A 144179-nucleotide genomic window follows, 5' to 3' on the forward strand; every position below is an offset into this window, starting at 1 on the left:
GTAGGATGGGATGGGATGGGTTGGGATGGGATCGGATCCCTGGGATGGGATGGGATCCCTGGGATGGGATGGGATCCCTGGGATGGGATGGGATGAGATGGGATGGGATGGGATGGGATCCCTGAGTTGGGATTGGTTGGGATGGGATACCTGGGATGGGATGGAATCCCTGGGATGAAATCCGTGGGATGGGATGGGATGGGATGGGATGGGATGGGATGGGATGGAATGGGATGGGATGGCATGGGGTGGGATGGGATGGGATGGGACGGGATGGAATGGGATGGGATCCCTGCGATGGGATGGGATGGGATGAGATGGAATGGGATCCGTGGGATGGTACGGAATGGGATCCCTGGGATGGGATGGGATACCTGGTATGGGATCCCTGGGATGGGATGGGATGGGATGGGGTAGGATGGGATGGGACGGGATGGGATGGGATCCCTGCGATGGGATGGGATCCCTGGGATGACATGGGATGGGATTGGATCCCTGGGATGGGATGAGATGGGATCCCAGGGATGGGATCCCTGCATTGTGATCCCTCGTATGGGTTGGGATCCCTGGGATGGGATGGAATCCCTGGAATGGGATCCCGGGGATGGGATGGGATCCCTGGGATGGGATCCCTGGATTGTGATCCCTCGTATGGGTTGGGATCCCTGGGATGCCATGGGATGGGATCGGATGGGATGGGATGGAATGGGATGGGATCGGGTGGGATGGGATTGGTTGGGATGGGATGCGGTCCCTGGGATGGTATGGGATGGGATGGGATCCCTGGGATGGGATGGGATCCATGGGATGGGATGGAATGTGATGGAGTGGGATGGGATGGGATGGGTTGGGATGGGATGGGAACCCTGGGATGGGATGGGATGGGATCCCTGGGATGGGAACAGATGAAATGGGTTCCCTGGGATGGGATGGAATCCCTGGGATGGGATAGCTGGGATGGGATGGGATCCCTGGGATGGGATCCCTGGGAAGGTTTGGGATCCCTGGGGTGGGATCCCTGGAATGTGATCCCTCGTATGGGATGGGATCCCTGGGATGGGATGGGATCCCTGGGATGGGATCTCTGGGATGGGATGGTATCCATGGGATGGGATGGGTTGGGATGGGATGGAATCCCTGGGATGGGGACCCGGGGATGGGATCTCTGGTATGGGATCCCTGGGATGGGATGGGATGGGATGGGATGGGATGGGATGGGTTTGGATGGGACGGGATCCCTGGGATGGGATGGGATGGGATCCCTGGGATGGGATGGGATGGGATCCCTGGGATGGGATGGGATCCCTGGGATGGGATATCTGGGATGGGATGTGATGGGACGGGATGGGATGGGATGGGGTGGGAAGGGTTGGGATGGGCTACAATGGGATGGGATGGGATGGCATGGAATGGGATGGGATGGGATGGGATGGGTTTGGATGGGATGGGATCCCTGGGATGGGATGGGATGGGTTGGGATGGGATGGGATGGGATGGGATGGGATGGGATGGGATGGGATGGGATGCCATGGCATGGGATCCGCGGGATGAGATGGGATGGGATGGGATACGTGGGATGGGTTGGGATCCCTGGGATGGGATGGGATGAGATGGGATGGGATGGGATGGGATGGGGTGGGATGGGATCCCTGGGTTGGGACTGGTTGGGATGGGATACCTGGGATGGGATGGAATCCCTGGGACGAGATCGCTGGGATGGGATGGGATGGGATGGGATGGGATGGGATGGGATGGGATGGGATGGGATGGGATGGGGTGGGATGGGATGGGATGGGACGGGATGGGATGGGATCCCTGCGATGGGATGGGATGGGATGGGATTGGATGGGATGGGGTGGGATGGGATGGGATTGGCTACAATGGGTTGGGATGGGATGGGATCGATGGGATGGGATGGGATGAAATGGGATCCCTGGGATGGTACGGAATGGGATCCCTGGGATGGGATGGGATGGGATACCTGGTATGGGATCCCTAGGAAGGGATGGGAGGGGATGGGATGGGATAGGATGGGATGGGATGGGGTAGGATGGGATGGGATGCGTTGGGATGGGATGGGATCCCTGGAATGGGATGGGATGGGATCCCTGGGATGGGATATCTGGGATGGGATGTGATGGGACGGGATGGGATGGGGTGGGAAGGGATGGGATGGGCTACAATGGGATGGGATGGGATGGGATGGGATGGGATGGGATGGGATGGTATGTGATGGGATGGGATGGGATGGGATGTGATGGGTTTGGATGGGACGGGATCCCTGGGATGGGATGGGATGGGATGCCATGGCATGGGATCCGCGGGATGAGATGGGATGGGATGGGATGGGATGGGATGGGATGGGATCGGATGGGATGGGATGGGCTTGGATGGGATCCCTGGGATGGGAAGGGATGTGATCCCAGGGATGGGATGGGATCCCTTGGATGGGATATCTGGGATGGGATGTGATGGGACGGGATGGGATGGGGTGGGAAGGGATGGGATCGGATGGGATCCCTGGGATGGGATGGGATGGGATCCCTGGGATGGGATGGGATCCCTGGGATGGGATGGGATGGGATCCCTGGGATGGGATGGGATGGGAAGGGATGGGATGGGATAGAAAGGGATGGGATGGGATCCCTGGGATGGGATGGGATCCCCGGGATGGCATGGGATGGGATGGGATGGGATGGGATGGGATGGGATGGGGTGGGATGGGATTGGTTGGGATGGGATGGGATCCCTGGGATGGGATCGGATGGGCTCCCTGGGATGGGATGGGATGGGATGCCATGGCATGGGATCCGCGGGATGAGATGGGATGGGATGGGATGGGATGGGATGGGATCGGATCCCTGGGATGGGATGGGATCCATGGGATGGGATGGAATGTGATGGGGTGGGATGGGATGGGATGGGTTGGGATGGGATGGGATCCCTGGGATGGGATGGGATGGGATGGGATGGGGTGGAATGGGATGGGTTTGGATGGGACGGGATCCCTGGGATGGGATGGGATGGGATGCCATGGCATGGGATCCGCGGGATGAGATGGGATGGGATGGGATGGGATGGGATGGGATGGGATGGGATGGGATGGGATCGGATCCCTGGGATGGGATGGGATCCCTGGGAGGGATGGGATCCCTGGGATGGGATGGGATGAGATGGGATGGGATGGGATGGGATCCCTGGGTTGGGATTGGTTGGGATGGGATACCTGGGATGGGATGGAATCCCTGGGATGAAATCCGTGGGATGGGATGGGATGGGATGGGATGGGATGGGATGGGATGGGATGGAATGGGATGGGATGGCATGGGGTGGGATGGGATGGGACGGGATGGAATGGGATGGGATCCCTGCGATGGGATGGGATGGAATGAGATGGAATGGGATCCCTGGGATGGTACGGAATGGGATCCCTGGGATGGGATGGGATACCTGGTATGGGATCCCTGGGATGGGATGGGATGGGATGGGATGGGGTAGGATGGGATGGGACGGGATGGGATGGGATCCCTGCGATGGGATGGGATCCCTGGGATGACATGGGATGTGATTGGATCCCTGGGATGGGATGAGATGGGATCCCAGGGATGGGATCCCTGGATTGTGATCCCTCGTATGGGTTGGGATCCCTGGGATGGGATGGAATCCCTGGAATGGGATCCCGGGGATGGGATGGGATCCCTGGGATGGGATCCCTGGATTGTGATCCCTCGTATGGGTTGGGATCCCTGGGATGCCATGGGATGGGATCGGATGGGATGGGATGGGATGGAATGGGATGGGATCGGGTGGGATGGGATTGGTTGGGATGGGATGGGATCCCTGGGATGGGATGGGATCCATGGGATGGGATGGAATGTGATGGGGTGGGATGGGATGGGATGGGTTGGGATGGGATGGGATCCCTGGGATGGGATGGGATCCCTGGGATGGGAACAGATGAAATGGGATCCCTGGGATGGGATGGAATCCCTGGGATGGGATAGCTGGGATGGGATGGGATCCCTGGGATGGGATCCCTGGGAAGGTTTGGGATCCCTGGGGTGGGATCCCTGGAATGTGATCCCTCGTATGGGAAGGGATCCCTGGGATGGGATGGGATCCCTGGGATGGGATCTCTGGGATGGGAAGTGATGGGACGGGATGGGATGGGATGGGATGGGATGGGACGGGATCGGATGGGATCCCTGGGATGGGATGGGATGGGATCCCTGGGATGGGATGGGATCCCTGGGATGGGATATCTGGGATGGGATGTGATGGGACGGGATGGGATGGGATGGGGTGGGAAGGGTTGGGATGGGCTACAATGGGATGGGATGGGATGGGATGGGATGGGATGGGATGGGATGGGACGGGATGGGATGGGGTGGGAAGGGATGGGATGGGCTGCAATGGGATGGGATGGGATGGGATGGGATGGGATGGGATGGGTTTGGATGGGACGGGATCCCTGGGATGGGATGGGATGGGATGCCATGGCATGGGATCCGCGGGATGACATGGGATGGGATGGGATGGGATGGGATGGGATGGGATGGGATGGGATGGGATGGGATCGGATGGGATGGGATGGGCTTGGATGGGATGGGATCGGATGGGATCCCTGGGATGGGAAGGGATGTGATCCCTGGGATGGGATGGGATCCCTGGGATGGGATATCTGGGATGGGATGTGATGGGACGGGATGGGATGGGATGGGGTGGGAAGGGATGGGATGGGCTACAATGGGATGGGATGTGATGGGATGGGATGGGATGGGTTTCGATGGGACGGGATCCCTGGGATGGGATGGGATGGGATGCCATGGCATGGGATCCGCGGGATGAGATGGGATGGGATGGGATGGGATGGGATGGGATGGGATGGGATGGGATGGGATGGGATCGGATTGGATGGGATGGGATCGGATGGGTTCCCAGGGATGGGATGGGATGGGATCCCTGGGATGGGATGGGATCCCTGGGATGGGATGGGATGGGATCCCTGGGATGGGATGGGATGGGAAGGGATGGGATGGGATGGGATGGGGTGGGATGGGATGGGATTGGTTGGGATGGGATGGGATCCCTGGGATGGGATCGGATGGGCTCCCTGGGATGGGATGGGATGGGATCCCTGGGATGGGATGGGATCCCTGAGATGGGATGTGTTCACTGGGATGGGATTGGATCCCTGGAATGGGATGGGATGGGATGGGATGGGATGGGATGGGATGGGATGGGATGGGATGGGATCGGATGGGATGGGATGGGATTGGATGGGATGGGATGGGATGGGATCCCTGGGATGGGATATCTGGGATGGGATGTGATGGGACGGGATGGGATGGGGTGGGAAGGGATGGGATGGGCTACAATGGGATGGGATGTGATGGGATGGGATGGGATCCCTGGGATGGGATGGGATCCCTGGGATGGGATGGGATGGGATGCCATGGCATGGGATCCGCTGGATGAGATGGGATGGGATGGGATGGGATGGGATGGGATGGGATGGGATGGGATGGGATGGGATGGGATGGGATCGGATTGGATGGGATCGGATGGGATCCCTGGGATGGGATGGGATGGGATCCCTGGGATGGGATGGGATCCCTGGGATGGGATGGGATGGGATCCCTGGGATGGGATGGGATGGGATGGGAAGGGATGGGATGGGATAGAAAGGGATGGGATGGGATCCCTGGGATGGGATGGGATCCCTGGGATGGCATGGGATGGGATGGGATGGGATGGGATGGGATGGGATGGGATGGGATGGGATGGGGTGGGATGGGATTGGTTGGGATGGGATGGGATCCCTGGGATGGGATCGGATGGGCTCCCTGGGATGGGATGGGATGGGATCCCTGGGATGGGATGGGATCCCTGAGATGGGATGTGTTCACTGGGATGGGATGGGATCCCTGGAATGGGATGGGATGGGATCCCTGGCATGGGATGGGATCCCTGGGATGGGATATGTGGGATGGGATGGCATAGGATGGGATGGGATGGGGTGGAATGGGATGGGTTTGGATGGGACGGGATCCCTGGGATGGGATGGGATGGGATGGGATGCCATGGCATGGGATCCGCGGGATGAGATGGGATGGGATGGGATGAGATGGGATCCCAGGGATGGGGTCCCTGTGATGGGATCCCTGGGATGGGATGGGATGGGATGAGATGGGATGGGATGGGATGGGATGGGATGGGATGGGATGGGAAGGGATGGGATGGGATGGAAAGGGATGGGATGGGATGGGATGGGATGGGATGGGATGGGATGGGAAGGGATGGGATGGGATGGGATGGGATGGGATGGGATGGGATGGGATGGGATGGGGTGGGATGGGATGGGATGGGATTGGTTGGGATGGGATGGGATCCCTGGGATGGGATCGGATGGGCTCCCTGGGATGGGATGGGATGGGATCCCTGGGATGGGATGGGATCCCTGAGATGGGATGTGTTCACTGGGATGGGATTGGATCCCTGGAATGGGATGGGATGGGATGGGATGGGATGGGATGGGATGGGATGGGATGGGATGGGATGGGATGGGATTGGATGGGATGGGATGGGATGGGATCCCTGGGATGCGAAGGGATGTGATCCCTGGGATGGGATGGGATCCCTGGGATGGGATATCTGGGATGGGATGTGATGGGACGGGATGGGATGGGGTGGGAAGGGATGGGATGGGCTACAATGGGATGGGATGTGATGGGATGGGATGGGATGGGATGGGATGGGACGGGATCGGATGGGATCCCTGGGATGGGATGGGATGGGATCCCTGGGATGGGATGGGATCCCTGGGATGGGATATCTGGGATGGGATGTGATGGGACGGGATGGGATGGGATGGGGTGGGAAGGGTTGGGATGGGCTACAATGGGATGGGATGGGATGGGATGGGATGGGATGGGATGGGATGGGATGGGATGGGATGGGATGGGTTTGGATGGGATGGGATCCCTGGGATGGGATGGGATGGGATGGGATGGGATGGGAAGGGATGGGATGGGATGGGATGGGATGGGATGGGATGCCATGGCATGGGATCCGCGGGATGAGATGGGATGGGATGGGATGGGATGGGATATGTGGGATGGGTTGGGATCCCTGGGATGGGATAGGATGAGATGGGATGGGATGGGATGGGATGGGATGGGATGGGATGGGGTGGGATGGGATCCCTGGGTTGGGACTGGTTGGGATGGGATACCTGGGATGGGATGGAATCCCTGGGATGAGATCGCTGGGATGGGATGGGATGGGATGGGATGGGATGGGATGGGATGGGATGGGATGGGATGGGGTGGGATGGGATGGGATGGGACGGGATGGGATGGGATCCCTGCGATGGGATGGGATGGGATGGGATTGGATGGGATGGGGTGGGATGGGATGGGATTGGCTACAATGGGTTGGGATGGGATGGGATCGATGGGATGGGATGGGATGAAATGGGATCCCTGGGATGGTACGGAATGGGATCCCTGGGATGGGATGGGATACCTGGTATGGGATCCCTAGGAAGGGATGGGAGGGGATGGGATGGGATAGGATGGGATGGGATGGGGTAGGATGGGATGGGATGCGTTGGGATGGGATGGGATCCCTGGGATAGGATGGGATCCCTGGGATGGGGACCCGTGGATGGGATGGGATCTCTGGTATGGGATCCCTGGGATGGGATGGGATGGGATGGGAAGGGATTGGATGGGATGGGATCCCTGGGATGGGATATCTGGGATGGGATGTGATGGGACGGGATGGGATGGGGTGGGAAGGGATGGGATGGGCTGCAATGGGATGGGATGGGATGGGATGGGATGGGATGGGATGGGATGGGATGGGATGGGATGGGTTTGGATGGGACGGGATCCCTGGGATGGGATGGGATGGGATGCCATGGCATGGGATCCGCGGGATGACATGGGATGGGATGGGATGGGATGGGATGGGATGGGATGGGATGGGATGGGATGGGATGGGATCGGATGGGATGGGATGGGCTTGGATGGGATGGGATCGGATGGGATCCCTGGGATGGGAAGGGATGTGATCCCTGGGATGGGATGGGATCCCTGGGATGGGATATCTGGGATGGGATGTGATGGGACGGGATGGGATGGGATGGGGTGGGAAGGGATGGGATGGGCTACAATGGGATGGGATGTGATGGGATGGGATGGGATGGGATGGGTTTCGATGGGACGGGATCCCTGGGATGGGATGGGATGGGATGCCATGGCATGGGATCCGCGGGATGAGATGGGATGGGATGGGATGGGATGGGATGGGATGGGATGGGATGGGATGGGATGGGATGGGATGGGATGGGATCGGATTGGATGGGATGGGATCGGATGGGTTCCCAGGGATGGGATGGGATGGGATCCCTGGGATGGGATGGGATCCCGGGGATGGGATGGGATGGGATCCCTGGGATGGGATGGGATGGGAAGGGATGGGATGGGATAGAAAGGGATGGGATGGGATCCCTGGGATGGGATGGGATCCCTGGGATGGCATGGGATGGGATGGGATGGGATGGGATGGGATGGGATGGGATGGGGTGGGATGGGATTGGTTGGGATGAGATGGGATCCCTGGGATGGCATGGGATGGGATGGGATGGGATGGGATGGGGTGGGATGGGATTGGTTGGGATGGGATGGGATCCCTGGGATGGGATCGGATGGGCTCCCTGGGATGGGATGGGATGGGATCCCTGGGATGGGATGGGATCCCTGAGATGGGATGTGTTCACTGGGATGGGATGGGATCCCTGGAATGGGATGGGATGGGATCCCTGGCATGGGATGGGATCCCTGGGATGGGATATGTGGGATGGGAATGGATGGGATGGGATGGGGTGGAATGGGATGGGTTTGGATGGGACGGGATCCCTGGGATGGGATGGGATGGGATGCCATGGCATGGGATCCGCGGGATGAGATGGGATGGGATGGGATGGGATGGGATGGGATGGGATCGGATCCCTGGGATGGGATGGGATCCCTGGGAGGGATGGGATCCCTGGGACGGGATGGGATGAGATGGGATGGGATGGGATCCCTGGGTTGGGATTGGTTGGGATGGGATACCTGGGATGGGATGGAATCCCTGGGATGAAATCCTTGGGATGGGATGGGATGGGATGGGATGGGATGGGATGGGATGGGATGGGATGGGATGGGATGGGATGGGATGGAATGGGATGGGATGGCATGGGGTGGGATGGGATGGGATGGGATGGGATCCCTGGGATGGTACGGAATGGGATCCCTGGGATGGGATGGGATACCTGGTATGGGATCCCTGGGATGGGATGGGATGGGATGGGGTAGGATGGGATGGGAAGGGATGGGATGGGATCCCTGCGATGGGATGGGATCCCTGGGATGACATGGGATGGGATTGGATCCCTGGGATGGGATGAGATGGGATCCCAGGGATGGGATCCCTGGATTGTGATCCCTCGTATGGGTTGGGATCCCTGGGATGGGATGGAATCCCTGGAATGGGATCCCGGGGATGGGATGGGATCCCTGGGATGGGATCCCTGGATTGTGATCCCTCGTATGGGTTGGGATCCCTGGGATGCCATGGGATGGGATCGGATGGGATGGGATGGAATGGGATGGGATCGGGTGGGATGGGATTGGTTGGGATGGGATGCGGTCCCTGGGATGGTATGGGATGGGATGGGATCCCTGGGATGGGATGGGATCCATGGGATGGGATGGAATGTGATGGGGTGGGATGGGATGGGATGGGTTGGGATGGGATGGGATCCCTGGGATGGGATGGGATGGGATCCCTGGGATGGGACCAGATGAAATGGGATCCCTGGGAAGGTTTGGGATCCCTGGGGTGGGATCCATGGGATGGGTTACTTGGGATGGGATGGGATCCCTGGGTTGGGATCCCTGGAATGTTATCCCTCGTATGGGATGGGATCCCTGGGATGGGAGGGGATCCCTGGGATGGGATCTCTGGGATGGGATGGTATCCATGGGATGGGATGGGTTGGGATGGGATGGAATCCCTGGGATGGGGGCCCGGGGATGGGATCTCTGGTATGGGATCCCTGGGATGGGATGGGATGGGACGGGATCGGATGGGATCCCTGGGATGGGATGGGATGGGATCCCTGGGATGGGATGGGATCCCTGGGATGGGATATCTGGGATGGGATGTGATGGGACGGGATGGGATGGGATGGGATGGGGTGGGAAGGGTTGGGATGGGCTACAATGGGATGGGATGGGATGGGATGGGATGGGATGGGATGGGATGGGATGGGTTTGGATGGGATGGGATCCCTGGGATGGGATCCGCGGGATGAGATGGGATGGGATGGGATGGGATGGGATATGTGGGATGGGTTGGGATCCCTGGGATGGGATGGGATGAGATGGGATGGGATGGGATGGGATGGGATGGGGTGGGATGGGATCCCTGGGTTGGGACTGGTTGGGATGGGATACCTGGGATGGGATGGAATCCCTGGGACGAGATCGCTGGGATGGGATGGGATGGGATGGGATGGGATGGGATGGGATGGGATGGGATGGGATGGGATGGGATGGGATGGGGTGGGATGGGATGGGACGGGATGGGATGGGATGGGATGGGATTGGCTACAATGGGTTGGGATGGGATGGGATCGATGGGATGGGATGGGATGAAATGGGATCCCTGGGATTGTACGGAATGGGATCCCTGGGATGGGATGGGATGGGATACCTGGTATGGGATCCCTAGGAAGGGATGGGAGGGGATGGGATGGGATAGGATGGGATGGGATGGGATGGGGTAGGATGGGATGGGATGCGTTGGGATGGGATGGGATCCCTGGGATAGGATGGGATCCCTGGGATGGGGACCCGTGGATGGGATGGGATCTCTGGTATGGGATCCCTGGGATGGGATGGGATGGCATGGGATGGGATTGGATGGGATGGGATCCCTGGGATGGGATGTGATGGGATGGGATCCCTGGGATGGGATGGGATGGGATGGGATGGGATGGGTTTGGATGGGACGGGATCCCTGGGATGGGATGGGATGGGATGCCATGGCATGGGATCCGCGGGATGAGATGGGATGGGATGGGATGGGATGGGATGGGATGGGATGGGATGGGATGGGATGGGATCGGATGGGATGGGATGGGCTTGGATGGGATGGGATCGGATGGGATCCCTGGGATGGGAAGGGATGTGATCCCTGGGATGGGATAGGATCCCTGGGATGGGATATCTGGGATGGGATGTGATGGGACGGGATGGGATGGGGTGGGAAGGGATGGGATGGGCTACAATGGGATGGGATGTGATGGGATGGGATGGGATGGGTTTGGATGGGACGGGATCCCTGGGATGGGATGGGATGGGATGCCATGGCATGGGATCCGCGGGATGAGATGGGATGGGATGGGATGGGATGGGATGGGATGGGATGGGATGGGATGGGATGGGATCGGATTGGATGGGATGGGATCGGATGGGATCCCTGGGATGGGATGGGATGGGATCCCTGGGATGGGATGGGATCCCTGGGATGGGATGGGATGGGATCTCTGGGATGGGATGGGATGGGATGGGATGGGATGGGATGGGAAGGGATGGGATGGGATAGAAAGGGATGGGATGGGATCCCTGGGATGGGATGGGATCCCTGGGATGGCATGGGATGGGATGGGATGGGATGGGATGGGATGGGATGGGATGGGGTGGGATGGGATTGGTTGGGATGGGATGGGATCCCTGGGATGGGATCGGATGGGCTCCCTGGGATGGGACCAGATGAAATGGGATCCCTGGGAAGGTTTGGGATCCCTGGGGTGGGATCCATGGGATGGGTTACTTGGGATGGGATGGGATCCCTGGGTTGGGATCCCTGGAATGTGATCCCTCGTATGGGATGGGATCCCTGGGATGGGATGGGATCCCTGGGATGGGATCTCTGGGATGGGATGGTATCCATGGGATGGGATGGGTTGGGATGGGATGGAATCCCTGGGATGGGGGCCCGGGGATGGGATCTCTGGTATGGGATCCCTGGGATGGGATGGGATGGGATGGGATGGGACGGGATCGGATGGGATCCCTGGGATGGGATGGGATGGGATCCCTGGGATGGGATGGGATCCCTGGGATGGGATATCTGGGATGGGATGTGATGGGACGGGATGGGATGGGATGGGATGGGGTGGGAAGGGTTGGGATGGGCTACAATGGGATGGGATGGGATGGGATGGGATGGGATGGGATGGGATGGGATGGGATGGGTTTGGATGGGATGGGATCCCTGGGATGGGATGGGATGGGATGGGATGGGAAGGGATGGGATGGGATGGGATGGGATGGGATGGGATGGGATGGGATGGGATGCCATGGCATGGGATCCGCGGGATGAGATGGGATGGGATGGGATGGGATGGGATATGTGGGATGGGTTGGGATCCCTGGGATGGGATAGGATGAGATGGGATGGGATGGGATGGGATGGGATGGGATGGGATGGGGTGGGATGGGATCCCTGGGTTGGGACTGGTTGGGATGGGATACCTGGGATGGGATGGAATCCCTGGGATGAGATCGCTGGGATGGGATGGAATGGGATGGGATGGGATGGGATGGGATGGGATCGGATGGGATCCCTGGGATGGGATGGGATGGGATCCCTGGGATGGGATGGGATCCCTGGGATGGGATATCTGGGATGGGATGTGATGGGACGGGATGGGATGGGATGGGGTGGGAAGGGTTGGGATGGGCTACAATGGGATGGGATGGGATGGGATGGGATGGGATGGGATGGGATGGGATGGGATGGGATGGGATGGGTTTGGATGGGATGGGATCCCTGGGATGGGATGGGATGGGATGGGATGGGAAGGGATGGGATGGGATGGGATGGGATGGGATGGGATGCCATGGCATGGGATCCGCGGGATGAGATGGGATGGGATGGGATGGGATGGGATATGTGGGATGGGTTGGGATCCCTGGGATGGGATAGGATGAGATGGGATGGGATGGGATGGGATGGGATGGGATGGGATGGGATGGGGTGGGATGGGATCCCTGGGTTGGGACTGGTTGGGATGGGATACCTGGGATGGGATGGAATCCCTGGGATGAGATCGCTGGGATGGGATGGGATGGGATGGGATGGGATGGGATGGGATGGGATGGGATGGGGTGGGATGGGATGGGATGGGACGGGATGGGATGGGATCCCTGCGATGGGATGGGATGGGATGGGATTGGATGGGATGGGGTGGGATGGGATGGGATTGGCTACAATGGGTTGGGATGGGATGGGATCGATGGGATGGGATGGGATGAAATGGGATCCCTGGGATGGTACGGAATGGGATCCCTGGGATGGGATGGGATACCTGGTATGGGATCCCTAGGAAGGGATGGGAGGGGATGGGATGGGATAGGATGGGATGGGATGGGGTAGGATGGGATGGGATGCGTTGGGATGGGATGGGATCCCTGGGATAGGATGGGATCCCTGGGATGGGGACCCGTGGATGGGATGGGATCTCTGGTATGGGATCCCTGGGATGGGATGGGATGGGATGGGAAGGGATTGGATGGGATGGGATCCCTGGGATGGGATGGGATCCCTGGAATGGGATATCTGGGATGGGATGTGATGGGACGGGATGGGATGGGGTGGGAAGGGATGGGATGGGCTGCAATGGGATGGGATGGGATGGGATGGGATGGGATGGGATGGGATGGGATGGGATGGGATGGGATGGGTTTGGATGGGACGGGATCCCTGGGATGGGATGGGATGGGATGCCATGGCATGGGATCCGCGGGATGACATGGGATGGGATGGGATGGGATGGGATGGGATGGGATGGGATGGGATGGGATGGGATGGGATGGGATGGGATGGGATCGGATGGGATGGGAGGGGCTTGGATGGGATGGGATCGGATGGGATCCCTGGGATGGGAAGGGATGTGATCCCTGGGATGGGATGGGATCCCTGGGATGGGATATCTGGGATGGGATGTGATGGGACGGGATGGGATGGGATGGGGTGGGAAGGGATGGGATGGGCTACAATGGGATGGGATGTGATGGGATGGGATGGGATGGGTTTCGATGGGACGGGATCCCTGGGATGGGATGGGATGGGATGCCATGGCATGGGATCCGCGGGATGAGATGGGATGGGATGGGATGGGATGGGATGGGATGGGATGGGATGGGATGGGATGGGATGGGATGGGATCGGATTGGATGGGATGGGATGGGATCGGATGGGTTCCCAGGGATGGGATGGGATGGGATCCCTGGGATGGGATGGGATCCCTGGGATGGGATGGGATGGGATCCCTGGGATGGGATGGGATGGGAAGGGATGGGATGGGATAGAAAGGGATGGGATGGGATCCCTGGGATGGGATGGGATCCCTGGGATGGCATGGGATGGGATGGGATGGGATGGGATGGGATGGGATGGGATGGGATGGGATGGGATGGGATGGGGTGGGATGGGATTGGTTGGGATGAGATGGGATCCCTGGGATGGCATGGGATGGGATGGGATGGGATGGGATGGGGTGGGATGGGATTGGTTGGGATGGGATGGGATCCCTGGGATGGGATCGGATGGGCTCCCTGGGATGGGATGGGATGGGATCCCTGGGATGGGATGGGATCCCTGAGATGGGATGTGTTCACTGGGATGGGATGGGATCCCTGGAATGGGATGGGATGGGATCCCTGGCATGGGATGGGATCCCTGGGATGGGATATGTGGGATGGGAATGGATGGGATGGGATGGGGTGGAATGGGATGGGTTTGGATGGGACGGGATCCCTGGGATGGGATGGGATGGGATGCCATGGCATGGGATCCGCGGGATGAGATGGGATGGGATGGGATGGGATGGGATGGGATGGGATGGGATCGGATCCCTGGGATGGGATGGGATCCCTGGGAGGGATGGGATCCCTGGGACGGGATGGGATGAGATGGGATGGGATGGGATCCCTGGGTTGGGATTGGTTGGGATGGGATACCTGGGATGGGATGGAATCCCTGGGATGAAATCCTTGGGATGGGATGGGATGGGATGGGATGGGATGGGATGGGATGGGATGGGATGGAATGGGATGGGATGGCATGGGGTGGGATGGGATGGGATGGGATGGGATCCCTGGGATGGTACGGAATGGGATCCCTGGGATGGGATGGGATACCTGGTATGGGATCCCTGGGATGGGATGGGATGGGATGGGGTAGGATGGGATGGGACGGGATGGGATGGGATCCCTGCGATGGGATGGGATCCCTGGGATGACATGGGATGGGATTGGATCCCTGGGATGGGATGAGATGGGATCCCAGGGATGGGATCCCTGGATTGTGATCCCTCGTATGGGTTGGGATCCCTGGGATGGGATGGAATCCCTGGAATGGGATCCCGGGGATGGGATGGGATCCCTGGGATGGGATCCCTGGATTGTGATCCCTCGTATGGGTTGGGATCCCTGGGATGCCATGGGATGGGATCGGATGGGATGGGATGGAATGGGATGGGATCGGGTGGGATGGGATTGGTTGGGATGGGATGCGGTCCCTGGGATGGTATGGGATGGGATGGGATCCCTGGGATGGGATGGGATCCATGGGATGGGATGGAATGTGATGGGGTGGGATGGGATGGGATGGGTTGGGATGGGATGGGATCCCTGGGATGGGATGGGATGGGATCCCTGGGATGGGACCAGATGAAATGGGATCCCTGGGAAGGTTTGGGATCCCTGGGGTGGGATCCATGGGATGGGTTACTTGGGATGGGATGGGATCCCTGGGTTGGGATCCCTGGAATGGTATCCCTCGTATGGGATGGGATCCCTGGGATGGGAGGGGATCCCTGGGATGGGATCTCTGGGATGGGATGGTATCCATGGGATGGGATGGGTTGGGATGGGATGGAATCCCTGGGATGGGGGCCCGGGGATGGGATCTCTGGTATGGGATCCCTGGGATGGGATGGGATGGGACGGGATCGGATGGGATCCCTGGGATGGGATGGGATGGGATCCCTGGGATGGGATGGGATCCCTGGGATGGGATATCTGGGATGGGATGTGATGGGACGGGATGGGATGGGATGGGATGGGGTGGGAAGGGTTGGGATGGGCTACAATGGGATGGGATGGGATGGGATGGGATGGGATGGGATGGGATGGGATGGGATGGGATGGGATGGGTTTGGATGGGATGGGATCCCTGGGATGGGATCCGCGGGATGAGATGGGATGGGATGGGATGGGATGGGATATGTGGGATGGGTTGGGATCCCTGGGATGGGATGGGATGAGATGGGATGGGATGGGATGGGATGGGGTGGGATGGGATCCCTGGGTTGGGACTGGTTGGGATGGGATACCTGGGATGGGATGGAATCCCTGGGACGAGATCGCTGGGATGGGATGGGATGGGATGGGATGGGATGGGATGGGATGGGATGGGATGGGATGGGATGGGGTGGGATGGGATGGGACGGGATGGGATGGGATGGGATGGGATTGGCTACAATGGGTTGGGATGGGATGGGATCGATGGGATGGGATGGGATGAAATGGGATCCCTGGGATTGTACGGAATGGGATCCCTGGGATGGGATGGGATGGGATACCTGGTATGGGATCCCTAGGAAGGGATGGGAGGGGATGGGATGGGATAGGATGGGATGGGATGGGATGGGGTAGGATGGGATGGGATGCGTTGGGATGGGATGGGATCCCTGGGATAGGATGGGATCCCTGGGATGGGGACCCGTGGATGGGATGGGATCTCTGGTATGGGATCCCTGGGATGGGATGGGATGGCATGGGATGGGATTGGATGGGATGGGATCCCTGGGATGGGATGTGATGGAATGGGATCCCTGGGATGGGATGGGATGGGATGGGATGGGATGGGATGGGATGGGATGGGATGGGATGGGATGGGTTTGGATGGGACGGGATCCCTGGGATGGGATGGGATGGGATGCCATGGCATGGGATCCGCGGGATGAGATGGGATGGGATGGGATGGGATGGGATGGGATGGGATGGGATGGGATGGGATCGGATGGGATGGGATGGGCTTGGATGGGATGGGATCGGATGGGATCCCTGGGATGGGAAGGGATGTGATCCCTGGGATGGGATAGGATCCCTGGGATGGGATATCTGGGATGGGATGTGATGGGACGGGATGGGATGGGGTGGGAAGGGATGGGATGGGCTACAATGGGATGGGATGTGATGGGATGGGATGGGATGGGTTTGGATGGGACGGGATCCCTGGGATGGGATGGGATGGGATGGGATGGGATGGGATGGGATGGGATAGAAAGGGATGGGATGGGATCCCTGGGATGGGATGGGATCCCTGGGATGGCATGGGATGGGATGGGATGGGATGGGATGGGATGGGATGGGATGGGGTGGGATGGGATTGGTTGGGATGGGATGGGATCCCTGGGATGGGATCGGATGGGCTCCCTGGGATGGGACCAGATGAAATGGGATCCCTGGGAAGGTTTGGGATCCCTGGGGTGGGATCCATGGGATGGGTTACTTGGGATGGGATGGGATCCCTGGGTTGGGATCCCTGGAATGTGATCCCTCGTATGGGATGGGATCCCTGGGATGGGATGGGATCCCTGGGATGGGATCTCTGGGATGGGATGGTATCCATGGGATGGGATGGGTTGGGATGGGATGGAATCCCTGGGATGGGGGCCCGGGGATGGGATCTCTGGTATGGGATCCCTGGGATGGGATGGGATGGGATGGGATGGGACGGGATCGGATGGGATCCCTGGGATGGGATGGGATGGGATCCCTGGGATGGGATGGGATCCCTGGGATGGGATATCTGGGATGGGATGTGATGGGACGGGATGGGATGGGATGGGGTGGGAAGGGTTGGGATGGGCTACAATGGGATGGGATGGGATGGGATGGGATGGGATGGGATGGGATGGGATGGGTTTGGATGGGATGGGATCCCTGGGATGGGATGGGATGGGATGGGATGGGAAGGGATGGGATGGGATGGGATGGGATGGGATGGGATGGGATGGGATGGGATGGGATGCCATGGCATGGGATCCGCGGGATGAGATGGGATGGGATGGGATGGGATGGGATATGTGGGATGGGTTGGGATCCCTGGGATGGGATAGGATGAGATGGGATGGGATGGGATGGGATGGGATGGGATGGGATGGGATGGGGTGGGATGGGATCCCTGGGTTGGGACTGGTTGGGATGGGATACCTGGGATGGGATGGAATCCCTGGGATGAGATCGCTGGGATGGGATGGAATGGGATGGGATGGGATGGGATGGGATGGGATGGGATGGGATGGGATGGGGTGGGATGGGATGGGATGGGACGGGATGGGATGGGATCCCTGCGATGGGATGGGATGGGATTGGATGGGATGGGGTGGGATGGGATGGGATTGGCTACAATGGGTTGGGATGGGATGGGATCGATGGGATGGGATGGGATGAAATGGGATCCCTGGGATGGTACGGAATGGGATCCCTGGGATGGGATGGGATACCTGGTATGGGATCCCTAGGAAGGGATGGGAGGGGATGGGATGGGATAGGATGGGATGGGATGGGGTAGGATGGGATGGGATGCGTTGGGATGGGATGGGATCCCTGGGATAGGATGGGATCCCTGGGATGGGGACCCGTGGATGGGATGGGATCTCTGGTATGGGATCCCTGGGATGGGATGGGATGGGATGGGATGGGAAGGGATTGGATGGGATGGGATCCCTGGGATGGGATGGGATCCCTGGAATGGGATATCTGGGATGGGATGTGATGGGACGGGATGGGATGGGGTGGGAAGGGATGGGATGGGCTGCAATGGGATGGGATGGGATGGGATGGGATGGGATGGGTTTCGATGGGACGGGATCCCTGGGATGGGATGGGATGGGATGCCATGGCATGGGATCCGCGGGATGAGATGGGATGGGGTGGGAAGGGTTGGGATGGGCTACAATGGGATGGGATGGGATGGGATGGGATGGGATGGGATGGGATGGGATCGGATTGGATGGGATGGGATCGGATGGGTTCCCTGGGATGGGATGGGATGGGATCCCTGGGATGGGATGGGATCCCTGGGATGGGATGGGATGGGATCCCTGGGATGGGATGGGATGGGAAGGGATGGGATGGGATAGAAAGGGATGGGATGGGATCCCTGGGAAGGGATGGGATCCCTGGGATATCTGGGATGGGATGTGATGGGACGGGATGGGATGGGGTGGGAAGGGATGGGATGGGCTACAATGGGATGGGATGTGATGGGATGGGATGGGATGGGTTTGGATGGGACGGGATCCCTGGGATGGGATGGGATGGGATGGGATGCCATGGCATGGGATCCGCGGGATGAGATGGGATGGGATGGGATGGGTTGGGATGGGATGGGATGCCTGGGATGGGTTGGGATGGGATGGGATCCCTGGGATGGGACCAGATGAAATGGGATCCCTGGGAAGGTTTGGGATCCCTGGGGTGGGATCCATGGGATGGGTTACTTGGGATGGGATGGGATCCCTGGGTTGGGATCCCTGGAATGGGATATCTGGGATGGGATGTGATGGGACGGGATGGGATGGGATGGGATGGGGTGGGAAGGGTTGGGATGGGCTACAATGGGATGGGATGGGATGGGATGGGATGGGATGGGATGGGATGGGATGGGTTTGGATGGGATGGGATCCCTGGGATGGGATGGGATGGGATGGGATGCCATGGCATGGGATCCGCGGGATGAGATGGGATGGGATGGGATGGGATGGGATATGTGGGATGGGTTGGGATCCCTGGGATGGGATGGGATGAGATGGGATGGGATGGGATGGGATGGGATGGGATGGGGTGGGATGGGATCCCTGGGTTGGGACTGGTTGGGATGGGATACCTGGGATGGGATGGAATCCCTGGGACGAGATCGCTGGGATGGGATGGGATGGGATGGGATGGGATGGGATGGGATGGGATGGGGTGGGATGGGATGGGACGGGATGGGATGGGATGGGATTGGCTACAATGGGTTGGGATGGGATGGGATCGATGGGATGGGATGGGATGAAATGGGATCCCTGGGATTGTACGGAATGGGATCCCTGGGATGGGATGGGATGGGATACCTGGTATGGGATCCCTAGGAAGGGATGGGAGGGGATGGGATGGGATAGGATGGGATGGGATGGGATGGGGTAGGATGGGATGGGATGCGTTGGGATGGGATGGGATCCCTGGGATAGGATGGGATCCCTGGGATGGGGACCCGTGGATGGGATGGGATCTCTGGTATGGGATCCCTGGGATGGGATGGGATGGCATGGGATGGGATTGGATGGGATGGGATCCCTGGGATGGGATGTGATGGGACGGGATGGGATGGGGTGGGAAGGGATGGGATGGGCTACAATGGGATGGGATGGGATGGGATGGGATGGGATGGGATGGGATGGGATGGGATGTGATGGGATGGGATGGGATGGGATGGGATGGGTTTGGATGGGACGGGATCCCTGGGATGGGATGGGATGGGATGCCATGGCATGGGATCCGCGGGATGAGATGGGATGGGATGGGATGGGATGGGATGGGATGGGATGGGATGGGATGGGATCGGATGGGATGGGCTTGGATGGGATGGGATCGGATGGGATCCCTGGGATGGGAAGGGATGTGATCCCTGGGATGGGATAGGATCCCTGGGATGGGATATCTGGGATGGGATGTGATGGGACGGGATGGGATGGGGTGGGAAGGGATGGGATGGGCTACAATGGGATGGGATGTGATGGGATGGGATGGGATGGGTTTGGATGGGACGGGATCCCTGGGATGGGATGGGATGGGATGCCATGGCATGGGATCCGCGGGATGAGATGGGATGGGATGGGATGGGATGGGATGGGATGGGATGGGATGGGATGGGATGGGATCGGATTGGATGGGATGGGATCGGATGGGATCCCTGGGATGGGATGGGATGGGATCCCTGGGATGGGATGGGATCCCTGGGATGGGATGGGATGGGATCTCTGGGATGGGATGGGATGGGATGGGATGGGATGGGATGGGATGGGATGGGATGGGATGGGAAGGGATGGGATGGGATAGAAAGGGATGGGATGGGATCCCTGGGATGGGATGGGATCCCTGGGATGGCATGGGATGGGATGGGATGGGATGGGATGGGATGGGATGGGATGGGATGGGATGGGGTGGGATGGGATTGGTTGGGATGGGATGGGATCCCTGGGATGGGATCGGATGGGCTCCCTGGGATGGGACCAGATGAAATGGGATCCCTGGGAAGGTTTGGGATCCCTGGGGTGGGATCCATGGGATGGGTTACTTGGGATGGGATGGGATCCCTGGGTTGGGATCCCTGGAATGTGATCCCTCGTATGGGATGGGATCCCTGGGATGGGATGGGATCCCTGGGATGGGATCTCTGGGATGGGATGGTATCCATGGGATGGGATGGGTTGGGATGGGATGGAATCCCTGGGATGGGGGCCCGGGGATGGGATCTCTGGTATGGGATCCCTGGGATGGGATGGGATGGGATGGGATGGGATGGGATGGGACGGGATCGGATGGGATCCCTGGGATGGGATGGGATGGGATCCCTGGGATGGGATGGGATCCCTGGGATGGGATATCTGGGATGGGATGTGATGGGACGGGATGGGATGGGATGGGGTGGGAAGGGTTGGGATGGGCTACAATGGGATGGGATGGGATGGGATGGGATGGGATGGGATGGGATGGGATGGGATGGGATGGGATGGGATGGGATGGGTTTGGATGGGATGGGATCCCTGGGATGGGATGGGATGGGATGGGATGGGAAGGGATGGGATGGGATGGGATGGGATGGGATGGGATGGGATGGGATGGGATGCCATGGCATGGGATCCGCGGGATGAGATGGGATGGGATGGGATGGGATGGGATATGTGGGATGGGTTGGGATCCCTGGGATGGGATAGGATGAGATGGGATGGGATGGGATGGGATGGGATGGGATGGGGTGGGATGGGATCCCTGGGTTGGGACTGGTTGGGATGGGATACCTGGGATGGGATGGAATCCCTGGGATGAGATCGCTGGGATGGGATGGGATGGGATGGGATGGGATGGGATGGGATGGGATGGGATGGGATGGGATGGGATGGGATGGGGTGGGATGGGATGGGATGGGACGGGATGGGATGGGATCCCTGCGATGGGATGGGATGGGATTGGATGGGATGGGGTGGGATGGGATGGGATTGGCTACAATGGGTTGGGATGGGATGGGATCGATGGGATGGGATGGGATGAAATGGGATCCCTGGGATGGTACGGAATGGGATCCCTGGGATGGGATGGGATACCTGGTATGGGATCCCTAGGAAGGGATGGGAGGGGATGGGATGGGATAGGATGGGATGGGATGGGGTAGGATGGGATGGGATGCGTTGGGATGGGATGGGATCCCTGGGATAGGATGGGATCCCTGGGATGGGGACCCGTGGATGGGATGGGATCTCTGGTATGGGATCCCTGGGATGGGATGGGATGGGATGGGATGGGATGGGATGGGATGGGATGGGATGGGAAGGGATTGGATGGGATGGGATCCCTGGGATGGGATGGGATCCCTGGAATGGGATATCTGGGATGGGATGTGATGGGACGGGATGGGATGGGGTGGGAAGGGATGGGATGGGCTGCAATGGGATGGGATGGGATGGGATGGGATGGGTTTCGATGGGACGGGATCCCTGGGATGGGATGGGATGGGATGCCATGGCATGGGATCCGCGGGATGAGATGGGATGGGGTGGGAAGGGTTGGGATGGGCTACAATGGGATGGGATGGGATGGGATGGGATGGGATCGGATTGGATGGGATGGGATCGGATGGGTTCCCTGGGATGGGATGGGATGGGATCCCTGGGATGGTATGGGATCCCTGGGATGGGATGGGATGGGATCCCTGGGATGGGATGGGATGGGAAGGGATGGGATGGGATAGAAAGGGATGGGATGGGATCCCTGGGAAGGGATGGGATCCCTGGGATATCTGGGATGGGATGTGATGGGACGGGATGGGATGGGGTGGGAAGGGATGGGATGGGCTACAATGGGATGGGATGTGATGGGATGGGATGGGTTTGGATGGGACGGGATCCCTGGGATGGGATGGGATGGGATGCCATGGCATGGGATCCGCGGGATGAGATGGGATGGGATGGGATGGGATGGGTTGGGATGGGATGGGATCCCTGGGATGGGATGGGATGGGATGGGATCCCTGGGATGGGACCAGATGAAATGGGATCCCTGGGAAGGTTTGGGATCCCTGGGGTGGGATCCATGGGATGGGTTACTTGGGATGGGATGGGATCCCTGGGTTGGGATCCCTGGAATGTTATCCCTCGTATGGGATGGGATCCCTGGGATGGGAGGGGATCCCTGGGATGGGATCTCTGGGATGGGATGGTATCCATGGGATGGGATGGGTTGGGATGGGATGGAATCCCTGGGATGGGGGCCCGGGGATGGGATCTCTGGTATGGGATCCCTGGGATGGGATGGGATGGGATGGGACGGGATCGGATGGGATCCCTGGGATGGGATGGGATGGGATCCCTGGGATGGGATGGGATCCCTGGGATGGGATGTGATGGGACGGGATGGGATGGGATGGGATGGGGTGGGAAGGGTTGGGATGGGCTACAATGGGATGGGATGGGATGGGATGGGATGGGATGGGATGGGATGGGATGGGTTTGGATGGGATGGGATCCCTGGGATGGGATGGGATGGGATGGGATGGGATGGGATGGGATGGGATGCCATGGCATGGGATCCGCGGGATGAGATGGGATGGGATGGGATGGGATGGGATATGTGGGATGGGTTGGGATCCCTGGGATGGGATGGGATGAGATGGGATGGGATGGGATGGGATGGGATGGGATGGGATGGGATGGGGTGGGATGGGATCCCTGGGTTGGGACTGGTTGGGATGGGATACCTGGGATGGGATGGAATCCCTGGGACGAGATCGCTGGGATGGGATGGGATGGGATGGGATGGGATGGGATGGGATGGGATGGGATGGGATGGGATGGGATGGGATGGGGTGGGATGGGATGGGACGGGATGGGATGGGATGGGATGGGATTGGCTACAATGGGTTGGGATGGGATGGGATCGATGGGATGGGATGGGATGAAATGGGATCCCTGGGATTGTACGGAATGGGATCCCTGGGATGGGATGGGATGGGATACCTGGTATGGGATCCCTAGGAAGGGATGGGAGGGGATGGGATGGGATAGGATGGGATGGGATGGGATGGGGTAGGATGGGATGGGATGCGTTGGGATGGGATGGGATCCCTGGGATAGGATGGGATCCCTGGGATGGGGACCCGTGGATGGGATGGGATCTCTGGTATGGGATCCCTGGGATGGGATGGGATGGCATGGGATGGGATTGGATGGGATGGGATCCCTGGGATGGGATGTGATGGGACGGGATGGGATGGGGTGGGAAGGGATGGGATGGGCTACAATGGGATGGGATGGGATGGGATGGGATGGGATGGGATGGGATGGGATGGGATGGGATGGGATGGGATCGGATGGGATGGGATGGGCTTGGATGGGATGGGATCGGATGGGATCCCTGGGATGGGAAGGGATGTGATCCCTGGGATGGGATGGGATCCCTGGGATGGGATATCTGGGATGGGATGTGATGGGACGGGATGGGATGGGGTGGGAAGGGATGGGATGGGCTACAATGGGATGGGATGTGATGGGATGGGATGGGATGGGTTTGGATGGGACGGGATCCCTGGGATGGGATGGGATGGGATGCCATGGCATGGGATCCGCGGGATGAGATGGGATGGGATGGGATGGGATGGGATGGGATGGGATGGGATGGGATCGGATTGGATGGGATGGGATCGGATGGGATCCGTGGGATGGGATGGGATGGGATCCCTGGGATGGGATGGGATCCCTGGGATGGGATAGGATGGGATCTCTGGGATGGGATGGGATGGGATGGGATGGGAAGGGATGGGATGGGATAGAAAGGGATGGGATGGGATCCCTGGGATGGGATGGGATCCCTGGGATGGCATGGGATGGGATGGGATGGGATGGGATGGGATGGGATGGGATGGGATGGGATGGGATGGGATGGGGTGGGATGGGATTGGTTGGGATGGGATGGGATCCCTGGGATGGGATCGGATGGGCTCCCTGGGATGGGATGGGATGGGATCCCTGGGATGGGATGGGATCCCTGAGATGGGATGTGTTCACTGGGATGGGATGGGATCCCTGGAATGGGATGGGATGGGATCCCTGGCATGGGATGGGATCCCTGGGATGGGATATGTGGGATGGGATGGGATAGGATGGGATGGGATGGGGTGGAATGGGATGGGTTTGGATGGGACGGGATCCCTGGGATGGGATGGGATGGGATGGGATGGGATGGGATGGGATGGGATGGGATGGGATGGGATGGGATGGGATGGGATGGGAAGGGATGGGATGGGATGGAAAGGGATGGGATGGGATCCCTGGGATGAAATAAGATCCCTGGGATGGGATCCCTGGGATGGGATGGGATGGGAAGGAATGGGATGGGATGGGATGGGATGGGAAGGAATGGGATGGGATGGGATGGGATGGGATGGGATGGGATGGGATGGGATGGGATGGGATGGGATGGGATGGGATGGGATGGGATGGGGTGGGATGGGATGGGATTGGTTGGGATGGGATGGGATCCCTGGGATGGGATCGGATGGGCTCCCTGGGATGGGATGGGATGGGATCCTTGGGATGGGATGGGATCCCTGAGATGGGATGTGTTCACTGGGATGGGATTGGATCCCTGGAATGGGATGGGATGGGATGGGATGGGATGGGATGGGATGGGATGGGATGGGATGGGATGGGATGGGATGGGATCGGATGGGATGGGATGGGATTGGATGGGATGGGATGGGATCCCTGGGATGGGAAGGGATGTGATCCCTGGGATGGGATGGGATCCCTGGGATGGGATATCTGGGATGGGATGTGATGGGACGGGATGGGATGGGGTGGGAAGGGATGGGATGGGCTACAATGGGATGGGATGTGATGGGATGGGATGGGATGGGTTTGGATGGGACGGGATCCCTGGGATTGGATGGGATGGGATGCCATGGCATGGGATCCGCGGGATGAGATGGGATGGGATGGGATGGGATGGGATGGGATGGGATGGGATGGGATGGGATGGGATGGGATCGGATTGGATGGGATGGGATCGGATGGGATCCCTGGGATGGGATGGGATGGGATCCCTGGGATGGGATGGGATCCCTGGAATGGGATGGGATGGGATCCCTGGGATGGGATGGGATGGGATCCCTGGGATGGCATGGGATGGGATGGGATGGGATGGGATGGGGTGGGATGGGGTGGAATGGGATGGGATGGGGTGGAATGGGATGGGTTTGGATGGGACGGGATCCCTGGGATGGGATGTGTTCACTGGGATGGGATGGGATCCCTGGAATGGGATGGGATGGGATCCCGGGCATGGGATGGGATCCCTGGGATGGGATATGTGGGATGGGATGGGATGGGATGGGATGGGATGGGATGGGATGGGGTGGAATGGGATGGGATGGGGTGGAATGGGATGGGTTTGGATGGGACGGGATCCCTGGGATGGGATGGGATGGGATGCCATGGCATGGGATCCGCGGGATGAGATGGGATGGGATGGGATGGGATGGGATGGGATGGGATCCCAGGGATGGGGTCCCTGTGATGGGATCCCTGGGATGGGATGGGATGGGATGGGATGGGATGGGATGGGATGGGATGGGATGGGATCGGATGGGATGGGATGGGCTTGGATGGGATCCCTGGGATGAAATAAGATCCCTGGGATGGGATCCCTGGGATGGGATGGGATGGGATGGGAAGGGATGGGATGGGATGGGATGGGATGGGATGGGATGGGATGGGAAGGGATGGGAAGGGATGGGATGGGATGGGATGGGATGGGATGGGATGGGATGGGATGGGGTGGGATGGGATTGGTTGGGATGGGATGGGATCCCTGGGATGGGATCGGATGGGCTCCCTGGGATGGGATGGGATGGGATCCCTGGGATGGGATGGGATCCCTGAGATTGGATGTGTTCACTGGGATGGGATTGGATCCCTGGGATGGGATGGGATGGGATGGGATGGGATGGGATGGGATGGGATGGGATGGGATGGGATCGGATGGGATGGGATGGGATTGGATGGGATGGGATGGGATGGGATCCCTGGGATGGGATATCTGGGATGGGATGTGATGGGACGGGATGGGATGGGATGGGGTGGGAAGGGATGGGATGGGCTACAATGGGATGGGATGTGATGGGATGGGTTTGGATGGGACGGGATCCCTGGGATGGGATGGGATGGGATGCCATGGCATGGGATCCGCGGGATGAGATGGCATGGGATGGGATGGGATGGGATGGGATGGGATGGGATGGGATCGGATTGGATGGGATCGGATGGGATCCCTGGGATGGGATGGGATGGGATCCCTGGGATGGGATGGGATCCCTGGGATGGGATGGGATGGGATCCCTGGGATGGGATGGGATGGGAAGGGATGGGATGGGATGGGATGGGGTGGAATGGGATGGGTTTGGATGGGACGGGATCCCTGGGATGGGATGGGATGGGATGCCATGGCATGGGATCCGCGGGATGAGATGGGATGGGATGGGATGGGATGGGATGGGATGGGATCGGATCCCTGGGATGGGATGGGATCCCTGGGATGGGATGGGATGAGATGGGATGGGATCCCTGGGTTGGGATAGGTTGGGATGGGATACCTTGGATGGGATGGAATCCCTGGGATGAAATCCGTGGGATGGGATGGAATGGGATGGGATGGCATGGGGTGGGATGGGATGGGACGGGATGGAATGGGATGGGATCCCTGCGATGGGATGGGATGGAATGAGATGGAATGGGATCCCTGGGATGGTACGGAATGGGATCCCTGGGATGGGATGGGATACCTGGTATGGGATCCCTGGGATGGGATGGGATGGGATGGGATGGGGTAGGATGGGATGGGACGGGATGGGATGGGATCCCTGCGATGGGATGGGATCCCTGGGATGACATGGGATGGGATTGGATCCCTGGGATGGGATGAGATGGGATCCCAGGGATGGGATCCCTGGATTGTGATCCCTCGTATGGGTTGGGATCCCTGGGATGGGATGGAATCCCTTGAATGGGATCCCGGGGATGGGATGGGATCCCTGGGATGGGATCTCTGGGATTGGATGGGATGGGATGGGATGGGATGGGATGTCATGGGATGGGATGGGTTGGGATGGGATGGAATCCCTGGGATGGGGACCAGGGGATGGGATCCCTGGTATGGGATCCCTGGGATGGGATGGGATGGGATCCCGGGGATGGGATGGGATCCCTGGGATGGGATCCCTGGAATGTGATCCCTGAGATGGGATGCAATCCCTGGGATGGGATGGGATTGGATGGGATGGCATGGGTTGGGATGGGTTGGGAACACTGGGATGGGATGTTATGGGATCCCTGGGATGAGATAGGATGGGATTGGATCCCTGGGATGGGATGAGATGGGATCCCAGGGATGGGATCCCTGGATTGTGATAGCTCGTATGGGATGGGATCCCTGGGATGGGATGGGATCGCTGGGATGGGATGGGATGGGATTGGATGGGTTGGGATACCTGGGATGGGCTGGGATGGCATGGGATGGGATGGGATGGTATCCTTCGATGGGATGGAATGGGATCCCTGAGATGGGATGCGATCCCTGGGATGGGATCCCTGGGCTGGGATGGGATCCCTGGAATGGGATGGGATCCCTGGAATGGGACAGGATGGGATTCCTGGGATGGGAATGGATGGGATGGGATGGGATTGGATGGGATGGGATCACTGTGATAGGATGGGATCCCTGGGTTGGGATCCAATCCCTGGGATGGCATCCCTGGGATGGGATGGAATCTCTGGGATGGGATCCGTGGGGTGGGATGGGTTGGAATGGGATGGGATCCCTGGGATCGGATGGGATCCCTGGGATGGGATGGGATGGGATGGGATCCCTGGGTTGGGATGGGTTCCATGGGATGGGATCCCCGGGATGGGATGGGATGGGATGGGATAGGATCTCTGGGATTGAATCCCTGGGATGGGATGGGATCCCTGGGATGTTATGGGATCCGCGGGATGTGATGGGATGGGATTCCTGGGATGGGAATGGGTGGGGTGGGATGGGATGGGATGGGATGGGATGGGATGGGATGGGATGGGATCCCTGGGATGGGATGGGATCCCTGTGATGGGAAGGGATGGTATCCCTGCGATGGGATCGGTTGGGATGGGATCCCTGGGATGGGATGGAATACCTGGCATGAGATAGCAGGGATGATATGGGATGGGATGGGATGGGATGGGATGGGATCCCTGGGATGGGATACCTGGGATGGGATGGGATGGGATTGGATGGGATGGGATGGGATGGGATCCCTGGGATGGGATGTGATGCGATGGGATGGGATGGGATCCCTGGGATGGGATGGGATTCCTGGGATGGTATCCCTGGGATGGGTTAGGATGGGATTGGATGGAATGGGATGGGATCCCTGGGATGGGATGGGATCCCTGGGATGGGATGTGTTCACTGGGATGGGTTGGGATCCCTGGAATGGGATGGGATGGGATTCCTGGGATGGGATGGGATGGGATCCCTGGGATAGTATGGGATTCCTGCGTTGGGATCGAATCCCTGGGATGGCATCAGTGAGATGGGATGAGATCTCTAACATGGGATCCCTGGGATGGGATGGGATGGGATCCCTGGGATGTTATCCCTGGGATGGGATTGGATCCCTGGGATGGGATGGGATGGGATGGGATGGGATGGGATGGGATGGGATGGGATGGGATGGGATGGAATGGGATGGGATGGGATGGCATGGGATGGGATTCCTGGAATGGGATGGGATCCCTGGAATGGGATGGGATGGGATTCCTGGGATGGGAATGGATGGGATGGGATGGGATTGGATGGGATGGGATCACTGGGATGGGATGGGATCCCTGGGATGGGATGGGATGGGATCCCTGGGATGGGATTTGTTGGGATGGGATCCCTGGGATGGGATGGAATACCTGGGATGAGATCGCTGGGATGGGATGGGATGGGATGGGATGGGATCCCTGGGCTGGGATGGGATCGGATGGTATCCCTGGGATGGGATACATGGGATGGGATCGGATGTGATTGCATGGGATGGGATTGGATGGGATGGGATGGGCTAGAATGGGTTGGGATGGGATGGGATCAATGGGATGGGAGCGGAGGGGATGGGATGGGATGGGATAGGATGGGATGGGATGGGATTGGATGGGATGGGATCGGATGGGATCCCTGGGATGGGAAGGGATGTGATCCCTGGGATAGGATGGGATCCCTGGGATGGGGACGCGTGGATGGGATGGGATCTCTGGTATGGGATCCCTGGGATGGGATGGGATGGGATGGGATGGGATTGGATGGGATGGGATCCCTGGGATGGGATGGGATCCCTGGAATGGGATATCTGGGATGGGATGTGATGGGACGGGATGGGATGGGGTGGGAAGGGATGGGATGGGCTACAATGGGATGGGATGGGATGGGATGGGATGGGATGGGATGGGATGGGATGGTATGTGATGGGATGGGATGGGATGGGATGGGATGGGTTTGGATGGGACGGGATCCCTGGGATGGGATGGGATGGGATGCCATGGCATGGGATCCGCGGGATGAGATGGGATGGGATGGGATGGGATGGGATGGGATGGGATGGGATGGGATGGGATCGGATGGGATGGGATGGGCTTGGATGGGATGGGATCGGATGGGATCCCTGGGATGGGAAGGGATGTGATCCCTGGGATGGGATGGGATCCCTGGGATGGGATATCTGGGATGGGATGTGATGGGACGGGATGGGGTGGGAAGGGATGGGATGGGCTACAATGGGATGGGATGTGATGGGATGGGATGGGATGGGTTTGGATGGGACGGGATCCCTGGGATGGGATGGAATGGGATGCCATGGCATGGGATCCGCGGGATGAGATGGGATGGGATGGGATGGGATGGGATGGGATGGGATGGGATGGGATGGGATGGGATGGGATCGGATTGGATGGGATGGGATCGGATGGGATCCCTGGGATGGGATGGGATGGGATCCCTGGGATGGGATGGGATCCCTGGGATGGGATGGGATCCCTGGGATGGGATGGGATGGGATGGGAAGGGATGGGATGGGATAGAAAGGGATGGGATGGGATCCCTGGGATGGGATGGGATCCCTGGGATGGGATGGGATGGGATGGGATGGGATGGGGTGGGATGGGATTGGTTGGGATGGGATGGGATCCTTGGGATGGGATCGGATGGGCTCCCTGGGATGGGATGGGATGGGATCCCTGGGATGGGATGGGATCCCTGAGATGGGATGTGTTCACTGGGATGGGATGGGATCCCTGGAATGGGATGGGATGGGATCCCTGGCATGGGATGGGATCTCTGGGATGGGATATGTGGGATGGGATGGGATAGGATAGGATGGGATGGGGTGGAATGGGATGGGTTTGGATGGGACGGGATCCCTGGGATGGGATGGGATGGGATGCCATGGCATGGGATCCCTGGGATGGGATGGGATGGGATGGGATGGGATGGGATGGGATGGGATGGGATGGGAAGGGATGGGATGGAAAGGGATGGGATGGGATCCCTGGGATGAAATAAGATCCCTGGGATGGGATCCCTGGGATGGGATGGGATGGGATGGGAAGGGATGGGAGGGGATGGGATGGGATGGGATGGGATGGGATGGGATGGGATGGGATGGGATGGGATGGGATGGGATGGGATGGGATGGGGTGGGATGGGATGGGATTGGTTGGGATGGGATGGGATCCCTGGGATGGGATCGGATGGGCTCCCTGGGATGGGATGGGATGGGATCCCTGGGATGGGATGGGATCCCTGAGATGGGATGTGTTCACTGGGATGGGATTGGATCCCTGGAATGGGATGGGATGGGATGGGATGGGATGGGATGGGATGGGATGGGATGGGATGGGATGGGATGGGATGGGATGGGATCGGATGGGATGGGATGGGATTGGATGGGATGGGATGGGATGGGATCCCTGGGATGGGAAGGGATGTGATCCCTGGGATGGGATGGGATCCCTGGGATGGGATATCTGGGATGGGATGTGATGGGACGGGATGGGATGGGCTGGGATGGGATGGGATGGGTTTGGATGGGACGGGATCCCTGGGATGGGATGGGATGGGATGGGATGCCATGGCATGGGATCCGCGGGATGAGATGGGATGGGATGGGATGGGATGGGATGGGATGGGATGGGATCGGATTGGATGGGATGGGATCGGATGGGATCCCTGGGATGGGATGGGATGGGATCCCTGGGATGGGAATGGATGGGATGGGATGGGATTGGATGGGATGGGATCACTGGGATGGGATGGGATCCCTGTGATGGGATGGGATGGGATCCCTGGGATGGGATGGAATGTGATGGGGTGGGATGGGATGGGATGGGTTGGGATGGGATGGGATCCCTTGGATGGGATGGGATGGGATCCCTGGGATGGGAACAGATGAAGTGGGATCCCTGGGATGGGATGGAATCCCTGGGATGGGATAGCTGGGATGGGAATGGATCCCTGGGATGGGATGGGATCCCTGGGATGGGTTGGGATCCCTGGGATGGGATGGCCTCCCTGGGATGGGATCCATGGGATGGGTTACTTGGGATGGGATAGGATCCCTGGGATGGGAGAGGATGGGATGGGATATGTTGGGATGGGATGGGATCCCTGGGATGGGATGGGATCCCTGGGATGGGATACCTGGAATGTGATCCCTCGTATGGGTTGGGATCCCTGGGATTCCATGGGATGGGATCGGATGGGATGGGATGGAATGGGATGGGATCGGGTGGGATGGGATTGGTTGGGATGTGATGCGGTCCCTGGGATGGTATGGGATGGGATGGGATCCCTGGGATGGGATGGGATCCATGGGATGGGATGGAATGTAATGGGGTGGGATGGGATGGGATGGGTTGGGATGGGATGGGATCCCTGGGATGGGATGGGTTCCATGGGATGGGATCCCCGGGATGGGATGGGATGGGATGGGATGGGATAGGATCTCTGGGATTGAATCCGTGGGATGGGATGGGATCCCTGGGATGTTATGGGATCCGCGGGATGTGATGGGATGGGATTCCTGGGATGGGAATGGGTGGGGTGGGATGGGATGGGATGGGATGGGATGGGATGGGATGGGATCCCTGGGATGGGATGGGATCCCTGTGATGGGAAGGGATGGTATCCCTGCGATGGGATCGGTGGGGATGGGATCCCTGGGATGGGATGGAATACCTGGCATGAGATAGCAGGGATGATATGGGATGGGATGGGATGGGATGGGATGGGATGGGATGGGATGGGATCCCTGGGATGGGATACCTGGGATGGGATGGGATGGGATTGGATGGGATGGGATGGGATGGGATCCCTGGGATGGGATGGGATGCGATGGGATGGGATGGTATCCCTGGGATGGGTTAGGATGGGATTGGATGGAATGGGATGGGATCCCTGGGATGGGATCCCTGGGATGGGATGTGTTCACTGGGGTGGGTTGGGATCCCTGGAATGGGATGGGATGGGATTCCTGGGATGGGATGGGATGGGATCCCTGGGATAGTATGGGATTCCTGCGTTGGGATCGAATCCCTGGGATGGCATCAGTGAGATGGGATGAGATCTCTAACATGGGATCCCTGGGATGGGATGTGATCCCTGGGATGAGAAGGGATGGGATGGAATGGGATGGGATCCCTGGGATGGGATGGGATGGGATCCCTGGAATGTTATCCCTGGGATGGGATTGGATCCCTGGGATGGGATGGGATGGGATGGGATGGGATGGGATGGGATGGAATGGGATGGGATGGCATGGGATGGGATTCCTGGAATGGGATGGGATCCCTGGAATGGGATGGGATGGGATTCCTGGGATGGGAATGGATGGGATGGGATGGGATTGGATGGGATGGGATCACTGGGATGGGATGGGATCCCTGGGATGGGATGGGATGGGATCCCTGGGATGGGATGGAATGTGATGGGGTGGGATGGGATGGGATGGGTTGGGATGGGATGGGATCCCTTGGATGGGATGGGATGGGATCCCTGGGATGGGAACAGATGAAGTGGGATCCCTGGGATGGGATGGAATCCCTGGGATGGGATAGCTGGGATGGGAATGGATCCCTGGGATGGGATGGGATCCCTGGGATGGGTTGGGATCCCTGGGATGGGATGGCCTCCCTGGGATGGGATCCATGGGATGGGTTACTTGGGATGGGATAGGATCCCTGGGATGGGAGAGGATGGGATGGGATATGTTGGGATGGGATGGGATCCCTGGGATGGGATGGGATCCCTGGGATGGGATACCTGGAATGTGATCCCTCGTATGGGATGGGATCACTGGGATGGGATGGAATCCCTGGGATGGGATCCCTGGGATGGGATGGGATGGGATGGGATCCCTGGGATGTTATGGGATCCGTGGGATGTGATGGGATGGGATTCCTGGGATGGGAATGGGTGGGATGGGATGGGATCACTGGGATGGGATGGAATCCCCGGGACGAGATCGCTGGGATGGGATGTGATGGGATGGAATGGGATGGGATGGGATCCCTGCGATGGGATGGGATGGTATGGGATGGGATCCCTGGGATGGGATCGGATGGGATGCCTGGGATGCGATGGGATGGGATCCGTGGGATGGGATGTGATCCCTGGGATGGGATGGGGTGAGATGGGATGGGATGGGATGGGATCCCTGGGATTGGATGGGATGGGATGGGATGGGATGGGATGGGATGGGTTGGGATGGGATGGGATGGGATGGGATTGGATGGGATGGGTTGGGATGGTATGGTATCCCTGGGATGGTGTCCCTGGTATGGGATGGGATGGGATGGGATGGGATGGGATGGGATGGGATGGGATGGGATGGGATGGGATGGCATGGGATAGGGTGGGATGGGATGGGATTGGATGGGATGGGGTGGGATGGGATGGGATTGGCTACACTGGGTTGGGATGGGATGGGATCGATGGGATGGGATGGGATGGGATCCCTGGGATGGGATGGGATCCCTGGGATGGGATCCCTGGAATGTGATCCCTGAGATGGGATGCGATCCCTGGGATGGGATGGGATTGGATGGGATGGCATGGGTTGGGATGGGTTGGGAACACTGGGATGGGATGTTATGGGATCCCTGGGATGAGATGGGATGGGATTGGATCCCTGGGATGGGATGAGATGGGATCCCAGGGATGGGATCCCTGGATTGTGATAGCTCGTATGGGATGGGATCCCTGGGATGGGATGGGATCGCTGGGATGGGATGGGATGGGATTGGATGGGTTGGGATACCTGGGATGGGCTGGGATGGCATGGGATGGGATGGGATGGTATCCTTGGATGGGATGGAATGGGATCCCTGAGATGGGATGCGATCCCTGGGATGGGATCCCTGGGCTGCGATGGGATCCCTGGAATGGGATGGGATCCCTGGAATGGGATGGGATGGGATTCCTGGGATGGGAATGGATGGGATGGGATGGGATTGGATGGGATGGGATCACTGTGATAGGATGGGATCCCTGGGTTGGGATCCAATCCCTGGGATGGCATCCCTGGGATGGGATGGAATCTCTGGGATGGGATCCGTGGGGTGGGATGGGTTGGAATGGGATGGGATCCCTGGGATCGGATGGGATCCCTGGGATGGGATGGGATGGGATCCCTGGGTTGGGATGGGTTCCATGGGATGGGATCCCCGGGATGGGATGGGATGGGATGGGATGGGATCTCTGGGATTGAATCCCTGGGATGGGATGGGATCCCTGGGATGTTATGGGATCCGCGGGATGTGATGGGATGGGATTCCTGGGATGGGAATGGGTGGAGTGGGATGGGATGGGATGGGATGGGATGGGATGGGATCCCTGGGATGGGATGGGATCCCTGGGATGGGAAGGGATGGTATCCCTGCGATGGGATCGGTTGGGATGGGATCCCTGGGATGGGATGGAATACCTGGCATGAGATAGCAGGGATGATATGGGATGGGATGGGATGGGATGGGATGGGATGGGATGGGATGGGATCCCTGGGATGGGATACCTGGGATGGGATGGGATGGGATTGGATGGGATGGGATGGGATGGGATCCCTGGGATGGGATGTGATGCGATGGGATGGGATGGGATCCCTGGGATGGGATGGGATGCGATGGGATGGTATCCCTGGGATGGGTTAGGATGGGATTGGATGGAATGGGATGGGATCCCTGGGATGGGATGGGATCCCTGGGATGGGATGTGTTCACTGGGATGGGTTGGGATCCCTGGAATGGGATGGGATGGGATTCCTGGGATGGGATGGGATGGGATCCCTGGGATAGTATGGGATTCCTGCGTTGGGATCGAATCCCTGGGATGGCATCAGTGAGATGGGATGAGATCTCTAACATGGGGTCCCTGGGATGGGATGGGATGGGATCCCTGGGATGTTATCCCTGGGATGGGATTGGATCCCTGGGATGGGATGGGATGGGATGGGATGGGATGGGATGGGATGGGATGGGATGGGATGGGATGGGATGGAATGGGATGGGATGGGATGGCATGGGATGGGATTCCTGGAATGGGATGGGATCCCTGGAATGGGATGGGATGGGATTCCTGGGATGGGAATGGATGGGATGGGATGGGATTGGATGGGATGGGATCACTGGGATGGGATGGGATCCCTGGGATGGGATGGGATGGGATCCCTGGGATGGGATTTGTTGGGATGGGATCCCTGGGATGGGATGGAATACCTGGGATGAGATCGCTGGGATGGGATGGGATGGGATGGGATGGGATGGGATGGGATGGGATGGGATGGGATGGGATCCCTGGGCTGGGATGGGATCGGATGGTATCCCTGGGATGGGATACATGGGATGGGATCGGATGTGATTGCATGGGATGGGATTGGATGGGATGGGATGGGCTAGAATGGGTTGGGATGGGATGGGATCAATGGGATGGGAGCGGAGGGGATGGGATGGGATGGGATGGGATAGGATGGGATGGGATGGGATGGGATTCGATGGGATGGGATGGGATCCCTGGGATGGGATCGGATGGGATGGGATGGGATGGGATCCCTGGGATGGAATCCCTGGAATAGGATGGGATGGGATGGCATGGGATGGGATCCCTGGGATGGGATGGGATCCCTGGGATGGGATGGGATGGGATCCCTGGGTTGGGATGGGTTCCATGGGATGGGATCCCTGGGATGGGATGGGATGGGATGGGATGGGATAGGATCTCTGGGATTGGACCCCTGGGATGAGATGGGATCCCTGGGATGGGATCCCAGGGATGGGATGGGATGGGATTCCTGGGATGGGATGGGATGGGATGGGATGGGATGGGATGGGATGGGATGGGATGGGATGGGATGGGATGGGATGGGATGGGATGGAATGGGATGGGATGGCATGGGATGGGATTCCTGGAATGGGATGGGATCCCTGGAATGGGATGGGATGGGATTCCTGGGATGGGAATGGATGGGATGGGATGGGATTGGATGGGATGGGATCACTGGGATGGGATGGGATCCCTGGGATGGGATGGGATGGGATCCCTGGGATGGGATTTGTTGGGATGGGATCCCTGGGATGGGATGGAATACCTGGGATGAGATCGCTGGGATGGGATGGGATGGGATGGGATGGGATGGGATCCCTGGGCTGGGATGGGATCGGATGGTATCCCTGGGATGGGATACATGGGATGGGATCGGATGTGATTGCATGGGATGGGATTGGATGGGATGGGATGGGCTAGAATGGGTTGGGATGGGATGGGATCAATGGGATGGGAGCGGAGGGGATGGGATGGGATGGGATAGGATGGGATGGGATGGGATGGGATGGGATTCGATGGCATGGGATGGGATCCCTGGGATGGGATCGGATGGGATGGGATGGGATGGGATCCCAGGGATGGGATCCCTGGATTGTGATAGCTCGTATGGGATGGGATCCCTGGGATGGGATGGGATCGCTGGGATGGGATGGGATGGGATTGGATGGGTTGGGATACCTGGGATGGGCTGGGATGGCATGGGATGGGATGGGATGGTATCCTTGGATGGGATGGAATGGGATCCCTGGGATGGGATGGGATCCCTGGGATGGGATGGGATGGGATCCCTGGGATGGGATGGGATGGGATGGGATCCCTGGGATGGCATGGGATGGGATGGGATGGGATGGGATGGGATGGGGTGGGATGGGGTGGAATGGGATGGGATGGGGTGGAATGGGATGGGTTTGGATGGGACGGGATCCCTGGGATGGGATGTGTTCACTGGGATGGGATGGGATCCCTGGAATGGGATGGGATGGGATCCCGGGCATGGGATGGGATCCCTGGGATGGGATATGTGGGATGGGATGGGATGGGATGGGATGGGATGGGATGGGATGGGATGGGATGGGATGGGATGGGGTGGAATGGGATGGGATGGGGTGGAATGGGATGGGTTTGGATGGGACGGGATCCCTTGGATGGGATGGGATGGGATAGCTGGGATGGGAATGGATCCCTGGGATGGGATGGGATCCCTGGGATGGGTTGGGATCCCTGGGATGGGATGGCCTCCCTGGGATGGGATCCATGGGATGGGTTACTTGGGATGGGATAGGATCCCTGGGATGGGAGAGGATGGGATGGGATATGTTGGGATGGGATGGGATCCCTGGGATGGGATGGGATCCCTGGGATGGGATACCTGGAATGTGATCCCTCGTATGGGATGGGATCACTGGGATGGGATGGAATCCCTGGGATGGGATCCCTGGGATGGGATGGGATGGGATGGGATCCCTGGGATGTTATGGGATCCGTGGGATGTGATGGGATGGGATTCCTGGGATGGGAATGGGTGGGATGGGATGGGATCACTGGGATGGGATGGAATCCCCGGGACGAGATCGCTGGGATGGGATGTGATGGGATGGAATGGGATGGGATGGGATCCCTGCGATGGGATGGGATGGTATGGGATGGGATCCCTGGGATGGGATCGGATGGGATGCCTGGGATGCGATGGGATGGGATCCGTGGGATGGGATGTGATCCCTGGGATGGGATGGGGTGAGATGGGATGGGATGGGATGGGATCCCTGGGATTGGATGGGATGGGATGGGATGGGATGGGATGGGTTGGGATGGGATGGGATGGGATGGGATTGGATGGGATGGGTTGGGATGGTATGGTATCCCTGGGATGGTGTCCCTGGTATGGGATGGGATGGGATGGGATGGGATGGGATGGGATGGGATGGGATGGCATGGGATAGGGTGGGATGGGATGGGATTGGATGGGATGGGGTGGGATGGGATGGGATTGGCTACACTGGGTTGGGATGGGATGGGATCGATGGGATGGGATGGGATGGGATCCCTGGGATGGGATGGGATCCCTGGGATGGGATCCCTGGAATGGGATGGAATCTCTGGGATGGGATCCGTGGGGTGGGATGGGTTGGAATGGGATGGGATCCCTGGGATCGGATGGGATCCCTGGGATGGGATGGGATGGGATCCCTGGGTTGGGATGGGTTCCATGGGATGGGATCCCCGGGATGGGATGGGATGGGATGGGATGGGATGGGATCTCTGGGATTGAATCCCTGGGATGGGATGGGATCCCTGGGATGTTATGGGATCCGCGGGATGTGATGGGATGGGATTCCTGGGATGGGAATGGGTGGGGTGGGATGGGATGGGATGGGATGGGATGGGATGGGATCCCTGGGATGGGATGGGATCCCTGGGATGGGAAGGGATGGTATCCCTGCGATGGGATCGGTTGGGATGGGATCCCTGGGATGGGATGGAATACCTGGCATGAGATAGCAGGGATGATATGGGATGGGATGGGATGGGATGGGATGGGATGGGATGGGATCCCTGGGATGGGATACCTGGGATGGGATGGGATGGGATTGGATGGGATGGGATGGGATGGGATCCCTGGGATGGGATGTGATGCGATGGGATGGGATGGGATCCCTGGGATGGGATGGGATTCCTGGGATGGTATCCCTGGGATGGGTTAGGATGGGATTGGATGGAATGGGATGGGATCCCTGGGATGGGATGGGATCCCTGGGATGGGATGTGTTCACTGGGATGGGTTGGGATCCCTGGAATGGGATGGGATGGGATTCCTGGGATGGGATGGGATGGGATCCCTGGGATAGTATGGGATTCCTGCGTTGGGATCGAATCCCTGGGATGGCATCAGTGAGATGGGATGAGATCTCTAACATGGGATCCCTGGGATGGGATGGGATGGGATCCCTGGGATGTTATCCCTGGGATGGGATTGGATCCCTGGGATGGGATGGGATGGGATGGGATGGGATGGGATGGGATGGGATGGGATGGGATGGGATGGAATGGGATGGGATGGCATGGGATGGGATTCCTGGAATGGGATGGGATCCCTGGAATGGGATGGGATGGGATTCCTGGGATGGGAATGGATGGGATGGGATGGGATTGGATGGGATGGGATCACTGGGATGTGATGGGATCCCTGGGATGGGATGGGATGGGATCCCTGGGATGGGATTTGTTGGGATGGGATCCCTGGGATGGGATGGAATACCTGGGATGAGATCGCTGGGATGGGATGGGATGGGATGGGATGGGATGGGATCCCTGGGCTGGGATGGGATCGGATGGTATCCCTGGGATGGGATACATGGGATGGGATCGGATGTGATTGCATGGGATGGGATTGGATGGGATGGGATGGGCTAGAATGGGTTGGGATGGGATGGGATCAATGGGATGGGAGCGGAGGGGATGGGATGGGATGGGATAGGATGGGATGGGATGGGATGGGATGGGATTCGATGGGATGGGATGGGATCCCTGGGATGGGATCGGATGGGATGGGATGGGATGGGATCCCTGGGATGGAATCCCTGGGATAGGATGGGATGGCATGGGATGGGATCCCTGGGATGGGATGGGATCCCTGGGATGGGATGGGATGGGATCCCTGGGTTGGGATGGGTTCCATGGGATGGGATCCCTGGGATGGGATGGGATGGGATGGGATGGGATGGGATGGGATGGGATAGGATCTCTGGGATTGGACCCCTGGGATGAGATGGGATCCCTGGGATGGGAATGGGTGGGATGGGATGGGACGGGATCCCTGGAATGGGATGGGATCCCTGTGATGGGATGGGATGGTATCCCAGCGATGGGATTGGTTGGGATGGGATCCCTGGGATGGGATGGAATACCTGGCATGAGATAGCAGGGATGATATGGGATGGGATGGGATGGGATGGGATGGGATGGGATGGGATGGGATGGGATGGGATTGGATCCCTGGGATGGGATGGAATGTGATGGGGTGGGATGGGATGGGATGGGTTGGGATGGGATGGGATCCCTTGGATGGGATGGGATGGGATGGGATCCCTGGGATGGGAACAGATCAATTGGGATCCCTGGGATGGGATAGCTGGGATGGGATGGGATGGGATCCCTGGGATGGGATGGGATCCCTGGGATGGGTTGGGATCCCCGGGATGGGATGGCCTCCCTGGGATGGGATCCATGGGATGGGTTACTTGGGATGGGATAGGATCCCTGGGATGGGAGAGGATGGGATGGGATATGTTGGGATGGGATGGGATCCCTGGGATGGGATGGGATCCCTGGGATGGGATCCCTGGGATGGGATGGGATGGGATGGGATCCCTGGGATGTTATGGGATCCGTGGGATGTGATGGGATGGGATTCCTGGGATGGGAATGGGTGGGATGGGATGGGATCACTGGGATGGGATGGAATCCCTGGGACGAGATCTCTGGGATGGGATGTGATGGGATGGGATGGGATGGGATGGGATCCCTGCGATGGGATGGGATGGTATGGGATGGGATCCCTGGGATGGGATCGGATGGGATGCCTGGGATGCGATGGGATGGGATCCGTGGGATGGGATGTGATCCCTGGGATGGGATGGGGTGAGATGGGAGGGGATGGGATGGGATCCCTGGGATTGGATGGGATGGGGTGGGATGGGTAGGGATGGGATGGGATGGGATTGGATGGGATGGGTTGGGATGGTATGGTATCCCTGGGATGGTGTCCCTGGGATGGGATGGGATGGGATGGGATGGGATGGGATGGGATGGCATGGGATGGGGTGGCATGGGATGGGATTGGCTACGCTGGGTTGGGATGGGATGGGATCGATGGGATGGGATGGGATGGAATGGGATCCCTGGGATGGTACGGAATGGGATCCCTGGGATGGGATGGGATACCTGGTATGGGATCCCTAGGATGGGATGGGATGCGATGGGATAGGATGGGATGGGATGCGATGGGATAGGATGGGATGGGATGGGGTAGGATGTGATGGGATCCCTGGGATGGGATGGGATCCCTGGGATGGGATCTCTGGGATCGGATGGTATCCATGGGATGGGATGGGTTGGGATGGAATCCCTGGGATGGGGACCAGGGGATGGGATGGGATCCCTGGTATGGGATCCCTGGGATGGGATGGGATCCCTGGGATGGGATCCCTGGAATGTGATCCCTGAGATGGGATGCGATCCCTGGGATGGGATGGGATTGGATGGGATGGCATGGGTTGGGATGGGTTGGGAACACTGGGATGGGATGTTATGGGATCCCTGGGATGAGATGGGATGGGATTGGATCCCTGGGATGGGATTAGATGGGATCCCAGGGATGGGATCCCTGGATTGTGATAGCTCGTATGGGATGGGATCCCTGGGATGGGATGGGATGGGATGGGATCGCTGGGATGGGATGGGATGGGATTGGATGGGTTGGGATACCTGGGATGGGCTGGAATGGCATGGGATGGGATGGGATGGTATCCTTGGATGGGATGGAATGGGATCCCTGAGATGGGATGCGATCCCTGGGATGGGATCCCTGGGCTGGGATGGGATCCCTGGAATGGGATGGGATCCCTGGAATGGGATGGGATGGGATTCCTGGGATGGGAATGGATGGGATGGGATGGGATTGGATGGGATGGGATCACTGTGATAGGATGGGATCCCTGGGTTGGGATCGAATCCCTGGGATGGCATCCCTGGGATGGGATGGAATCTCTGGGATGGGATCCCTGGGGTGGGATGGGTTGGAATGGGATGGGATCCCTGGGATCGGATGGGATCCCTGGGATGGGATGGGATGGGATCCCTGGGTTGGGATGGGTTCCATGGGATGGGATCCCCGGGATGGGATGGGATGGGATGGGATGGGATAGGATCTCTGGGATTGAATCCCTGGGATGGGATGGGATCCCTGGGATGTTATGGGATACGCGGGATGTGATGGGATGGGATTCCTGGGATGGGAATGGGTGGGGTGGGATGGGATGGGATGGGATGGGATGGGATCCCTGGGATGGGATGGGATCCCTGTGATGGGAAGGGATGGTATCCCTGCGATGGGATCGGTTGGGATGGGATCCCTGGGATGGGATGGAATACCTGGCATGAGATAGCAGGGATGATATGGGATGGGATGGGATGGGATGGGATGGGATGGGATGGGATGGGATCCCTGGGATGGGATACCTGGGATGGGATGGGATGGGATTGGATGGGATGGGATGGGATGGGATCCCTGGGATGGGATGGGATGCGATGGGATGGGATGGGATGGGATCCCTGGGATGGGATTTGTTGGGATGGGATCCCTGGGATGGGATGGAATACCTGGGATGAGATCGCTGGGATGGGATGGGATGGGATGGGATCCCTGGGCTGGGATGGGATCGGATGGTATCCCTGGGATGGGATACATGGGATGGGATCGGATGTGATTGCATGGGATGGGATTGGATGGGATGGGATGGGCTAGAATGGGTTGGGATGGGATGGGATCAATGGGATGGGAGCGGAGGGGATGGGATGGGATGGGTTGGGATCCCTGGGATGGGATCCCTTGGACGGGATGTGATCCCTGGGATGGGATCCCTGGGATGGGATGGGATGGGATCGATGGGATGGGATGGGATGGCTTGGGATGGGTTGGGATAGGATAGGATCGCTGGGATTGGATCCCTGGGATGAGATGGGAACCCTGTGATGGGATCCCTGGGATGGGATGGGATGGGATGGGATGGGATGGGATGGGATGGAATGGGATGGGATGGAATGGAATGGAATGGGATGGGATGGGATTGGATTGGATGGCATGGGTTGGGATGGGATTCGATGGGATGGGATGGGATCCCTGGGATGGGATCGGATGGGATGGGATGGGATCCCTGGGATGGAATCCCTGGGATAGGATGGGATCCCTGGGTTGGGATCGAATCCCTGGGATGTTATCCCTTGGATGGGATGGGATTCCTGGGATGGGAATGGGTGGGATGGGATGTGATGGGACGGGATGGGATGGGCTGGGATGGGATGGGATGGGTTTGGATGGGACGGGATCCCTGGGATGGGATGGGATGGGATGGGATGCCATGGCATGGGATCCGCGGGATGAGATGGGATGGGATGGGATGGGATGGGATGGGATGGGATGGGATGGGATGGGATGGGATCGGATTGGATGGGATGGGATCGGATGGGATCCCTGGGATGGGATGGGATGGGATCCCTGGGATGGGAATGGATGGGATGGGATGGGATTGGATGGGATGGGATCACTGGGATGGGATGGGATCCCTGTGATGGGATGGGATGGGATCCCTGGGATGGGATGGAATGTGATGGGGTGGGATGGGATGGGATGGGTTGGGATGGGATGGGATCCCTTGGATGGGATGGGATGGGATCCCTGGGATGGGAACAGATGAAGTGGGATCCCTGGGATGGGATGGAATCCCTGGGATGGGATAGCTGGGATGGGAATGGATCCCTGGGATGGGATGGGATCCCTGGGATGGGTTGGGATCCCTGGGATGGGATGGCCTCCCTGGGATGGGATCCATGGGATGGGTTACTTGGGATGGGATAGGATCCCTGGGATGGGAGAGGATGGGATGGGATATGTTGGGATGGGATGGGATCCCTGGGATGGGATGGGATCCCTGGGATGGGATACCTGGAATGTGATCCCTCGTATGGGTTGGGATCCCTGGGATTCCATGGGATGGGATCGGATGGGATGGGATGGAATGGGATGGGATCGGGTGGGATGGGATTGGTTGGGATGTGATGCGGTCCCTGGGATGGTATGGGATGGGATGGGATCCCTGGGATGGGATGGGATCCATGGGATGGGATGGAATGTAATGGGGTGGGATGGGATGGGATGGGTTGGGATGGGATGGGATCCCTGGGATGGGATGGGTTCCATGGGATGGGATCCCCGTGATGGGATGGGATGGGATGGGATGGGATAGGATCTCTGGGATTGAATCCGTGGGATGGGATGGGATCCCTGGGATGTTATGGGATCCGCGGGATGTGATGGGATGGGATTCCTGGGATGGGAATGGGTGGGGTGGGATGGGATGGGATGGGATGGGATGGGATGGGATCCCTGGGATGGGATGGGATCCCTGTGATGGGAAGGGATGGTATCCCTGCGATGGGATCGGTGGGGATGGGATCCCTGGGATGGGATGGAATACCTGGCATGAGATAGCAGGGATGATATGGGATGGGATGGGATGGGATGGGATGGGATGGGATGGGATCCCTGGGATGGGATACCTGGGATGGGATGGGATGGGATTGGATGGGATGGGATGGGATGGGATCCCTGGGATGGGATGGGATGCGATGGGATGGGATGGTATCCCTGGGATGGGTTAGGATGGGATTGGATGGAATGGGATGGGATCCCTGGGATGGGATCCCTGGGATGGGATGTGTTCACTGGGGTGGGTTGGGATCCCTGGAATGGGATGGGATGGGATTCCTGGGATGGGATGGGATGGGATCCCTGGGATAGTATGGGATTCCTGCGTTGGGATCGAATCCCTGGGATGGCATCAGTGAGATGGGATGAGATCTCTAACATGGGATCCCTGGGATGGGATGTGATCCCTGGGATGAGAAGGGATGGGATGGAATGGGATGGGATCCCTGGGATGGGATGGGATGGGATCCCTGGAATGTTATCCCTGGGATGGGATTGGATCCCTGGGATGGGATGGGATGGGATGGGATGGGATGGGATGGGATGGGATGGAATGGGATGGGATGGCATGGGATGGGATTCCTGGAATGGGATGGGATCCCTGGAATGGGATGGGATGGGATTCCTGGGATGGGAATGGATGGGATGGGATGGGATTGGATGGGATGGGATCACTGGGATGGGATGGGATCCCTGGGATGGGATGGGATGGGATCCCTGGGATGGGATGGAATGTGATGGGGTGGGATGGGATGGGATGGGTTGGGATGGGATGGGATCCCTTGGATGGGATGGGATGGGATCCCTGGGATGGGAACAGATGAAGTGGGATCCCTGGGATGGGATGGAATCCCTGGGATGGGATAGCTGGGATGGGAATGGATCCCTGGGATGGGATGGGATCCCTGGGATGGGTTGGGATCCCTGGGATGGGATGGCCTCCCTGGGATGGGATCCATGGGATGGGTTACTTGGGATGGGATAGGATCCCTGGGATGGGAGAGGATGGGATGGGATATGTTGGGATGGGATGGGATCCCTGGGATGGGATGGGATCCCTGGGATGGGATACCTGGAATGTGATCCCTCGTATGGGATGGGATCACTGGGATGGGATGGAATCCCTGGGATGGGATCCCTGGGATGGGATGGGATGGGATGGGATCCCTGGGATGTTATGGGATCCGTGGGATGTGATGGGATGGGATTCCTGGGATGGGAATGGGTGGGATGGGATGGGATCACTGGGATGGGATGGAATCCCCGGGACGAGATCGCTGGGATGGGATGTGATGGGATGGAATGGGATGGGATGGGATCCCTGCGATGGGATGGGATGGTATGGGATGGGATCCCTGGGATGGGATCGGATGGGATGCCTGGGATGCGATGGGATGGGATCCGTGGGATGGGATGTGATCCCTGGGATGGGATGGGGTGAGATGGGATGGGATGGGATGGGATCCCTGGGATTGGATGGGATGGGATGGGATGGGATGGGATGGGATGGGTTGGGATGGGATGGGATGGGATGGGATTGGATGGGATGGGTTGGGATGGTATGGTATCCCTGGGATGGTGTCCCTGGTATGGGATGGGATGGGATGGGATGGGATGGGATGGGATGGGATGGGATGGCATGGGATAGGGTGGGATGGGATGGGATTGGATGGGATGGGGTGGGATGGGATGGGATTGGCTACACTGGGTTGGGATGGGATGGGATCGATGGGATGGGATGGGATGGGATCCCTGGGATGGGATGGGATCCCTGGGATGGGATCCCTGGAATGTGATCCCTGAGATGGGATGCGATCCCTGGGATGGGATGGGATTGGATTCGATGGCATGGGTTGGGATGGGTTGGGAACACTGGGATGGGATGTTATGGGATCCCTGGGATGAGATGGGATGGGATTTGATCCCTGGGATGGGATGAGATGGGATCCCAGGGATGGGATCCCTGGATTGTGATAGCTCGTATGGGATGGGATCCCTGGGATGGGATGGGATCGCTGGGATGGGATGGGATGGGATTGGATGGGTTGGGATACCTGGGATGGGCTGGGATGGCATGGGATGGGATGGGATGGTATCCTTGGATGGGATGGAATGGGATCCCTGAGATGGGATGCGATCCCTGGGATGGGATCCCTGGGCTGCGATGGGATCCCTGGAATGGGATGGGATCCCTGGAATGGGATGGGATGGGATTCCTGGGATGGGAATGGATGGGATGGGATGGGATTGGATGGGATGGGATCACTGTGATAGGATGGGATCCCTGGGTTGGGATCCAATCCCTGGGATGGCATCCCTGGGATGGGATGGAATCTCTGGGATGGGATCCGTGGGGTGGGATGGGTTGGAATGGGATGGGATCCCTGGGATCGGATGGGATCCCTGGGATGGGATGGGATGGGATCCCTGGGTTGGGATGGGTTCCATGGGATGGGATCCCCGGGATGGGATGGGATGGGATGGGATGGGATCTCTGGGATTGAATCCCTGGGATGGGATGGGATCCCTGGGATGTTATGGGATCCGCGGGATGTGATGGGATGGGATTCCTGGGATGGGAATGGGTGGAGTGGGATGGGATGGGATGGGATGGGATGGGATGGGATCCCTGGGATGGGATGGGATCCCTGGGATGGGAAGGGATGGTATCCCTGCGATGGGATCGGTTGGGATGGGATCCCTGGGATGGGATGGAATACCTGGCATGAGATAGCAGGGATGATATGGGATGGGATGGGATGGGATGGGATGGGATGGGATGGGATGGGATGGGATCCCTGGGATGGGATACCTGGGATGGGATGGGATGGGATTGGATGGGATGGGATGGGATGGGATCCCTGGGATGGGATGTGATGCGATGGGATGGGATGGGATCCCTGGGATGGGATGGGATGCGATGGGATGGTATCCCTGGGATGGGTTAGGATGGGATTGGATGGAATGGGATGGGATCCCTGGGATGGGATGGGATCCCTGGGATGGGATGTGTTCACTGGGATGGGTTGGGATCCCTGGAATGGGATGGGATGGGATTCCTGGGATGGGATGGGATGGGATCCCTGGGATAGTATGGGATTCCTGCGTTGGGATCGAATCCCTGGGATGGCATCAGTGAGATGGGATGAGATCTCTAACATGGGGTCCCTGGGATGGGATGGGATCCCTGGGATGTTATCCCTGGGATGGGATTGGATCCCTGGGATGGGATGGGATGGGATGGGATGGGATGGGATGGGATGGGATGGGATTCCTGGAATGGGATGGGATCCCTGGAATGGGATGGGATGGGATTCCTGGGATGGGAATGGATGGGATGGGATGGGATTGGATGGGATGGGATCACTGGGATGGGATGGGATCCCTGGGATGGGATGGGATGGGATCCCTGGGATGGGATTTGTTGGGATGGGATCCCTGGGATGGGATGGAATACCTGGGATGAGATCGCTGGGATGGGATGGGATGGGATGGGATGGGATGGGATGGGATGGGATGGGATGGGATCCCTGGGCTGGGATGGGATCGGATGGTATCCCTGGGATGGGATACATGGGATGGGATCGGATGTGATTGCATGGGATGGGATTGGATGGGATGGGATGGGCTAGAATGGGTTGGGATGGGATGGGATCAATGGGATGGGAGCGGAGGGGATGGGATGGGATGGGATGGGATAGGATGGGATGGGATGGGATGGGATTCGATGGGATGGGATGGGATCCCTGGGATGGGATCGGATGGGATGGGATGGGATGGGATCCCTGGGATGGAATCCCTGGAATAGGATGGGATGGGATGGCATGGGATGGGATCCCTGGGATGGGATGGGATCCCTGGGATGGGATGGGATGGGATCCCTGGGTTGGGATGGGTTCCATGGGATGGGATCCCTGGGATGGGATGGGATGGGATGGGATGGGATAGGATCTCTGGGATTGGACCCCTGGGATGAGATGGGATCCCTGGGATGGGATCCCAGGGATGGGATGGGATGGGATTCCTGGGATGGGATGGGATGGGATGGGATGGGATGGGATGGGATGGGATGGGATGGGATGGAATGGGATGGGATGGCATGGGATGGGATTCCTGGAATGGGATGGGATCCCTGGAATGGGATGGGATGGGATTCCTGGGAAGGGAATGGATGGGATGGGATGGGATTGGATGGGATGGGATCACTGGGATGGGATGGGATCCCTGGGATGGGATGGGATGGGATCCCTGGGATGGGATTTGTTGGGATGGGATCCCTGGGATGGGATGGAATACCTGGGATGAGATCGCTGGGATGGGATGGGATGGGATGGGATGGGATGGGATGGGATCCCTGGGCTGGGATGGGATCGGATGGTATCCCTGGGATGGGATACATGGGATGGGATCGGATGTGATTGCATGGGATGGGATTGGATGGGATGGGATGGGCTAGAATGGGTTGGGATGGGATGGGATCAATGGGATGGGAGCGGAGGGGATGGGATGGGATGGGATAGGATGGGATGGGATGGGATGGGATGGGATTCGATGGCATGGGATGGGATCCCTGGGATGGGATCGGATGGGATGGGATGGGATGGGATCCCAGGGATGGGATCCCTGGATTGTGATAGCTCGTATGGGATGGGATCCCTGGGATGGGATGGGATCGCTGGGATGGGATGGGATGGGATTGGATGGGTTGGGATACCTGGGATGGGCTGGGATGGCATGGGATGGGATGGGATGGTATCCTTGGATGGGATGGAATGGGATACCTGGGATGGGATGGGATCCCTGGGATGGGATGGGATGGGATCCCTGGGATGGGATGGGATGGGATCCCTGGGATGGCATGGGATGGGATGGGATGGGATGGGATGGGATGGGGTGGGATGGGGTGGAATGGGATGGGATGGGGTGGAATGGGATGGGTTTGGATGGGACGGGATCCCTGGGATGGGATGTGTTCACTGGGATGGGATGGGATCCCTGGAATGGGATGGGATGGGATCCCGGGCATGGGATGGGATCCCTGGGATGGGATATGTGGGATGGGATGGGATGGGATGGGATGGGATGGGATGGGATGGGATGGGATGGGATGGGATGGGATGGGATGGGGTGGAATGGGATGGGATGGGGTGGAATGGGATGGGTTTGGATGGGACGGGATCCCTTGGATGGGATGGGATGGGATCCCTGGGATGGGAACAGATGAAGTGGGATCCCTGGGATGGGATGGAATCCCTGGGATGGGATAGCTGGGATGGGAATGGATCCCTGGGATGGGATGGGATCCCTGGGATGGGTTGGGATCCCTGGGATGGGATGGCCTCCCTGGGATGGGATCCATGGGATGGGTTACTTGGGATGGGATAGGATCCCTGGGATGGGAGAGGATGGGATGGGATATGTTGGGATGGGATGGGATCCCTGGGATGGGATGGGATCCCTGGGATGGGATACCTGGAATGTGATCCCTCGTATGGGATGGGATCACTGGGATGGGATGGAATCCCTGGGATGGGATCCCTGGGATGGGATGGGATGGGATGGGATCCCTGGGATGTTATGGGATCCGTGGGATGTGATGGGATGGGATTCCTGGGATGGGAATGGGTGGGATGGGATGGGATCACTGGGATGGGATGGAATCCCCGGGACGAGATCGCTGGGATGGGATGTGATGGGATGGAATGGGATGGGATGGGATCCCTGCGATGGGATGGGATGGTATGGGATGGGATCCCTGGGATGGGATCGGATGGGATGCCTGGGATGCGATGGGATGGGATCCGTGGGATGGGATGTGATCCCTGGGATGGGATGGGGTGAGATGGGATGGGATGGGATGGGATCCCTGGGATTGGATGGGATGGGATGGGATGGGATGGGATGGGATGGGATGGGTTGGGATGGGATGGGATGGGATGGGATTGGATGGGATGGGTTGGGATGGTATGGTATCCCTGGGATGGTGTCCCTGGTATGGGATGGGATGGGATGGGATGGGATGGGATGGGATGGGATGGCATGGGATAGGGTGGGATGGGATGGGATTGGATGGGATGGGGTGGGATGGGATGGGATTGGCTACACTGGGTTGGGATGGGATGGGATCGATGGGATGGGATGGGATGGGATCCCTGGGATGGGATGGGATCCCTGGGATGGGATCCCTGGAATGGGATGGAATCTCTGGGATGGGATCCGTGGGGTGGGATGGGTTGGAATGGGATGGGATCCCTGGGATCGGATGGGATCCCTGGGATGGGATGGGATGGGATCCCTGGGTTGGGATGGGTTCCATGGGATGGGATCCCCGGGATGGGATGGGATGGGATGGGATGGGATCTCTGGGATTGAATCCCTGGGATGGGATGGGATCCCTGGGATGTTATGGGATCCGCGGGATGTGATGGGATGGGATTCCTGGGATGGGAATGGGTGGGGTGGGATGGGATGGGATGGGATGGGATGGGATCCCTGGGATGGGATGGGATCCCTGGGATGGGAAGGGATGGTATCCCTGCGATGGGATCGGTTGGGATGGGATCCCTGGGATGGGATGGAATACCTGGCATGAGATAGCAGGGATGATATGGGATGGGATGGGATGGGATGGGATGGGATGGGATGGGATCCCTGGGATGGGATACCTGGGATGGGATGGGATGGGATTGGATGGGATGGGATGGGATGGGATCCCTGGGATGGGATGTGATGCGATGGGATGGGATGGGATCCCTGGGATGGGATGGGATTCCTGGGATGGTATCCCTGGGATGGGTTAGGATGGGATTGGATGGAATGGGATGGGATCCCTGGGATGGGATGGGATCCCTGGGATGGGATGTGTTCACTGGGATGGGTTGGGATCCCTGGAATGGGATGGGATGGGATTCCTGGGATGGGATGGGATGGGATCCCTGGGATAGTATGGGATTCCTGCGTTGGGATCGAATCCCTGGGATGGCATCAGTGAGATGGGATGAGATCTCTAACATGGGATCCCTGGGATGGGATGGGATGGGATCCCTGGGATGTTATCCCTGGGATGGGATTGGATCCCTGGGATGGGATGGGATGGGATGGGATGGGATGGGATGGGATGGGATGGGATGGGATGGAATGGGATGGGATGGCATGGGATGGGATTCCTGGAATGGGATGGGATCCCTGGAATGGGATGGGATGGGATTCCTGGGATGGGAATGGATGGGATGGGATGGGATTGGATGGGATGGGATCACTGGGATGGGATGGGATCCCTGGGATGGGATGGGATGGGATCCCTGGGATGGGATTTGTTGGGATGGGATCCCTGGGATGGGATGGAATACCTGGGATGAGATCGCTGGGATGGGATGGGATGGGATGGGATGGGATGGGATCCCTGGGCTGGGATGGGATCGGATGGTATCCCTGGGATGGGATACATGGGATGGGATCGGATGTGATTGCATGGGATGGGATTGGATGGGATGGGATGGGCTAGAATGGGTTGGGATGGGATGGGATCAATGGGATGGGAGCGGAGGGGATGGGATGGGATGGGATAGGATGGGATGGGATGGGATGGGATGGGATTCGATGGGATGGGATGGGATCCCTGGGATGGGATCGGATGGGATGGGATGGGATGGGATCCCTGGGATGGAATCCCTGGGATAGGATGGGATGGCATGGGATGGGATCCCTGGGATGGGATGGGATCCCTGGGATGGGATGGGATGGGATCCCTGGGTTGGGATGGGTTCCATGGGATGGGATCCCTGGGATGGGATGGGATGGGATGGGATGGGATGGGATGGGATAGGATCTCTGGGATTGGACCCCTGGGATGAGATGGGATCCCTGGGATGGGAATGGGTGGGATGGGATGGGACGGGATCCCTGGAATGGGATGGGATCCCTGTGATGGGATGGGATGGTATCCCAGCGATGGGATTGGTTGGGATGGGATCCCTGGGATGGGATGGAATACCTGGCATGAGATAGCAGGGATGATATGGGATGGGATGGGATGGGATGGGATGGGATGGGATGGGATGGGATGGGATGGGATGGGATGGGATTGGATCCCTGGGATGGGATGGAATGTGATGGGGTGGGATGGGATGGGATGGGTTGGGATGGGATGGGATCCCTTGGATGGGATGGGATGGGATGGGATCCCTGGGATGGGAACAGATCAATTGGGATCCCTGGGATGGGATAGCTGGGATGGGATGGGATGGGATCCCTGGGATGGGATGGGATCCCTGGGATGGGTTGGGATCCCCGGGATGGGATGGCCTCCCTGGGATGGGATCCATGGGATGGGTTACTTGGGATGGGATAGGATCCCTGGGATGGGAGAGGATGGGATGGGATATGTTGGGATGGGATGGGATCCCTGGGATGGGATGGGATCCCTGGGATGGGATCCCTGGGATGGGATGGGATGGGATGGGATCCCTGGGATGTTATGGGATCCGTGGGATGTGATGGGATGGGATTCCTGGGATGGGAATGGGTGGGATGGGATGGGATCACTGGGATGGGATGGAATCCCTGGGACGAGATCTCTGGGATGGGATGTGATGGGATGGGATGGGATGGGATGGGATCCCTGCGATGGGATGGGATGGTATGGGATGGGATCCCTGGGATGGGATCGGATGGGATGCCTGGGATGCGATGGGATGGGATCCGTGGGATGGGATGTGATCCCTGGGATGGGATGGGGTGAGATGGGAGGGGATGGGATGGGATCCCTGGGATTGGATGGGATGGGGTGGGATGGGTAGGGATGGGATGGGATGGGATTGGATGGGATGGGTTGGGATGGTATGGTATCCCTGGGATGGTGTCCCTGGGATGGGATGGGATGGGATGGGATGGGATGGGATGGGATGGCATGGGATGGGGTGGCATGGGATGGGATTGGCTACGCTGGGTTGGGATGGGATGGGATCGATGGGATGGGATGGGATGGAATGGGATCCCTGGGATGGTACGGAATGGGATCCCTGGGATGGGATGGGATACCTGGTATGGGATCCCTAGGATGGGATGGGATGCGATGGGATAGGATGGGATGGGATGCGATGGGATAGGATGGGATGGGATGGGGTAGGATGTGATGGGATCCCTGGGATGGGATGGGATCCCTGGGATGGGATCTCTGGGATCGGATGGTATCCATGGGATGGGATGGGTTGGGATGGAATCCCTGGGATGGGGACCAGGGGATGGGATGGGATCCCTGGTATGGGATCCCTGGGATGGGATGGGATCCCTGGGATGGGATCCCTGGAATGTGATCCCTGAGATGGGATGCGATCCCTGGGATGGGATGGGATTGGATGGGATGGCATGGGTTGGGATGGGTTGGGAACACTGGGATGGGATGTTATGGGATCCCTGGGATGAGATGGGATGGGATTGGATCCCTGGGATGGGATTAGATGGGATCCCAGGGATGGGATCCCTGGATTGTGATAGCTCGTATGGGATGGGATCCCTGGGATGGGATGGGATGGGATGGGATCGCTGGGATGGGATGGGATGGGATTGGATGGGTTGGGATACCTGGGATGGGCTGGAATGGCATGGGATGGGATGGGATGGTATCCTTGGATGGGATGGAATGGGATCCCTGAGATGGGATGCGATCCCTGGGATGGGATCCCTGGGCTGGGATGGGATCCCTGGAATGGGATGGGATCCCTGGAATGGGATGGGATGGGATTCCTGGGATGGGAATGGATGGGATGGGATGGGATTGGATGGGATGGGATCACTGTGATAGGATGGGATCCCTGGGTTGGGATCGAATCCCTGGGATGGCATCCCTGGGATGGGATGGAATCTCTGGGATGGGATCCCTGGGGTGGGATGGGTTGGAATGGGATGGGATCCCTGGGATCGGATGGGATCCCTGGGATGGGATGGGATGGGATCCCTGGGTTGGGATGGGTTCCATGGGATGGGATCCCCGGGATGGGATGGGATGGGATAGGATCTCTGGGATTGAATCCCTGGGATGGGATGGGATCCCTGGGATGTTATGGGATACGCGGGATGTGATGGGATGGGATTCCTGGGATGGGAATGGGTGGGGTGGGATGGGATGGGATGGGATGGGATGGGATGGGATCCCTGGGATGGGATGGGATCCCTGTGATGGGAAGGGATGGTATCCCTGCGATGGGATCGGTTGGGATGGGATCCCTGGGATGGGATGGAATACCTGGCATGAGATAGCAGGGATGATATGGGATGGGATGGGATGGGATGGGATGGGATGGGATCCCTGGGATGGGATACCTGGGATGGGATGGGATGGGATTGGATGGGATGGGATGGGATGGGATCCCTGGGATGGGATGGGATGCGATGGGATGGGATGGGATCCCTGGGATGGGATGGGATTCCTGGGATGGTATCCCTGGGATGGGTTAGGATGGGATTGGATGGAATGGGATGGGATCCCTGGGATGGGATGGGATCCCTGGGATGGGATGTGTTCACTGGGATGGGTTGGGATCCCTGGAATGGGATGGGATGGGATTCCTGGGATGGGATGGGATGGGATCCCTGGGATAGTATGGGATCCCTGGGTTGGGATCGAATCCCTGGGATGTTATCCCTTGGATGGGATTGGATCCCTTGGATGGGATGGGATGGGATGGAATGGGATGGGATGTGATGGCATGGGATGGGATCCCTGGAATGGGATGGGATCCCTGGAATGGGATGGGATGGGATTCCTGGGATGGGAATGGATGGGATGGGATGGGATTGGATGGGATGGCATGGGTTGGGATGGGATTCGATGGGATGGGATGGGATGGGATCCCTGGGATGGGATCGGATGGGATGGGATGGGATGGGATCCCTGGGATGGAATCCCTGGGATAGGATGGGATGGGTTGGAATGGGATGGGATCCCTGGCATGGGATGGGTTCCCTGGGATGGCATGGGATGGGATCACTGGGATGGGATGGGATCCCTGTGATGGGATGGGATGGGATCCCTGGGATGGGATTTGTTGGGATGGGATCCCTGGGATGGGATGGAATACCTGGGATGAGATCGCTGGGATGGGATGGGATGGGATGGGATCCCTGGGCTGGGATGGGATCGGATGGTATCCCTGGGATGGGATACATGGGATGGGATCGGATGTGATTGCATGGGATGGGATTGGATGGGATGGGATGGGCTAGAATGGGTTGGGATGGGATGGGATCAATGGGATGGGAGCGGAGGGGATGGGATGGGATGGGTTGGGATCCCTGGGATGGGATCCCTTGGACGGGATGTGATCCCTGGGATGGGATCCCTGGGATGGGATGGGATGGGATCGATGGGATGGGATGGGATGGGTTGGGATGGGTTGGGATAGGATAGGATCGCTGGGATTGGATCCCTGGGATGAGATGGGAACCCTGTGATGGGATCCCTGGGATGGGATGGGATGGGATGGGATGGGATGGGATGGAATGGGATGGGATGGAATGGAATGGAATGGGATGGGATGGGATTGGATTGGATGGCATGGGTTGGGATGGGATTCGATGGGATGGGATGGGATCCCTGGGATGGGATCGGATGGGATGGGATGGGATCCCTGGGATGGAATCCCTGGGATAGGATGGGATCCCTGGGTTGGGATCGAATCCCTGGGATGTTATCCCTTGGATGGGATTGGATCCCTGGGATGGGATGGGATGGGATGGGATGGGATGGGATGGGATGGGATGGGATGGGATGGGATGGGATGGGATGGGATGGAATGGGATGGGATGTGATGGCATGGGATGGGATCCCTGGAATGGGATGGGATCCCTGGAATGGGATGGGATGGGATTCCTGGGATGGGAATGGATGGGATGGCATGGGTTGGGATGGGATTCGATGGGATGGGATCCCTGGGATGGGATCGGATGGGATGGGATGGGATCCCTGGGATGGAATCCCTGGGATAGGATGGGATCCCTGGGTTGCGATCGAATCCCTGGGATGGCATCCCTGGGATGGGATGGAATCTCTGGGATGGGATCCCTGGGATGGGATGGGATGGGTTGGAATGGGATGGGATCCCTGGGATGGGATGGGATCCCTGGGATGGGATGGGATGGGATCCCTGGGTTGGGATGGGTTCCATGGGATGGGATCCCTGGGATGGGATAGGATGGGATAGGATCTCTGGGATTGGATCCCTGGGATGAGATGGGATCCCTGGGATGGGATGGGATCCCTGTGATGGGATGGGATGGGATCCCTGGGATGGGATTTGTTGGGATGGGATCCCTGGGATGGGATGGAATACCTGGGATGAGATCGCTGGGATGGGATGGGATGGGATCCCTGGGATGGGATACATGGGATGGGATCGGATGTGATTGCATGGGATGGGATTGGATGGGATGGGATGGGCTAGAATGGTTTGGGATGGGATGGGATCAATGGGATGGGAGCGGAGGGGATGGGATGGGATGGGATGGGATGGGTTGGGATCCCTGGGATGGGATCCCTTGGATGGGATGGAATACCTGGCATGAGATAGCAGGGATGATATGGGATGGGATGGGATGGGATGGGATGGGATGGGATTGGATCCCTGGGATGGGATGGAATGTGATGGGGTGGGATGGGATGGGATGGGTTGGGATGGGATGGGATCCCTTGGATGGGATGGGATGGGATGGGATCCCTGGGATGGGAACAGATCAAGTGGGATCCCTGGGATGGGATGGAATCCCTGGGATGGCATAGCTGGGATGGGATGGGATGGGATCCCTGGGATGGGATGGGATCCCTGGGATGGGTTAGGATGGGATTGGATGGAATGGGATGGGATCCCTGGGATGGGATGGGATCCCTGGGATGGGATGTGTTCACTGGGATGGGTTGGGATCCCTGGAATGGGATGGGATGGGATTCCTGGGATGGGATGGGATGGGATCCCTGGGATAGTATGGGATCCCTGGGTTGGGATCGAATCCCTGGGATGTTATCCCTTGGATGGGATTGGATCCCTTGGATGGGATGGGATGGGATGGAATGGGATGGGATGTGATGGCATGGGATGGGATCCCTGGAATGGGATGGGATCCCTGGAATGGGATGGGATGGGATTCCTGGGATGGGAATGGATGGGATGGGATGGGATTGGATGGGATGGCATGGGTTGGGATGGGATTCGATGGGATGGGATGGGATGGGATCCCTGGGATGGGATCGGATGGGATGGGATGGGATGGGATCCCTGGGATGGAATCCCTGGGATAGGATGGGATGGGTTGGAATGGGATGGGATCCCTGGCATGGGATGGGTTCCCTGGGATGGCATGGGATGGGATCACTGGGATGGGATGGGATCCCTGTGATGGGATGGGATGGGATCCCTGGGATGGGATTTGTTGGGATGGGATCCCTGGGATGGGATGGAATACCTGGGATGAGATCGCTGGGATGGGATGGGATGGGATGGGATCCCTGGGCTGGGATGGGATCGGATGGTATCCCTGGGATGGGATACATGGGATGGGATCGGATGTGATTGCATGGGATGGGATTGGATGGGATGGGATGGGCTAGAATGGGTTGGGATGGGATGGGATCAATGGGATGGGAGCGGAGGGGATGGGATGGGATGGGTTGGGATCCCTGGGATGGGATCCCTTGGACGGGATGTGATCCCTGGGATGGGATCCCTGGGATGGGATGGGATGGGATCGATGGGATGGGATGGGATGGGTTGGGATGGGTTGGGATAGGATAGGATCGCTGGGATTGGATCCCTGGGATGAGATGGGAACCCTGTGATGGGATCCCTGGGATGGGATGGGATGGGATGGGATGGGATGGAATGGGATGGGATGGAATGGAATGGAATGGGATGGGATGGGATTGGATTGGATGGCATGGGTTGGGATGGGATTCGATGGGATGGGATGGGATCCCTGGGATGGGATCGGATGGGATGGGATGGGATCCCTGGGATGGAATCCCTGGGATAGGATGGGATCCCTGGGTTGGGATCGAATCCCTGGGATGTTATCCCTTGGATGGGATTGGATCCCTGGGATGGGATGGGATGGGATGGGATGGGATGGGATGGGATGGGATGGGATGGGATGGGATGGAATGGGATGGGATGTGATGGCATGGGATGGGATCCCTGGAATGGGATGGGATCCCTGGAATGGGATGGGATGGGATTCCTGGGATGGGAATGGATGGGATGGCATGGGTTGGGATGGGATTCGATGGGATGGGATCCCTGGGATGGGATCGGATGGGATGGGATGGGATCCCTGGGATGGAATCCCTGGGATAGGATGGGATCCCTGGGTTGCGATCGAATCCCTGGGATGGCATCCCTGGGATGGGATGGAATCTCTGGGATGGGATCCCTGGGATGGGATGGGATGGGTTGGAATGGGATGGGATCCCTGGGATGGGATGGGATCCCTGGGATGGGATGGGATGGGATCCCTGGGTTGGGATGGGTTCCATGGGATGGGATCCCTGGGATGGGATAGGATGGGATAGGATCTCTGGGATTGGATCCCTGGGATGAGATGGGATCCCTGGGATGGGATGGGATCCCTGTGATGGGATGGGATGGGATCCCTGGGATGGGATTTGTTGGGATGGGATCCCTGGGATGGGATGGAATACCTGGGATGAGATCGCTGGGATGGGATGGGATGGGATCCCTGGGATGGGATACATGGGATGGGATCGGATGTGATTGCATGGGATGGGATTGGATGGGATGGGATGGGCTAGAATGGTTTGGGATGGGATGGGATCAATGGGATGGGAGCGGAGGGGATGGGATGGGATGGGATGGGATGGGTTGGGATCCCTGGGATGGGATCCCTTGGATGGGATGGAATACCTGGCATGAGATAGCAGGGATGATATGGGATGGGATGGGATGGGATGGGATGGGATGGGATTGGATCCCTGGGATGGGATGGAATGTGATGGGGTGGGATGGGATGGGATGGGTTGGGATGGGATGGGATCCCTTGGATGGGATGGGATGGGATGGGATCCCTGGGATGGGAACAGATCAAGTGGGATCCCTGGGATGGGATGGAATCCCTGGGATGGCATAGCTGGGATGGGATGGGATGGGATCCCTGGGATGGGATGGGATCCCTGGGATGGGTTAGGATGGGATTGGATGGAATGGGATGGGATCCCTGGGATGGGATGGGATCCCTGGGATGGGATGTGTTCACTGGGATGGGTTGGGATCCCTGGAATGGGATGGGATGGGATTCCTGGGATGGGATGGGATGGGATCCCTGGGATAGTATGGGATCCCTGGGTTGGGATCGAATCCCTGGGATGTTATCCCTTGGATGGGATTGGATCCCTTGGATGGGATGGGATGGGATGGAATGGGATGGGATGTGATGGCATGGGATGGGATCCCTGGAATGGGATGGGATCCCTGGAATGGGATGGGATGGGATTCCTGGGATGGGAATGGATGGGATGGGATGGGATTGGATGGGATGGCATGGGTTGGGATGGGATTCGATGGGATGGGATGGGATGGGATCCCTGGGATGGGATCGGATGGGATGGGATGGGATGGGATCCCTGGGATGGAATCCCTGGGATAGGATGGGATGGGTTGGAATGGGATGGGATCCCTGGCATGGGATGGGTTCCCTGGGATGGCATGGGATGGGATCACTGGGATGGGATGGGATCCCTGTGATGGGATGGGATGGGATCCCTGGGATGGGATTTGTTGGGATGGGATCCCTGGGATGGGATGGAATACCTGGGATGAGATCGCTGGGATGGGATGGGATGGGATGGGATCCCTGGGCTGGGATGGGATCGGATGGTATCCCTGGGATGGGATACATGGGATGGGATCGGATGTGATTGCATGGGATGGGATTGGATGGGATGGGATGGGCTAGAATGGGTTGGGATGGGATGGGATCAATGGGATGGGAGCGGAGGGGATGGGATGGGATGGGTTGGGATCCCTGGGATGGGATCCCTTGGAAGGGATGTGATCGCTGGGATGGGATCCCTGGGATGGGATGGGATGGGATCGATGGGATGGGATGGGATGGGTTGGGATGGGTTGGGATAGGATAGGATCGCTGGGATTGGATCCCTGGGATGAGATGGGAACCCTGTGATGGGATCCCTGGGATGGGATGGGATGGGATGGGATGGGATGGGATGGGATGGGATGGAATGGGATGGGATGGAATGGAATGGAATGGGATGGGATGGGATTGGATTGGATGGCATGGGTTGGGATGGGATTCGATGGGATGGGATGGGATCCCTGGGATGGGATCGGATGGGATGGGATGGGATCACTGGGATGGAATCCCTGGGATAGGATGGGATCCCTGGGTTGGGATCGAATCCCTGGGATGTTATCCCTTGGATGGGATTGGATCCCTGGGATGGGATGGGATGGGATGGGATGGGATGGGATGGGATGGGATGGGATGGGATGGGATGGGATGGGATGGAATGGGATGGGATGTGATGGCATGGGATGGGATCCCTGGAATGGGATGGGATCCCTGGAATGGGATGGGATGGGATTCCTGGGATGGGAATGGATGGGATGGCATGGGTTGGGATGGGATTCGATGGGATGGGATCCCTGGGATGGGATCGGATGTGATGGGATGGGATCCCTGGGATGGAATCCCTGGGATAGGATGGGATCCCTGGGTTGCGATCGAATCCCTGGGATGGCATCCCTGGGATGGGATGGAATCTCTGGGATGGGATCCCTGGGATGGGATGGGATGGGTTGGAATGGGATGGGATCCCTGGGATGGGATGGGATCCCTGGGATGGGATGGGATGGGATCCCTGGGTTGGGATGGGTTCCATGGGATGGGATCCCTGGGATGGGATAGGATGGGATAGGATCTCTGGGATTGGATCCCTGGGATGAGATGGGATCCCTGGGATGGGATGGGATCCCTGTGATGGGATGGGATGGGATCCCTGGGATGGGATTTGTTGGGATGGGATCCCTGGGATGGGATGGAATACCTGGGATGAGATCGCTGGGATGGGATGGGATGGGATCCCTGGGATGGGATACATGGGATGGGATCGGATGTGATTGCATGGGATGGGATTGGATGGGATGGGATGGGCTAGAATGGTTTGGGATGGGATGGGATCAATGGGATGGGAGCGGAGGGGATGGGATGGGATGGGATGGGATGGGATGGGATGGGTTGGGATCCCTGGGATGGGATCCCTTGGATGGGATGGAATACCTGGCATGAGATAGCAGGGATGATATGGGATGGGATGGGATGGGATGGGATGGGATTGGATCCCTGGGATGGGATGGAATGTGATGGGGTGGGATGGGATGGGATGGGTTGGGATGGGATGGGATCCCTTGGATGGGATGGGATGGGATGGGATCCCTGGGATGGGAACAGATCAAGTGGGATCCCTGGGATGGGATGGAATCCCTGGGATGGCATAGCTGGGATGGGATGGGATGGGATCCCTGGGATGGGATGGGATCCCTGGGATGGGTTGGGATCCCCGGGATGGGATGGCCTCCCTGGGATGGGATCCATGGGATGGGTTACTTGGGATGGGATAGGATCCCTGGGATGGGAGAGGATGGGATGGGATATGTTGGGATGGGATGGGATCCCTGGGATGGGATGGGATCCCTGGGATGGGATACCTGGAATGTGATCCCTCGTATGGGATGGGATCACTGGGATGGGATGGAATCCCTGGGATGGGATCCCTGGGATGGGATGGGATGGGATGGGATGGGATGGGATCCCTGGGATGTTATGGGATCCGTGGGATGTGATGGGATTCCTGGGATGGGAATGGGTGGGATGGGATGGGATCACTGGGATGGGATGGAATCCCTGGGACGAGATCGCTGGGATGGGATGTGATGGGATGGGATGGGATGGGATGGGATGGGATGGGATCCCTGCGATGGGATGGGATGGTATGGGATGGGATCCCTGGGATGGGATCGGATGGGATGCCTGGGATGCGATGGGATGGGATCCGTGGGATAGGATGTGATCCCTGGGATGGGATGGGGTGAGATGGGATGGGATGGGATGGGATCCCTGGGATTGGATGGGATGGGGTGGGATGGGTTGGGATGGGATGGGATGGGATTGGATGGGATGGGTTGGGATGGTATGGTATCCCTGGGATGGTGTCCCTGGGATGGGATGGGATGGGATGGGATGGGATGGCATGGGATGGGGTGGGATGGGATGGGATTGGATGGGATGGGGTGGGATGGGATGGGATTGGCTACGCTGGGTTGGGATGGGATGGGATCGATGGGATGGGATGGGATGGAATGGGATCCCTGGGATGGTACGGAATGGGATCCCTGGGATGGGATGGGATACCTGGTATGGGATCCCTAGGATGGGATGGGATGCGATGGGATAGGATGGGATGGGATGCGATGGGATAGGATGGGATGGGATGGGGTAGGATGTGATGGGATCCCTGGGATGGGATGGGATCCCTGGGATGGGATCTCTGGGATCGGATGGTATCCATGGGATGGGATGGGTTGGGATGGAATCCCTGGGATGGGGACCAGGGGATGGGATGGGATCCCTGGTATGGGATCCCTGGGATGGGATGGGATCCCTGGGATGGGATCCCTGGAATGTGATCCCTGAGATGGGATGCGATCCCTGGGATGGGATGGGATTGGATGGGATGGCATGGGTTGGGATGGGTTGGGAACACTGGGATGGGATGTTATGGGATCCCTGGGATGAGATGGGATGGGATTGGATCCCTGGGATGGGATTAGATGGGATCCCAGGGATGGGATCCCTGGATTGTGATAGCTCGTATGGGATGGGATCCCTGGGATGGGATGGGATGGGATCGCTGGGATGGGATGGGATGGGATTGGATGGGTTGGGATACCTGGGATGGGCTGGAATGGCATGGGATGGGATGGGATGGTATCCTTGGATGGGATGGAATGGGATCCCTGAGATGGGATGCGATCCCTGGGATGGGATCCCTGGGCTGGGATGGGATCCCTGGAATGGGATGGGATCCCTGGAATGGGATGGGATGGGATTCCTGGGATGGGAATGGATGGGATGGGATGGGATTGGATGGGATGGGATCACTGTGATAGGATGGGATCCCTGGGTTGGGATCGAATCCCTGGGATGGCATCCCTGGGATGGGATGGAATCTCTGGGATGGGATCCCTGGGGTGGGATGGGTTGGAATGGGATGGGATCCCTGCTGGGATGGGATCCCTGGAATGGGATGGGATCCCTGGAATGGGATGGGATGGGATTCCTGGGATGGGAATGGATGGGATGGGATGGGATTGGATGGGATGGGATCACTGTGATAGGATGGGATCCCTGGGTTGGGATCGAATCCCTGGGATGGCATCCCTGGGATGGGATGGAATCTCTGGGATGGGATCCCTGGGGTGGGATGGGTTGGAATGGGATGGGATCCCTGGGATCGGATGGGATCCCTGGGATGGGATGGGATGGGATCCCTGGGTTGGGATGGGTTCCATGGGATGGGATCCCCGGGATGGGATGGGATTGGATGGGATGGGATAGGATCTCTGGGATTGAATCCCTGGGATGGGATGGGATCCCTGGGATGTTATGGGATACGCGGGATGTGATGGGATGGGATTCCTGGGATGGGAATGGGTGGGGTGGGATGGGATGGGATGGGATGGGATGGGATCCCTGGGATGGGATGGGATCCCTGTGATGGGAAGGGATGGTATCCCTGCGATGGGATCGGTTGGGATGGGATCCCTGGGATGGGATGGAATACCTGGCATGAGATAGCAGGGATGATATGGGATGGGATGGGATGGGAAGGGATGGGATGGGATCCCTGGGATGGGATACCTGGGATGGGATGGGATGGGATTGGATGGGATGGGATGGGATGGGATGGGATCCCTGGGATGGGATGGGATGCGATGGGATGGGATGGGATCCCTGGGATGGGATGGGATTCCTGGGATGGTATCCCTGGGATGGGTTAGGATGGGATTGGATGGAATGGGATGGGATCCCTGGGATGGGATGGGATCCCTGGGATGGGATGTGTTCACTGGGATGGGTTGGGATCCCTGGAATGGGATGGGATGGGATTCCTGGGATGGGATGGGATGGGATCCCTGGGATAGTATGGGATCCCTGGGTTGGGATCGAATCCCTGGGATGTTATCCCTTGGATGGGATTGGATCCCTTGGATGGGATGGGATGGGATGGGATGGAATGGGATGGGATGTGATGGCATGGGATGGGATCCCTGGAATGGGATGGGATCCCTGGAATGGGATGGGATGGGATTCCTGGGATGGGAATGGATGGGATGGGATGGGATTGGATGGGATGGCATGGGTTGGGATGGGATTCGATGGGATGGGATGGGATGGGATCCCTGGGATGGGATCGGATGGGATGGGATGGGATGGGATCCCTGGGATGGAATCCCTGGGATAGGATGGGATGGGTTGGAATGGGATGGGATCCCTGGCATGGGATGGGTTCCCTGGGATGGCATGGGATGGGATCACTGGGATGGGATGGGATCCCTGTGATGGGATGGGATGGGATCCCTGGGATGGGATTTGTTGGGATGGGATCCCTGGGATGGGATGGAATACCTGGGATGAGATCGCTGGGATGGGATGGGATGGGATGGGATCCCTGGGCTGGGATGGGATCGGATGGTATCCCTGGGATGGGATACATGGGATGGGATCGGATGTGATTGCATGGGATGGGATTGGATGGGATGGGATGGGCTAGAATGGGTTGGGATGGGATGGGATCAATGGGATGGGAGCGGAGGGGATGGGATGGGATGGGTTGGGATCCCTGGGATGGGATCCCTTGGACGGGATGTGATCCCTGGGATGGGATCCCTGGGATGGGATGGGATGGGATCGATGGGATGGGATGGGATGGGTTGGGATGGGTTGGGATAGGATAGGATCGCTGGGATTGGATCCCTGGGATGAGATGGGAACCCTGTGATGGGATCCCTGGGATGGGATGGGATGGGATGGGATGGGATGGGATGGGATGGGATGGAATGGGATGGGATGGAATGGAATGGGATGGGATGGGATTGGATTGGATGGCATGGGTTGGGATGGGATTCGATGGGATGGGATGGGATCCCTGGGATGGGATCGGATGGGATGGGATGGGATCCCTGGGATGGAATCCCTGGGATAGGATGGGATCCCTGGGTTGGGATCGAATCCCTGGGATGTTATCCCTTGGATGGGATTGGATCCCTGGGATGGGATGGGATGGGATGGGATGGGATGGGATGGGATGGGATGGGATGGGATGGGATGGGATGGGATGGGATGGGATGGGATGGGATGGAATGGGATGGGATGTGATGGCATGGGATGGGATCCCTGGAATGGGATGGGATCCCTGGAATGGGATGGGATGGGATTCCTGGGATGGGAATGGATGGGATGGCATGGGTTGGGATGGGATTCGATGGGATGGGATCCCTGGGATGGGATCGGATGGGATGGGATGGGATCCCTGGGATGGAATCCCTGGGATAGGATGGGATCCCTGGGTTGCGATCGAATCCCTGGGATGGCATCCCTGGGATGGGATGGAATCTCTGGGATGGGATCCCTGGGATGGGATGGGATGGGTTGGAATGGGATGGGATCCCTGGGATGGGATGGGATCCCTGGGATGGGATGGGATGGGATCCCTGGGTTGGGATGGGTTCCATGGGATGGGATCCCTGGGATGGGATAGGATGGGATAGGATCTCTGGGATTGGATCCCTGGGATGAGATGGGATCCCTGGGATGGGATGGGATCCCTGTGATGGGATGGGATGGGATCCCTGGGATGGGATTTGTTGGGATGGGATCCCTGGGATGGGATGGAATACCTGGGATGAGATCGCTGGGATCCCTGGGATGGGATACATGGGATGGGATCGGATGTGATTGCATGGGATGGGATTGGATGGGATGGGATGGGCTAGAATGGTTTGGGATGGGATGGGATCAATGGGATGGGAGCGGAGGGGATGGGATGGGATGGGATGGGATGGGTTGGGATCCCTGGGATGGGATCCCTTGGATGGGATGGAATACCTGGCATGAGATAGCAGGGATGATATGGGATGGGATGGGATGGGATGGGATGGGATTGGATCCCTGGGATGGGATGGAATGTGATGGGGTGGGATGGGATGGGATGGGTTGGGATGGGATGGGATCCCTTGGATGGGATGGGATGGGATGGGATCCCTGGGATGGGAACAGATCAAGTGGGATCCCTGGGATGGGATGGAATCCCTGGGATGGCATAGCTGGGATGGGATGGGATGGGATCCCTGGGATGGGATGGGATCCCTGGGATGGGTTGGGATCCCCGGGATGGGATGGCCTCCCTGGGATGGGATCCATGGGATGGGTTACTTGGGATGGGATAGGATCCCTGGGATGGGAGAGGATGGGATGGGATATGTTGGGATGGGATGGGATCCCTGGGATGGGATGGGATCCCTGGGATGGGATGGAATCCCTGGGATGGGATCCCTGGGATGGGATGGGATGGGATGGGATCCCTGGGATGTTATGGGATCCGTGGGATGTGATGGGATGGGATTCCTGGGATGGGAATGGGTGGGATGGGATGGGATCACTGGGATGGGATGGAATCCCTGGGACGAGATCGCTGGGATGGGATGTGATGGGATGGGATGGGATGGGATGGGATCCCTGCGATGGGATGGGATGGTATGGGATGGGATCCCTGGGATGGGATCGGATGGGATGCCTGGGATGCGATGGGATGGGATCCGTGGGATGGGATGTGATCCCTGGGATGGGATGGGGTGAGATGGGATGGGATGGGATGGGATCCCTGGGATTGGATGGGATGGGGTGGGATGGGTTGGGATGGGATGGGATGGGATTGGATGGGATGGGTTGGGATGGTATGGTATCCCTGGGATGGTGTCCCTGGGATGGGATGGGATGGGATGGGATGGCATGGGATGGGGTGGGATGGGATGGGATTGGATGGGATGGGGTGGGATGGGATGGGATTGGCTACGCTGGGTTGGGATGGGATGGGATCGATGGGATGGGATGGGATGGAATGGGATCCCTGGGATGGTACGGAATGGGATCCCTGGGATGGGATGGGGTACCTGGTATGGGATCCCTAGGATGGGATGGGATGCGATGGGATAGGATGGGATGGGATGCGATGGGATAGGATGGGATGGGATGGGGTAGGATGTGATGGGATCCCTGGGATGGGATGGGATCCCTGGGATGGGATCTCTGGGATCGGATGGTATCCATGGGATGGGATGGGTTGGGATGGAATCCCTGGGATGGGGACCAGGGGATGGGATGGGATCCCTGGGATGGGATCCCTGGGATGGGATGAGATGGGATCCCTGGGATGGGATGGGATCCCTGGGATGGGATCCCTGGAATGTGATCCCTGAGATGGGATGCGATCCCTGGGATGGGATGGGATTGGATGGGATGGCATGGGTTGGGATGGGTTGGGAACACTGGGATGGGATGTTATGGGATCCCTGGGATGAGATGGGATGGGATTGGATCCCTGGGATGGGATGAGATGGGATCCCAGGGATGGGATCCCTGGATTGTGATAGCTCGTATGGGATGGGATCCCTGGGATGGGATGGGATGGGATCGCTGGGATGGGATGGGATGGGATTGGATGGGTTGGGATACCTGGGATGGGCTGGAATGGCATGGGATGGGATGGGATGGTATCCTTGGATGGGATGGAATGGGATCCCTGAGATGGGATGCGATCCCTGGGATGGGATCCCTGGGCTGGGATGGGATCCCTGGAATGGGATGGGATCCCTGGAATGGGATGGGATGGGATTCCTGGGATGGGAATGGATGGGATGGGATGGGATTGGATGGGATGGGATCACTGTGATAGGATGGGATCCCTGGGTTGGGATCGAATCCCTGGGATGGCATCCCTGGGATGGGATGGAATCTCTGGGATGGGATCCCTGGGGTGGGATGGGTTGGAATGGGATGGGATCCCTGGGATCAGATGGGATCCCTGGGATGGGATGGGATGGGATCCCTGGGTTGGGATGGGTTCCATGGGATGGGATCCCCGGGATGGGATGGGATGGGATGGGATGGGATGGGATAGGATCTCTGGGATTGAATCCGTGGGATGGGATGGGATCCTTGGGATGTTATGGGATCCGCGGGATGTGATGGGATGGGATTCCTGGGATGGGAATGGGTGGGGTGGGATGGGATGGGATGGGATGGGATGGGATCCCTGGGATGGGATGGGATCCCTGTGATGGGAAGGGATGGTATCCCTGCGATGGGATCGGTGGGGATGGGATCCCTGGGATGGGATGGAATACCTGGCATGAGATAGCAGGGATGATATGGGATGGGATGGGATGGGATGGGATGGGATGGGATCCCTCTGATGGGATACCTGGGATGGGATGGGATGGGATTGGATGGGATGGGATGGGATGGGATCCCTGGGATGGGATGGGATGCGATGGGATGGGATGGGACCCCTGGGATGGGATGGGATTCCTGGGATGGTATCCCTGGGATGGGTTAGGATGGGATTGGATGGAATGGGATGGGATCCCTGGGATGGGATGGGATCCCTGGGATGGGATGTGTTCACTGGGATGGGTTGGGATCCCTGGAATGGGATGGGATGGGATTCCTGGGATGGGATGGGATGGGATCCCTGGGATAGTATGGGATTCCTGCGTTGGGATCGAATCCCTGGGATGGCATCAGTGAGATGGGATGAGATCTCTAACATGGGATCCCAGGGATGGGATGTGATCCCTGGGATGAGAAGGGATGGGATGGAATGGGATGGGATCCCTGGGATGGGATGGGATGGGATCCCTGGAATGTTATCCCTGGGATGGGATTGGATCCCTGGGATGGGATGGGATGGGATGGGATGGGATGGGATGGGATGGGATGGGATGGGATGGGATGGGATGGGATGGAATGGGATGGGATGGCATGGGATGGGATTCCTGGAATGGCATGGGATCCCTGGAATGGGATGGGATGGGATTCCTGCGATGGGAATGGATGGGATGGGATGGGATTGGATGGGATGGGATCACTGGGATGGGATGGGATCCCTGTGATGGGATGGGATGGGATCCCTGGGATGGGATTTGTTGGGATGGGATCCCTGGGATGGGATGGAATACCTGGGATGAGATCGCTGGGATGGGATGGGAATGGGATGGGATCCCTGGGCTGGGATGGGATCGGATGGTATCCCTGGGATGGGATACATGGGATGGGATCGGATGTGATTGCATGGGATGGGATTGGATGGGATGGGATGGGCTAGAATGGGTTGGGATGGGATGGGATCAATGGGATGGGAGCGGAGGGGATGGGATGGGATGGGTTGGGATCCCTGGGATGGGATCCCTTGGATGGGATGTGATCCCTGGGATGGGATCCCTGGGATGGGATGGGATGGGATCGATGGGATGGGATGGGATGGGTTGGGATGGGTTGGGATGGGATAGGATCGCTGGGATTGGATCCCTGGGATGAGATGGGAACCCTGTGATGGGATCCCTGGGATGGGATGGGATGGGATGGGATGGGATGGGATGGGATGGGATGGGATGGAATGGGATGGGATGGAATGGAATGGGATCGGATGGGATGGGATTGGATTGGATGGCATGGGTTGGGATGGGATTCGATGGGATGGGATGGGATCCCTGGGATGGGATCGGATGGGATGGGATCCCTGGGATGGAATCCCTGGGATAGGATGGGATGGGTTGGAATGGGATGGGATCCCTGGCATGGGATGGGTTCCCTGGGATGGCATGGGATGGGATCCCTGGAATGGGATGGGATCCCTGGAATGGGATGGGATGGGATTCCTGGGATTGGAATGGATGGGATGGGATGGGATTGGATGGGATGGGATCACTGGGATGGGATGGGATCCCTGTGATGGGATGGGATGGGATCCCTGGGATGGGATTTGTTGGGATGGGATCCCTGGGATGGGATGGAATACCTGGGATGAGATCGCTGGGATGGGATGGGATGGGATGGGATCCCTGGGCTGGGATGGGATCGGATGGTATCCCTGGGATGGGATACATGGGATGGGATCGGATGTGATTGCATGGGATGGGATTGGATGGGATGGGATGGGCTAGAATGGGTTGGGATGGGATGGGATCAATGGGATGGGAGCGGAGGGGATGGGATGGGATGGGTTGGGATCCCTGGGATGGGATCCCTTGGACGGGATGTGATCCCTGGGATGGGATCCCTGGGATGGGATGGGATGGGATCGATGGGATGGGATGGGATGGGTTGGGATGGGTTGGGATAGGATAGGATCGCTGGGATTGGATCCCTGGGATGAGATGGGAACCCTGTGATGGGATCCCTGGGATGGGATGGGATGGGATGGGATGGAATGGGATGGGATGGAATGGAATGGGATGGGATGGGATTGGATTGGATGGCATGGGTTGGGATGGGATTCGATGGGATGGGATGGGATCCCTGGGATGGGATCGGATGGGATGGGATGGGATGCCTGGGATGGAATCCCTGGGATAGGATGGGATCCCTGGGTTGGGATCGAATCCCTGGGATGTTATCCCTGGGATGGGATTGGATCCCTGGGATGGGATGGGATGGGATGGGATGGGATGGGATGGGATGGGATGGGATGTGATGGCATGGGATGGGATCCCTGGAATGGGATGGGATCCCTGGAATGGGATGGGATGGGATTCCTGGGATGGGAATGGATGGGATGGGATGGGATTGGATGGGATGGGATCACTGTGATAGGATGGGATCCCTGGGTTGGGATCGAATCCCTGGGATGGCATCCCTGGGATGGGATGGAATCTCTGGGATGGGATCCATGGGGTGGGATGGGTTGGAATGGGATGGGATCCCTGGGATCGGATGGGATCCCTGGGATGGGATGGGATGGGATCCCTGGGTTGGGATGGGTTCCATGGGATGGGATCCCCGGGATGGGATGGGATGGGATAGGATCTCTGGGATTGAATCCGTGGGATGGGATGGGATCCCTGGGATGTTATGGGATCCGCGGGATGTGATGGGATGGGATTCCTGGGATGGGAATGGGTGGGGTGGGATGGGATGGGATGGGATGGGATGGGATGGGATGGGATGGGATGGGATCCCTGGGATGGGATGGGATCCCTGTGATGGGAAGGGATGGTATCCCTGCGATGGGATCGGTGGGGATGGGATCCCTGGGATGGGATGGAATACCTGGCATGAGATAGCAGGGATGATATGGGATGGGATGGGATGGGATGGGATGGGATGGGATGGGATGGGATGGGATCCCTGGGATGGGATACCTGGGATGGGATGGGATGGGATTGGATGGGATGGGATGGGATGGGATCCCTGGGATGGGATGGGATGCGATGGGATGGGATGGGACCCCTGGGATGGGATGGGATTCCTGGGATGGTATCCCTGGGATGGGTTAGGATGGGATTGGATGGAATGGGATGGGATCCCTGGGATGGGATGGGATCCCTGGGATGGGATGTGTTCACTGGGGTGGGTTGGGATCCCTGGAATGGGATGGGATGGGATTCCTGGGATGGGATGGGATGGGATCCCTGGGATAGTATGGGATTCCTGCGTTGGGATCGAATCCCTGGGATGGCATCAGTGAGATGGGATGAGATCTCTAACATGGGATCCCTGGGATGGGATGTGATCCCTGGGATGAGAAGGGATGGGATGGAATGGGATGGGATCCCTGGGATGGGATGGGATGGGATCCCTGGAATGTTATCCCTGGGATGGGATTGGATCCCTGGGATGGGATGGGATGGGATGGGATGGGATGGGATGGGATGGGATGGGATGGGATGGGATGGGATGGGATGGGATGGAATGGGATGGGATGGCATGGGATGGGATTCCTGGAATGGGATGGGATCCCTGGAATGGGATGGGATGGGATTCCTGGGATGGGAATGGATGGGATGGGATGGGATTGGATGGGATGGGATCACTGGGATGGGATGAGATCCCTGTGATGGGATGGGATGGGATCCCTGGGATGGGATTTGTTGGGATGGGATCCCTGGGATGGGATGGAATACCTGGGATGAGATCGCTGGGATGGGATGGGATCGGATGGTATCCCTGGGATGGGATACATGGGATGGGATCGGATGTGATTGCATGGGATGGGATTGGATGGGATGGGATGGGCTAGAATGGGTTGGGATGGGATGGGATCAATGGGATGGGAGCGGAGGGGATGGGATGGGATGGGTTGGGATCCCTGGGATGGGATCCCTTGGATGGGATGTGATCCCTGGGATGGGATCCCTGGGATGGGATGGGATGGGATCGATGGGATGGGATGGGATGGGTTGGGATGGGTTGGGATGGGATAGGATCGCTGGGATTGGATCCCTGGGATGAGATGGGAACCCTGTGATGGGATCCCTGGGATGGGATGGGATGGGATGGGATGGGATGGGATGGGATGGGATGGGATGGAATGGGATGGGATGGAATGGAATGGGATCGGATGGGATGGGATTGGATTGGATGGCATGGGTTGGGATGGGATTCGATGGGATGGGATGGGATCCCTGGGATGGGATCGGATGGGATGGGATGGGATCCCTGGGATGGAATCCCTGGGATAGGATGGGATGGGTTGGAATGGGATGGGATCCCTGGCTTGGGATGGGTTCCCTGGGATGGCATGGGATGGGATCCCTGGAATGGGATGGGATCCCTGGAATGGGATGGGATGGGATTCCTGGGATTGGAATGGATGGGATGGGATGGGATTGGATGGGATGGGATCACTGGGATGGGATGGGATCCCTGTGATGGGATGGGATGGGATCCCTGGGATGGGATTTGTTGGGATGGGATCCCTGGGATGGGATGGAATACCTGGGATGAGATCGCTGGGATGGGATGGGATGGGATGGGATCCCTGGACTGGGATGGGATCGGATGGTATCCCTGGGATGGGATACATGGGATGGGATCGGATGTGATTGCATGGGATGGGATTGGATGGGATGGGATGGGCTAGAATGGGTTGGGATGGGATGGGATCAATGGGATGGGAGCGGAGGGGATGGGATGGGTTGGGATCCCTGGGATGGGATCCCTTGGACGGGATGTGATCCCTGGGATGGGATCCCTGGGATGGGATGGGATGGGATCGATGGGATGGGATGGGATGGGTTGGGATGGGTTGGGATAGGATAGGATCGCTGGGATTGGATCCCTGGGATGAGATGGGAACCCTGTGATGGGATCCCTGGGATGGGATGGGATGGGATGGGATGGGATGGGATGGGATGGGATGGGATGGGATGGGATGGAATGGGATGGGATGGAATGGAATGGGATGGGATGGGATTGGATTGGGTGGCATGGGTTGGGATGGGATTCGATGGGATGGGATGGGATCCCTGGGATGGGATCGGATGGGATGGGATGGGATCCCTGGGATGGAATCCCTGGGATAGGATGGGATCCCTGGGTTGGGATCGAATCCCTGGGATGTTATCCCTTGGATGGGATTGGATCCCTGGGATGGGATGGGATGGGATGGGATGGGATGGGATGGAATGGGATGGGATGTGATGGCATGGGATGGGATCCCTGGAATGGGATGGGATCCCTGGAATGGGATGGGATGGGATTCCTGGGATGGGAATGGATGGGATGGCATGGGTTGGGATGGGACTCGATGGGATGGGATCCCTGGGATGGGATCGGATGGGATGGGATGGGATCCCTGGGATGGAATCCCTGGGATAGGATGGGATCCCTGGGTTGGGATGGAATCCCTGGGATGGCATCCCTGGGATGGGATGGAATCTCTGGGATGGGATCCCTGGGATGGGATGGGATGGGTTGGAATGGGATGGGATCCCTGGGATGGGATGGGATCCCTGGGATGGGATGGGATGGGATCCCTGGGTTGGGATGGGTTCCATGGGATGGGATCCCTGGGATGGGATAGGATGGGATAGGATCTCTGGGATTGGATCCCTGGGATGAGATGGGATCCCTGGGATGGGATGGGATCCCTGTGATGGGATGGGATGGGATCCCTGGGATGGGATTTGTTGGGATGGGATCCCTGGGATGGGATGGAATACCTGGGATGAGATCGCTGGGATGGGATGGGATGGGATCCCTGGGATGGGATACATGGGATGGGATCGGATGTGATTGCATGGGATGGGATTGGATGGGATGGGATGGGCTAGAATGGGTTGGGATGGGATGGGATCAATGGGATGGGAGCGGAGGGGATGGGATGGGATGGGATGGGTTGGGATCCCTGGGATGGGATCCCTTGGATGGGATGTGATCCCTGGGATGGGATCCCTGGGATGGGATGGGATGGGATCGATGGGATGGGATGGGATGGGATGGGTTGGGATGGGTTGGGATGGGTTGGGATGGGATAGGATCGCTGGGATTGGATCCCTGGGATGAGATGGGAACCCTGTGATGGGATCCCTGGGATGGGATGGGATGGGATGGGATGGGATGGGATGGGATGGGATGGAATGGGATGGGATGGAATGGGATGGGATGGGATTGGATTGGATGGCATGGGTTGGGATGGGATTCGATGGGATGGGATGTGATCCCTGGGATGGGATCGGATGGGATGGGATGGGATCCCTGGGATGGAATCCCTGGGATAGGATGGGATCCCTGGGTTGGGATCGAATCCCTGGGATGTTATCCCTGGGATGGGATTGGATCCCTGGGATGGGATGGGATGGGATGGGATGGGATGGGATGGGATGGGATGGGATGGGATGGGATGGGATGGGATGGGATGTGATGGCATGGGATGGGATCCCTGGAATGGGATGGGATCCCTGGAATGGGATGGGATGGGATTCCTGGGATGGGAATGGATGGGATGGGATGGGATTGGATGGGATGGGATCCCTGTGATGGGATGGGATCCCTGTGATGGGATGGGATGGGATCCCTGTGATGGGATTTGTTGGGATGGGATCCCTGGGATGGGATGGAATACCTGGGATGAGATCACTGGGATGGGATGGGATCCCTGCGCTGGGATGGGATCGGATGGTATCCCTGGGTTGGGATACATGGGATGGGATCGGATGTGATTGCATGGGATGGGATTGGATGGGATGGGATGGGCTAGAATGGGTTGGGATGGGATGGGATCAATGGGATGGGAGCGGAGGGGATGGGATGGGGTGGGATGGGATGGGATGGGATGGGATGGGTTGGGATCCCTGGGATGGGATCCCTTGGATGGGATGTGATCCCTGGTATGGGATCCCTGGGATGGGATGGGATCGGATGGGATGGGATCGATGGGATGGGATGGGATGGGTTGGGATGGGTTGGGATGGGATAGGATCGCTGGGATTGGATCCCGGGGATGAGATGGGAACCCTGTGATGGGATCCCTGGGATGGGATGGGATCCCTGGGATGGGATCTCTGGGATCGGATGGTATCCATGGGATGGGATGGGTTGGGATGGGATGGAATCCCTGGGATGGGGACCAGGGGATGGGATGGGATCCCTGGTATGGGATCCCTGGGATGGGATGGGATGGGATGGGATGGGATGGGATCCCTGGGATGGGATGGGATCCCTGGGATGGGATCCCTGGAATGTGATCCCTGAGATGGGATGCGATCCCTGGGATGGGATGGGATTGGATGGGATGGCATGGGTTGGGATGTGTTGGGAACACTGGGATGGGATGTTATGGGATCCCTGGGATGAGATGGGATGGGATTGGATCCCTGGGATGGGATGAGATGGGATCCCAGGGATGGGATGGGATCGCTGGGATGGGATGGGATGGGATTGGATGGGTTGGGATACCTCGGATGGGCTGGGATGGCATGGGATGGGATGGGATGGTATCCTTGGATGGGATGGAATGGGATCCCTGAGATGGGATGCGATCCCTGGGATGGGATCCCTGGGCTGGGATGGGATCCCTGGAATGGGATGGGATCCCTGGAATGGGATGGGATGGGATTCCTGGGATGGGAATGGATGGGATGGGATGGGATTGGATGGGATGGGATGGGATCACTGTGATAGGATGGGATCCCTGGGTTGGGATCGAATCCCTGGGATGGCATCCCTGGGATGGGATGGAATCTCTGGGATGGGATCCCTGGGGTGGGATGGGTTGGAATGGGATGGGATCCCTGGGATCGGATGGGATCCCTGGGATGGGATTGCTGCCCGATACCCCAAACAGAACACAAACTAACAGAGTGTCAGTTTATGCGGTGCTTTATTCAGGGCCCGGGGAACCTGCGGACTAGCGTCCAAAGTCAGGGTCCCACAGTTCCCTTTTTCGTCAAGTTTTTTATACCTTTTTACAAAGTAGTCCACGTGCAGAGGTACGCATTCTTCAAGACAATACACATACATAAATCTTGTAGATATCATTCCTAAAAGTTATAAATTTTGCATGCTTGTCTATTCAAAACTATAGGCTACCCCCCTTTAATTCCCCCTTGCATGTTTTCCCATCACCAGAACCCTTTATTTATTATTATACTTTAGCCTTATCCTGAAAGTTTCTAGATGTTCTTATATGCTCCACTAAATTCTTTAATTATCTTTAATTATTGTTTCCACAGTCCCCAGCTCATTCCCAGGGCTGGTTCCCAGGGCCTGTCCGAGAACTGCAGTTTTCTAAGCCTTAGCATGACTACTACTATATCTACATTAGTCCTTTTTCTCATTATTTCGGTATCAGGATGGGATGGGATCCCTGAGTTGGGATGGGTTCCATGGGATGGGATCCCCGGGATGGGATGGGATGGGATGGGATGGGATGGGATGGGATGGGATGGGATAGGATCTCTGGGATTGAATCCCTGGGATGGGATGGGATCCCTGGGATGTTATGGGATCCGCGGGATGTGATGGGATGGGATTCCTGGGATGGGAATGGGTGGGGTGGGATGGGATGGGATGGGATTGATGGGATCCCTGGGATGGGATGGGATCCCTGTGATGGGAAGGGATGGTATCCCTGCGATGGGATCGGTTGGGATGGGATCCCTGGGATGGGATGGAATACCTGGCATGAGATAGCAGGGATGATATGGGATGGGATGGGATGGGATGGGATGGGATGGGATGGGATCCCTGGGATGGGATACCTGGGATGGGATGGGATGGGATTGGATGGGATGGGATGGGATGGGATGGGATCCCTGGGATGGGATGGGATGCGATGGGATGGGATGGGATCCCTGGGATGGGATGGGATTCCTGGGATGGTATCCCTGGGATGGGTTAGGATGGGATTGGATGGAATGGGATGGGATCCCTGGGATGGGATGGGATCCCTGGGATGGGATGTGTTCACTGGGATGGGTTGGGATCCCTGGAATGGGATGTGATCCCTGGGATGGGATCCCTGGGATGGGATGGGATGGGATGGGATGGGATCGATGGGATGGGATGGGATGGGATGGGTTGGGATGGGTTGGGATGGGATAGGATCGCTGGGATTGGATCCCTGGGATGAGATGGGAACCCTGTGATGGGATCCCTGGGATGGGATGGGATGGGATGGGATGGGATGGGATGGGATGGGATGGAATGGGATGGGATGGGATTGGATTGGATGGCATGGGTTGGGATGGGATTCGATGGGATGGGATGGGATCCCTGGGATGGGATTGGATGGGATGGGATGGGATCCCTGGGATGGAATCCCTGGGATAGGATGGGATCCCTGGGTTGGGATCGAATCCCTGGGATGTTATCCCTGGGATGGGATTGGATCCCTGGGATGGGATGGGATGGGATGGGATGGGATGGGATGGGATGGGATGGGATGTGATGGCATGGGATGGGATCCCTGGAATGGGATGGGATGGGATTCCTGGGATGGGAATGGATGGGATGGGATGGGATTGGATGGGATGGGATCCCTGTGATGGGATGGGATCCCTGTGATGGGATGGGATGGGATCCCTGTGATGGGGTTTGTTGGGATGGGATCCCTGGGATGGGATGGAATACCTGGGATGAGATCGCTGGGATGGGATGGGATGGGATCCCTGGAATGGGATGGGATCCCTGTGATGGGATGAGATGGTATCCCAGCGATGGGATTGGTTGGGATGGGATCCCTGGGATGGGATGGAATACCTGGCATGAGATAGCAGGGATGATATGGGATGGGATGGGATGGGATGGGATGGGATGGGATGGGATGGGATGGGATGGGATGGGATGGGATGGGATGGGATTGGATGGGATGGGATGGGATCCCTGGGATGGGATACCTGGGGTGGGATGGGATGGGATTGGATGTGATCCCTGGGATGGGATGGGATGCGATGGGATGGGATGGGATCCCTGGGATGGGATCCCTGGGATGGGATGGGATCCCTGGGACGGGATGTGTTCACTGGGATGGGATGGGATCCCTGGAATGGGATGGGATGGGATTCCTGGGATGGGATGGGATCCCTGGGATAGTATGGGATTCCTGCGTTGGGATCGAATCCCTGGGATGGCATCCGTGAGATGGGATGAGATCTCTAACATGGGATCCCTGGGATGGGATGTGATCCCTGGGATGAGAGGGGATGGGATGGAATGGGATGGGATCCCTGGGATGGGATCCCTGGGATGGGATCCCTGGGGTGTTATCCCTGGGATGGGATGGGATCCCTGGGATGGGATGGGATGGGAAGGGTTGGGAACCGTTGGATGGGATCTTATGGGATCCCGGGGATGAGATGGGATGGGATTGGATCCCTGGGATGGGATGAGATGTGATGCTAGGGATGGGATCCCTGGAATGTGATCCCTCGTATGGGATGGGATCCGTGGGATGGGATGGAATCCCTGGGATGGGATGCCGGGGATGGAATGGAATGGGATGGGATCCCTGGGATGGGATCCCTGTGATGGTATCCCTGGGATGGGATGGGATGGGATGGGATGGGATGGGATGGGATGGGATCACTGGGATGGGATGGGATCCATGGGATGGGATGGGTTGGGATTGGATTGGATCCCTGGGATGGGATGGAATGTGATGGGGTGGGATGGGATGGGTTGGGATGGGATGGGATCCCTGGGATGGGATGGGATGGGATGGGATGGGATGGGATCCCTGGGATGGGAACAGATGAAATGGGATCCCTGGGATGGGATGGAATCCCTGGGATGGGATAGCTGGGATGGGATGGGATCCCTGGGATGGGATGGCCTCCCTGGGATGGGATCCATGGGATGGGTTACTTGGGATGGGATAGGATCCCTGGGATGGGAGAGGATGGGATGGGATATGTTGGGATGGGATGGGATCCCTGGGATGGGATGGGATCCCTGGGATGGGATCCCTGGAATGTGATCCCTCGTATGGGATGGGATCACTGGGATGGGATGGAATCCCTGGGATGGGATCCCTGGGATGGGATGGGTGGGATGGGATGGGATCACTGGGATGCGATGGAATCCCTGGGACGAGATCGCTGGGATGGGATGTGATGGGATGGGATGGGATGGGATGGGATGGGATGGGATGGGATGGGATCCCTGCGATGGGATGGGATGGGATGGGATGGGATCCGTGGGATGTGATGGGATGGGATTCCTGGGATGGGAATGGGTGGGATGGGATGGGATCACTGGGATGCGATGGAATCCCTGGGACGAGATCGCTGGGATGGGATGTGATGGGATGGGATGGGATGGGATGGGATGGGATCCCTGCGATGGGATGGGATGGGATGGGATGGGATCCCTGGGATGGGATCGGATGGGATGCCTGGGATGGGATGGGATGGGATCCGTGGGATGGGATGTGATCCCTGGGATGGGATGGGGTGAGATGGGATGGGATGGGATGGGATCCCTGGGATTGGATGGGATGGGATGGGATGGGATGGGATGGGATGGGATGGGTTGGGATGGGATGGGATGGGATTGGATGGGATTGGTTGGGATGGTATGGTATCCCTGGGATGGTGTCCCTGGGATGGGATGGGATGGGATGGGATGGCATGGGATGGGGTGGGATGGGATGGGATTGGATGGGATGGGGTGGGATGGGATGGGATTGGCTACACTGGGTTGGGATGGGATGGGATCGATGGGATGGGATGGGATGGAATGGGATCCCTGGGATGGTACGGAATGGGATCCCTGGGATGGGATGGGATACCTGGTATGGGATCCCTAGGATGGGATGGGATGGGATGCGATGGGATAGGATGGGATGCGATGGGATAGGATGGGATGGGATGGGGTAGGATGGGACGGGATCCCTGGGATGGGATGGGATCCCTGGGATGGGATCTCTGGGATCGGATGGTATCCATGGGATGGGATGCGTTGGGATGGGATGGAATCCCTGGGATGGGGACCAGGGGATGGGATGGGATCCCTGGGATGGGATCCCTGGGATGGGATGAGATGGGATCCCTGGGATGGGATGGGATCCCTGGGATGGGATCGAATCCCTGGGATGGCATCCCTGGGATGGGATGGAATCTCTGGGATGGGATCCCTGGGATGGGATGGGATGGGTTGGAATGGGATGGGATCCCTGGGTTGGGATGGGTTCCATGCGATGGGATCCCTGGGATGGGATGGGATGGGATCCCTGGGATGGGATGGGATGGGATGGGATGGGATGGGATGGAATGGGATGGGATCGGGTGGGATGGGATTGGTTGGGATGGGATGCGATCCCTGGGATGGTATGGGATGGGATGGGATGGGATCCCTGGGAAGGGATGGGATCCATGGGATGGGATGGGATGGGTTGGGATGGGATTGGATCCCTGGGATGGGATGGAATCCCTGGGATGGGATCCCTGGGATAGGATGGGATCCCAGGGTTGGGATCGAATCCCGGGGATGGCATCCCTGGGATGGGATGGAATCTCTGGGATGGGATCCCTTGGATGGGATGGGATGGGATGGGATGGGATCCCTGGGATGGGATGGGATGGGATGGGATGGGATGGGATGGAATGGGATGGGATCGGGTGGGATGGGATTGGTTGGGATGGGATGCGATCCCTGGGATGGTATGGGATGGGATGGGATGGGATGGGATCCCTGGGATGGGATGGGATCCATGGGATGGGATGGGTTGGGATGGGATGGGATCCCTGGGATAGGATGGAATGTGATGGGGTGGGATGGGATGGGTTGGGATGGGATGGGATCCCTGGGATGGGATGGGATGGGATGGGATGGGATGGGATGGGATCCCTGGGATGGGAACAGATGAAATGGGATCCCTGGGATGGGATGGAATCCCTGGGATGGGATGGGATGGGATGGGATGGGATGGGATGGGATCACTGGGATGGGTTGGGATCCCTGGGATGGGATGGCCTCCCTGGGATGGGATCCATGGGATGGGTTACTTGGGATGGGATAGGATCCCTGGGATGGGAGAGGATGGGATGGGATATGTTGGGATGGGATGGGATCATTGGGATGGGATGGGATCCCTGGGATGGGATCCCTGGAATGTGATCCCTCGTATGGGATGGGATCACTGGGATGGGATGGAATCCCTGGGATGGGATCCCTGGGATGGGATGGGATGGGATGGGATCCCTGGGATGTTATGGGATCCGTGGGATGTGATGGGATGGGATTCCTGGGATGGGAATGGGTGGGATGGGATGGGATCACTCGGATGCGATGGAATCCCTGGGACGAGATCGCTGGGATGGGATGTGATGGGATGGGATGGGATGGGATGGGATCCCTGCGATGGGATGGGATGGTATGGGATGGGATCCCTGGGATGGGATCGGATGGGATGCCTGGGATGGGATGGGGTGGGATCCGTGTGATGGGATGTGACCCCTGGGATGGGATGGGGTGAGATGGGATGGGATGGGATCCCTGGGATTGGATGGGATGGGATGGGATGGGATGGGATGGGATGGGATTGGATGGGATGGGTTGGGATGGTATGGTATCCCTGGGATGGTGTCCCTGGGATGGGATGGTGTCCCTGGGATGGGATGGGATGGCATGGGATGGGGTGGGATGGGATGGGATTGGATGGGATGGGGTGGGATGGGATGGGATTGGCTACACTGGGTTGGGATGGGATCGATGGGATGGGATGGGATGGAATGGGATCCCTGGGATGGTACGGAATGGGATCCCTGGGATGGGATGGGATACCTGGTATGGGATCCCTAGGATGGGATGGGATGGGATGGGATGCGATGGGATAGGATGGGATGGGATGCGATGGGATAGGATGGGATGGGATGGGGTAGGATGGGATGGGATCCCTGGGATGGGATGGGATCCCTGGGATGGGATCTCTGGGATCGGATGGTATCCATGGGATGGGATGCGTTGGGATGGGATGGAATCCCTGGGATGGGGACCAGGGGATGGGATGGGATCCCTGGGATGTGATCCCTGGGATGGGATGGGATCCATGGGATGGGATGGAATCCCTGGGATGGGATCCCTGGGATAGGATGGGATCCCTCGGTTGGGATCGAATCCCTGGGATGGCATCCCTGGGATGGGATGGAATCTCTGGGATGGGATCCCTGGGATGGGATGGGATGGGTTGGAATGGGATGGGATCCCTGGGTTGGGATGGGTTCCATGCGATGGGATCCCTGGGATGGGATGGGATGGGATGGGATGGGATGGGATGGGATGGGATCCCTGGGATGGGATGGGATGGGATGGGATGGAATGGGATGGGATCGGGTGGGATGGGATTGGTTGGGATGGGATGGGATCCCTGGGATGGTATGGGATGGGATGGGATGGGATCCCTGGGATGGGATGGTATCCATGGGATGGGATGGGTTGGGATGGGATTGGATCCCTGGGATAGGATGGAATGTGATGGGGTGGGATGGGATGGGATGGGTTGGGATGGGATGGGATCCCTGGGATGGGATGGGATGGGATGGGATGGGATGGGATCCCTGGGATGGGAACAGATGAAATGGGATCCCTGGGATGGGATGGAATCCCTGGGATGGGATGGGATGGGATGGGATGGGATGGGATGGGATCCCTGGGATGGGTTGGGATCCCTGGGATGGGATGGCCTCCCTGGGATGGGATCCATGGGATGGGTTACTTGGGATGGGATAGGATCCCTGGGATGGGAGAGGATGGGATGGGATATGTTGGGATGGGATGGGATCATTGGGATGGGATGGGATCCCTGGGATGGGACCGGATGGGATGCCTGGGATGGGATGGGATGGGATCCATGGGATGGGATGTGATCCCTGGGATGGGATGGGGTGAGATGGGATGGGATGGGATCCCTGGGATTGGATGGGATGGGATTGGATGGGATGGGTTGGGATGGGATGGGATGGGATTGGATGGGATGGGTTGGGATGGTATGGTATCCCTGGGATGGTGTCCCTGGGATGGGATGGGATGGGATGGGATGGGATGGGATGGGATGGGATGGGATGGGGTGGGATGGGATGGGATTGGATGGGATGGGGTGGGATGGGATGGGATTGGCTACAATGGGTTGTGATGGGATGGGATCGATGGGATGGGATGGGATGGAATGGGATCCCTGGGATGGTACGGAATGGGATCCCTGGGATGGGATGGGATACCTGGTATGGGATCCCTAGGATGGGATGGGATGGGATGGGATGGGATGCGATGGGATAGGATGGGATGGGGTAGGATGGGATGGGATCCCTGGGATGGGATGGGATCCCTGGGATGGGATCTCGGGGATCGGATGGTATCCATGGGATGGGATGGGTTGGGATGGGTTGGGATGGGATGGAATCCCTGGGATGGGGACCCGGGGATGGGATGGGATCCCTGGTATGGGATCCCTGGGATGGGATGGGATGGGATTCCTGGGATGGGATGGGATGGGATCCCTGGGATGGGATCCCTGGAATGTGATCCCTGGGATGGGATGGGATCCCTGGGATGGGATGGAATCCCTGGGATGGGATCCCTGGGATAGGATGGGATCCCTGGGTTGGGATCGAATCCCTGGGATGGCATCCCTGGGATCGGATGGAATCTCTGGGATGGGATCCCTGGGATGGGATGGGTTGGAATGGGATGGGATCCCTGGGTTGGGATGGGTTCCATGGGATGGGATCCCTGGGATGGGTTTGGATGGGATGGGATGGGATGGGATGGGATGGGATGGGATCCCTGGGATGGGATGGGATCAATGGGATGGGAGCGGAGGGGATGGGATGGGGTGGGATGGGATGGGATGGGATGGGATGGGATGGGATGGGTTGGGATCCCTGGGATGGGATCCCTTGGATGGGATGTGATCCCTGGTATGGGATCCCTGGGATGGGATGGGATCGGATGGGATGGGATCGATGGGATGGGATGGGATGGGTTGGGATGGGTTGGGATGGGATAGGATCGCTGGGATTGGATCCCGGGGATGAGATGGGAACCCTGTGATGGGATCCCTGGGATGGGATGGGATCCCTGGGATGGGATCTCTGGGATCGGATGGTATCCATGGGATGGGATGGGTTGGGATGGGATGGAATCCCTGGGATGGGGACCAGGGGATGGGATGGGATCCCTGGTATGGGATCCCTGGGATGGGATGGGATGGGATGGGATGGGATGGGATCCCTGGGATGGGATCCCTGGGATGGGATGGGATCCCTGGGATGGGATCCCTGGAATGTGATCCCTGAGATGGGATGCGATCCCTGGGATGGGATGGGATTGGATGGGATGGCATGGGTTGGGATGTGTTGGGAACACTGGGATGGGATGTTATGGGATCCCTGGGATGAGATGGGATGGGATTGGATCCCTGGGATGGGATGAGATGGGATCCCAGGGATGGGATGGGATCGCTGGGATGGGATGGGATGGGATTGGATGGGTTGGGATACCTCGGATGGGCTGGGATGGCATGGGATGGGATGGGATGGTATCCTTGGATGGGATGGAATGGGATCCCTGAGATGGGATGCGATCCCTGGGATGGGATCCCTGGGCTGGGATGGGATCCCTGGAATGGGATGGGATCCCTGGAATGGGATGGGATGGGATTCCTGCGATGGGAATGGATGGGATGGGATGGGATTGGATGGGATGGGATGGGATCACTGTGATAGGATGGGATCCCTGGGTTGGGATCGAATCCCTGGGATGGCATCCCTGGGATGGGATGGAATCTCTGGGATGGGATCCCTGGGGTGGGATGGGTTGGAATGGGATGGGATCCCTGGGATCGGATGGGATCCCTGGGATGGGATTGCTGCCCGATACCCCAAACAGAACACAAACTAACAGAGTGTCAGTTTATGCGGTGCTTTATTCAGGGCCCGGGGAACCTGCGGACTAGCGTCCAAAGTCAGGGTCCCACAGTTCCCTTTTTCGTCAAGTTTTTTATACCTTTTTACAAAGTAGTCCACGTGCAGAGGTACGCATTCTTCAAGACAATACACATACATAAATCTTGTAGATATCATTCCTAAAAGTTATAAATTTTGCATGCTTGTCTATTCAAAACTATAGGCTACCCCCCTTTAATTCCCCCTTGCATGTTTTCCCATCACCAGAACCCTTTATTTATTATTATACTTTAGCCTTATCCTGAAAGTTTCTAGATGTTCTTATATGCTCCACTAAATTCTTTAATTATCTTTAATTATTGTTTCCACAGTCCCCAGCTCATTCCCAGGGCTGGTTCCCAGGGCCTGTCCGAGAACTGCAGTTTTCTAAGCCTTAGCATGACTACTACTATATCTACATTAGTCCTTTTTCTCATTATTTCGGTATCAGGATGGGATGGGATCCCTGAGTTGGGATGGGTTCCATGGGATGGGATCCCCGGGATGGGATGGGATGGGATGGGATGGGATGGGATGGGATAGGATCTCTGGGATTGAATCCCTGGGATGGGATGGGATCCCTGGGATGTTATGGGATCCGCGGGATGTGATGGGATGGGATTCCTGGGATGGGAATGGGTGGGGTGGGATGGGATGGGATGGGATTGATGGGATCCCTGGGATGGGATGGGATCCCTGTGATGGGAAGGGATGGTATCCCTGCGATGGGATCGGTTGGGATGGGATCCCTGGGATGGGATGGAATACCTGGCATGAGATAGCAGGGATGATATGGGATGGGATGGGATGGGATGGGATGGGATGGGATGGGATGGGATCCCTGGGATGGGATACCTGGGATGGGATGGGATGGGATTGGATGGGATGGGATGGGATGGGATGGGATCCCTGGGATGGGATGGGATGCGATGGGATCCCTGGGATGGGATCCCTGGGATGGGATGGGATTCCTGGGATGGTATCCCTGGGATGGGTTAGGATGGGATTGGATGGAATGGGATGGGATCCCTGGGATGGGATGGGATCCCTGGGATGGGATGTGTTCACTGGGATGGGTTGGGATCCCTGGAATGGGATGTGATCCCTGGGATGGGATCCCTGGGATGGGATGGGATGGGATGGGATGGGATGGGATCGATGGGATGGGATGGGATGGGATGGGTTGGGATGGGTTGGGATGGGATAGGATCGCTGGGATTGGATCCCTGGGATGAGATGGGAACCCTGTGATGGGATCCCTGGGATGGGATGGGATGGGATGGGATGGGATGGGATGGGATGGGATGGGATGGGATGGGATGGAATGGGATGGGATGGGATTGGATTGGATGGCATGGGTTGGGATGGGATTCGATGGGATGGGATGGGATCCCTGGGATGGGATTGGATGGGATGGGATGGGATCCCTGGGATGGAATCCCTGGGATAGGATGGGATCCCTGGGTTGGGATCGAATCCCTGGGATGTTATCCCTGGGATGGGATTGGATCCCTGGGATGGGATGGGATGGGATGGGATGGGATGGGATGGGATGGGATGGGATGGGATGTGATGGCATGGGATGGGATCCCTGGAATGGGATGGGATGGGATTCCTGGGATGGGAATGGATGGGATGGGATGGGATTGGATGGGATGGGATCCCTGTGATGGGATGGGATCCCTGTGATGGGATGGGATGGGATCCCTGTGATGGGGTTTGTTGGGATGGGATCCCTGGGATGGGATGGAATACCTGGGATGAGATCGCTGGGATGGGATGGGATGGGATCCCTGGAATGGGATGGGATCCCTGTGATGGGATGAGATGGTATCCCAGCGATGGGATTGGTTGGGATGGGATCCCTGGGATGGGATGGAATACCTGGCATGAGATAGCAGGGATGATATGGGATGGGATGGGATGGGATGGGATGGGATGGGATGGGATGGGATGGGATGGGATGGGATGGGATGGGATGGGATGGGATTGGATGGGATGGGATGGGATCCCTGGGATGGGATACCTGGGGTGGGATGGGATGGGATTGGATGTGATCCCTGGGATGGGATGGGATGCGATGGGATGGGATGGGATCCCTGGGATGGGATCCCTGGGATGGGATGGGATCCCTGGGACGGGATGTGTTCACTGGGATGGGATGGGATCCCTGGAATGGGATGGGATGGGATTCCTGGGATGGGATGGGATCCCTGGGATAGTATGGGATTCCTGCGTTGGGATCGAATCCCTGGGATGGCATCCGTGAGATGGGATGAGATCTCTAACATGGGATCCCTGGGATGGGATGTGATCCCTGGGATGAGATGGGATGGGATGGAATGGGATGGGATCCCTGGGATGGGATCCCTGGGATGGGATCCCTGGGGTGTTATCCCTGGGATGGGATGGGATCCCTGGGATGGGATGGGATGGGAAGGGATGGGATCCATGGGAAGGGATGGGTTGGGATGGGTTGGGAACCGTTGGATGGGATCTTATGGGATCCCGGGGATGAGATGGGATGGGATTGGATCCCTGGGATGGGATGAGATGTGATGCTAGGGATGGGATCCCTGGAATGTGATCCCTCGTATGGGATGGGATCCGTGGGATGGGATGGAATCCCTGGGATGGGATGCCGGGGATGGAATGGAATGGGATGGGATCCCTGGGATGGGATCCCTGTGATGGTATCCCTGGGATGTGATGGGATGGGATGGGATGGGATGGGATGGGATGGGATCACTGGGATGGGATGGGATCCATGGGATGGGATGGGTTGGGATTGGATTGGATCCCTGGGATGGGATGGAATGTGATGGGGTGGGATGGGATGGGTTGGGATGGGATGGGATCCCTGGGATGGGATGGGATGGGATGGGATGGGATGGGATGGGATGGGATCCCTGGGATGGGAACAGATGAAATGGGATCCCTGGGATGGGATGGAATCCCTGGGATGGGATAGCTGGGATGGGATGGGATCCCTGGGATGGGATGGCCTCCCTGGGATGGGATCCATGGGATGGGTTACTTGGGATGGGATAGGATCCCTGGGATGGGAGAGGATGGGATGGGATATGTTGGGATGGGATGGGATCCCTGGGATGGGATGGGATCCCTGGGATGGGATCCCTGGAATGTGATCCCTCGTATGGGATGGGATCACTGGGATGGGATGGAATCCCTGGGATGGGATCCCTGGGATGGGATGGGTGGGATGGGATGGGATCACTGGGATGCGATGGAATCCCTGGGATGAGATCGCTGGGATGGGATGTGATGGGATGGGATGGGATGGGATGGGATGGGATGGGATCCCTGCGATGGGATGGGATGGGATGGGATGGGATCCGTGGGATGTGATGGGATGGGATTCCTGGGATGGGAATGGGTGGGATGGGATGGGATCACTGGGATGCGATGGAATCCCTGGGACGAGATCGCTGGGATGGGATGTGATGGGATGGGATGGGATGGGATGGGATGGGATGGGATCCCTGCGATGGGATGGGATGGGATGGGATGGGATCCCTGGGATGGGATCGGATGGGATGCCTGGGATGGGATGGGATGGGATCCGTGGGATGGGATGTGATCCCTGGGATGGGATGGGGTGAGATGGGATGGGATGGGATGGGATCCCTGGGATTGGATGGGATGGGATGGGATGGGATGGGTTGGGATGGGATGGGATGGGATTGGATGGGATTGGTTGGGATGGTATGGTATCCCTGGGATGGTGTCCCTGGGATGGGATGGGATGGGATGGGATGGCATGGGATGGGGTGGGATGGGATGGGATTGGATGGGATGGGGTGGGATGGGATGGGATTGGCTACACTGGGTTGGGATGGGATGGGATCGATGGGATGGGATGGGATGGAATGGGATCCCTGGGATGGTACGGAATGGGATCCCTGGGATGGGATGGGATACCTGGTATGGGATCCCTAGGATGGGATGGGATGGGATGCGATGGGAAAGGATGGGATGCGATGGGATAGGATGGGATGGGATGGGGTAGGATGGGACGGGATCCCTGGGATGGGATGGGATCCCTGGGATGGGATCTCTGGGATCGGATGGTATCCATGGGATGGGATGCGTTGGGATGGGATGGAATCCCTGGGATGGGGACCAGGGGATGGGATGGGATCCCTGGGATGGGATCCCTGGGATGGGATGAGATGGGATCCCTGGGATGGGATGGGATCCCTGGGATGGGATCGAATCCCTGGGATGGCATCCCTGGGATGGGATGGAATCTCTGGGATGGGATCCCTGGGATGGGATGGGATGGGTTGGAATGGGATGGGATCCCTGGGTTGGGATGGGTTCCATGCGATGGGATCCCTGGGATGGGATGGGATGGGATGGGATCCCTGGGATGGGATGGGATGGGATGGGATGGGATGGGATGGGATGGAATGGGATGGGATCGGGTGGGATGGGATTGGTTGGGATGGGATGCGATCCCTGGGATGGTATGGGATGGGATGGGATCCCTGGGAAGGGATGGGATCCATGGGATGGGATGGGATGGGTTGGGATGGGATTGGATCCCTGGGATGGGATGGAATCCCTGGGATGGGATCCCTGGGATAGGATGGGATCCCAGGGTTGGGATCGAATCCCGGGGATGGCATCCCTGGGATGGGATGGAATCTCTGGGATGGGATCCCTTGGATGGGATGGGATGGGATGGGATGGGATCCCTGGGATGGGATGGGATGGGATGGGATGGGATGGGATGGGATGGAATGGGATGGGATCGGGTGGGATGGGATTGGTTGGGATGGGATGCGATCCCTGGGATGGTATGGGATGGGATGGGATGGGATCCCTGGGATGGGATGGGATCCATGGGATGGGATGGGTTGGGATGGGATGGGATCCCTGGGATAGGATGGAATGTGATGGGGTGGGATGGGATGGGTTGGGATGGGATGGGATCCCTGGGATGGGATGGGATGGGATGGGATGGGATGGGATCCCTGGGATGGGAACAGATGAAATGGGATCCCTGGTATGGGATGGAATCCCTGGGATGGGATGGGATGGGATGGGATGGGATGGGATGGGATGGGATGGGATGGGATGGGATGGGATCACTGGGATGGGTTGGGATCCCTGGGATGGGATGGCCTCCCTGGGATGGGATCCATGGGATGGGTTACTTGGGATGGGATAGGATCCCTGGGATGGGAGAGGATGGGATGGGATATGTTGGGATGGGATGGGATCATTGGGATGGGATGGGATCCCTGGGATGGGATCCCTGGAATGTGATCCCTCGTATGGGATGGGATCACTGGGATGGGATGGAATCCCTGGGATGGGATCCCTGGGATGGGATGGGATGGGATGGGATCCCTGGGATGTTATGGGATCCGTGGGATGTGATGGGATGGGATTCCTGGGATGGGAATGGGTGGGATGGGATGGGATCACTGGGATGCGATGGAATCCCTGGGACGAGATCGCTGGGATGGGATGTGATGGGATGGGATGGGATGGGATGGGATCCCTGCGATGGGATGGGATGGTATGGGATGGGATCCCTGGGATGGGATCGGATGGGATGCCTGGGATGGGATGGGATGGGATCCGTGTGATGGGATGTGACCCCTGGGATGGGATGGGGTGAGATGGGATGGGATGGGATCCCTGGGATTGGATGGGATGGGATGGGATGGGATGGGATGGGATTGGATGGGATGGGTTGGGATGGTATGGTATCCCTGGGATGGTGTCCCTGGGATGGGATGGTGTCCCTGGGATGGGATGGGATGGGATGGCATGGGATGGGGTGGGATGGGATGGGATTGGATGGGATGGGGTGGGATGGGATGGGATTGGCTACACTGGGTTGGGATGGGATGGGATCGATGGGATGGGATGGGATGGAATGGGATCCCTGGGATGGTACGGAATGGGATCCCTGGGATGGGATGGGATACCTGGTATGGGATCCCTAGGATGGGATGGGATGGGATGGGATGCGATGGGATAGGATGGGATGGGATGCGATGGGATAGGATGGGATGGGATGGGGTAGGATGGGATGGGATCCCTGGGATGGGATGGGATCCCTGGGATGGGATCTCTGGGATCGGATGGTATCCATGGGATGGGATGCGTTGGGATGGGATGGAATCCCTGGGATGGGGACCAGGGGATGGGATGGGATCCCTGGGATGTGATCCCTGGGATGGGATGGGATCCATGGGATGGGATGGAATCCCTGGGATGGGATCCCTGGGATAGGATGGGATCCCTCGGTTGGGATCGAATCCCTGGGATGGCATCCCTGGGATGGGATGGAATCTCTGGGATGGGATCCCTGGGATGGGATGGGATGGGTTGGAATGGGATGGGATCCCTGGGTTGGGATGGGTTCCATGCGATGGGATCCCTGGGATGGGATGGGATGGGATGGGATGGGATGGGATGGGATGGGATGGGATCCCTGGGATGGGATGGGATGGGATGGGATGGGATGGGATGGAATGGGATGGGATCGGGTGGGATGGGATTGGTTGGGATGGGATGGGATCCCTGGGATGGTATGGGATGGGATGGGATGGGATCCCTGGGATGGGATGGTATCCATGGGATGGGATGGGTTGGGATGGGATTGGATCCCTGGGATAGGATGGAATGTGATGGGGTGGGATGGGATGGGATGGGTTGGGATGGGATGGGATCCCTGGGATGGGATGGGATGGGATGGGATGGGATCCCTGGGATGGGAACAGATGAAATGGGATCCCTGGGATGGGATGGAATCCCTGGGATGGGATGGGATGGGATGGGATGGGATGGGATGGGATGGGATGGGATCCCTGGGATGGGTTGGGATCCCTGGGATGGGATGGCCTCCCTGGGATGGGATCCATGGGATGGGTTACTTGGGATGGGATAGGATCCCTGGGATGGGAGAGGATGGGATGGGATATGTTGGGATGGGATGGGATCATTGGGATGGGATGGGATCCCTGGGATGGGACCGGATGGGATGCCTGGGATGGGATGGGATGGGATCCATGGGATGGGATGTGATCCCTGGGATGGGATGGGGTGAGATGGGATGGGATGGGATGGGATGGGATCCCTGGGATTGGATGGGATGGGATTGGATGGGATGGGTTGGGATGGGATGGGATGGGATTGGATGGGATGGGTTGGGATGGTATGGTATCCCTGGGATGGTGTCCCTGGGATGGGATGGGATGGGATGGGATGGGATGGGATGGGATGGGGTGGGATGGGATGGGATTGGATGGAATGGGGTGGGATGGGATGGGATTGGCTACAATGGGTTGTGATGGGATGGGATCGATGGGATGGGATGGGATGGAATGGGATCCCTGGGATGGTACGGAATGGGATCCCTGGGATGGGATGGGATACCTGGTATGGGATCCCTAGGATGGGATGGGATGGGATGGGATGGGATGGGATGCGATGGGATAGGATGGGATGGGGTAGGATGGGATGGGATGCCTGGGATGGGATGGGATCCCTGGGATGGGATCTCGGGGATCGGATGGTATCCATGGGATGGGATGGGTTGGGATGGGTTGGGATGGGATGGAATCCCTGGGATGGGGACCCGGGGATGGGATGGGATCCCTGGTATGGGATCCCTGGGATGGGATGGGATTCCTGGGATGGGATGGGATGGGATCCCTGGGATGGGATCCCTGGAATGTGATCCCTGGGATGGGATGGGATCCCTGGGATGGGATCCCTGGGATAGGATGGGATCCCTGGGTTGGGATCGAATCCCTGGGATGGCATCCCTGGGATCGGATGGAATCTCTGGGATGGGATCCCTGGGATGGGATGGGTTGGAATGGGATGGGATCCCTGGGTTGGGATGGGTTCCATGGGATGGGATCCCTGGGATGGGTTTGGATGGGATGGGATGGGATGGGATGGGATGGGATGGGATGGGATCCCTGGGATGGGATGGGATGGGATCCCTGGGATGGGATGGGATGGGATGGGATGGGATGGGATGGGATCCCTTGGATGGGATCGGATGGGATGCCTGGGATGGGATGGGATGGGATCCGTGGGATGGGATGTGATCCCTGGGATGGGATGGGTTGAGATGGGATGGGATGGGATGGGATGGGATCCCTGGGATTGGTTGGGATCCCTGGGATTGGATGGGATGGGATCCCTGGGTTGGGATGGGTTCCATGGGATGGGATCCCTGGGATGGGATGGGATGGGATCCCTGGGTTGCGATGGGTTCCATGGGATGGGATCCCTGGGATGGGATGGGATGGGATGGGATGGGATGGGGTGGGATGGGATGGGATCCCTGCGATGGGATGGGATGGTATGGGATGGGATCCCTGGGATGGGATCGGATGGGATGCCTGGGATGGGATGGGATGGGATGGGATCCGTGGGATGGGATGTGATCCCTGGGATGGGATGGGGTGAGATGGGATGGGATGCGATGGGATCCCTGGGATTGGATGGGATGGGATGGGATGGGATGGGTTGGGATGGGATGGGATGGGATTGGATGGGATGGGTTGGGATGGTATGGTATCCCTGGGATGGTGTCCCTGGGATGGGATGGGATGGGATGGGATGGGATGGGATGGGATGGGATGGGATGGCATGGGATGGGGTGGGATGGGATGGGACTGGATGGGATGGGGTGGGATGGGATGGGATTGGCTACACTGGGTTGGGATGGGATCGATGGGATGGGATGGGATGGAATGGGATCCCTGGGATGGTACGGAATGGGATCCCTGGGATGGGATGGGATACCTGGTATGGGATCCCTAGGATGGGATGGGATGGGATGCGATGGGATAGGATGGGATGGGATGCGATGGGATAGGATGGGATGGGATGGGATGGGGTAGGATGGGATGGGATCCCTGGGATGGGATGGGATCCCTGGGATGGGATCTCTGGGATCGGATGGTATCCATGGGATGGGATGCGTTGGGATGGGATGGAATCCCTGGGATGGGGACCAGGGGATGGGATGGGATCCCTGGGATGTGATCCCTGGGATGGGATGGGATGGGATGGGTTGGGATGGGATGGGATGGGATGGGATCCCTGGGATGGGATGGGATCCCTGGGATGGGATCCCTGGAATGTGATCCCTGAGATGGGATGCGATCCCTGGGATGGGATGGGATTGGATGGGATGGCATGGGTTGGGATGGGTTGGGAACACTGGGATGGGATGTTATGGGATCCCTGGGATGAGTTGGGATGGGATGGGATCCCTGGGATGGGATGGGATCGCTGGGATGGGATCCCTGGGATGGGATGGGATGGAATGGGATGGGATGGGATGGGTGGGATCCCTGGGATGGGATGGGATCCCTGGGATGGGATCGGATGGGATGGGATGGGTTGGGATGGGTTGGGATGGGATAGGATATCTGGGATTGGATCCCTGGGATGAGATGGGAACCCTGGGATGGGATCCCTGGGATGGGATGGGATGGGATGGGATGGGATGGGATGGGATGGGATGGGATGGGATGGAATGGGATGGGATGGAATGGAATGGGATGGGATGGGATTGGATTGGATGGCATGGGTTGGGATGGGATTCGATGGGATGGGATGGGATCCCTGGGATGGGATCGGATGGGATGGGATGGGATCCCAGGGATGGAATTCCTGGGATAGGATGGGATCCCTGGGTTGGGATCGAATCCCTGGGATGTTATCCCTGGGATGGGATTGGATCCCTGGGATGGGATGGGATGGGATGGGATGGAATGGGATGGGATGTGATGGCATGGGATGGGATGGGATCCCTGGAATGGGATGGGATCCCTGGGATGGGATGGGATTCCTGGGATGGGAATGGATGGGATGGGATGGGATTGGATGGGATGGGATCCCTGTGATGGGATGGGATCCCTGTGATGGGATGGGATGGGATCCCTGTGATGGGATTTGTTGGGATGGGATCCCTGGGATGGGATGGAATCCCTGGGATGGGATCCCTGGGATGGGATGGGATGGGATCCCTGGGATGTTATGGGATCCGTGGGATGTGATGGGATGGGATTCCTGGGATGGGAATGGGTGGGATGGGATGGGATGGGATGGGATGGGATGGGATGGGATGGGATCCATGGGATGGGATGTGATCCCTGGGATGGGATGGCGTGAGATGGGATGGGATGGGATGGGATCCCTGGGATTGGATGGGATGGGATTGGATGGGATGGGTTGGGATGGGATGGGATTGGATGGGATGGGTTGGGATGGTATGGTATCCCTGGGATGGTGTCCCTGGGATGGGATGGGATGGGATGGGATGGGGTGGGATGGGATGGGATTGGATGGGATGGGGTGGGATGGGATGGGATTGGCTACAATGGATTGGGATGGGATGTGATCGATGGGATGGGATGGGATGGGATGGGATGGAATGGGATCCCTGGGATGGTACGGAATGGGATCCCTGGGATGGGATGGGATACCTGGTATGGGATCCCTAGGATGGGATGGGATGCGATGGGATGCGATGGGATAGGATGGGATGGGATGCGGTAGGATGGGATGGGATCCCTGGGATGGGATCCCTGGGATGGGATCTCAGGGATCGGATGGTATCCATGGGATGGGATGGGTTGGGATGGGTTGGGATGGGATGGAATCCCTGGGATGGGGACCCGGGGATGGGATGGGGTCCCTGGTATGGGATCCCTGGGATGGGATGGGATGGGATGGGATGGGATGGGATCCCTGGGATGGGACGGGATCCCTGGGATGGGATCCCTGGAATGTGATCCCTGGGATGGGATGGGATCCCTGGGATGGGATGGAATCCCTGGGAAGGGATCCCTGGGATAGGATGGGATCCCTGGGTTGGGATCGAATCCCTGGGATGGCATCCCTGGGATGGGATGGAATCTCTGGGATCGATCCCTGGGATGGGATGGGATGGGTTGGAATGGGATGGGATCCCTGGGTTGGGATGGGTTCCATGGGATGGGATCCCTGGGATGGGATGGGATGGGATGGGATGGGATGGGATGGGATGGGATCCCTGGGATGGGATGGGATGGGATGGGATCCCTTGGATAGGATCGGATTGGATGCCTGGGATGGGATGGGATGGGATCCGTGGGATGGGATGTGATCCCTGGGATGGGATGGGTTGAGATGGGATGGGATGGGATGGGATGGGATGGGATCCCTGGGATTGGATGGGATGGGATCCCTGGGATTGGATGGGATGGGATCCCTGGGTTAGGATTGGTTGGGATGGTATACCTGGGATGGGATGGAATCCCTGGGATGAGATCGCTGGGATGGGATGTGATGGGATGGGATGGGATGGGATGGGATCCCTGCGATGGGATGGGATGGGATGGGATGGGATGGGGTTGGATGTGATGGGATGGGATGGGATGGGATGAAATAGGATCCCTGGGATGGGATGGGATGCCTGGTATGGGATCCCTAGGATGGGATGGGATGGGATAGGATGGGATGGGGTATGATGGGATGCGATGGGTTGGGATGGGATGGGATCCCTTGGATGGGATGGGATCCCTGGGATGGGATCTCTGGGATGGGATGGTATCCATGGGATGGGATGGGTTGGGATGGGATGGAATCCCTGGGATGGGGACCCGGGGATGGGATGGGATCCCTGGTATGGGATCCCTGGGATGGGATGGGATGGGATGGGATGGGATGGGATGGGATGGGATGGGATGGGATGGGATGGGATGGGATGGGGTGGGATGGAATGGGATGGGATGGGATTGGATGGCATGGGGTGGGATGGGATTGGCTACAATGGGTTGGGATGGGATGGGATCGATGGGACGGGATGGGATGAAATCGGATCCCTGGGATGGTACGGAATGGGATCCCTGGGATGGGATGGGATACCTGGTATGGGATCCCTAGGATGGGATTGGAGGAGATGGGATGGGATAGGATGGGATGGGATGGGGTAGGATGGGATGGGATGGGTGGGGATGGGATCCCTGGGATGGGATGGGATCCCTGGGATGGGATCTCTGGGATGGGATGGTATCCATGGGATGGGATGGGATGGGATGGGATGGGATCCCTGGAATGGGATGGGATCTCTGGCAGGGGAAGGGATGGGATTCCTGGGTTGGGAACGGATGGGTTCCCTTGGATGGGACGGGATGGGATAGGATACTTGGGCTGGGAACAGATGGGATGGGATCCCTGGGATGGGATGGAATCCCTGGGATGGGATAGTTGGGATGGGATTGGATCCCTGGGATGGGATGGGATCCCTGGGATGGGATGGGATGGAATGGGATGGTATGGGGTGGGATGGGATGGGATGGGTTGCAATGGGATGGGATCCCTGGGATGGGATGGGATGGGATGGGATGGGATAGGATGGGATGGGATGGGATTTGATGGGATGGGATGGGGTGGGATGGGATGGGATGGGATAGGATCGCTGGGATTGGATCCCTGGGATGAGATGGGAACTCCGGGATGGTATCCCTGGGATGGGATGGGATGGGATGGGATGGGATGGGATGGGATGGGATGGGGTGGGATGGGATGGAATGTAATGGGATGGGATGGGATTGGATGGGATGGCATGGGTTGGGATGGGTTGGGAACCCTGGGATGGGATGTTATGGAATCCCTGGGATGAGATGGGATGGGATTGGATCCCTGGGATGGGATGAGATGGGATCCCAGGGATGGGATCCCTGGATTGTGATCCCTCGTATGGGATGGGATCCCTGGGATGGGATGGAATCCCTGGGATGGGATCCCGGGGATGGGATGGGATCCCTGGGATGGGATCCCTGGGATGGGATGGGATGGAATGGGATGGGATGGGATGGGATGGGATGGGTTGGGATGGGATGGGATGGGATTGGATGGGATGGGTTGGGATGGGATGGGATCTCTGGGATGGGATGGGATGGGATGGGATGGTGTGGGACGGGATGGGATGGGATGGGATCCTTTGATGGGATGGAATGGGATCCCTGAGATGGGATGCGATCCCTGGGATGGGATCCCTGGGCTGGGATGGGGTCCCTGGAATGGGATGGGATCCCTGGAATGGGATGGGATGGCATTCCTGGGATGGGAATGCATGGGATGGGATGGGATTGGATGGGATGGGATCACAGGTTTGGGATGGGATCCCTGTGATGGGATGTGATGGGATCCCTGGGATGGGATTTGTTGGGATGGGATCCCTGGGATGGGATGGAATACCTGGGATGAGATCGCTGGGATGGGATGGGATGGGATGGGATGGGATGGGATGGGATGGGATCCCGGCGCTGGGATGGGATCGGATGGTATCCCTGGGATGGGATACATGGGATGGGATTGGATGTGATTGCATGGGATGGGATCGGATGGGATGGGATGGGCTAGAATGGGTTGGGAATGGGTGGGATCGATGGGATGGGAGCGGAGGGGATGGGATGGGATGCCTGGCATGGGATGGGATGGGATCCGTGGGATGGGATGGGATCCCTGGGATGGGATGGGATCCCTGGGATGGGATGTGTTCACTGGGATGGGATGGGATCCCTGGAATGGGATGGGATGGGATGGGATGGGATGGGATGGGATGGGATGGGATGGGATGGGATGGGATGGGATGGGAAGGGATCCCTGGGATGGGATGGGATCCCTGGGATGGGATGCGTTCACTGGGATGGGATGGGGTCCCTGGAATGGGATGGGATGGGATGGGATTCCTGGGATGGGATGGGATGGGATCCCTGGAATGAGATCCCTGGAATAGTATGGGATTCCTGCTTTGGGATCGAATACCTGGGATGGCATCCGTGAGATGGGATGGGATCTCTGACATGGGATCCCTGGGTGGGATGTGATCCGTGGGATGAGATGGGATGGGATGGGATGGAATGGGATGGGATCCCTTGGATGGGATGGGATCCCTGGGATGTTATCCCTGGGTTGGGATGGGATCCCTGGGATGGGATGGGATGGGAAAGGATGGGATAGGATGGGATGGGATGCGATGGGATGGGATGGGATGGGATCCCTGGGATGGGATGGAATGGGAAGGGATGGGATCCCTGGGATGGGATCCCTGGAATGGGATCCATGGGATGGGATGGGTTGGGATGGGTTGGGAACCCTTGGATGGGATCTTATGGGATCCCTGGGATGAGATGTGATGGGATTGGATCCCTGGGATGGGATGAGATGGGATCCTAGCGATGGGATCCCTGGAATGTGATCCCTCGTATGGGATGGGATCCCTGGGATGGGATGGAATCCCTGGGATGGGATCCCGGGGATGGAATGGGATGGGATGGGTTGGGATGGGAAGGGATGGGATGGGATCCCTGGGATGGGATGGGGTCCCTGGCACCTTATGGGATGGGATCGGATGGGATGGGATGGGATGGGATGGGATGGAATGGGATGGGATGGGGTGGGATGGGATTGGTTGGGATGGGATGGGATCACTGGGATTGGATCGGATGGGATCCCTGGGATGGGATGGGAACCCTGGGACCGGATGGGATCCCTGGGTTGGGATGTGTTCACTGGGATGGGATGGGATCCCTGGAATGGGATGGGATGGGATTCCTGGGATGGGATGGGATGGGATCCCTGGAATGGTATCCCTGGGATAGTATGGGATTCCTGCGTTGGGATCGAATCCCTGGGATGGCATCCTTGAGATGGGATGGGATCTCTGACATGGGATCCCTGGGATGGGATGTGATCCCTGGGATGAGATCGGATGGGATGGAATGGGATGGGATCCCTGGGATGGGATGGGATCCCTGGGATGGGATGGGATGGGAAGGGATGGGATAGGATGGGATGGGATGCGATGGGATGGGATGGGATGGGATCCCTGGGATGGGATGGAATGGGATGGGATGGGATCCCTGGGATGGGATGGGATGGGATGGGATGGGATGGCATCCCTGGGATGGGATGGGATCCCTGGGATGGGATCCCTGGGATGGGATCCATGGGATGGGATGGGTTGGGATGGGTTGGGAACCGTTGGATGGGATCTTCTGGGATACCTGAGATGAGATGTGATGGGATTGGATGCCTGGGATGGGATGAGATGGGATCCTAGCAATGGGATCCCTGGAATGTGATCCCTCGTATGGGATGGGATCCCTGGGATGGGATGGAATCCCTGGGATGGGATCCCTGGGATGGGTTGGGATGGGATGGGATGGGATGGGATGGGATGGGATGGGAAGGGATAGGATGGGATGGGATGGGATGGGATGGGATGGGATGGGATCCCTGGGATGGGATGGGATTCCTGGGATGGGAATGCATGGGATGGGATGGGATTGGATGGGATGGGATCACTGGGATGGGATGGGATGGGATCCCTGTGATGGGATGGGATGGGATCCCTGTGATGGGATTTGTTGGGATGGGATCCCTGGGATGGGATGGAATACCTGGGATGAGATCGCTGGGATGGGATGGGATGGGATCGGATGGTATCCCTGGGATGGGATACATGGGATGGGATGGCATGGGATGGGCTGGGATGGGATGGGATTGGATGGGATGGGGTGGGATGGGATGGGATTGGCTACACTGGGTTGGGATGGGATGGGATCGATGGGATGGGATGGGATGGAATGGGATCCCTGGGATGGTACGGAATGGGATCCCTGGGATGGGATGGGATACCTGGTATGGGATCCCTAGGATGGGATGGGATGGGATGCGATGGGATAGGATGGGATGCGATGGGATAGGATGGGATGGGATGGGGTAGGATGGGACGGGATCCCTGGGATGGGATGGGATCCCTGGGATGGGATCTCTGGGATCGGATGGTATCCATGGGATGGGATGCGTTGGGATGGGATGGAATCCCTGGGATGGGGACCAGGGGATGGGATGGGATCCCTGGGATGGGATCCCTGGGATGGGATGAGATGGGATCCCTGGGATGGGATGGGATCCCTGGGATGGGATCGAATCCCTGGGATGGCATCCCTGGGATGGGATGGAATCTCTGGGATGGGATCCCTGGGATGGGATGGGATGGGTTGGAATGGGATGGGATCCCTGGGTTGGGATGGGTTCCATGCGATGGGATCCCTGGGATGGGATGGGATGGGATCCCTGGGATGGGATGGGATGGGATGGGATGGGATGGGATGGGATGGGATGGGATGGGATGGAATGGGATGGGATCGGGTGGGATGGGATTGGTTGGGATGGGATGCGATCCCTGGGATGGTATGGGATGGGATGGGATGGGATCCCTGGGAAGGGATGGGATCCATGGGATGGGATGGGATGGGTTGGGATGGGATTGGATCCCTGGGATGGGATGGAATCCCTGGGATGGGATCCCTGGGATAGGATGGGATCCCAGGGTTGGGATCGAATCCCGGGGATGGCATCCCTGGGATGGGATGGAATCTCTGGGATGGGATCCCTTGGATGGGATGGGATGGGATGGGATGGGATCCCTGGGATGGGATGGGATGGGATGGGATGGGATGGGATGGGATGGAATGGGATGGGATCGGGTGGGATGGGATTGGTTGGGATGGGATGCGATCCCTGGGATGGTATGGGATGGGATGGGATGGGATCCCTGGGATGGGATGGGATCCATGGGATGGGATGGGTTGGGATGGGATGGGATCCCTGGGATAGGATGGAATGTGATGGGGTGGGATGGGATGGGTTGGGATGGGATGGGATCCCTGGGATGGGATGGGATGGGATGGGATGGGATGGGATGGGATGGGATGGGATCCCTGGGATGGGAACAGATGAAATGGGATCCCTGGGATGGGATGGAATCCCTGGGATGGGATGGGATGGGATGGGATGTGATGGGATGGGATGGGATCACTGGGATGGGTTGGGATCCCTGGGATGGGATGGCCTCCCTGGGATGGGATCCATGGGATGGGTTACTTGGGATGGCATAGGATCCCTGGGATGGGATATGTTGGGATGGGATATGTTGGGATGGGATGGGATCATTGGGATGGGATGGGATCCCTGGGATGGGATCCCTGGAATGTGATCCCTCGTATGGGATGGGATCACTGGGATGGGATGGAATCCCTGGGATGGGATCCCTGGGATGGGATGGGATGGGATGGGATCCCTGGGATGTTATGGGATCCGTGGGATGTGATGGGATGGGATTCCTGGGATGGGAATGGGTGGGATGGGATGGGATCACTGGGATGCGATGGAATCCCTGGGACGAGATCGCTGGGATGGGATGTGATGGGATGGGATGGGATGGGATCCCTGCGATGGGATGGGATGGTATGGGATGGGATCCCTGGGATGGGATCGGATGGGATGCCTGGGATGGGATGGGATGGGATCCGTGTGATGGGATGTGACCCCTGGGATGGGATGGGGTGAGATGGGATGGGATGGGATCCCTTGGATTGGATGGGATGGGATGGGATGGGTTGGGATGGGATGGGATGGGATGGGATTGGATGGGATGGGTTGGGATGGTATGGTATCCCTGGGATGGTGTCCCTGGGATGGGATGGTGTCCCTGGGATGGGATGGGATGGGATGGCATGGGATGGGGTGGGATGGGATGGGATTGGATGGGATGGGGTGGGATGGGATGGGATTGGCTACACTGGGTTGGGATGGGATCGATGGGATGGGATGGGATGGAATGGGATCCCTGGGATGGTACGGAATGGGATCCCTGGGATGGGATGGGATACCTGGTATGGGATCCCTAGGATGGGATGGGATGGGATGGGATGCGATGGGATAGGATGGGATGGGATGCGATGGGATAGGATGGGATGGGATGGGGTAGGATGGGATGGGATCCCTGGGATGGGATGGGATCCCTGGGATGGGATCTCTGGGATCGGATGGTATCCATGGGATGGGATGCGTTGGGATGGGATGGAATCCCTGGGATGGGGACCAGGGGATGGGATGGGATCCCTGGGATGTGATCCCTGGGATGGGATGGGATCCATGGGATGGGATGGAATCCCTGGGATGGGATCCCTGGGATAGGATGGGATCCCTCGGTTGGGATCGAATCCCTGGGATGGCATCCCTGGGATGGGATGGAATCTCTGGGATGGGATCCCTGGGATGGGATGGGATGGGTTGGAATGGGATGGGATCCCTGGGTTGGGATGGGTTCCATGCGATGGGATCCCTGGGATGGGATGGGATGGGATGGGATGGGATGGGATGGGATCCCTGGGATGGGATGGGATGGGATGGAATGGGATGGGATCGGGTGGGATGGGATTGGTTGGGATGGGATGGGATCCCTGGGATGGTATGGGATGGGATGGGATGGGATCCCTGGGATGGGATGGTATCCATGGGATGGGATGGGTTGGGATGGGATTGGATCCCTGGGATAGGATGGAATGTGATGGGGTGGGATGGGATGGGATGGGTTGGGATGGGATGGGATCCCTGGGATGGGATGGGATGGGATGGGATGGGATGGGATCCCTGGGATGGGAACAGATGAAATGGGATCCCTGGGATGGGATGGAATCCCTGGGATTGGATGGGATGGGATGGGATGGGATGGGATGGGATCCCTGGGATGGGTTGGGATCCCTGGGATGGGATGGCCTCCCTGGGATGGGATCCATGGGATGGGTTACTTGGGATGGGATAGGATCCCTGGGATGGGAGAGGATGGGATGGGATATGTTGGGATGGGATGGGATCATTGGGATGGGATGGGATCCCTGGGATGGGACCGGATGGGATGCCTGGGATGGGATGGGATGGGATCCATGGGATGGGATGTGATCCCTGGGATGGGATGGGGTGAGATGGGATGGGATGGGATGGGATCCCTGGGATTGGATGGGATGGGATTGGATGGGATGGGTTGGGATGGGATGGGATGGGATTGGATGGGATGGGTTGGGATGGTATGGTATCCCTGGGATGGTGTCCCTGGGATGGGATGGGATGGGATCCCTGGGATGGGATCCCTGGAATGTGATCCCTGGGATGGGATGGGATCCCTGGAATGGGATGGGTTGGAATGGGATGGGATCCCTGGGTTGGGATGGGTTCCATGGGATGGGATCCCTGGGATGGGTTTGGATGGGATGGGATGGGATGGGATGGGATGGGATCCCTGGGATGGGATGGGATGGGATCCCTGGGATGGGATGGGATGGGATGGGATGGGATGGGATGGGATGGGATCCCTTGGATGGGATCGGATGGGATGCCTGGGATGGGATGGGATGGGATCCGTGGGATGGGATGTGATCCCTGGGATGGGATGGGTTGAGATGGGATGGGATGGGATGGGATGGGATGGGATCCCTGGGATTGGTTGGGATCCCTGGGATTGGATGGGATGGGATCCCTGGGTTGGGATGGGTTCCATGGGATGGGATCCCTGGGATGGGATGGGATGGGATCCCTGGGTTGGGATGGGTTCCATGGGATGGGATCCCTGGGATGGGATGGGATGGGATGGGATGGGATGGGATGGGATGGGATGGGATGGGATGGGGTGGGATGGGATGGGATCCCTGCGATGGGATGGGATGGTATGGGATGGGATCCCTGGGATGGGATCGGATGGGATGCCTGGGATGGGATGGGATGGGATGGGATCCGTGGGATGGGATGTGATCCCTGGGATGGGATGGGGTGAGATGGGATGGGATGCGATGGGATCCCTGGGATTGGATGGGATGGGATGGGATGGGATGGTATGGGATGGGTTGGGATGGGATGGGATGGGATTGGATGGGATGGGTTGGGATGGTATGGTATCCCTGGGATGGTGTCCCTGGGATGGGATGGGATGGGATGGGATGGGATGGGATGGGATGGGATGGGATGGCATGGGATGGGGTGGGATGGGATGGGACTGGATGGGATGGGGTGGGATGGGATGGGATTGGCTACACTGGGTTGGGATGGGATCGATGGGATGGGATGGGATGGAATGGGATCCCTGGGATGGTACGGAATGGGATCCCTGGGATGGGATGGGATACCTGGTATGGGATCCCTAGGATGGGATGGGATGGGATGCGATGGGATAGGATGGGATGGGATGCGATGGGATAGGATGGGATGGGATGGGATGGGGTAGGATGGGATGGGATCCCTGGGATGGGATGGGATCCCTGGGATGGGATCTCTGGGATCGGATGGTATCCATGGGATGGGATGGGTTGGGATGGGATGGAATCCCTGGGATGGGGACCAGGGGATGGGATGGGATCCCTGGTATGGGATCCCTGGGATGGGATGGGATGGGATGGGATGGGATGGGATGGGATGGGATCCCTGGGATGGGATGGGATCCCTGGGATGGGATCCCTGGAATGTGATCCCTGAGATGGGATGCGATCCCTGGGATGGGATGGGATTGGATGGGATGGCATGGGTTGGGATGGGTTGGGAACACTGGGATGGGATGTTATGGGATCCCTGGGATGAGTTGGGATGGGATGGGATCCCTGGGATGGGATGGGATCGCTGGGATGGGATCCCTGGGATGGGATGGGATGGAATGGGATGGGATGGGATGGGATGGGAGGGATCCCTGGGATGGGATGGGATCCCTGGGATGGGATCGGATGGGATGGGATGGGTTGGGATGGGTTGGGATGGGATAGGATATCTGGGATTGGATCCCTGGGATGAGATGGGAACCCTGGGATGGGATCCCTGGGATGGGATGGGATGGGATGGGATGGGATGGGATGGGATGGGATGGGATGGAATGGGATGGGATGGAATGGAATGGGATGGGATGGGATTGGATTGGATGGCATGGGTTGGGATGGGATTCGATGGGATGGGATGGGATCCCTGGGATGGGATCGGATGGGATGGGTTGGGATCCCTGGGATGGGATCCCTTGGACGGGATGTGATCCCTGGGATGGGATCCCTGGGATGGGATGGGATGGGATCGATGGGATGGGATGGGATGGGTTGGGATGGGTTGGGATAGGATAGGATCGCTGGGATTGGATCCCTGGGATGAGATGGGAACCCTGTGATGGGATCCCTGGGATGGGATGGGATGGGATGGGATGGGATGGAATGGGATGGGATGGAATGGAATGGGATGGGATGGGATTGGATTGGATGGCATGGGTTGGGATGGGATTCGATGGGATGGGATGGGATCCCTGGGATGGGATCGGATGGGATGGGATGGGATGCCTGGGATGGAATCCCTGGGATAGGATGGGATCCCTGGGTTGGGATCGAATCCCTGGGATGTTATCCCTGGGATGGGATTGGATCCCTGGGATGGGATGGGATGGGATGGGATGGGATGGGATGGGATGGGATGTGATGGCATGGGATGGGATCCCTGGAATGGGATGGGATCCCTGGAATGGGATGGGATGGGATTCCTGGGATGGGAATGGATGGGATGGGATGGGATTGGATGGGATGGGATCACTGTGATAGGATGGGATCCCTGGGTTGGGATCGAATCCCTGGGATGGCATCCCTGGGATGGGATGGAATCTCTGGGATGGGATCCCTGGGGTGGGATGGGTTGGAATGGGATGGGATCCCTGGGATCGGATGGGATCCCTGGGATGGGATGGGATGGGATCCCTGGGTTGGGATGGGTTCCATGGGATGGGATCCCCGGGATGGGATGGGATGGGATAGGATCTCTGGGATTGAATCCGTGGGATGGGATGGGATCCCTGGGATGTTATGGGATCCGCGGGATGTGATGGGATGGGATTCCTGGGATGGGAATGGGTGGGGTGGGATGGGATGGGATGGGATGGGATGGGATGGGATGGGATCCCTGGGATGGGATGGGATCCCTGTGATGGGAAGGGATGGTATCCCTGCGATGGGATCGGTGGGGATGGGATCCCTGGGATGGGATGGAATACCTGGCATGAGATAGCAGGGATGATATGGGATGGGATGGGATGGGATGGGATGGGATGGGATCCCTGGGATGGGATACCTGGGATGGGATGGGATGGGATTGGATGGGATGGGATGGGATGGGATCCCTGGGATGGGATGGGATGCGATGGGATGGGATGGGACCCCTGGGATGGGATGGGATTCCTGGGATGGTATCCCTGCGATGGGTTAGGATGGGATTGGATGGAATGGGATGGGATCCCTGGGATGGGATGGGATCCCTGGGATGGGATGTGTTCACTGGGGTGGGTTGGGATCCCTGGAATGGGATGGGATGGGATTCCTGGGATGGGATGGGATGGGATCCCTGGGATAGTATGGGATTCCTGCGTTGGGATCGAATCCCTGGGATGGCATCAGTGAGATGGGATGAGATCTCTAACATGGGATCCCTGGGATGGGATGTGATCCCTGGGATGAGAAGGGATGGGATGGAATGGGATGGGATCCCTGGGATGGGATGGGATGGGATCCCTGGAATGTTATCCCTGGGATGGGATTGGATCCCTGGGATGGGATGGGATGGGATGGGATGGGATGGGATGGGATGGGATGGGATGGGATGGGATGGGATGGGATGGGATGGGATGGGATGGAATGGGATGGGATGGCATGGGATGGGATTCCTGGAATGGGATGGGATCCCTGGAATGGGATGGGATGGGATTCCTGGGATGGGAATGGATGGGATGGGATGGGATTGGATGGGATGGGATCACTGGGATGGGATGAGATCCCTGTGATGGGATGGGATGGGATCCCTGGGATGGGATTTGTTGGGATGGGATCCCTGGGATGGGATGGAATACCTGGGATGAGATCGCTGGGATGGGATGGGATCGGATGGTATCCCTGGGATGGGATACATGGGATGGGATCGGATGTGATTGCATGGGATGGGATTGGATGGGATGGGATGGGCTAGAATGGGTTGGGATGGGATGGGATCCCTGGGATGGGATGGGATGGGATGGGATGGGATCCCTTGGATAGGATCGGATTGGATGCCTGGGATGGGATGGGATGGGATCCGTGGGATGGGATGTGATCCCTGGGATGGGATGGGTTGAGATGGGATGGGATGGGATGGGATGGGATGGGATGGGATGGGATCCCTGGGATTGGATGGGATGGGATCCCTGGGATTGGATGGGATGGGATCCCTGGGTTAGGATTGGTTGGGATGGTATACCTGGGATGGGATGGAATCCCTGGGATGAGATCGCTGGGATGGGATGTGATGGGATGGGATGGGATGGGATGGGATCCCTGCGATGGGATGGGATGGGATGGGATGGGGTTGGATGTGATGGGATGGGATGGGATGGGATGAAATAGGATCCCTGGGATGGGATGGGATGCCTGGTATGGGATCCCTAGGATGGGATGGGATGGGATAGGATGGGATGGGGTATGATGGGATGCGATGGGTTGGGATGGGATGGGATCCCTTGGATGGGATGGGATCCCTGGGATGGGATCTCTGGGATGGGATGGTATCCATGGGATGGGATGGGTTGGGATGGGATGGAATCCCTGGGATGGGGACCCGGGGATGGGATGGGATCCCTGGTATGGGATCCCTGGGATGGGATGGGATGGGATGGGATGGGATGGGATGGGATGGGATGGGATGGGATGGGGTGGGATGGAATGGGATGGGATGGGATGGGATGGGACGGGATGGGATGGGATGGGGTGGGAAGGGATGGGATGGGCTACAATGGGATGGGATGGGATGGGATGGGATGGGATGGGATGGGATGGGATGGGATGGGATGGGATGGGACGGGTTCCCTGGAATGGGATGGGATGGGATCCCTGGATTGGGATGGGTTCCATGGGATGGGATCCCTGGGATGGGATGGGATGGGAGAGGATCTCTGGGATTGGATCCCTGGGATGAGATGGGATCCCTGGGATGGGATGGGATGGGATGGGATCCCTGGGATGGGATCCCTGGGATGGGATGGGATGCGATGGGATGGGATCCCTGGGATGGGATCGGATGGGATGCCTGGGATGGGATGGGATGGGATCCGTGGGATGGGATGTTATCCCTGGGATGGGATGGGGTGAGATGGGATGGGATGGGATGGATGGGATCCCTGGGATTGGATGGGATGGTATCCCTGGGTTGGGATTGGTTGGGATGGGATACCTGGGATGGCATGGGATGGGATGGGATGGGATGGGATGGGATGGGATGGGATGGGATTGGATGGGATGGGGTGGGATGGGATGGGATTGGCTACAATGGGTTTGGATGGGATGGGATCGATGGGATGGGATGGGATGAAATGGGATCCCTGGGATGGTACAGAATGGGATCCCTGGGATGGGATGGGATACCTGGTATGGGATCCCTAGGATGAGATGGGATGGGATGGGATGGGATGGAATGTGATGGGATGGGTTCCATGGGATGGGATCCCTGGGATGGGATGGGATGGGACGGGATCCCTGGGATGGGATAGAATCGCTGGGATTGGATCACTGGGATGGGATTGGATCCCTGGTGTGGGATTCATAGGATGGGATGGGATGGGATCCCTGGGATGGGATGGGATGGGATCCCTGGGATGGGATGGGATCCCTGGGATGGCACGGGATGGGATCGGATTGGATGGGATGGGATGGGATGCGACCCCTGGGATGGGATGGGATGGGATGGGATGGGATCCCTGGAATGGGATGGGATCTCTGGCAGGGGAAGGGATGGGATTCCTGGGTTGGGAACGGATGGGTTCCCTTGGATGGGACGGGATGGGATAGGATACTTGGGCTGGGAACAGATGGGATGGGATCCCTGGGATGGGATGGAATCCCTGGGATGGGATAGTTGGGATGGGATTGGATCCCTGGGATGGGATGGGATCCCTGGGATGGGATGGGATGGAATGGGATGGTATGGGGTGGGATGGGATGGGATGGGTTGCAATGGGATGGGATCCCTGGGATGGGATGGGATGGGATGGGATAGGATGGGATGGGATGGGATTTGATGGGATGGGATGGGGTGGGATGGGATGGGATGGGATAGGATCGCTGGGATTGGATCCCTGGGATGAGATGGGAACTCCGGGATGGTATCCCTGGGATGGGATGGGATGGGATGGGATGGGATGGGATGGGATGGGGTGGGATGGGATGGAATGTAATGGGATGGGATGGGATTGGATGGGATGGCATGGGTTGGGATGGGTTGGGAACCCTGGGATGGGATGTTATGGAATCCCTGGGATGAGATGGGATGGGATTGGATCCCTGGGATGGGATGAGATGGGATCCCAGGGATGGGATCCCTGGATTGTGATCCCTCGTATGGGATGGGATCCCTGGGATGGGATGGAATCCCTGGGATGGGATCCCGGGGATGGGATGGGATCCCTGGGATGGGATCCCTGGGATGGGATGGGATGGAATGGGATGGGATGGGATGGGATGGGATGGGTTGGGATGGGATGGGATGGGATTGGATGGGATGGGTTGGGATGGGATGGGATCTCTGGGATGGGATGGGATGGGATGGGATGGTGTGGGACGGGATGGGATGGGATGGGATCCTTTGATGGGATGGAATGGGATCCCTGAGATGGGATGCGATCCCTGGGATGGGATCCCTGGGCTGGGATGGGGTCCCTGGAATGGGATGGGATCCCTGGAATGGGATGGGATGGCATTCCTGGGATGGGAATGCATGGGATGGGATGGGATTGGATGGGATGGGATCACAGGTTTGGGATGGGATCCCTGTGATGGGATGTGATGGGATCCCTGGGATGGGATTTGTTGGGATGGGATCCCTGGGATGGGATGGAATACCTGGGATGAGATCGCTGGGATGGGATGGGATGGGATGGGATGGGATGGGATGGGATGGGATCCCGGCGCTGGGATGGGATCGGATGGTATCCCTGGGATGGGATACATGGGATGGGATTGGATGTGATTGCATGGGATGGGATCGGATGGGATGGGATGGGCTAGAATGGGTTGGGAATGGGTGGGATCGATGGGATGGGAGCGGAGGGGATGGGATGGGATGCCTGGCATGGGATGGGATGGGATCCGTGGGATGGGATGGGATCCCTGGGATGGGATGGGATCCCTGGGATGGGATGTGTTCACTGGGATGGGATGGGATCCCTGGAATGGGATGGGATGGGATGGGATGGGATGGGATGGGATGGGATGGGATGGGATGGGATGGGATGGGATGGGATGGGAAGGGATCCCTGGGATGGGATGGGATCCCTGGGATGGGATGCGTTCACTGGGATGGGATGGGGTCCCTGGAATGGGATGGGATGGGATGGGATTCCTGGGATGGGATGGGATGGGATCCCTGGAATGAGATCCCTGGAATAGTATGGGATTCCTGCTTTGGGATCGAATACCTGGGATGGCATCCGTGAGATGGGATGGGATCTCTGACATGGGATCCCTGGGTGGGATGTGATCCGTGGGATGAGATGGGATGGGATGGGATGGAATGGGATGGGATCCCTTGGATGGGATGGGATCCCTGGGATGTTATCCCTGGGTTGGGATGGGATCCCTGGGATGGGATGGGATGGGAAAGGATGGGATAGGATGGGATGGGATGCGATGGGATGGGATGGGATGGGATCCCTGGGATGGGATGGAATGGGAAGGGATGGGATCCCTGGGATGGGATCCCTGGAATGGGATCCATGGGATGGGATGGGTTGGGATGGGTTGGGAACCCTTGGATGGGATCTTATGGGATCCCTGGGATGAGATGTGATGGGATTGGATCCCTGGGATGGGATGAGATGGGATCCTAGCGATGGGATCCCTGGAATGTGATCCCTCGTATGGGATGGGATCCCTGGGATGGGATGGAATCCCTGGGATGGGATCCCGGGGATGGAATGGGATGGGATGGGTTGGGATGGGAAGGGATGGGATGGGATCCCTGGGATGGGATGGGGTCCCTGGCACCTTATGGGATGGGATCGGATGGGATGGGATGGGATGGGATGGGATGGAATGGGATGGGATGGGGTGGGATGGGATTGGTTGGGATGGGATGGGATCACTGGGATTGGATCGGATGGGATCCCTGGGATGGGATGGGAACCCTGGGACCGGATGGGATCCCTGGGTTGGGATGTGTTCACTGGGATGGGATGGGATCCCTGGAATGGGATGGGATGGGATTCCTGGGATGGGATGGGATGGGATCCCTGGAATGGTATCCCTGGGATAGTATGGGATTCCTGCGTTGGGATCGAATCCCTGGGATGGCATCCTTGAGATGGGATGGGATCTCTGACATGGGATCCCTGGGATGGGATGTGATCCCTGGGATGAGATCGGATGGGATGGAATGGGATGGGATCCCTGGGATGGGATGGGATCCCTGGGATGGGATGGGATGGGAAGGGATGGGATAGGATGGGATGGGATGCGATGGGATGGGATGGGATGGGATCCCTGGGATGGGATGGAATGGGATGGGATGGGATCCCTGGGATGGGATGGGATGGGATGGGATGGGATGGCATCCCTGGGATGGGATGGGATCCCTGGGATGGGATCCCTGGGATGGGATCCATGGGATGGGATGGGTTGGGATGGGTTGGGAACCGTTGGATGGGATCTTCTGGGATACCTGAGATGAGATGTGATGGGATTGGATGCCTGGGATGGGATGAGATGGGATCCTAGCAATGGGATCCCTGGAATGTGATCCCTCGTATGGGATGGGATCCCTGGGATGGGATGGAATCCCTGGGATGGGATCCCTGGGATGGGTTGGGATGGGATGGGATGGGATGGGATGGGATGGGATGGGAAGGGATAGGATGGGATGGGATGGGATGGGATGGGATGGGATGGGATCCCTGGGATGGGATGGGATTCCTGGGATGGGAATGCATGGGATGGGATGGGATTGGATGGGATGGGATCACTGGGATGGGATGGGATGGGATCCCTGTGATGGGATGGGATGGGATCCCTGTGATGGGATTTGTTGGGATGGGATCCCTGGGATGGGATGGAATACCTGGGATGAGATCGCTGGGATGGGATGGGATGGGATCGGATGGTATCCCTGGGATGGGATACATGGGATGGGATGGCATGGGATGGGCTGGGATGGGATGGGATTGGATGGGATGGGGTGGGATGGGATGGGATTGGCTACACTGGGTTGGGATGGGATGGGATCGATGGGATGGGATGGGATGGAATGGGATCCCTGGGATGGTACGGAATGGGATCCCTGGGATGGGATGGGATACCTGGTATGGGATCCCTAGGATGGGATGGGATGGGATGCGATGGGATAGGATGGGATGCGATGGGATAGGATGGGATGGGATGGGGTAGGATGGGACGGGATCCCTGGGATGGGATGGGATCCCTGGGATGGGATCTCTGGGATCGGATGGTATCCATGGGATGGGATGCGTTGGGATGGGATGGAATCCCTGGGATGGGGACCAGGGGATGGGATGGGATCCCTGGGATGGGATCCCTGGGATGGGATGAGATGGGATCCCTGGGATGGGATGGGATCCCTGGGATGGGATCGAATCCCTGGGATGGCATCCCTGGGATGGGATGGAATCTCTGGGATGGGATCCCTGGGATGGGATGGGATGGGTTGGAATGGGATGGGATCCCTGGGTTGGGATGGGTTCCATGCGATGGGATCCCTGGGATGGGATGGGATGGGATCCCTGGGATGGGATGGGATGGGATGGGATGGGATGGGATGGGATGGGATGGGATGGAATGGGATGGGATCGGGTGGGATGGGATTGGTTGGGATGGGATGCGATCCCTGGGATGGTATGGGATGGGATGGGATGGGATCCCTGGGAAGGGATGGGATCCATGGGATGGGATGGGATGGGTTGGGATGGGATTGGATCCCTGGGATGGGATGGAATCCCTGGGATGGGATCCCTGGGATAGGATGGGATCCCAGGGTTGGGATCGAATCCCGGGGATGGCATCCCTGGGATGGGATGGAATCTCTGGGATGGGATCCCTTGGATGGGATGGGATGGGATGGGATGGGATGGGATCCCTGGGATGGGATGGGATGGGATGGGATGGGATGGGATGGGATGGGATGGGATGGAATGGGATGGGATCGGGTGGGATGGGATTGGTTGGGATGGGATGCGATCCCTGGGATGGTATGGGATGGGATGGGATGGGATCCCTGGGATGGGATGGGATCCATGGGATGGGATGGGTTGGGATGGGATGGGATCCCTGGGATAGGATGGAATGTGATGGGGTGGGATGGGATGGGTTGGGATGGGATGGGATCCCTGGGATGGGATGGGATGGGATCCCTGGGATGGGATGGGATGGGATGGGATGGGATCCCTGGGATGGGAACAGATGAAATGGGATCCCTGGGATGGGATGGAATCCCTGGGATGGGATGGGATGGGATGGGATGGGATGTGATGGGATGGGATGGGATCACTGGGATGGGTTGGGATCCCTGGGATGGGATGGCCTCCCTGGGATGGGATCCATGGGATGGGTTACTTGGGATGGCATAGGATCCCTGGGATGGGATATGTTGGGATGGGATATGTTGGGATGGGATGGGATCATTGGGATGGGATGGGATCCCTGGGATGGGATCCCTGGAATGTGATCCCTCGTATGGGATGGGATCACTGGGATGGGATGGAATCCCTGGGATGGGATCCCTGGGATGGGATGGGATGGGATGGGATCCCTGGGATGTTATGGGATCCGTGGGATGTGATGGGATGGGATTCCTGGGATGGGAATGGGTGGGATGGGATGGGATCACTGGGATGCGATGGAATCCCTGGGACGAGATCGCTGGGATGGGATGTGATGGGATGGGATGGGATGGGATCCCTGCGATGGGATGGGATGGTATGGGATGGGATCCCTGGGATGGGATCGGATGGGATGCCTGGGATGGGATGGGATGGGATCCGTGTGATGGGATGTGACCCCTGGGATGGGATGGGGTGAGATGGGATGGGATGGGATCCCTTGGATTGGATGGGATGGGATGGGATGGGTTGGGATGGGATGGGATGGGATGGGATTGGATGGGATGGGTTGGGATGGTATGGTATCCCTGGGATGGTGTCCCTGGGATGGGATGGTGTCCCTGGGATGGGATGGGATGGGATGGCATGGGATGGGGTGGGATGGGATGGGATTGGATGGGATGGGGTGGGATGGGATGGGATTGGCTACACTGGGTTGGGATGGGATCGATGGGATGGGATGGGATGGAATGGGATCCCTGGGATGGTACGGAATGGGATCCCTGGGATGGGATGGGATACCTGGTATGGGATCCCTAGGATGGGATGGGATGGGATGGGATGCGATGGGATAGGATGGGATGGGATGCGATGGGATAGGATGGGATGGGATGGGGTAGGATGGGATGGGATCCCTGGGATGGGATGGGATCCCTGGGATGGGATCTCTGGGATCGGATGGTATCCATGGGATGGGATGCGTTGGGATGGGATGGAATCCCTGGGATGGGGACCAGGGGATGGGATGGGATCCCTGGGATGTGATCCCTGGGATGGGATGGGATCCATGGGATGGGATGGAATCCCTGGGATGGGATCCCTGGGATAGGATGGGATCCCTCGGTTGGGATCGAATCCCTGGGATGGCATCCCTGGGATGGGATGGAATCTCTGGGATGGGATCCCTGGGATGGGATGGGATGGGTTGGAATGGGATGGGATCCCTGGGTTGGGATGGGTTCCATGCGATGGGATCCCTGGGATGGGATGGGATGGGATGGGATGGGATGGGATGGGATCCCTGGGATGGGATGGGATGGGATGGAATGGGATGGGATCGGGTGGGATGGGATTGGTTGGGATGGGATGGGATCCCTGGGATGGTATGGGATGGGATGGGATGGGATCCCTGGGATGGGATGGTATCCATGGGATGGGATGGGTTGGGATGGGATTGGATCCCTGGGATAGGATGGAATGTGATGGGGTGGGATGGGATGGGATGGGATCCCTGGGATGGGATGGGATGGGATGGGATGGGATGGGATCCCTGGGATGGGAACAGATGAAATGGGATCCCTGGGATGGGATGGAATCCCTGGGATTGGATGGGATGGGATGGGATGGGATGGGATGGGATCCCTGGGATGGGTTGGGATCCCTGGGATGGGATGGCCTCCCTGGGATGGGATCCATGGGATGGGTTACTTGGGATGGGATAGGATCCCTGGGATGGGAGAGGATGGGATGGGATATGTTGGGATGGGATGGGATCATTGGGATGGGATGGGATCCCTGGGATGGGACCGGATGGGATGCCTGGGATGGGATGGGATGGGATCCATGGGATGGGATGTGATCCCTGGGATGGGATGGGGTGGGATGGGATGGGATGGGATGGGATGGGATCCCTGGGATTGGATGGGATGGGATTGGATGGGATGGGTTGGGATGGGATGGGATGGGATTGGATGGGATGGGTTGGGATGGTATGGTATCCCTGGGATGGTGTCCCTGGGATGGGATGGGATGGGATCCCTGGGATGGGATCCCTGGAATGTGATCCCTGGGATGGGATGGGATCCCTGGAATGGGATGGGTTGGAATGGGATGGGATCCCTGGGTTGGGATGGGTTCCATGGGATGGGATCCCTGGGATGGGTTTGGATGGGATGGGATGGGATGGGATGGGATGGGATCCCTGGGATGGGATGGGATGGGATCCCTGGGATGGGATGGGATGGGATGGGATGGGATGGGATGGGATGGGATGGGATGGGATCCCTTGGATGGGATCGGATGGGATGCCTGGGATGGGATGGGATGGGATCCGTGGGATGGGATGTGATCCCTGGGATGGGATGGGTTGAGATGGGATGGGATGGGATGGGATGGGATCCCTGGGATTGGTTGGGATCCCTGGGATTGGATGGGATGGGATCCCTGGGTTGGGATGGGTTCCATGGGATGGGATCCCTGGGATGGGATGGGATGGGATCCCTGGGTTGGGATGGGTTCCATGGGATGGGATCCCTGGGATGGGATGGGATGGGATGGGATGGGATGGGATGGGATGGGATGGGATGGGGGGGGATGGGATGGGATCCCTGCGATGGGATGGGATGGTATGGGATGGGATCCCTGGGATGGGATCGGATGGGATGCCTGGGATGGGATGGGATGGGATGGGATCCGTGGGATGGGATGTGATCCCTGGGATGGGATGGGGTGAGATGGGATGGGATGCGATGGGATCCCTGGGATTGGATGGGATGGGATGGGATGGGATGGTATAGGATGGGTAGGGATGGGATGGGATGGGATTGGATGGGATGGGTTGGGATGGTATGGTATCCCTGGGATGGTGTCCCTGGGATGGGATGGGATGGGATGGGATGGGATGGGATGGGATGGGATGGGATGGGATGGCATGGCATGGGATGGGGTGGGATGGGATGGGACTGGATGGGATGGGGTGGGATGGGATGGGATTGGCTACACTGGGTTGGGATGGGATCGATGGGATGGGATGGGATGGAATGGGATCCCTGGGATGGTACGGAATGGGATCCCTGGGATGGGATGGGATACCTGGTATGGGATCCCTAGGATGGGATGGGATGGGATGCGATGGGATAGGATGGGATGGGATGCGATGGGATAGGATGGGATGGGATGGGATGGGATGGGGTAGGATGGGATGGGATCCCTGGGATGGGATGGGATCCCTGGGATGGGATCTCTGGGATCGGATGGTATCCATGGGATGGGATGGGTTGGGATGGGATGGAATCCCTGGGATGGGGACCAGGGGATGGGATGGGATCCCTGGTATGGGATCCCTGGGATGGGATGGGATGGGATGGGATGGGATGGGATGGGATGGGATCCCTGGGATGGGATGGGATCCCTGGGATGGGATCCCTGGAATGTGATCCCTGAGATGGGATGCGATCCCTGGGATGGGATGGGATTGGATGGGATGGCATGGGTTGGGATGGGTTGGGAACACTGGGATGGGATGTTATGGGATCCCTGGGATGAGTTGGGATGGGATGGGATCCCTGGGATGGGATGGGATCGCTGGGATGGGATCCCTGGGATGGGATGGGATGGAATGGGATGGGATGGGATGGGATGGGAGGGATCCCTGGGATGGGATGGGATCCCTGGGATGGGATCGGATGGGATGGGATGGGTTGGGATGGGTTGGGATGGGATAGGATATCTGGGATTGGATCCCTGGGATGAGATGGGAACCCTGGGATGGGATCCCTGGGATGGGATGGGATGGGATGGGATGGGATGGGATGGGATGGGATGGGATGGGATGGGATGGGATGGGATGGAATGGGATGGGATGGAATGGAATGGGATGGGATGGGATTGGATTGGATGGCATGGGTTGGGATGGGATTCGATGGGATGGGATGGGATCCCTGGGATGGGATCGGATGGGATGGGTTGGGATCCCTGGGATGGGATCCCTTGGACGGGATGTGATCCCTGGGATGGGATCCCTGGGATGGGATGGGATGGGATCGATGGGATGGGATGGGATGGGTTGGGATGGGTTGGGATAGGATAGGATCGCTGGGATTGGATCCCTGGGATGAGATGGGAACCCTGTGATGGGATCCCTGGGATGGGATGGGATGGGATGGGATGGGATGGAATGGGATGGGATGGAATGGAATGGGATGGGATGGGATTGGATTGGATGGCATGGGTTGGGATGGGATTCGATGGGATGGGATGGGATCCCTGGGATGGGATCGGATGGGATGGGATGGGATGCCTGGGATGGAATCCCTGGGATAGGATGGGATCCCTGGGTTGGGATCGAATCCCTGGGATGTTATCCCTGGGATGGGATTGGATCCCTGGGATGGGATGGGATGGGATGGGATGGGATGGGATGGGATGGGATGTGATGGCATGGGATGGGATCCCTGGAATGGGATGGGATCCCTGGAATGGGATGGGATGGGATTCCTGGGATGGGAATGGATGGGATGGGATGGGATTGGATGGGATGGGATCACTGTGATAGGATGGGATCCCTGGGTTGGGATCGAATCCCTGGGATGGCATCCCTGGGATGGGATGGAATCTCTGGGATGGGATCCCTGGGGTGGGATGGGTTGGAATGGGATGGGATCCCTGGGATCGGATGGGATCCCTGGGATGGGATGGGATGGGATCCCTGGGTTGGGATGGGTTCCATGGGATGGGATCCCCGGGATGGGATGGGATGGGATAGGATCTCTGGGATTGAATCCGTGGGATGGGATGGGATCCCTGGGATGTTATGGGATCCGCGGGATGTGATGGGATGGGATTCCTGGGATGGGAATGGGTGGGGTGGGATGGGATGGGATGGGATGGGATGGGATGGGATGGGATGGGATCCCTGGGATGGGATGGGATCCCTGTGATGGGAAGGGATGGTATCCCTGCGATGGGATCGGTGGGGATGGGATCCCTGGGATGGGATGGAATACCTGGCATGAGATAGCAGGGATGATATGGGATGGGATGGGATGGGATGGGATGGGATGGGATCCCTGGGATGGGATACCTGGGATGGGATGGGATGGGATTGGATGGGATGGGATGGGATGGGATCCCTGGGATGGGATGGGATGCGATGGGATGGGATGGGACCCCTGGGATGGGATGGGATTCCTGGGATGGTATCCCTGGGATGGGTTAGGATGGGATTGGATGGAATGGGATGGGATCCCTGGGATGGGATGGGATCCCTGGGATGGGATGTGTTCACTGGGGTGGGTTGGGATCCCTGGAATGGGATGGGATGGGATTCCTGGGATGGGATGGGATGGGATCCCTGGGATAGTATGGGATTCCTGCGTTGGGATCGAATCCCTGGGATGGCATCAGTGAGATGGGATGAGATCTCTAACATGGGATCCCTGGGATGGGATGTGATCCCTGGGATGAGAAGGGATGGGATGGAATGGGATGGGATCCCTGGGATGGGATGGGATGGGATCCCTGGAATGTTATCCCTGGGATGGGATTGGATCCCTGGGATGGGATGGGATGGGATGGGATGGGATGGGATGGGATGGGATGGGATGGGATGGGATGGGATGGGATGGGATGGGATGGGATGGGATGGAATGGGATGGGATGGCATGGGATGGGATTCCTGGAATGGGATGGGATCCCTGGAATGGGATGGGATGGGATTCCTGGGATGGGAATGGATGGGATGGGATGGGATTGGATGGGATGGGATCACTGGGATGGGATGAGATCCCTGTGATGGGATGGGATGGGATCCCTGGGATGGGATTTGTTGGGATGGGATCCCTGGGATGGGATGGAATACCTGGGATGAGATCGCTGGGATGGGATGGGATCGGATGGTATCCCTGGGATGGGATACATGGGATGGGATCGGATGTGATTGCATGGGATGGGATTGGATGGGATGGGATGGGCTAGAATGGGTTGGGATGGGATGGGATCAATGGGATGGGAGCGGAGGGGATGGGATGGGATGGGTTGGGATCCCTGGGATGGGATCCCTTGGATGGGATGTGATCCCTGGGATGGGATCCCTGGGATGGGATGGGATGGGATCGATGGGATGGGATGGGATGGGTTGGGATGGGTTGGGATGGGATAGGATCGCTGGGATTGGATCCCTGGGATGAGATGGGAACCCTGTGATGGGATCCCTGGGATGGGATGGGATGGGATGGGATGGGATGGGATGGGATGGGATGGAATGGGATGGGATGGAATGGAATGGGATCGGATGGGATGGGATTGGATTGGATGGCATGGGTTGGGATGGGATTCGATGGGATGGGATGGGATCCCTGGGATGGGATCGGATGGGATGGGATGGGATCCCTGGGATGGAATCCCTGGGATAGGATGGGATGGGTTGGAATGGGATGGGATCCCTGGCTTGGGATGGGTTCCCTGGGATGGCATGGGATGGGATCCCTGGAATGGGATGGGATCCCTGGAATGGGATGGGATGGGATTCCTGGGATTGGAATGGATGGGATGGGATGGGATTGGATGGGATGGGATCACTGGGATGGGATGGGATCCCTGTGATGGGATGGGATGGGATCCCTGGGATGGGATTTGTTGGGATGGGATCCCTGGGATGGGATGGAATACCTGGGATGAGATCGCTGGGATGGGATGGGATGGGATGGGATCCCTGGACTGGGATGGGATCGGATGGTATCCCTGGGATGGGATACATGGGATGGGATCGGATGTGATTGCATGGGATGGGATTGGATGGGATGGGATGGGCTAGAATGGGTTGGGATGGGATGGGATCAATGGGATGGGAGCGGAGGGGATGGGATGGGTTGGGATCCCTGGGATGGGATCCCTTGGACGGGATGTGATCCCTGGGATGGGATCCCTGGGATGGGATGGGATGGGATCGATGGGATGGGATGGGATGGGTTGGGATGGGTTGGGATAGGATAGGATCGCTGGGATTGGATCCCTGGGATGAGATGGGAACCCTGTGATGGGATCCCTGGGATGGGATGGGATGGGATGGGATGGGATGGGATGGGATGGGATGGGATGGGATGGAATGGGATGGGATGGAATGGAATGGGATGGGATGGGATTGGATTGGGTGGCATGGGTTGGGATGGGATTCGATGGGATGGGATGGGATCCCTGGGATGGGATCGGATGGGATGGGATGGGATCCCTGGGATGGAATCCCTGGGATAGGATGGGATCCCTGGGTTGGGATCGAATCCCTGGGATGTTATCCCTTGGATGGGATTGGATCCCTGGGATGGGATGGGATGGGATGGGATGGGATGGAATGGGATGGGATGTGATGGCATGGGATGGGATCCCTGGAATGGGATGGGATCCCTGGAATGGGATGGGATGGGATTCCTGGGATGGGAATGGATGGGATGGCATGGGTTGTGATGGGACTCGATGGGATGGGATCCCTGGGATGGGATCGGATGGGATGGGATGGGATCCCTGGGATGGAATCCCTGGGATAGGATGGGATCCCTGGGTTGGGATGGAATCCCTGGGATGGCATCCCTGGGATGGGATGGAATCTCTGGGATGGGATCCCTGGGATGGGATGGGATGGGTTGGAATGGGATGGGATCCCTGGGATGGGATGGGATCCCTGGGATGGGATGGGATGGGATCCCTGGGTTGGGATGGGTTCCATGGGATGGGATCCCTGGGATGGGATAGGATGGGATAGGATCTCTGGGATTGGATCCCTGGGATGAGATGGGATCCCTGGGATGGGATGGGATCCCTGTGATGGGATGGGATGGGATCCCTGGGATGGGATTTGTTGGGATGGGATCCCTGGGATGGGATGGAATACCTGGGATGAGATCGCTGGGATGGGATGGGATGGGATCCCTGGGATGGGATACATGGGATGGGATCGGATGTGATTGCATGGGATGGGATTGGATGGGATGGGATGGGCTAGAATGGGTTGGGATGGGATGGGATCAATGGGATGGGAGCGGAGGGGATGGGATGGGATGGGATGGGTTGGGATCCCTGGGATGGGATCCCTTGGATGGGATGTGATCCCTGGGATGGGATCCCTGGGATGGGATGGGATGGGATCGATGGGATGGGATGGGATGGGATGGGTTGGGATGGGTTGGGATGGGTTGGGATGGGATAGGATCGCTGGGATTGGATCCCTGGGATGAGATGGGAACCCTGTGATGGGATCCCTGGGATGGGATGGGATGGGATGGGATGGGATGGGATGGGATGGGATGGGATGGAATGGAATGGGATGGGATGGAATGGGATGGGATGGGATTGGATTGGATGGCATGGGTTGGGATGGGATTCGATGGGATGGGATGTGATCCCTGGGATGGGATCGGATGGGATGGGATGGGATCCCTGGGATGGAATCCCTGGGATAGGATGGGATCCCTGGGTTGGGATCGAATCCCTGGGATGTTATCCCTGGGATGGGATTGGATCCCTGGGATGGGATGGGATGGGATGGGATGGGATGGGATGGGATGGGATGGGATGTGATGGCATGGGATGGGATCCCTGGAATGGGATGGGATCCCTGGAATGGGATGGGATGGGATTCCTGGGATGGGAATGGATGGGATGGGATGGGATTGGATGGGATGGGATCCCTGTGATGGGATGGGATCCCTGTGATGGGATGGGATGGGATCCCTGTGATGGGATTTGTTGGGATGGGATCCCTGGGATGGGATGGAATACCTGGGATGAGATCACTGGGATGGGATGGGATCCCTGCGCTGGGATGGGATCGGATGGTATCCCTGGGTTGGGATACATGGGATGGGATCGGATGTGATTGCATGGGATGGGATTGGATGGGATGGGATGGGCTAGAATGGGTTGGGATGGGATGGGATCAATGGGATGGGAGCGGAGGGGATGGGATGGGGTGGGATGGGATGGGATGGGATGGGATGGGTTGGGATCCCTGGGATGGGATCCCTTGGATGGGATGTGATCCCTGGTATGGGATCCCTGGGATGGGATGGGATCGGATGGGATGGGATCGATGGGATGGGATGGGATGGGTTGGGATGGGTTGGGATGGGATAGGATCGCTGGGATTGGATCCCGGGGATGAGATGGGAACCCTGTGATGGGATCCCTGGGATGGGATGGGATCCCTGGGATGGGATCTCTGGGATCGGATGGTATCCATGGGATGGGATGGGTTGGGATGGGATGGAATCCCTGGGATGGGGACCAGGGGATGGGATGGGATCCCTCGTATGGGATCCCTGGGATGGGATGGGATGGGATGGGATGGGATGGGATGGGATGGGATCCCTGGGATGGGATGGGATCCCTGGGATGGGATCCCTGGAATGTGATCCCTGAGATGGGATGCGATCCCTGGGATGGGATGGGATTGGATGGGATGGCATGGGTTGGGATGTGTTGGGAACACTGGGATGGGATGTTATGGGATCCCTGGGATGAGATGGGATGGGATTGGATCCCTGGGATGGGATGAGATGGGATCCCAGGGATGGGATGGGATCGCTGGGATGGGATGGGATGGGATTGGATGGGTTGGGATACCTCGGATGGGCTGGGATGGCATAGGATGGGATGGGATGGTATCCTTGGATGGGATGGAATGGGATCCCTGAGATGGGATGCGATCCCTGGGATGGGATCCCTGGGCTGGGATGGGATCCCTGGAATGGGATGGGATCCCTGGAATGGGATGGGATGGGATTCCTGGGATGGGAATGGATGGGATGGGATGGGATTGGATGGGATGGGATGGGATCACTGTGATAGGATGGGATCCCTGGGTTGGGATCGAATCCCTGGGATGGCATCCCTGGGATGGGATGGAATCTCTGGGATGGGATCCCTGGGGTGGGATGGGTTGGAATGGGATGGGATCCCTGGGATCGGATGGGATCCCTGGGATGGGATTGCTGCCCGATACCCCAAACAGAACACAAACTAACAGAGTGTCAGTTTATGCGGTGCTTTATTCAGGGCCCGGGGAACCTGCGGACTAGCGTCCAAAGTCAGGGTCCCACAGTTCCCTTTTTCGTCAAGTTTTTTATACCTTTTTACAAAGTAGTCCACGTGCAGAGGTACGCATTCTTCAAGACAATACACATACATAAATCTTGTAGATATCATTCCTAAAAGTTATAAATTTTGCATGCTTGTCTATTCAAAACTATAGGCTACCCCCCTTTAATTCCCCCTTGCATGTTTTCCCATCACCAGAACCCTTTATTTATTATTATACTTTAGCCTTATCCTGAAAGTTTCTAGATGTTCTTATATGCTCCACTAAATTCTTTAATTATCTTTAATTATTGTTTCCACAGTCCCCAGCTCATTCCCAGGGCTGGTTCCCAGGGCCTGTCCGAGAACTGCAGTTTTCTAAGCCTTAGCATGACTACTACTATATCTACATTAGTCCTTTTTCTCATTATTTCGGTATCAGGATGGGATGGGATCCCTGAGTTGGGATGGGTTCCATGGGATGGGATCCCCGGGATGGGATGGGATGGGATGGGATGGGATGGGATGGGATGGGATGGGATAGGATCTCTGGGATTGAATCCCTGGGATGGGATGGGATCCCTGGGATGTTATGGGATCCGCGGGATGTGATGGGATGGGATTCCTGGGATGGGAATGGGTGGGGTGGGATGGGATGGGATGGGATTGATGGGATCCCTGGGATGGGATGGGATCCCTGTGATGGGAAGGGATGGTATCCCTGCGATGGGATCGGTTGGGATGGGATCCCTGGGATGGGATGGAATACCTGGCATGAGATAGCAGGGATGATATGGGATGGGATGGGATGGGATGGGATGGGATGGGATGGGATCCCTGGGATGGGATACCTGGGATGGGATGGGATGGGATTGGATGGGATGGGATGGGATGGGATGGGATCCCTGGGATGGGATGGGATGCGATGGGATGGGATGGGATCCCTGGGATGGGATGGGATTCCTGGGATGGTATCCCTGGGATGGGTTAGGATGGGATTGGATGGAATGGGATGGGATCCCTGGGATGGGATGGGATCCCTGGGATGGGATGTGTTCACTGGGATGGGTTGGGATCCCTGGAATGGGATGTGATCCCTGGGATGGGATCCCTGGGATGGGATGGGATGGGATGGGATGGGATGGGATCGATGGGATGGGATGGGATGGGATGGGTTGGGATGGGTTGGGATGGGATAGGATCGCTGGGATTGGATCCCTGGGATGAGATGGGAACCCTGTGATGGGATCCCTGGGATGGGATGGGATGGGATGGGATGGGATGGGATGGGATGGAATGGGATGGGATGGGATTGGATTGGATGGCATGGGTTGGGATGGGATTCGATGGGATGGGATGGGATCCCTGGGATGGGATTGGATGGGATGGGATGGGATCCCTGGGATGGAATCCCTGGGATAGGATGGGATCCCTGGGTTGGGATCGAATCCCTGGGATGTTATCCCTGGGATGGGATTGGATCCCTGGGATGGGATGGGATGGGATGGGATGGGATGGGATGGGATGGGATGTGATGGCATGGGATGGGATCCCTGGAATGGGATGGGATGGGATTCCTGGGATGGGAATGGATGGGATGGGATGGGATTGGATGGGATGGGATCCCTGTGATGGGATGGGATCCCTGTGATGGGATGTGATGGGATCCCTGTGATGGGGTTTGTTGGGATGGGATCCCTGGGATGGGATGGAATACCTGGGATGAGATCGCTGGGATGGGATGGGATGGGATCCCTGGAATGGGATGGGATCCCTGTGATGGGATGAGATGGTATCCCAGCGATGGGATTGGTTGGGATGGGATCCCTGGGATGGGATGGAATACCTGGCATGAGATAGCAGGGATGATATGGGATGGGATGGGATGGGATGGGATGGGATGGGATGGGATGGGATGGGATGGGATGGGATTGGATGGGATGGGATGGGATCCCTGGGATGGGATACCTGGGGTGGGATGGGATGGGATTGGATGTGATCCCTGGGATGGGATGGGATGCGATGGGATGGGATGGGATCCCTGGGATGGGATCCCTGGGATGGGATGGGATCCCTGGGACGGGATGTGTTCACTGGGATGGGATGGGATCCCTGGAATGGGATGGGATGGGATTCCTGGGATGGGATGGGATCCCTGGGATAGTATGGGATTCCTGCGTTGGGATCGAATCCCTGGGATGGCATCCGTGAGATGGGATGAGATCTCTAACATGGGATCCCTGGGATGGGATGTGATCCCTGGGATGAGATGGGATGGGATGGAATGGGATGGGATCCCTGGGATGGGATCCCTGGGATGGGATCCCTGGGGTGTTATCCCTGGGATGGGATGGGATCCCTGGGATGGGATGGGATGGGAAGGGATGGGATCCATGGGAAGGGATGGGTTGGGATGGGTTGGGAACCGTTGGATGGGATCTTATGGGATCCCGGGGATGAGATGGGATGGGATTGGATCCCTGGGATGGGATGAGATGTGATGCTAGGGATGGGATCCCTGGAATGTGATCCCTCGTATGGGATGGGATCCGTGGGATGGGATGGAATCCCTGGGATGGGATGCCGGGGATGGAATGGAATGGGATGGGATCCCTGGGATGGGATCCCTGTGATGGTATCCCTGGGATGGGATGGGATGGGATGGGATGGGATGGGATGGGATCACTGGGATGGGATGGGATCCATGGGATGGGATGGGTTGGGATTGGATTGGATCCCTGGGATGGGATGGAATGTGATGGGGTGGGATGGGATGGGTTGGGATGGGATGGGATCCCTGGGATGGGATGGGATGGGATGGGATGGGATGGGATGGGATCCCTGGGATGGGAACAGATGAAATGGGATCCCTGGGATGGGATGGAATCCCTGGGATGGGATAGCTGGGATGGGATGGGATCCCTGGGATGGGATGGCCTCCCTGGGATGGGATCCATGGGATGGGTTACTTGGGATGGGATAGGATCCCTGGGATGGGAGAGGATGGGATGGGATATGTTGGGATGGGATGGGATCCCTGGGATGGGATGGGATCCCTGGGATGGGATCCCTGGAATGTGATCCCTCGTATGGGATGGGATCACTGGGATGGGATGGAATCCCTGGGATGGGATCCCTGGGATGGGATGGGTGGGATGGGATGGGATCACTGGGATGCGATGGAATCCCTGGGACGAGATCGCTGGGATGGGATGTGATGGGATGGGATGGGATGGGATGGGATGGGATCCCTGCGATGGGATGGGATGGGATGGGATGGGATCCGTGGGATGTGATGGGATGGGATTCCTGGGATGGGAATGGGTGGGATGGGATGGGATCACTGGGATGCGATGGAATCCCTGGGACGAGATCGCTGGGATGGGATGTGATGGGATGGGATGGGATGGGATGGGATGGGATCCCTGCGATGGGATGGGATGGGATGGGATGGGATCCCTGGGATGGGATCGGATGGGATGCCTGGGATGGGATGGGATGGGATCCGTGGGATGGGATGTGATCCCTGGGATGGGATGGGGTGAGATGGGATGGGATGGGATGGGATCCCTGGGATTGGATGGGATGGGATGGGATGGGATGGGATGGGATGGGATGGGATGGGTTGGGATGGGATGGGATGGGATTGGATGGGATTGGTTGGGATGGTATGGTATCCCTGGGATGGTGTCCCTGGGATGGGATGGGATGGGATGGGATGGCATGGGATGGGGTGGGATGGGATGGGATTGGATGGGATGGGGTGGGATGGGATGGGATTGGCTACACTGGGTTGGGATGGGATGGGATCGATGGGATGGGATGGGATGGAATGGGATCCCTGGGATGGTACGGAATGGGATCCCTGGGATGGGATGGGATACCTGGTATGGGATCCCTAGGATGGGATGGGATGGGATGCGATGGGATAGGATGGGATGCGATGGGATAGGATGGGATGGGATGGGGTAGGATGGGACGGGATCCCTGGGATGGGATGGGATCCCTGGGATGGGATCTCTGGGATCGGATGGTATCCATGGGATGGGATGCGTTGGGATGGGATGGAATCCCTGGGATGGGGACCAGGGGATGGGATGGGATCCCTGGGATGGGATCCCTGGGATGGGATGAGATGGGATCCCTGGGATGGGATGGGATCCCTGGGATGGGATCGAATCCCTGGGATGGCATCCCTGGGATGGGATGGAATCTCTGGGATGGGATCCCTGGGATGGGATGGGATGGGTTGGAATGGGATGGGATCCCTGGGTTGGGATGGGTTCCATGCGATGGGATCCCTGGGATGGGATGGGATGGGATCCCTGGGATGGGATGGGATGGGATGGGATGGGATGGGATGGAATGGGATGGGATCGGGTGGGATGGGATTGGTTGGGATGGGATGCGATCCCTGGGATGGTATGGGATGGGATGGGATGGGATCCCTGGGAAGGGATGGGATCCATGGGATGGGATGGGATGGGTTGGGATGGGATTGGATCCCTGGGATGGGATGGAATCCCTGGGATGGGATCCCTGGGATAGGATGGGATCCCAGGGTTGGGATCGAATCCCGGGGATGGCATCCCTGGGATGGGATGGAATCTCTGGGATGGGATCCCTTGGATGGGATGGGATGGGATGGGATGGGATGGGATCCCTGGGATGGGATGGGATGGGATGGGATGGGATGGGATGGGATGGGATGGAATGGGATGGGATCGGGTGGGATGGGATTGGTTGGGATGGGATGCGATCCCTGGGATGGTATGGGATGGGATGGGATGGGATGGGATCCCTGGGATGGGATGGGATCCATGGGATGGGATGGGTTGGGATGGGATGGGATCCCTGGGATAGGATGGAATGTGATGGGGTGGGATGGGATGGGTTGGGATGGGATGGGATCCCTGGGATGGGATGGGATGGGATGGGATGGGATGGGATCCCTGGGATGGGAACAGATGAAATGGGATCCCTGGGATGGGATGGAATCCCTGGGATGGGATGGGATGGGATGGGATGGGATGGGATGGGATGGGATCACTGGGATGGGTTGGGATCCCTGGGATGGGATGGCCTCCCTGGGATGGGATCCATGGGATGGGTTACTTGGGATGGGATAGGATCCCTGGGATGGGAGAGGATGGGATGGGATATGTTGGGATGGGATGGGATCATTGGGATGGGATGGGATCCCTGGGATGGGATCCCTGGAATGTGATCCCTCGTATGGGATGGGATCACTGGGATGGGATGGAATCCCTGGGATGGGATCCCTGGGATGGGATGGGATGGGATGGGATCCCTGGGATGTTATGGGATCCGTGGGATGTGATGGGATGGGATTCCTGGGATGGGAATGGGTGGGATGGGATGGGATCACTGGGATGCGATGGAATCCCTGGGACGAGATCGCTGGGATGGGATGTGATGGGATGGGATGGGATGGGATGGGATCCCTGCGATGGGATGGGATGGTATGGGATGGGATCCCTGGGATGGGATCGGATGGGATGCCTGGGATGGGATGGGATGGGATCCGTGTGATGGGATGTGACCTCTGGGATGGGATGGGGTGAGATGGGATGGGATGGGATCCCTGGGATTGGATGGGATGGGATGGGATGGGATGGGATGGGATTGGATGGGATGGGTTGGGATGGTATGGTATCCCTGGGATGGTGTCCCTGGGATGGGATGGTGTCCCTGGGATGGGATGGGATGGGATGGCATGGGATGGGGTGGGATGGGATGGGATTGGATGGGATGGGGTGGGATGGGATGGGATTGGCTACACTGGGTTGGGATGGGATCGATGGGATGGGATGGGATGGAATGGGATCCCTGGGATGGTACGGAATGGGATCCCTGGGATGGGATGGGATACCTGGTATGGGATCCCTAGGATGGGATGGGATGGGATGGGATGCGATGGGATAGGATGGGATGGGATGCGATGGGATAGGATGGGATGGGATGGGGTAGGATGGGATGGGATCCCTGGGATGGGATGGGATCCCTGGGATGGGATCTCTGGGATCGGATGGTATCCATGGGATGGGATGCGTTGGGATGGGATGGAATCCCTGGGATGGGGACCAGGGGATGGGATGGGATCCCTGGGATGTGATCCCTGGGATGGGATGGGATCCATGGGATGGGATGGAATCCCTGGGATGGGATCCCTGGGATAGGATGGGATCCGTCGGTTGGGATCGAATCCCTGGGATGGCATCCCTGGGATGGGATGGAATCTCTGGGATGGGATCCCTGGGATGGGATGGGATGGGTTGGAATGGGATGGGATCCCTGGGTTGGGATGGGTTCCATGCGATGGGATCCCTGGGATGGGATGGGATGGGATGGGATGGGATGGGATGGGATCCCTGGGATGGGATGGGATGGGATGGGATGGGATGGAATGGGATGGGATCGGGTGGGATGGGATTGGTTGGGATGGGATGGGATCCCTGGGATGGTATGGGATGGGATGGGATGGGATCCCTGGGATGGGATGGTATCCATGGGATGGGATGGGTTGGGATGGGATTGGATCCCTGGGATAGGATGGAATGTGATGGGGTGGGATGGGATGGGATGGGTTGGGATGGGATGGGATCCCTGGGATGGGATGGGATGGGATGGGATGGGATCCCTGGGATGGGAACAGATGAAATGGGATCCCTGGGATGGGATGGAATCCCTGGGATGGGATGGGATGGGATGGGATGGGATGGGATGGGATGGGATGGGATGGGATGGGATCCCTGGGATGGGTTGGGATCCCTGGGATGGGATGGCCTCCCTGGGATGGGATCCATGGGATGGGTTACTTGGGATGGGATAGGATCCCTGGGATGGGAGAGGATGGGATGGGATATGTTGGGATGGGATGGGATCATTGGGATGGGATGGGATCCCTGGGATGGGACCGGATGGGATGCCTGGGATGGGTTGGGATGGGATCCATGGGATGGGATGTGATCCCTGGGATGGGATGGGGTGAGATGGGATGGGATGGGATGGGATCCCTGGGATTGGATGGGATGGGATTGGATGGGAAGGGTTGGGATGGGATGGGATGGGATTGGATGGGATGGGTTGGGATGGTATGGTATCCCTGGGATGGTGTCCCTGGGATGGGATGGGATGGGATGGGATGGGATGGGATGGGATGGGATGGGATGGGGTGGGATGGGATGGGATTGGATGGGATGGGGTGGGATGGGATGGGATTGGCTACAATGGGTTGTGATGGGATGGGATCGATGGGATGGGATGGGATGGAATGGGATCCCTGGGATGGTACGGAATGGGATCCCTGGGATGGGATGGGATACCTGGTATGGGATCCCTAGGATGGGATGGGATGGGATGGGATGGGATGCGATGGGATAGGATGGGATGGGGTAGGATGGGATGGGATCCCTGGGATGGGATGGGATCCCTGGGATGGGATCTCGGGGATCGGATGGTATCCATGGGATGGGATGGGTTGGGATGGGTTGGGATGGGATGGAATCCCTGGGATGGGGACCCGGGGATGGGATGGGATCCCTGGTATGGGATCCCTGGGATGGGATGGGATGGGATTCCTGGGATGGGATGGGATGGGATCCCTGGGATGGGATCCCTGGAATGTGATCCCTGGGATGGGATGGGATCCCTGGGATGGGATGGAATCCCTGGGATGGGATCCCTGGGATAGGATGGGATCCCTGGGTTGGGATCGAATCCCTGGGATGGCATCCCTGGGATCGGATGGAATCTCTGGGATGGGATCCCTGGGATGGGATGGGTTGGAATGGGATGGGATCCCTGGGTTGGGATGGGTTCCATGGGATGGGATCCCTGGGATGGGTTTGGATGGGATGGGATGGGATGGGATGGGATGGGATCCCTGGGATGGGATGGGATCAATGGGATGGGAGCGGAGGGGATGGGATGGGGTGGGATGGGATGGGATGGGATGGGATGGGATGGGTTGGGATCCCTGGGATGGGATCCCTTGGATGGGATGTGATCCCTGGTATGGGATCCCTGGGATGGGATGGGATCGGATGGGATGGGATCGATGGGATGGGATGGGATGGGTTGGGATGGGTTGGGATGGGATAGGATCGCTGGGATTGGATCCCGGGGATGAGATGGGAACCCTGTGATGGGATCCCTGGGATGGGATGGGATCCCTGGGATGGGATCTCTGGGATCGGATGGTATCCATGGGATGGGATGGGTTGGGATGGGATGGAATCCCTGGGATGGGGACCAGGGGATGGGATGGGATCCCTGGTATGGGATCCCTGGGATGGGATGGGATGGGATGGGATGGGATGGGATGGGATGGGATGGGATCCCTGGGATGGGATGGGATCCCTGGGATGGGATCCCTGGAATGTGATCCCTGAGATGGGATGCGATCCCTGGGATGGGATGGGATTGGATGGGATGGCATGGGTTGGGATGTGTTGGGAACACTGGGATGGGATGTTATGGGATCCCTGGGATGAGATGGGATGGGATTGGATCCCTGGGATGGGATGAGATGGGATCCCAGGGATGGGATGGGATCGCTGGGATGGGATGGGATGGGATTGGATGGGTTGGGATACCTCGGATGGGCTGGGATGGCATGGGATGGGATGGGATGGTATCCTTGGATGGGATGGAATGGGATCCCTGAGATGGGATGCGATCCCTGGGATGGGATCCCTGGGCTGGGATGGGATCCCTGGAATGGGATGGGATCCCTGGAATGGGATGGGATGGGATTCCTGGGATGGGAATGGATGGGATGGGATGGGATTGGATGGGATGGGATGGGATCACTGTGATAGGATGGGATCCCTGGGTTGGGATCGAATCCCTGGGATGGCATCCCTGGGATGGGATGGAATCTCTGGGATGGGATCCCTGGGGTGGGATGGGTTGGAATGGGATGGGATCCCTGGGATCGGATGGGATCCCTGGGATGGGATTGCTGCCCGATACCCCAAACAGAACACAAACTAACAGAGTGTCAGTTTATGCGGTGCTTTATTCAGGGCCCGGGGAACCTGCGGACTAGCGTCCAAAGTCAGGGTCCCACAGTTCCCTTTTTCGTCAAGTTTTTTATACCTTTTTACAAAGTAGTCCACGTGCAGAGGTACGCATTCTTCAAGACAATACACATACATAAATCTTGTAGATATCATTCCTAAAAGTTATAAATTTTGCATGCTTGTCTATTCAAAACTATAGGCTACCCCCCTTTAATTCCCCCTTGCATGTTTTCCCATCACCAGAACCCTTTATTTATTATTATACTTTAGCCTTATCCTGAAAGTTTCTAGATGTTCTTATATGCTCCACTAAATTCTTTAATTATCTTTAATTATTGTTTCCACAGTCCCCAGCTCATTCCCAGGGCTGGTTCCCAGGGCCTGTCCGAGAACTGCAGTTTTCTAAGCCTTAGCATGACTACTACTATATCTACATTAGTCCTTTTTCTCATTATTTCGGTATCAGGATGGGATGGGATCCCTGAGTTGGGATGGGTTCCATGGGATGGGATCCCCGGGATGGGATGGGATGGGATGGGATGGGATGGGATGGGATGGGATGGGATAGGATCTCTGGGATTGAATCCCTGGGATGGGATGGGATCCCTGGGATGTTATGGGATCCGCGGGATGTGATGGGATGGGATTCCTGGGATGGGAATGGGTGGGGTGGGATGGGATGGGATGGGATTGATGGGATCCCTGGGATGGGATGGGATCCCTGTGATGGGAAGGGATGGTATCCCTGCGATGGGATCGGTTGGGATGGGATCCCTGGGATGGGATGGAATACCTGGCATGAGATAGCAGGGATGATATGGGATGGGATGGGATGGGATGGGATGGGATGGGATGGGATGGGATGGGATCCCTGGGATGGGATACCTGGGATGGGATGGGATGGGATTGGATGGGATGGGATGGGATGGGATGGGATCCCTGGGATGGGATGGGATGCGATGGGATGGGATGGGATCCCTGGGATGGGATGGGATTCCTGGGATGGTATCCCTGGGATGGGTTAGGATGGGATTGGATGGAATGGGATGGGATCCCTGGGATGGGATGGGATCCCTGGGATGGGATGTGTGCACTGGGATGGGTTGGGATCCCTGGAATGGGATGTGATCCCTGGGATGGGATCCCTGGGATGGGATGGGATGGGATGGGATGGGATCGATGGGATGGGATGGGATGGGATGGGTTGGGATGGGTTGGGATGGGATAGGATCGCTGGGATTGGATCCCTGGGATGAGATGGGAACCCTGTGATGGGATCCCTGGGATGGGATGGGATGGGATGGGATGGGATGGGATGGGATGGGATGGGATGGAATGGGATGGGATGGGATTGGATTGGATGGCATGGGTTGGGATGGGATTCGATGGGATGGGATGGGATCCCTGGGATGGGATTGGATGGGATGGGATGGGATCCCTGGGATGGAATCCCTGGGATAGGATGGGATCCCTGGGTTGGGATCGAATCCCTGGGATGTTATCCCTGGGATGGGATTGGATCCCTGGGATGGGATGGGATGGGATGGGATGGGATGGGATGTGATGGCATGGGATGGGATCCCTGGAATGGGATGGGATGGGATTCCTGGGATGGGAATGGATGGGATGGGATGGGATTGGATGGGATGGGATCCCTGTGATGGGATGGGATCCCTGTGATGGGATGGGATGGGATCCCTGTGATGGGGTTTGTTGGGATGGGATCCCTGGGATGGGATGGAATACCTGGGATGAGATCGCTGGGATGGGATGGGATGGGATCCCTGGAATGGGATGGGATCCCTGTGATGGGATGAGATGGTATCCCAGCGATGGGATTGGTTGGGATGGGATCCCTGGGATGGGATGGAATACCTGGCATGAGATAGCAGGGATGATATGGGATGGGATGGGATGGGATGGGATGGGATGGGATGGGATGGGATGGGATGGGATTGGATGGGATGGGATGGGATCCCTGGGATGGGATACCTGGGGTGGGATGGGATGGGATTGGATGTGATCCCTGGGATGGGATGGGATGCGATGGGATGGGATGGGATCCCTGGGATGGGATCCCTGGGATGGGATGGGATCCCTGGGACGGGATGTGTTCACTGGGATGGGATGGGATCCCTGGAATGGGATGGGATGGGATTCCTGGGATGGGATGGGATCCCTGGGATAGTATGGGATTCCTGCGTTGGGATCGAATCCCTGGGATGGCATCCGTGAGATGGGATGAGATCTCTAACATGGGATCCCTGGGATGGGATGTGATCCCTGGGATGAGATGGGATGGGATGGAATGGGATGGGATCCCTGGGATGGGATCCCTGGGATGGGATCCCTGGGGTGTTATCCCTGGGATGGGATGGGATCCCTGGGATGGGATGGGATGGGAAGGGATGGGATCCATGGGAAGGGATGGGTTGGGATGGGTTGGGAACCGTTGGATGGGATCTTATGGGATCCCGGGGATGAGATGGGATGGGATTGGATCCCTGGGATGGGATGAGATGTGATGCTAGGGATGGGATCCCTGGAATGTGATCCCTCGTATGGGATGGGATCCGTGGGATGGGATGGAATCCCTGGGATGGGATGCCGGGGATGGAATGGAATGGGATGGGATCCCTGGGATGGGATCCCTGTGATGGTATCCCTGGGATGGGATGGGATGGGATGGGATGGGATGGGATGGGATGGGATGGGATGGGATCACTGGGATGGGATGGGATCCATGGGATGGGATGGGTTGGGATTGGATTGGATCCCTGGGATGGGATGGAATGTGATGGGGTGGGATGGGATGGGTTGGGATGGGATGGGATCCCTGGGATGGGATGGGATGGGATGGGATGGGATGGGATGGGATGGGATGGGATGGGATGGGATCCCTGGGATGGGAACAGATGAAATGGGATCCCTGGGATGGGATGGAATCCCTGGGATGGGATAGCTGGGATGGGATGGGATCCCTGGGATGGGATGGCCTCCCTGGGATGGGATCCATGGGATGGGTTACTTGGGATGGGATAGGATCCCTGGGATGGGAGAGGATGGGATGGGATATGTTGGGATGGGATGGGATCCCTGGGATGGGATGGGATCCCTGGGATGGGATCCCTGGAATGTGATCCCTCGTATGGGATGGGATCACTGGGATGGGATGGAATCCCTGGGATGGGATCCCTGGGATGGGATGGGTGGGATGGGATGGGATCACTGGGATGCGATGGAATCCCTGGGACGAGATCGCCGGGATGGGATGTGATGGGATGGGATGGGATGGGATGGGATGGGATGGGATGGGATCCCTGCGATGGGATGGGATGGGATGGGATGGGATCCGTGGGATGTGATGGGATGGGATTCCTGGGATGGGAATGGGTGGGATGGGATGGGATCACTGGGATGCGATGGAATCCCTGGGACGAGATCGCTGGGATGGGATGTGATGGGATGGGATGGGATGGGATGGGATGGGATCCCTGCGATGGGATGGGATGGGATGGGATGGGATCCCTGGGATGGGATCGGATGGGATGCCTGGGATGGGATGGGATGGGATGGGATCCGTGGGATGGGATGTGATCCCTGGGATGGGATGGGGTGAGATGGGATGGGATGGGATGGGATCCCTGGGATTGGATGGGATGGGATGGGATGGGATGGGATGGGATGGGTTGGGATGGGATGGGATGGGATTGGATGGGATTGGTTGGGATGGTATGGTATCCCTGGGATGGTGTCCCTGGGATGGGATGGGATGGGATGGGATGGCATGGGATGGGGTGGGATGGGATGGGATTGGATGGGATGGGGTGGGATGGGATGGGATTGGCTACACTGGGTTGGGATGGGATGGGATCGATGGGATGGGATGGGATGGAATGGGATCCCTGGGATGGGATCCCTGGGATGGGATGGGATCCCTGGGACGGGATGTGTTCACTGGGATGGGATGGGATCCCTGGAATGGGATGGGATGGGATTCCTGGGATGGGATGGGATCCCTGGGATAGTATGGGATTCCTGCGTTGGGATCGAATCCCTGGGATGGCATCCGTGAGATGGGATGAGATCTCTAACATGGGATCCCTGGGATGGGATGTGATCCCTGGGATGAGATGGGATGGGATGGAATGGGATGGGATCCCTGGGATGGGATCCCTGGGATGGGATCCCTGGGGTGTTATCCCTGGGATGGGATGGGATCCCTGGGATGGGATGGGATGGGAAGGGATGGGATCCATGGGAAGGGATGGGTTGGGATGGGTTGGGAACCGTTGAATGGGATCTTATGGGATCCCGGGGATGAGATGGGATGGGATTGGATCCCTGGGATGGGATGAGATGTGATGCTAGGGATGGGATCCCTGGAATGTGATCCCTCGTATGGGATGGGATCCGTGGGATGGGATGGAATCCCTGGGATGGGATGCCGGGGATGGAATGGAATGGGATGGGATCCCTGGGATGGGATGGGATCCCTGTGATGGTATCCCTGGGATGGGATGGGATGGGATGGGATGGGATGGGATCACTGGGATGGGATGGGATCCATGGGATGGGATGGGTTGGGATTGGATTGGATCCCTGGGATGGGATGGAATGTGATGGGGTGGGATGGGATGGGTTGGGATGGGATGGGATCCCTGGGATGGGATGGGATGGGATGGGATGGGATGGGATGGGATCCCTGGGATGGGAACAGATGAAATGGGATCCCTGGGATGGGATGGAATCCCTGGGATGGGATAGCTGGGATGGGATGGGATCCCTGGGATGGGATGGCCTCCCTGGGATGGGATCCATGGGATGGGTTACTTGGGATGGGATAGGATCCCTGGGATGGGAGAGGATGGGATGGGATATGTTGGGATGGGATGGGATCCCTGGGATGGGATGGGATCCCTGGGATGGGATCCCTGGAATGTGATCCCTCGTATGGGATGGGATCACTGGGATGGGATGGAATCCCTGGGATGGGATCCCTGGGATGGGATGGGTGGGATGGGATGGGATCACTGGGATGCGATGGAATCCCTGGGACGAGATCGCTGGGATGGGATGTGATGGGATGGGATGGGATGGGATGGGATGGGATGGGATCCCTGCGATGGGATGGGATGGGATGGGATGGGATCCGTGGGATGTGATGGGATGGGATTCCTGGGATGGGAATGGGTGGGATGGGATGGGATCACTGGGATGCGATGGAATCCCTGGGACGAGATCGCTGGGATGGGATGTGATGGGATGGGATGGGATGGGATGGGATGGGATCCCTGCGATGGGATGGGATGGGATGGGATGGGATCCCTGGGATGGGATCGGATGGGATGCCTGGGATGGGATGGGATGGGATCCGTGGGATGGGATGTGATCCCTGGGATGGGATGGGGTGAGATGGGATGGGATGGGATGGGATCCCTGGGATTGGATGGGATGGGATGGGATGGGATGGGATGGGTTGGGATGGGATGGGATGGGATTGGATGGGATTGGTTGGGATGGTATGGTATCCCTGGGATGGTGTCCCTGGGATGGGATGGGATGGGATGGGATGGCATGGGATGGGGTGGGATGGGATTGGATGGGATGGGGTGGGATGGGATGGGATTGGCTACACTGGGTTGGGATGGGATGGGATCGATGGGATGGGATGGGATGGAATGGGATCCCTGGGATGGTACGGAATGGGATCCCTGGGATGGGATGGGATACCTGGTATGGGATCCCTAGGATGGGATGGGATGGGATGCGATGGGATAGGATGGGATGCGATGGGATAGGATGGGATGGGATGGGGTAGGATGGGACGGGATCCCTGGGATGGGATGGGATCCCTGGGATGGGATCTCTGGGATCGGATGGTATCCATGGGATGGGATGCGTTGGGATGGGATGGAATCCCTGGGATGGGGACCAGGGGATGGGATGGGATCCCTGGGATGGGATCCCTGGGATGGGATGAGATGGGATCCCTGGGATGGGATGGGATCCCTGGGATGGGATCGAATCCCTGGGATGGCATCCCTGGGATGGGATGGAATCTCTGGGATGGGATCCCTGGGATGGGATGGGATGGGTTGGAATGGGATGGGATCCCTGGGTTGGGATGGGTTCCATGCGATGGGATCCCTGGGATGGGATGGGATGGGATCCCTGGGATGGGATGGGATGGGATGGGATGGGATGGGATGGGATGGGATGGGATGGAATGGGATGGGATCGGGTGGGATGGGATTGGTTGGGATGGGATGCGATCCCTGGGATGGTATGGGATGGGATGGGATGGGATCCCTGGGAAGGGATGGGATCCATGGGATGGGATGGGATGGGTTGGGATGGGATTGGATCCCTGGGATGGGATGGAATCCCTGGGATGGGATCCCTGGGATAGGATGGGATCCCAGGGTTGGGATCGAATCCCGGGGATGGCATCCCTGGGATGGGATGGAATCTCTGGGATGGGATCCCTTGGATGGGATGGGATGGGATGGGATCCCTGGGATGGGATGGGATGGGATGGGATGGGATGGGATGGAATGGGATGGGATCGGGTGGGATGGGATTGGTTGGGATGGGATGCGATCCCTGGGATGGTATGGGATGGGATGGGATGGGATCCCTGGGATGGGATGGGATCCATGGGATGGGATGGGTTGGGATGGGATGGGATCCCTGGGATAGGATGGAATGTGATGGGGTGGGATGGGATGGGTTGGGATGGGATGGGATCCCTGGGATGGGATGGGATGGGATGGGATGGGATGGGATCCCTGGGATGGGAACAGATGAAATGGGATCCCTGGGATGGGATGGAATCCCTGGGATGGGATGGGATGGGATGGGATGGGATGGGATGGGATCACTGGGATGGGTTGGGATCCCTGGGATGGGATGGCCTCCCTGGGATGGGATCCATGGGATGGGTTACTTGGGATGGGATAGGATCCCTGGGATGGGAGAGGATGGGATGGGATATGTTGGGATGGGATGGGATCATTGGGATGGGATGGGATCCCTGGGATGGGATCCCTGGAATGTGATCCCTCGTATGGGATGGGATCACTGGGATGGGATGGAATCCCTGGGATGGGATCCCTGGGATGGGATGGGATGGGATGGGATCCCTGGGATGTTATGGGATCCGTGGGATGTGATGGGATGGGATTCCTGGGATGGGAATGGGTGGGATGGGATGGGATCACTGGGATGCGATGGAATCCCTGGGACGAGATCGCTGGGATGGGATGTGATGGGATGGGATGGGATGGGATGGGATCCCTGCGATGGGATGGGATGGTATGGGATGGGATCCCTGGGATGGGATCGGATGGGATGCCTGGGATGGGATGGGATGGGATCCGTGTGATGGGATGTGACCCCTGGGATGGGATGGGGTGAGATGGGATGGGATGGGATCCCTGGGATTGGATGGGATGGGATGGGATGGGATGGGATGGGATTGGATGGGATGGGTTGGGATGGTATGGTATCCCTGGGATGGTGTCCCTGGGATGGGATGGTGTCCCTGGGATGGGATGGGATGGGATGGCATGGGATGGGGTGGGATGGGATGGGATTGGATGGGATGGGGTGGGATGGGATGGGATTGGCTACACTGGGTTGGGATGGGATCGATGGGATGGGATGGGATGGAATGGGATCCCTGGGATGGTACGGAATGGGATCCCTGGGATGGGATGGGATACCTGGTATGGGATCCCTAGGATGGGATGGGATGGGATGGGATGGGATGGGATGGGATCCCTGGGATGGGATGGAATGGGAAGGGATGGGATCCCTGGGATGGGATCCCTGGAATGGGATCCATGGGATGGGATGGGTTGGGATGGGTTGGGAACCCTTGGATGGGATCTTATGGGATCCCTGGGATGAGATGTGATGGGATTGGATCCCTGGGATGGGATGAGATGGGATCCTAGCGATGGG

This window comes from Sturnus vulgaris, chromosome W (assembly GCF_052056855.1).
Source record: "Sturnus vulgaris isolate bStuVul1 chromosome W, bStuVul1.hap1, whole genome shotgun sequence".
In the NCBI taxonomy this organism is placed as follows: domain Eukaryota; kingdom Metazoa; phylum Chordata; class Aves; order Passeriformes; family Sturnidae; genus Sturnus; species Sturnus vulgaris.